The following is a 141094-nucleotide window of genomic DNA, read 5'->3' as shown; positions in this document are numbered from 1 at the left end:
AGTCGTGAATAAAGTAATTAGGTGTTTTGATAATTACATTATTAGTGTAAATTATATTTATATTCATTTATCATCTTAGATTTGAGATGTGAATAAATATAAATTATCTTTATATATGTTTTTATAGTTGTTTGTTATAATTTGAGTTTGTAATTCAAATAAGTCATATAATTGTCATGTATTTTATGAAAATGTGTATGCATTCTCTTAGAAAAATAAATAATATGTTTATTTTATTTCTTAAGCTGCAGTTCCCGACTTAAAATTATTCTTGGACTCGTGGGATTCAGTACAACAATTCTCTTTGGTCAAGATTGTTTAGAGGCTAATGATATACTAAAGATATTTATTCAGATACAGTCCTTAATACGTATGTTCAAGATTTAATCTATTATGTTATTAATTTTAATCAATAATAATTATTTTTTATTTATTATCATATTTATTATTTTATTAAATTATTAATTTGACATGTTTTTGATTAAAATTAGAGATGGATTATCATGATAAAGATTATGATAATGAAAAAATAAATCTTTTATAATTTTGATTTTAATTGTTCTTTAAAGGGATGTTAAAAACACGGGCTTGCAAGAGTTATGTTATGAATTTTCTTTCAATGTCATGATGCATAAGTTGAGCTTTTGTATCAAGTGACTAGTTCGTTACTCTGTTTTGAGAGTTAGTATTTTGAAGTGGAATAAGCATTAAAAGATGTGAGATATGACATAAGTTGTGTGTGGCCCTATTTGAGTAGCATAAACATATTCACTGGTTTACACTGTATGGGTTCCTACTGGCTACACAGGGAAGGAAACAATGTGAAATGATGATTATACATGTCATAAGATTGGTGCATCACCAATTGAGAGAAGAATAATAGAAAGGCACCAACACAAGAAAGGCACACTCGAGAGAAAGGAAGGTGAGAAATAAAAAAAAATGAGAATGTCATGTGACGGAAACAATGTGAAATGATTATGCATACCATAAGATTGGTGCATTACCAATTGAGAGAAGAATAATAGAAAATCAGTTAAGGTGATTTGGACACACTTACATAGGAGTCATGAGAGATACAGTGAGTATATTGTATTGCAAGGTTGTTTGTAGTCTTGAGAGAAAAGGGGAGGGAGACAAAAAGGACTTTAATGAAGTCACCAAGGGAGATTTATTCAAAGTTTTATCTTACACATGCGCTTGAAATTTTCTTTTGATCTCTCTCACTTTTTTTTAAAGTTTAAAGCAATGGATTCTTAGATGGCAATACAAGTGTTTGCTGATATGTGTCTTACAGGAGTGAATTTTGTAATGGATTGCAAATCAGTGCAAGAAGCATGGTCTCAGACATACCAAGGAATAAAAAGCTATTTTCATGACATTAAGTGGTCTTACTCACACAAAGCATACCTACAATAGAATTGTGGATTGTTGAGCTAAATTAAAATTTCATGACATTATTGTAGCCCACTGTAACAAACTCACCGAAATAGCGAGAAATTTGTAGTGTCACTTTTCATGACATGGATTGGATACAGGAGTTTTCTAATCAATTACTTTCTTTTATTGACTTTGATGTGCAGGTCTTGACCAATGTTTAGTCATAATATTTCATTCTTAAAAGGAAAAGTAAACTTCTTTTTTTGTGATAATTAATTTTAAAGGCTTAAATATATTTTAATTTCCTAAAAATTAAAATTAATTTTTGAACTTTATATTTAGTTTCTAATAAAAAAATTATTGACTTTTGGTCCAAAACTGTATATATAGATAAATTGTGTGTAAGCTTAATAGATTTAATAATAATATGATAGGTTCTTATTTACTGGTATAAAAAAAAAAAGAAGCATGGGAGTAAAGCAGGGGAAAAAAGCAAAAGAGAAAGAATACATTTTTCAAACTTTTCAAACTCAACACAATGACACATGAAAGAATAAATAAGAAAACATTTCAACAAAAAATAATTATTTTAAATAAAATTGTTTTTACACGTGATCATTATAAGTAGACATGAATATTTCTATTTCTTTTCATCTCCTTAATATTCATTCTTTTTTTTGTCGCAGGTGTAATGCAGCAGAGGAAGTGAAACTTGGATTCATATGCTCAGGGACTGCCCAGCCCGTGAGCTGATATTATTTGGCAACAACTTCACTCTCATCCTCATAAGTCATAATGCTGTATCTGATGTTGGACCATATGGAAGGCTCGAAACAACAAATGCTTCCATGGACGACAGTGCACACCATTAACCAGATCACGACTCAACTGCAGATTGTTCGTAACATTGTTTAGGTGAACACGGATTAAAAAAATATTCCTTCTCTTTAAAAAAAAAATGGAAAGCATTCTTTCTCTTTTCTTTTTTATTCTGGCATCTTTCTCTTTATTAGAGTGACACCTTTATTTTCTTTTGTTTTCTTTTTTATTCTCTCAACATTTATAATTAGATGATAATATAAAGTTATTTTATATTATAAATAGATAACATTTTTTTATAATATTATTTAATTCTTTTATTTATGTGTATTATACACACTATTATTTTTGCAATTTGGATTTTTTAATCCTCTATCATTCTCAATTTATCTTCTTTTATTTTCATCTTTAAATTAATTTTTACTATTTTTTCATAAATAAATTATAAATAGTTAAATTATAAATTGTTCATTGGAAATTCAAAATATAAATTATACATTTGTTTGAATTTTCATTACAATATAATTTATATATTAAAAATTATTTATTATTTGAATTTTAATTATATAAAAATAAACATTTATTATGTATAATCCATAAACTAAAATATTGATTTTTATATATAAATATTATCACATAACTAAAATTTGTTGGATTCCTCGTTGATATTATGTTTGTGTATTTATTTGAATTATCATGGTTATGAATAAACAATGATTAATATGACATCCTTTGATAATATACGCCATTCTGTCATGGCTCGGGGAATACAAACTTGTCCCAAGGTGGATCTTTTCTAACTTAAAATCTAAATACTTCATCGTTCTTAATTTTATTTTTTGCATATATAGTTTCTTATTACGAGTTTGTAATAATGGCAAGGAGACGGATTTGTCACAGTTGCAAAAGTGTACTGCAACTGGCCTTTGAATCTCTCTTTCTCTGTATGGAAACTAACCACGATCAAAGAGAGGAGACGGAATTTTGTACACTCGTGCGGAATTCAACTAGCATATAAGTAGAGGAATTTTTTTAGACTTGCACGGGCGTGCGGATTTTTGCATGCTCATGTTATTATTGTTCAAAATCTTCTGCTCATCAGTGAAACGAAGGTTTCAATTGACATGCCAGTTGTTCCACATGGAGTTTTAGTCATTGCTGACAAGCATGCATGCGGTTTCTCATTATCTACGTAGTTGTTGGTTTTCTTTTTCATGTTCCAGGCAATCCATCTCTCAAACCTACTTGCAGATGAAATGTGAACCTTTGATTGAGAATGCAGCTATGACATTAGTTTCTCTTTCTTGTGAACCATTGTTGTTAGTCATATATATACATCTGTGCAATCTCTCATAAAGTTATGTCTCTCGGTCACCACTTATATCCTGACTCGATAAGTTTTCAAAATCTATCCTCTTTTTGATAATTTTGAAAAAAATTATTATCCCCATTTAATAAAAAAAAGCTCAAATATTGAATGTAACTCGAATTAATATATTTCTAAAAATAAATTAAAAAAGCTAATAGCAACAACACATGAGATAAACAGAAAATTAATATAATAATGTAATTGTAAGAAAATTGCATGTCTATATCATATAATTATTGTTTATACACAATTTTACTTAACTTTGAAAATACCATAATAAATTGAATAAGTTCCAAAAGCTTAAAGTAGAGCCCACCCATCATTATTACAGCTCAGTTCCCCTCCACCACTTCACACATAGATTAGATATATACACTTGCTCTTGTCCTTGCTTTTATTACTTTCTATTTCTTCAACATTTGTCTCTTCCTTCTCTACCACGTTTATATTCCTAGGTTCATCTTCATATTCATGTCCTTCCATCCACCGGGTCATGTCATGATTATGCATTCTCACATGGGCCGCCACAACTATAACCACCAGCACCACTCAAAAAAAAAAAGAGTAGATAATAATAATAATAATAATTATTCACAAAAAAAGAAGAAAAGAAAACCCATGTGAAAATGAATGGAGTGGCACGGTAAGGATCAATCAAGCGAAATCTTTTCCTTTTCTACCCCTAAGCGAACCCCGTAATACCCAACGTACCACTGCACGAACTTTCTGAGACCAGTGGCGAGATCAGTGGTGGGCTTGTACCCGAAGTCCCTCCACGCCAGGCTCACGTTAGCATGCGTGAATGGAACGTCGCCGTTTCGCGGCATTTTGATCACGTGCTTCTTCGCCTTCACCCTGAGCAACGTCTCCAACACGGAAACGAGTTTCCCCACCGGCACCGGCGAGGTGTTGCCGAGATTGTAAACCCTGAGCTGCGCGGCGCCGTGCTTCTTCCCGCCGCCGCCGGTGCTCTTCTCCGCCGTGTCTAGAGCGCCGAGGCAGCCCTTGACGACGTCGTCGATGTAAGTGAAGTCGCGCGCCACTTCTCTTTCGTCCTGCGTCTGGTACACGTCAATGGGCTTTCCCTGGAGGATGGACTTAGTGAAGAAAAAGTAAGCCATGTCGGGCCTTCCCCAGGGCCCGTAAACAGTGAAGAAGCGCAATCCGGTGAGGGAGAGTCCATAGATATGATTGTAGGTATGCGCGATGGCCTCGCCGGCTTTTTTAGTTGCGGCGTAGAGGCTCGCGGGCTGGTCCGTACGGTGGAGTTCGGAGAATGGGCTTTCATTATTGAGCCCATAGACGGAACTGGAAGAGGCCCAAACGATGGCGGGCTGGGGGTTGGAGGTTTTGGAAGCTTCTAGAAGGGTGACGAAGCCGGCGATGTTGGATGCCACGTAGGACTGGGGGTTCTGCATGGCGTAGCGGACGCCCGCTTGTGCTGCGAGGTGGAGGACGTGGGAGAAGGAAACGACGTCGAAGAGCTTGGCGAGCAACGGCGCGTCGTTTAGGTCGGCTTCGATGATGAGGATTCGGTGTTTCGCCAGGAGGTGTTGGCGGGCGCGTTTTAGGGAGGGGTCGTAGTAGGGGTTAAAGTTGTCGAGGCCGAGGACGCCGTCGCCGCGCTTCTTGAGGGCCAGGGAGCAGTGGGAGCCGACGAAGCCCGCGGCGCCGGTGACAAGCACCGACATGCCGTTGGGGCGGCGAGGGAGGGCGGAGTGGCGGACCTGATTCTCCCAGGCGGAGGAGAGGGGGAGGTGGTGGTGGTGGGTGGAAAGGGTGTAAAGGAGGAGGAGGGCGAGGAGGAGGAAGAGGATTTTGAAGGATATGTTGAGTCTGCGGAGGTAGCTGTTGTTACGCACCAGCTTTATGGTTTTGCTGGTGTCCGGTGAAGATGCCATGTTTTAATTTTAATGTTGCTGCTTTGGTAGGAACAAGAGCAACATCATAAGGAAAAGAAAGGCCTCTGTGACAACATTCATATAAATTAAGGGATACCAGAGATAATTGCCATTGCTTGGACACCACTTTCTTTTTCTCAATCCTTCTCACTACCACACACATGCCTGGACATTTAATTAAGTGCTCTATATATAATATGCTTCTAAACTACTTTATATATATATATATTAAGAATTATAAATTATTTTCAGTATTTCTTTTTATGTTGAGCTTTATTTTTTATACTATTAAACTTCTTTTATGTTAAGATTACAAAATCTCCAATTTTAAATTTACTTGCTTTTGACATTTATTTATATTAATATGCTTACTTTTTTGTCTAAAATATGAGTAATTCTTAAACTGTGAATACTCTACAAATGATTCTTTCAAAATATTTGTAACTTTTTTTATAGTTTTATTTTTATTTAAAATTGTTCGATCATTTGAAGCATATGAGATTACATAGGTGGTTAAGCCTTTCTTTTGATCGATGTTTACAAGGCAAATGTGGCTGCTACAATATCTACTAAGGTGTATGAAAAACCTTGGTGTTGGAATAGTGATCAAAGAATGGAATAATACTCAATGGTTAATTAATTAGGGAAGCAATCCAAATCTTATTTTTACAAAATTAAGTTTTTAAGCAAAAAGTTTGATGTTTAAATGTATATTTGAGAGTAATAAATATGTCATAAAATTAATTATTTTTCTCCAAAAGTAAGTTGCACACCTAAAAGTACTTTTTGAATTGTTAATACATCAATCATGTCCTGAATTTTCTTCCTTTTTAAGCTCGGTACCTTTCCTGTTGATTTTCTCTTTCAAAATCTGCATCGATGGTAACGATAGATAGTCACTATTCCATATTATATTCAAACAATTTCCACCCAAAAAATCAAATAGTTTTTTCATTTTAGAGCAGCATTATATTACGTACTATTATATAATTAAAGTCAAAGTCTATTCTCATTAATTTCATAAAATAAATGTAAAATTATCTAAATAATATATCGTGCTTGACCATTTCAGTGCTGCGACCCCCACTAACACACCATGTGATTAGATTATAAAGATACACAGCATTGTTGTTATTCTTTTCATTAATGCCGGTACCTCAAAGTATGAGGTACATAACATAATTTTATAATTATGTAATTTGCATCAGATGCGAGGGCAAACTATTCTCATTTCTCAATTTGCTGGAGAGACAATCGGGTCGCTGTCCTCCAATTTTTTCTGCTTTAACCCAAGAAATTAAAAGCCAAAGAAAGAGAATCACCAATAAATAAATAAATTAACTAATATATATATATATATATATATATATTTATTTATTTATTTATTTGTCCCTATTCCCTACCGACATAGCAGAACTCACAAATAGCGTTAAATTTTTAATTACAATAGGTGGTTTCTACTTAGGTGTCAGACAAATAGATTGTTTTCAGAAGACAGAGAAAGTTACGTGATATACTTTGGTGCAACTTGTGCATAGATTCTTTACAACATGTTTTTGTTACTTATAGGCATGAATTTCTTAAACTTAACAATACATGTGCATCTAGTGAATACATAGAGATTTATGGTGGTGATAAACAAGTTCTCTTAATTATAAATTAATAAACAATACTTAGTATAGATTAAATAACAATCTTAATAGTAGTAAAGATTGAAAGATAGTTACTTAAAAACGCAACACGCATCATATAATTAAGAATGAGTTGAATTAAATTGCTATCTTGTTAAACTCGATTTATATATAAATGATATAAGAAAAATCCATAGATCACTATATATAAACCCGACAAGAATAAAATAAAATTACACCACCTCATAATTTTGTGACCTAAAAATATCCCCATGGCTAAAAACTATATCATACAGAAATTGGGAAGGATATTTGTCACTTTCTTCTTTTTGGAAATTATTTTATTCCATCTCAAGTTTTGGCAGGAGTTTCCAGTGCGTAATAAATATTGTGACAGAAATCATGATACATAAATAAGTGTGTTTTAGTTTAGATATCATAATAAATTATTAAAATGATTTACTTTAATTTAATTTTTGAAAAATGAAATGAAATAAATTAGTAGAATTTATTTTTATCTAGTAATAAATAAATAAAAAACAAATGTTATCAAATAAAATATAGCTAAATTAAATTTTTTTTTGACATAATTTTCATGGAAACAATTATTAAAATTAAATAATTCTCCTAAGAGAATTAAATAATTATTAATGTTAATTAGTTATAGGCAAAAGAAGATACGTATACAACACAGAAAGAGAGTCGTTGATAAGAAAGGGAGGATAATGATAATTAAGAGGCTTGTGAGACACATATTGTCATTGTAATTAATATCATTAATTTTAATTAAATTAGTTTTAGTAACCTGTCGGGTGAGAAAACCTGAGGATTATTCATAGATCATAACTAATTACATCTATCATGCATAAAGGAAGTACAACCGGGAAGGGGATGATGCAAAGGTGGGGCTTTAATAATGGACCCAACCATGTGGTGTGGTATATATATATATATATATATATAGTGTATCACTGCTCTTTTCCAGTAGTGGAAGATCCCGGGAAGGGAAATGCATGCACAAGAAGTTCCCTATCCCATAGCCCATAGGCATAGGGTGCCTTTACAAAAGAAGATTGTGGTTGTTGATATGTCCCTCCTTTGTAATAATTATTATAATTTATATATATACAGTAAATTATAACAGTAGTAACAAAGTGTTCAAGTAGATGATATGAATTAAGAAAATAAAAACAAATATAACAGAGAGATCTCAACACAGTTTTATTATTTGAGAAAAACGTTTATAAATGAATATGGAAATAAGAAAAAAAAAACAGAAACAATTTTTTTTAATATTTTATGGACTTATATTAGTTTATTTGGTTTTATGAATAAAGTAAAAAAAATACCAATTTTATTAGAAGAGTTAATTAAGTTGAGACGTTATATTTATATATATGGTCTATTTATTGATAAAATAATATTACTACGTAAGCTTCTCCATTGAACTAATTCTTGACTATATGCATTGGTGATCGCTCATATATAGATGACTAAACTTTTAGCAAAACTGAAATAATCTATTTTTTTTTAACTTTATATGTGTGTTGTTCTATTTTCTTTTATCTTAATTTTTCTATCGAACGCTACCTATATTCAGCCCTTGTATTGAGATAAACAAAAAATATATTTCCAAACAAATAGACTTCTAAACTATAAAGATAACTTGTCATAATCTTATTCTGGAGAAATTATTATTTAGGTCATAATCATGATTAATCTTTACATGATACATAATCAAATATTACTAATTATTTTCTCTTAAATTCAAAAAATTAAATACATGTTATATAAAAATATTGATTGAGACCATAAATAAATAATGATTTAGAACTATCTAATCATTTGTCTCACATCACATATGCACTGTACAAAACAGTTTGAAAAGTGAACTAGATAATCAACATGTGTCATTCTAGATCTCGAACGGCTTAGCTTAAGTTTGTACATATGTCAGAATATCAAGCATTTTCTTGCTATACAGTGGGTTGAATTTATAGAATTTAGAATATGTGATTTTGAAGCATGCTAGAGCTTACTAGCTAATAATTCATAAAAAAATATTTTTCTTTTTCCTTCTGGCATATTAAAAGGTCCATATACAAGAAACTTAGATTTGAATCCTCTATAATTGAACTCTTTAAAGATATACAAATTAAACCAATCAATTTTCAAACTTCACGTAACTGCTTTAATTGGTAGAGGAGATTAATTTGTTCCTTGGACACATGTGTTGTTTAAAGACAGCAGGTGATTCTAATCCTTCTTTTTATTTGTCACATGTGAGTTGTGCTGAGAAATTATATTTATACAATAAATTAACTTATGCAACTTTTAATTATAAATAAGAGAGAAATAAGAAAAGAAGAGACAATATAAAAATGAGATAAGTGATAGAGAGAAAAGAAAACGTTGTATAATTTTTTACCTTTGGCGGCTGATAAAAAAAATTATATAGTTTTCTTGCATGAATACAATTAATTTTTGGCTGGACTTTCAAACAATTACACTATAGATTATCAAGATCTTACAAACAACATATGTCGCTTTAGGAAAAACAGTGTAAACTAAGATGTTTTGAAAATGAATAATTTCACGAAGAATTTTTTTAAAACTCTCATGAAATTCACAAAAAAAGAGGTTATTTTTAAAATAAATTAAGCTAAATATGTAAAAAAAAAATGAAAAGATTGACAAGAAGAGAAAAAAAAAATCGACCAATTAAGTAAAGTTTACCACGAGCTCATAGTCATTAGAAACAGTTAGTTGACCACCTCAAGCTTTAATTTGGGAAGAAAACAGGGATTCGGCTAATGCATGAAGATATTGATTTTAGTATCAAACATTTAGTTCTTCGAGATAAGATCCTGAGAGCTTGAATAAATTAAAGCCCAAAAATCAACCAAAGTGCGATGCATTTTGTTCTTTAGTTAATCATCCAATGTGTCAATATGATCCACAATTAGTGGGTAAAGTTTATACACAAGTCAAACCAAAATAAGGAATGTTATGCAAATTGAGGACCAGAGGAATAAAAAGTTGAAGTTAGAGAAAACAATTCCTTTTCGTCCTCTTTCTCCTTTCACAACATACCCGAAATGGAAATGAAAACATTAGACATTTCTCAAAATCATATTGAAATGAAAGACAAATGTGGCATTTCCATCGTGAAGAATATCATTTCCTTCACAGACACCTCATGTATAGGTTGCAGCGTGCAATGAGATATGGATGAAAACAGCAAGTGCGTGTGTGAGTTGGACTTGAACTAAGGTTGTTATTTACCGTCATGCACAAGTAAAACTGAAAATCTCACGTAATGTTATATTAATCAATAAATACGTTACAACTGTGGGGTAGGCTAGGTTACTTTCTAAGTTTGCATATAACCATTATTGACATTTGCTTTTTCAAAAGCTAGGGCTAGAAAGGAATAAAGATATGGTCGTTGCTCGGTAGAGCCATGAGAATTGACTTTACTACCCATTTGAGACTAAGACAGAAGAAGACATGGTTCTCCTCACAACTACGTCGTCCTCTTCATAGACATATCTATATAATTAATATACTTCAAACGACATGCATGCCTTTCTTTCAGAGCAACAAAGTCATACTTTTGGCCTTTCACCATCCAGTGGCCAATGGGGTTTAGTACTACCGAGAATCCGCAACTATGTATGTTCTGTTTGGCCCTTCATGCAGTTTAATTAATTTTTTTTTCTGGAGCAAAATTTATGTAGGGACGGCTTTATTGGAAATAATAATATACTAAATGCAATTCTCCATATTGTTTCCTTCCTTGCTTTTATATATATATATATATATATATATATATATATATATATAAGCAAGGAAGGAAACAATATGGAGAATTGCATTGACACTCAATTCATGAAATTATATCAAGTTGATGCCTGTTATTTATATGAGAAGAAAAGTGCAAAAACAGAAAATGCAGAAAAACAAAAAAAAATATATGATTCTAGATGGAGAGTTTGTTATTGATCCTGCTGAGCTGACATTCTCAATGATTTACTTTTTTGTCCTTTCTGCTTATGCACCCGTGTGAACTTTGCAGCTTTGTATTTGCATCCTCATTCATTTGATATTTTGACATTCCCCCACAAGCTAGAGCATAGTAAATGTCAATCATGCTTAGCTTGGAAATAAATGGAACAAAGGAAGGAGGAGGTAATGCCTTGGTGAAAAAGTCAGCTAGTTGCTCCTTGGATGACATTGGCAGCAAGCAAAGAACACCCTCTTGGATCTTATTGTGAACAAAATGACAGTCTATTTCTAGATGCTTAGTCCTTTCATGAAACATCGGGTTGGCAGCTATGTGCAAAGCACTTTGATTATCACAATATAGGGCAGGTGCTCTTGTACAAGTAATGTGTAAATCATGTAGCAAATATAGTAACCAGTGTAATTCACAAGCAGTGGTGGAGAGTGCCCTGTATTCTGCTTCGGAGGAAGATCTTGAGACTGTTTGCTGCTTCTTAGCTCTCCAAGAGATCAAAGATGCACCCAAGAAGAAGCAATATCCTGAAATGGCCTCCTTGAATCTAAGCAACCAGCCCAATCTACATCAGAAAATCCTAGCAGTTGAATTTCTGATTTTCTTGGGAAGAACAGACCTCGGCTAGGACTGCCTTTGAGGAATCTAACAACCCTACAGGCAGCATTGTAGTGGGTCATAGTAGGTTTGCTTAAGAATTGACTCAGTTGTTGGGTGGCAAATGTAATGTCAGACCTAGTGTTATTCAAGTATAAAAGTTTCCCAGTCAATCTTCTATAGGATGCTACATCATCATATGGTTTCCCTTCATCTTGATGCAGCCTAATTGAATGATCAAGTGGTGTTTTGGTAGGCTTAGACCTAAGCAGACCAGATTCATGCAACAAATCCAAGCAATACTTTCTTTGGCAGATTAAGATTCCTGACTTGGAGTGTGCAACTTCCAACCCAAGAAAATACTTCAATGTTCCCAAATCCTTGATTTTAAAACTGGAATCCAGAATTCTCTTCATTCTAGTAAATTCTTCAATGGAGTTTCCTGCTAGAATCACATCATCCACATAGATAACAAGAGCTATGAAACTTTTACCATTCTGAAATGCAAATAATGAGTGATCTGCATTGGATTGTTGATAGCCTTGACTTATTAGCAATGAAGTGAGATTTTCATACCACTTTCTGCTTGCTTGCTTGAGACCATACAAAGACTTAAGCAATTTGCATACTTGATTGGATTTGGAGCACTGGACACCTTGAGGAATAACCATGTAAACATCCTCATGTAAATCACCATGCAAGAAGCTATGGCTAGCAGAGTCCTTATTGTTGTAAGCTTAGCCACTAGTGAAAAAGTGTCAAAAAAATCTAGGCCTTCAACTTGATTGTAACCTTTAGCCACCAATCTAGCCTTATATCTTTTTATAGATCCATCTGCTCTATATTTCACTTTATATACCCACTTGTTACCAATGGCTTTACATTTTCTGGCAGATCAACTAGTATCCATGTACCATTCCTCTCAAGAGCATCCACTTCAAACTTCATGGCATTATTCCAACATTCATCCTCTCAAGAGCATCAACTAGTATCCATGTACCTCTGCCTCTGTGATCTCCTTATATGTTCAGTAGCAGTTTCTGCCATATGACCATATCTGGAGCAGTAGGATTCAGAGCAGGTTCAGAATCAGAGATTCCAGCTTCTGCAGGTTCTGGATGAATGGTGGTAGGTGATGTAGGTTTTGTTTTAGGAGTGGATGGTGGTGTAGGTTGATGAATAAGTAGTGTAGTGTTATTTTGATGATGTAAAGTGGATGGTGTGGGATGATAAGTCCAGGTGGACAAGGGTGAAGAAGATTTATATGGTAATATATGTTCATGGTGAGTGATATTTCTAGAAATGAAAATTTCCTTATTGCTGAGATCCAACAAGACAGCTCCTTTCATACCATGTTTATAACCAAGAAAAATGCACTTCCTAGCTCTAGGTGTAAGTTTTGTTCTATGTGAGTGCAGTGTGGATGCATAGCATAAGGAACAAAAAACTTTCAAATCATGTAAATTAGGTATTTGTTTATACTGAAGAAAATAAGGTGATTTATTTTAGAGCAGGGTGCTAGGCACCATATTTATTATGTAAGTAGCATGTAGAATGGCATAATATCAGAATTGCTTTGGTAATTTTGATCGGAAAAGAAGTGCTCTCCCCACATTGAGTACTTGTTTGATGAACTATGCCTTTTGAGGCATAAAACTGTGGCATTGCAAATTCAGGACCATTATCAGTCCTTATAGCCTTAACTCTTGCATTGTGTTGACTTTCAATTAATTTGAGGAAATCCTGGATATACTGCCTTACTTCCCCTTTTGATTTCAACAAAATAATCAATATAAAACAACTAAAATCATCAACTGTAGTCAAGAAATAAGAATGACCATGAATAGATTGTATGGAGATAGGCCCCCAAATGTCAAAATGAATAAGTTCATAAGGTGAATCTACTTTGTTTAAACTAGTATTATATGGTAATTTCTTGTGTCTAGCATAATGGCATACATCACAAACTGCTTTTGGATCAACAACAATAAAAGGAAATTCTAAATTCATAGAAATCATTCTAGAAATTGACAAGTGTCCTAGCCTAAAATGTCATAAGGCTTCTTCTGGTAGAATTTGTGTATCAGTTGCTTGAACATTGGAACAAGAGGCATGTTTGACATCAAAAACTAAGTGATATAGCCCTTCAAACCTTTCAGCAGAACCAATCATCCTCTGAGATTTCTGGTCCTAAATGAGACAAATTGAATCATTAAATGAGACAACACATTTTAAGGTAGAAACTAATTTTGACACTAAAATCAAGTTTAAAGAAAAATTATGTACATACAGTACATTTGTAATGAAGAAGCCAGGGGAAAATGTGACTGTACCAACATGTTTTGCAATTGAAAACTGACCATTAGGCAATCTTATGCTAATTGGTTTTATCTCATTAAAAGTCTAAAAACTCTTTAATAAAGCATATATATGATCACTAGCACCTAAATCTATGATCCAAGAGCCAAGGGAGAAACTATTAAAAGAGGAAGAGATGTAGATTTTACCTGATTTGTGATTTTCAGCTGGTGAATGACCAACCTGAGTGACCGTGCTAGCTTCGTTAGCTATGGTAGTAGAATGTTGATTAATACCAGAACCTTGAATCAGATTAAGCAGTTTCTCATATTGTTCATGTGTGAAACTTGGAGGAGCAGTATGTATTTCTCCATTAGTTGAGAAATCTCCATTCGAATATGCAACATCATTGCAAGCCTTGTTTGCCATTGAGGCATTTCCTTTTTGAAGGTGAAAAGGTAATCCATGCTTCCTGTAGCAAGTCTCCATTGTGTGACCATTTCTTCCACAATAGGTACAAATTCTCCTTGATCCCGAGTTTTGTATTAAACCTCTCCCTCTTCCTTGTGGCCTCTTATAATCAACAACATTTATAAGAGCCTTAGAGTCATCTCCAACTGCAAAGTTCCCTTGTTTTTCATGTAGAATAACCATAGAAATTTTTTTGTTCAGGCTAGGTAATGGATCCATTAGTAGGATCTGAGATTTCACTACAGAAAAATTCTCATTCAAATTAATCAAAAATCTTATAGCATAATTAAGAGAATGAAAATGTCTTGCATTTCTCATTGCAGCACAGGTGCATTTAACAGGACAAGAACAACATGATATAGGCATGTAGGTTTCAAGTTCTTCCCAAAGTATTTTTAACTTAGAATAGAATTCAATAACAGAGAAGGAACCTTGCCTGAGGTCGTATATCTCTTGTTGAATTTCAGAAATTCTGATATGGTCTCCTTGAGAGAATCTCTCCTTCAAATCATTCCAAACATCAACATCATTTTCCAAAAAATACTATGCTCTGGCCGATTGATTCTGATACTGAGTTCACAATCCATGAATGTACAATCATGTTGCAACGACTCCAAGCTTTATAACTTGGGTCAAAGCTACCAGGAATGAGTATACTCCCATCAATAAACTCAAATTTGTTCTTAGCACCTAAGGCGCGTCTCATAGAACGAGCCCATGCATGGTAATTAGAGCCATTTAGCACAGGAGTGACTGTTACAGACAAAGGTCCATCTCCTACATGAACATAATACAGGCTGGAAGGATCTTGCGATGGATCTGCAAGACCACCTCCATGATTGTTGCCGGAACCACCTGGACGAGCCATCAGAGTTATGCAGATAGGGAGCTAGACGCTCTGTGATACCATGTTAATAAATGAATATAAAAGCAAGGAAGGAGACAATATGGAGAAATGCATTGACACTCAATTCATGGAATTACATCAGGCTGATGCTTGTTATTTATATGAGAAGAAAAATGCAAAAACAGAAAATGCAGAAAAATAGAAAAAGAAAAAAAAAATAGATGATTCTAGATGGAGAGTTTGTTATTGATCCTGCTGAGCTGACATTCTCAATGATTTACTCTTTTGTCCTTTCTGTTTATGCACCCGTGTGAACTTTGCAACTTTGCATTTGCATCCTTATTCAATTGATATTTTGACATATATATATATATATATGTTTAATTGTTGTAGCAAAATTATTTCCTACTATATCCTTGTCTTTATAGGGTGTGATATTTGGAGTTAAGAGAGTGTGTTTGGGATTTCTTTGAAGAGATCAAGGAAAAAGGAAGGGTAAATAAGAAAATGAAGAATTAATTGAATTATAAAAATTATTAACAATAATATCTTTTTTAAAAAAGGACTAACAATAATTTATTGTTCTGTGTAGGTTGTATGTTAAATGGGCAAAGCCGCAAACCAAGGCTCATATATACCCATGCCACCTCTAAAATCAACCAAAAGCGGACAATCATTATATATATATATATATATATAATTTAAGCAAGAAAAAAAATCAAGATGATGTTGATTAATATGCCAAAGTTTATTAGGAATTAATTTTGTTGGACTTTTTTTATTTATATATTATAAATTAAAATACACAACTTGGAGAAGAATATTCTTAATTATTTTTTCCATTCTCTTAATTACATATTTTCAATATTTTTTCTGTTATTCGATCTAAATGTGCATTCCACACACTACTTGCACAATTTGTCAAGAAAATCTCTCAATCATTTCAAATTATATTCTTTTATCCTTATTTGTATATTTTATATTTTTTTGTTATTTTCTATCCATTTAATACACTTCTTATTATTTAATATAATATTTTATTGATTTTTTTAAAAAGAAATACTAGTTTACTTTAATCTATTTCATTTATTAGATTTTAATTATTCATTTTGATTAACTTGTGTTTATTATATATTGTAGTGGTTCTAATTAAACACTATTGGAACCGCAAGGAATAAAACAATTAAAAAATAATGGGTAAGATCTTTTTTAAAAGTTAGAAATGAAAGTGTTTGGAAATATTTAGGATAGTTAAACTTATATTTTAAAATAGTTTTAGCTTGAATTTATATCATAATCATGACAAATGTTGAATTTGCTTGTTTACTATCTTAATTAATTTGATAATCTGGTATCATTTTATTTTGTATTTCTGAATTTATTGTTTTTTATCGATAATAATTTAAATATAATTATATATGTTTGTTACAAATTTTTGAGTTTGGTTCCGTTTGAAATTACAAATTGAATTTGTTGTCAAAACAAAACCAATATTATAAAAAAAAAGTTACACCAACTACATCGGTTGCCAAAAAAATCCATGTAGGTATTTATATCCACAACAATTTTCTACAAAACTATTTTCTAAAGCGCATTTTCTACCTCAGTTTTAGACAAAATCATGTGAAAAGTAACATTTTACATTGATTTTTTTCAAAATCATCTTTGAAAATGTTGAAGTGAGACATTTCTGATACAATTTTTATAATAATTTTAAAAAACAACCATCAAAAGCCTTTGACTTTCAAAGGCGGTTGTTTTAACATTGTTTGAAAATCATCATTGAAGCCCTTTTAAAATTGTTGTTAATTTTTTTTATAATAGTATAATCAAACATATTTTATCTTTATGTCTTGATTAAATTTCAATAGTTTGTTTTTATCAAATTTGCCAATGGTTATTTATTACAAATCTAAAATATAATTTATATACTTCAAGATATTTATTTATTATAAATTTTAATTATATAATAAATTGAAAATAAACACTTACCCTAAGCAACAAACAAATTAAAATGCTTGCTAAATATTAAGTATAATGGATTAACAAATATTTTCTACCAAATATATCAGTACTCACTTAGACTGAACTTGTATTTTTGCGTAATAGGGATGAAAGCCCCGTGCTTACAAAAAGAAAAAGATCCAAGGTTAAGTCTAGGCTAAGCCTATAAAATTAGAGAAGAAACAGCTCGACAATGCAACAAAAGACAGAGAACTGGGTCACACCATCTGCCAGTTCTCTAGAACCGACTCATCATCCAACCAGTGAAAATATTTGTTCAGAGTCAATGATTTAACTGCAGTTAAATGAGAACCGATTTAAATAAAATATATATTTTTAAATATTTTAATATAATATTCTAGTGATATGGGAAAAAAATAATATAATATGTATAAATTAATAATAATAAAAGTAAATATTACTTAAAAGGATCATAAGTTATAAAAAAATTCAAAATCAAAACCATGTTGTTCTGAAAGTTTTTTTTTTAAGTTTTAAGCGAAATTGGTTAATCTATCAGATTTCACTCGTTTTAAAACTATGGTAAAGACCCACCCATCATCTTCTCCATTGGTACACTACCAGTGCTTTTCATTACAGCACCCATCATCTTCTCCATTGATACACTATCAGTGCTCTTCATTACAACACCCATCATCTTCTCCATTGATACACTACCATTGCTCTTCATTACAGCAAAAGTTGGTCATCCCATGTTCATTTACTTGCAGTCTATGTCCTACTGCTGTTCTCTTATTTTTATTTTGAGTTCTGTTATTGTTACTGATAAATTATGAAGTTAATATAGTTTTATCCTTTTAAGTTTCAAACATAAATTTTGATTTAAAAATAAATTCAAATTCTATTTTCATAATGGGTACGGATTATGAATCAGGAACATACAATCTTAAAATTAAAATTTCTCAAAGCTACAAAGATATGAGTACAACCCAAAGTCAATAATAATGAACTAGGATCTGACTTCATAGGAACTTCTGCACCTTCCAAGCCTTTCTTATGGGCAAACAAACACGAAAATATCCCTCCTTCCTGGTAAGATCCAAAAGGTTCGACCCATATATGCAGCATCCACCTTTATATCCCAGACCCAAACCCCAAAGGAAAATGATGCGCAGATACTTCATGCTAGCTAGATAGTGAACATTTATTGAAAGAAATAAAATCTGGTGCTGTATACAAAATTAAAAAAGCACAAATTACTAATACTGAAATTAAAAAAAAATGAACTTTTTAAAGAAACAAAATAGATTATTAATAAACATAAAAGATATCTGAAAAGTTAAAAGAGGTAAATGAAAATAGATTATTGGAATCTGTCCGCAGGAGGTTTTGGAAGCATGGGCGGCAACAGTATACCATATGCTATTTTGATTGCGATGGAATATACTTATTGTCTTCTTTCAATAATGCTTTCATTTGTCTTAATTGGTTGTTGGTTAAAATTGATAATCACATTAAACTGCCACACTCCCAATAATTAAATGGGCCCATTTCAGAAGAGTAATTGATGTTAACCTTGACGTCCCAACCCAATGTCATTATTAAGGGTAACTTGTCTCTCTCCCTTTCCAATTAAAACATACTAGTAATCTAGTGCTAAATTTGTATAATTATTCATCAATATGCTATTTTTATCTTTGGCATAAGTTTGAAAAACTTATTTCTAAGCATTGATGAATTTCAGTAAAATAATACATTTTTATATTTAGCTCGGAGGAAAGGACAAAAATATATGAATTTTATATAAAAATAAAAATAATCTCATAATCCAATTTTTAACTTCTATTTCTATTTTCACTTCTTTTATAATTAAAACTTTAAAAATATTAAATTCCAGTCGAACCTATTTTTAAATTTAACGATAAATTCATAGTAGTAGTCCTAAAGGTTCCATTTTCCCGATAATGTCATTTCTAAAAGTGTAATCATATAAGTGTGTTAGATAAGTTATTTGAAATTATAATTTGAAGTGTTTTATTTGAAATAACATCTGAGTATATAATATATAGATTAATATTAATATAATACTACACTATTTTAATCATTACATTACTTTTTATTTTTAATAAAATATTTGATATTAAAAATTAACTAAAAAAATTAAAACTATAATTAATTATATAATAAAATGTGAATAAAAATCACATAAACATTTTATTTATTTTAATTCACATTTATTAACTAATTCAACAATTAATTTCGCCAAACATTTCTACTTCAATTAATAACTTTTATTTAATAACTTGCAATTAAAAAATAAATTTCTAACCTAAATGTAACTTGTCAATTATTTTTGCCGAATATAACCTATATTTAAAAACACACAGCCATATAAAATACTTATTCCCTCATTCCTCACCCTGATTAATTAGCTTGCTTGTATTATTGTCACAGTTAAGTGTAATAAATAAACACTGCATTTGTTATTTTTCACAGACCCGAAATAGTCCAAAAATGAAATTTCTTTACGGGGTCCTACCAGAGTTTATTTATAGAGTTCAATAAACTTGCACTATCATTCTAAAAAATATATATTTTGAACTGATATAAAATATTTACTATAATTTATTATTAACTCGGCATTTTTTTCAAACACTACTTCAAATAACGGTTGAGTTAATGATTTATAGATTATTATTATTATCCTAAATATTTTAACAACTTTTTATTAATATTACACTATTTATTTTAATCATTAAATTACTTATACTATCACTTTATTTTTTTAATAAAATATTTGATCTTAAAAATTATAAAAGTTCAAAATCAACAGAAAAGTTAAGACAATAGCTAACTAAAATATATTTTTTAAAAATAAAAAAAATCACATGAACATGCTCTTTTATTTTATTTTACAGCTAATTTTTATAACTAATTTTATTAATATTTCCACTTCAATTAACTAAATACCTTTTGGTTAGTAACTTTCCATTACAATTTTTTTCTTGGATAGAAATTACATTTTTATACTTAAAGCTAACTTGTCAATTTTTTGCCAAATACCTATTTCCTCAATCCTCGCCTCAATTAATTAGCTTGCTACACACTCCCTCGGAATAAACACTGCATTTGTTATTTTTCTCAAACCCGCAGTAGTCCAAAAGTGATATTTCTGTATTTCTGTATTTCTGTATGGGGTCCAACCAGAGTTTATATAAAGCCACCTTGTTAATATTATATTTGGTAATTATTAGCTGTCTCGTTGGTGATTTCTTGTATGTGCTTAGTTTGAGAAAGTTTTGATGGCTCTCTTTATTTAATCCAATGAAATTATAACTAATGTATATTTTTATTATTTAAATATAATGGTAATGCAGTATCTCTATTTTAAACACTTTAATGAGAGTGTGATTGTGTATAATATTTTTAAGTCTAAGAATATAATATTATAAACTCTATTAGTAGAGTACAAATTAAAAAAGGTATTAAAACCACTTAGTGAACTGAATCTGATATGGCAAACAAAGTACATTAAATATAATTTCAACCTAAGGAGCAAGGGTGCAATCACTATCACTATGTTTTACAAGGACTGCTATTACCCTATAAAACCAAACAGGTTGTGTTTCTGTTACATTCAAAACAAGGCAAAAGCAAAGGAGGACTTCCTAGAGAGGCAAAGCAATGAGGCCACCAAGTTCTTCCATCCACTTTCTCCTTCAAATTCTTCTTGTCTTTCTACTGCACAGACCCAGCTTTGCATTGAAAAAGGTGAGGCATTGCAATTTGCAATCTTGAAAAAGATAAATAAAACTGGAAAAAGATCTAATCCTTGCACTGCACCATTTTAATTGTAGTCATATGTGGTGTACTTGGGAGCCCACTCACACAAGCCAGAATTATCCTCAGTTGACTTCAATCAAGTTACACAGTCCCACCATGAGTTTCTGGGATCTTTCTTAGGAAGGTAAGATAAAAAAAAATGCAATTATAACATCTTAACTCACATATGGTACAATTTATTACCTATTGAAATTGTTTGAGTTTGCTTCTTTTTTGTAGTTCTAATACAACCAAGGACTCCATCTTTTACTCATACACAAGGCACATCAATGGTTTTGCTGCAATTTTGGAAGAAGAAGTAGCTGCTGAGATATCAAGTAAGAACCAAGAACCTTATCCTCTGCTTAGTTCCTCTGTTTTCTCTCCTCTGTGCTTCCTTTTTCTCATTGTGTACTTATACCCTTTTGTCCATACTGCTTCTAGAGCACCCCAAAGTGTTGTCAGTGTTCGAGAACCGTGGGAGAAAGCTACACACCACTCGATCATGGGATTTCATGGGGCTAGAGCATAATGGGGTGATCCAATCCAACTCAATCTGGAAGAAAGCCAGATTTGGTGAGGGTGTCATCATTGGAAACCTGGATACAGGTTAGTTTTCCTGATTTATGTGTTTTAAAACTCTTGCTATTCTTTTCAAATTGGTCAGCAACACCTTTGAATTAACGGGGTTTGATTATTATTATTATGGTTTAATCTAGATCGTTGACTTATACATGTGGAACATACTCAAAGTAGTTATCTCATCGTATCTCTATCCCCCACCACCAATCCAGAGTTTGATCATTTCAAAAAAGTTGATTTCATAACATTAGTTTATTATTAATTTGAATCTTGCCGGCAATGGGTTGTTAGACTAGTTCTTTTCCACACCCTAAGTATGAATGTTCACGAACCATCTTGAAGAAATAGACTAATTGCATTAATCTCGTGTGATTAGCTATAACTACACTTACATTATTTTTATACAGTAATTATACTCATAAAGCATAATTAACACCAAAATGAAATGGACAAACATGATATAATATGGTTAGAACATAACTTTATCCCTTAAATATATGTTAAAAAATATATGTTAGAAAAAGTCAATTTCGTAAATCGATTTCAGTATTTTAAGAGATTAACTTTCGATCCAGTAATATCCTGAATCATCCAAAAAAAAGTTAATACTAAAATGAAATAAGATGAAAGCAATTATTTCTAAAGAAATTGCAAAACTTTTTGTGGTTAGATTACACTGTATAGAAAATGTTTGGTGATAAATGATGGAGTAGTCGACTTTCAGTCGATTTATCACAAACGGACCACCTTTAGAAAGGCAACATGGACAATCAGGCATCTTGTCATTTGTCTGTTGTATATATTAGAATTATAATTAGAATTTTGTTACAATAGTGGGTTTATACTACTCCATTAGATGTTCATTATTTTAAATAATTAAAAAGTTATAAATATATGTTATAAAATTCAGTCTGTGTTTATTTTGTGATGCAGAAGGTTGGTCATAAATCATACTTAGATTGGGACAAAAGTATATGTTATGACTTCTGTTCATAACGATAGGACTAAAATAAATAAACAAATAAAAAAGGGTGGGCTTATTCTGTGAGGTGGGGGCTAACAATGGTGCCAAGGTGGGGATAGTCCAAGGAAGTCATGATAAGCTCACCAATAAGAAAATTGATGAGTGCATACATCAGCTTCATTTTCAAAATGCTCCCCAAACTGTAGGCGTGAAAAGTGGGTGGGGGCAATGAGAACTAAAAACAGGACCATGATCATGCTAGATTTGGATGAGAGTGAGGGAGAAGGGGTAGAAGTAGAATCTCCGTTTTACAATATGCTTATCTTATTTTGACCACACTTTTCTCTCTTTTGCTCCCACCGCATTACTGCTAGGTGTTTGGCCTGAATCAAAGAGCTTTAGTGAGGAAGGCTTGGGACCAATTCCATCAAAGTGGAGAGGAATCTGTCATAACGGAATTGATCATACTTTTCACTGCAACAGGTACCATCTTCCTTAGACTCTGTTGGGATATTGATAAAACTAAATAAAAATCAAATGAAAGTATTAAAAAAAATATTGATTATTGAGAATATTATAGAAGTTAAAACAAATCATAAGTAACATAATTTTCCACGTCTCATTAAAAATATTTTTCTTTTAAACTTTTTAATCTGTGTCTCAAAACCACTTATTTGTATTTGCTTTTAATATTTTCTTAGTCATCTGTAATGCATCATAAATGTTTCTTACCTAATTGTTTAACTTCTGCAGCCCTGTGCCTAAGGGCACATATATATACCCTTCTTTGAATTGGCACTCTTTATTAGTTGACTACTACAATGAAAGGATTAAACACTCAAGTACATTCCTTTGAAAGCAGCAAAGTTTCAGAATTCAAACATGTGTTTTTTCGTTATCTTATTGTTTTATTCTACTGTTTTCACACCAATGAATCAATGAGATTACAAATAAGGGCAGCAATTTCTCACCGCCAACTAGGGGATGATTTCGCTCGCGTCCCGTGGCTCAATCTTTCAATGTTGACTACATGATTTTGTTATAAATTAAAGAAATAATGATTTTTTTTAAGAAAATATAGTTTTTTTCATCAAACTATTATTTTATTTTAAAATTATTTAATTATTATTCAATGCTAAAAGTATTTTTTTTAATTATAAAGACTTTTAAAAAAATCAAACGAACCAACATTGGAAATTTATGGAGATTGATAGATTGAATGTAAACCTGGTCATTATTGTCATTTTATATCTAAGAATTTTTTAAAAAACTCTTAATTTGAATTCCTCTCTCCGTGTCAAGTAAAAGGATATGGCCTTGTTAGAGAAGAAGACTATTTTGAAAAATATTAATAATAAAATATTTTAAATACATTATTTATTATTAGTTAAAATTCATTAAAAATCATTAATTATTCTGTTTCTTGCCTTTCATTCAGCAATTTTATAATTTTTAATAAATGTTAACTAATATCATATTGAATATAAGTAAAAAAAAAAATCATTGTGTGTCAATATCAAATATAAATAAATCTCAATTAATTTTGTTTTATTTAATAAGAACATCATGAAAATATTATTTGTTTAATTGAGTTTTATTTTCAGTGATTTTTTATATTTAGTTCTAAGGGAGGATGATTTAGAAAAAGAATATTTTAAATAAAATTTATATAATTAAATGATTCTAACTAATTTTTTTATTAAAATAAATTATTCTCCTTCTTATATTCAAGATTAAAGGAAGTAAAAGAAAAAGTTATCTTAGAGAATATGTTACTAATCCTTTTGTAACCATGAAGTACAACAATCATTGGTTGAATTTAGCATTTTTCTTATTTATCCAACCAATTATTGAGGGCTACTCCTGATGAAAGACATATGACATTAACTTCAAATTTGTACACACTATTCTTGTTTTTTATTTTTCTCCTTAGTCTATGTTCCTTCCACCCATACACACTCTGAAGGTCAGCATTTTCCATATAATACAACAATCTTTGCTCCAATTTAGTGAAGCAAATATGGGGCCCACTCACGCTAAATAATGCAGGAAGCTAATAGGGGCAAGGTACTTCAACAAGGGCTACGCCTCAGTGGCGGGCCCCCTTAACTCCTCCTTTGACTCGCCACGTGACAACGAGGGCCACGGGACCCACACCCTATCCACAGCTGGCGGGAACATGGTCGCACGTGTCAGCGTCTTCGGCCAGGGCCACGGCACAGCCAAGGGTGGCTCACCAATGGCACGTGTGGCAGCCTACAAGGTCTGCTGGCCCCCCGTCGCCGGCGACGAGTGCTTCGACGCCGATATCTTGGCAGCCTTCGACCTCGCCATCCACGACGGCGTCGATGTCCTCTCCCTCTCGCTCGGTGGCTCGGCCTCCACGTTTTTCAAGGATAGTGTTGCCATCGGATCCTTCCATGCCGCCAAACATGGCATTGTGGTGGTTTGCTCCGCTGGCAACAGTGGGCCTGCGGATGCCACTGCGGAAAATCTTGCACCCTGGCATGTTACGGTTGCTGCCAGCACCATGGATCGACAGTTCCCCACTTACGTTTTCCTTGGTAACAATATCACCTTCAAGGTTTGTCTCTTCCCCACACTCTTTTTTTTTTTTTTTAATGGAAATTTTGGAAGAGTTTAACTTTATCCACCTTGAGTGTAATTTTTATTTTTTACAATGTAGTTCTATAGTCCCTTAAATGTTTATAACAGACTAAGTTAGCCCTTATCTCACTTTATCATATCAAGATAATTTGGTGATATGTGGCATTGTAAGAGATTTCACGTAAAATAAAATGGACACTTGTCATGTCAGTCAAAATTAATATTATTAGTGCAAAAAATGATGGAAAAACTACTTTGATCTAGGAGTTACTTTTAATATATAAACATTATCAGCTGACTCAATATTCTTGTACATTGCTTGATTTGAAGGGCGAAAGCCTATCAGCTACGATATTGGCACCCAAGTTCTACCCAATTATTAAAGCTACAGATGCTAAATTGGCGAGTGCAAGAGCTGAAGATGCGTAAGTATAAAAAAGAAATAAATTGAAAATTCGTTATAGTCATCAGTTGTTGAATGATCATTTGGCATAATTAACATAGTACTGGATTCGGTAAATAAAAGATTTATGTGCATGCAGGGTGCTGTGCCAGAATGGGACCCTGGATCCCAACAAGGTGAAGGGAAAGATCGTGGTGTGTCTCCGAGGAATAAATGCAAGAGTGGACAAGGGAGAGCAAGCTTTTCTTGCTGGTGCTGTGGGAATGGTCCTTGCTAATGACAAGACTACTGGGAATGAAATTATAGCTGATCCTCATGTCCTTCCTGCTTCTCATATCAATTTTACTGATGGCAGTGCTGTCTTTACGTACATCAACTCAACCAAGTAAGATATTTACCAGTCTAGTCGGCCACTTATTAATACCAATTCATGCTATGCCTTAAGTTATGCCTACTTTGGGGTTTGCACAATACTATTGTTATTATACTTACAATTTATGGTCAAATAAATAGAGGAAGCAATTCTAGTTTTTTGTGATTGTTATCTTTTGAGCTATATAAACATCCCGAAAGGATAATCATCAATTTCAGTTTTTCAACTTGACTACTTGAAATTTATATATTGCTAGGTTCCCAGTGGCATATATTACACATCCAAAGACTCAGTTGGATACTAAGCCAGCCCCGTTTATGGCAGCCTTTTCATCAAAAGGACCAAATACTATCGTGCCCGAGATCCTAAAGGTGACATTACTCACTAAGTGTAATTTGGCTTGAAACTTGTTGTAATGTGTTAGATATCTAACAATTTTAATTTGTCCAATATATTCAGCCTGATATCACTGCACCAGGGGTGTCAGTTATAGCGGCCTATACTGAAGCCCAAGGACCAACCAATCAAGTGTTCGACAAACGCAGGATTCCATTTAACTCAGTTTCAGGCACATCAATGTCATGCCCTCACGTTTCTGGCATTGTGGGACTGTTGAGAGCCTTATATCCTACGTGGAGTCCTGCTGCTATTAAATCAGCAATCATGACCACGGGTGAGTGAGATGCTCTTCAAGTTTCTCACGCTTCAAATCCTTTTTATTTTAAGCCAATCTACAATAAAATGTCCCAGAAATATAAAGCTTAGATATATACATATAGAAAGTAGCTTAGATATATACATATAGAAAGTAACTTAGATATAGTTTCTTAAATTCTGCTAGTGTTAATAAAGGTTTTCATTAAAAGATTGTGCAAGGTGAAACTCTAATTCTAATTAGAAAACAGCGATTACAGTACCTAAGAAACTATATGTAAGATTATGAGGGGAGGTGAAACTCCAATTCTAATTGGAGAACGACACCAATAGTATCTAAGGAACTGTATCTAAGTTGTTATCCATACATATATAGAAAGCAACTTTGATTAGTGAGGTTAAAGTAGCTATCAAAAGTTGATGATTTGTCCTCTGCTACTTTCAGCTACAACACTAGACAATGAGGTGGAGCCACTACTGAATGCTACTGATGGCAAGGCAACACCATTCAGTTACGGGGCAGGACATGTTCAACCAAACAGAGCAATGGATCCCGGGCTAGTTTATGACACAACAATTGATGATTACCTCAACTTCTTATGTGCTTTAGGTTACAATGCGACACAGATCTCAGTGTTCACAGAAGGTCCATATCAATGCCGCAAGAAATTTAGTCTCCTCAACCTGAACTATCCCTCAATCACAGTCCCAAAACTCTCTGGGTCAGTGACAGTTACAAGGAGATTGAAAAGTGTTGGCTCTCCAGGGACGTACATTGCTCATGTTCAAAACCCGCATGGAATCACCATTTCTGTGAAGCCAAGCATCTTGAAGTTCAAAAATGTTGGTGAAGAGAAGAGCTTTAAAGTAACCTTCAAGGCCATGCAAGGAAAGGCCACAAATAACTACGTATTTGGAAAACTGATATGGTCAGATGGCAAGCATTACGTCACGAGTCCAATAGTTGTGAAGGCCCTCTTAACTAGAAATTGAAGTAATTGATGCAATTTAGCTCATTTTCATTTCTAATTGATTGGTAGCCTATTCTAAATTGTATGATATATCTTCCAAACTAGGGCTTCTTTGAGAGTTATCTCTGACATTGATTGATAACAAAGAAACCAGCAAGTGGCTTTCTTTGGGTGTACTTTTACTATGATTCCAAGGAGAAATAAAACCTAACACGTTCATTCTCCTCCTAGATATAAAATCTGGGAAGTTTCTTATTCTAATCATATTTCAAGCCTTACTTGTTGGCATTAAGTTTCTTACATGGCATGTTAAAACCTCATGTTGTAGTCTATGATGTAAGAATATTGGTTCTTAGTTCAATTTGTGTTGAGAATATTGCACACATAAAGTTTTGACTTTGTAGTAACGAAGTGAGGAACTATGATATGAAATATTTAATATGTAAAATGTTGAATATATGATCTGCGATTGATTTAGATTTGTTTAAATGTGATAATTTGTGGGTTGAACATGTTGAGTCAAATTCCTGAGTACAATGTGTTTTCAATGACAACAAACCCCCTCAACAAGATAAAAAAATAGCAAGCTTTCTTAACCTGATTATTTTGCTAAGCGAGCAGTATAGTACAGAAAGACAACCCACCTACGGTGAAAATGCATCGAGTGCCTTCTGGGTCTGTAGAAGTTCAATTCAATCTAATTGATTATATTTACTGGACTGATCCTCCTTTTTTTCTTCCCAGAACTTTTTGGTTCCTTAAATGATATTTTAGTTTTTAATTGTAATTCTTGCAATGATAGAAATCATTAGAGATAAGATGTGTGTTTTAGGACGCTGAGTGAGCAAAAAAATCCCACGCCTCTAATGAGGGGAGAAACGAGCCCTTTAGTGGCTGATTCAGATTGCATCGAGTAAATTAGTTCAACAACCACAAAGCAATAGCTGCTCACTTCATTCCTATGTACATTTTAATGGCTTTAAGCAGGCTTTCTTACATTGGATCCATTTAATAATCCATTGGCATTGAGTACATGAGCAAAAATAAGAAACTAGAGGCAGCAGATATGGGATTGGGAAAATTGTCAAAAAGATGTTGGAAGTATGTTGAAAAGTCACGCTGTATAATTATTAATGAACGTCTTATTATTTTTTTGCTTCTACCGATTAACTCTTGATGCATAATCTCTTTCCAAGAGGAGCGTGAGGAACTTACTACACCGAGAAGACGTTGAAGTGATGCACCGAGAATCAATTCAGTAATTAGACAATGAAAACACCACAATAAGAATTTGAGTTAAAGTTACAAAAGTCAAATAAACATCAATCCTCAAAGAAAATTTCATTATCTACAATAGGTTACAGGATTACGTTAACCTCATAATCTGCCAGAGGGGTATTATCAGTTTATCACAATTAGACATGGAGCATTTTGGTTTTCAAATAGGGGGGGAGAGGCATTGGACATTGAGGCATAAGAAAGACGATGGATTTATTTGGATAATTTTTTTTTTTTTTTTTTTTTTTTGCTTAAATCAACTAAAACTCGTGGTTGTTAAGAATTAAGATGTTCTGTTGAGCAATATTTTGAAGATGAAATCATGAAACATACTACTACTAGCTTGTGAGGAAAAGAAAGAAAGCACATGTATTATTTCAATTGTTAATATGAAAAAAATATGATCAATCAGGGTAACAAAAACATGAAATCAAAGACAAAGAAATTTCAAACTTTTGAATTGAAACACCATCACGATAAACCCTACCCCTCCCAGAATGGAAGACACTTATTTCCTTTTTCTCCATTTCTGCCCTTTGTGCCGAACTTTGAGTGACACAATTAAGTAGAGAGCGTTATGATTGAACCTAATCCTTGTACTTCATTTCAGATACCAGGAAGCCAGGCATGTCAAATGTGGCAGAGAACTTCTCAACATCAGCTTTGAGATCTTCAATGGCCTTGTTGTTGACGAGGCCCTTGTTGAAATCCTTGAGAAGTTTGCCATGCTCCTTCTGGATCTCCAGTGTGAGAGTCACAGCACGGTGAAGGAACTCACCAATCTGCTCAAAGTCCTTTTCAACCAAACCCCTAGAAGTCATGGCAGGGGCACCTGTTCACACAAACTCCAATCAGGCATTCACCCATGATAAACAAAGTCACAGTCACACATTTAACTAACATCAGAGAAAAATACAGAAACAGGGGCAATAAAAAAAAGCATTTTTGTAATTAATACATCAAAATAATTCATTTTTAGGAATAAATATTAAAAACAAATAACAAAATGACCAATTAGTTTATAGTAATTGATTTGGCAATCATATTGCACAATCAAACAACTCGAAACTCATTAATAATGGCAGTCTGCAAGCTTAGCCCGATCTAATACACCATTGTTAAAGCACTAGAAAGTAAAAAAAACATCCTCAATGAAATTTCTTCCAATACTAATCTACAACTTACCAAGATACCTTGTACAAATGCATTAAAAAATCCACAAAACTTAGATGCAATCACTTTGGTGTTTTAAGCATTTTGTTCTCCAATCAAAATTAAAATTTTACTTCAATATATCCCAGGGCTCAACCCTGGACAGAAGGTGGAATATGCTAGCCTTTAATAGAAACTTTATTACTTACATTCCAATTCTGATAAGAGAACAGTACAAAATTTGGTAAGAAACTTCATCTAAGTTCTGTGATAAAAAAAATAAAATTAAGGATATAGTCCTAGCCTTAGGAAATCATTATTTGATCTTAAAAATGAGATCTTGTTTTGAATTGAGTTAGTAAAGCAAGATCTGTATTCTAGCACATAAAAGAGAAATAAGTTGGTTACCAATTCGCACTCCACCGGGGGCCAAGGCACTGCTATCACCAAAAACTGCGTTCTTATTAACAGTAATGTTGCAGAGATCACAGAGTTTCTCCACCTTATTCCCTGCAAAGCAATAAACACAAGAAACGAGTCAGATTCAGATACATTGGCAACAAATAGAAATAAAAAAGCAGCGATCCAATCCTATATATATATTACCAGTCAATCCAAGAGGTCTGAGATCCCACAAGACAAGATGGTTCTCCGTGCCTCCAGTGACAAGACTGTACCCTTTCCCCATCAAGTAATTCCCAAGCGCAACGGCGTTGGCCTTAACCTGCTTGGCGTAGGCCTTAAACCCGGGCGACGCGGCCTGCTTCAGCGCCACGGCAAGAGCCCCGATCTGGTGGTTGTGGGGCCCACCCTGCAGCGAAGGGAACACCGCAAAGTTGATCTTGTCCTCGAAATCATAAACCGCGTTCTCCGGCTGCCCCTTCTTCGGCGGCTTCGGGCCCTTCCGGTAAAAGATCATCCCCGCCCGTGGACCCCGCAAGCTCTTATGCGTGGTGGTGGTCACAATGTCGCAATACTCGAAGGGGCTGTTCACTTCCTGCGCGGCCACAAGGCCGCTAGTGTGCGCCATGTCGCAGAGAAGCAATGCCCCGCACTTATCCGCAATTTCCCTGAAGCGTTTGTAGTCCCAATCGCGAGGGTAAGCGCTGCCACCGCAGATTATCAATTTGGGCCTGAAGTCTAGGGCTTTTTCCTCCAAGCGGTCGTAGTCGATGTAGCCGGTGGTGGAGTTTACTTTGTAAGGGAGGCTCTCGAAGTAAATGGAGGTGGCGGAGATCTTCTTGCCGCCGGAGGTGTAGTAGCCGTGGGTGAGGTGGCCGCCGGAGGGGAGATCCAGGCCCATGATGCGGTCGTGGGGGTTGAGGACGGCGGTGTAGGCGGCGAAGTTGGCAGGGGAGCCGGAGTAGGGCTGCACATTGACGCCCCAGGATTGGGCGTCGAGGTGGAAGGCCTGGAGGGCGCGTGAGCGGCAGAGGTTTTCGATCTGGTCGATGAATTCGTTGCCGCCGTAGTAGCGGTTGCCGGGCATGCCCTCGGAGTATTTGTTGGTGAGGGCGCTGCCGAGGGCCTCGATGACTGCGAAGGAGGTGAAGTTCTCGGAGGCGATGAGCTCGATGCCGCGGCATTGGCGGTGCTTCTCCTTCTCGATGAGGTCATGGATCTCGGGATCCACCGTCGCCAAGGGCGTGTTACCCCACACGCTCACTGGATCCATGAATGTTCAAGAGAGTGTTCTTGTGTTGCTTTGAGGTGGAATGCTAATGTGAGTGCCCAGTGCCTATGTGTGCGTCTTTAAAAGCTTTGCCACCGCCTGTCAAATGACCCTTGTAGCCTTTGCTTCCTTCTACCAACCACCTCTTCAATTCTTTCCTCTTTTTACATTTATAAATACCCTATTCAACATGTCAGATTAATAACTAGTTTCTGCTTAGTCCAACTTTCAAATATATAATTATATCAATTGGTCAGAGCCTAAATTTTATTATTTATAATAGTTTTATTGATTGAAGTAGAATTGTCTTCGATAGAAATACACATAATTTTCTTTTAAAATACAATTTGAATCTATTATGACAAGCCAACACCATAAACACGGTCTTACAAACAGAGTAGCTTCTTCCTCTTCCTAAACTTTTGCTGTGCATTTTTGGTAACTTTTTTCCCACTTATTACTTAATTGCCTTATAATATTTAGATTAATTTATAGTATGTTTGAAAACATGCTTCACAACCAATAAATCACGTTTTTAATGTGGAAAACGTAAAAGCAAAAATTATTAAATTTTATTTTGGTGTAAAAATTTATGTCCTAGCTTGTTCCAAACAGGATATTCGTGCGTTTGGTTGGGCTTTAGAGACTCCAATGTGTGTCAATTTCAAAGCATAAAATACTTGCTTCCACGGCATTCACATCTGTTAGGTAAATTTGCTTGTAGATGTGAATAAAATCATATCATTATTCGTAATGTTCTTGTATTTAATTTAATAACAACACATGAAACAATAGAGCAGTTTTAACTAAGACAACAACAAAACTTATTAAATTATGAAGGGTTAAATATGTTTTTGATATTTTATATTTATATATATATATATATATATAATATGTTTTTGGCATCTGATATTTAATAGATTTTTTCTTTAAATTGGATTTTTAATATTTAAAATTTTTTATTTAAGATTCTTGTTATTAATCGAAATTCATTATCTGTGTTACGGAGGCATAGATATCCCACCTATGGTGTCACAAGTAATATTTGTCCGAAGGATTATAGGTAGAAAAGATGAAGGGTGATGATCCTCTTCCTTCTGGCTTTCTCTCTACTCATGTTCCTCTTCTCTCTCTCCCCTCTGCACCTTTTCTCCTCCTTCCACCACCCATTTCCATGTTCCCAATGCACAAACCTTGTTTCTGGCCTCCCTCGACCACTTCCTCACCCACGCTCAAACGTCACGAAACTCGACGACGCTGTTTTTTGCTCTGAGACGGACAGGCTGTACTCGGACACAAAGTCATCACCACCCCTCCAACCCCTTTCTTCCACCACCATTCTTCTTCTTCACCGTCACCAACAAAGTCATCACCACCACCCCCAAAACCACAACAACCCCAATCACAATCCCACTCAAACCCATAGCCAAGTGTCGTCATGAAACCCAACCAGCGAACTCAGCGGCGTCACTCGGCTCCAAAGGACAAGTTCTTCTTCTACAACAACAACAACATTCAATTGTCGCTGTGCAATACGAGGCTCTCGCTCTCTAATGCGAACTCTCAAATCTCCGTGTTCAAACCCAAGGTCGACGAGATCTTGCTCCTCACCGTTAACTCCTCCCGTTCGTCGTGGTTCGTTCTCTGTTGCTCTGTTTCGGTTCTCGATTTTGATTTTTGGAGAACAAATCGGCTTCGGTCCACTCTATCACTCGTGGAGAAACCGTCAAAGCTTTGTGTTTCAGAGTGAGCGAGTCTTCGTGTTTCAGACTCGCCAGAATTGCGGTGTCACAATTGGGGGTTGCGAAAAATTGGGATAGGGAGAACAACAAGAACCTCGTGGGGTGGGTGGGTTTTAGAGGAACCACGCTCCTCACCGTTAACCTCGTGGGGACATGGATTTGATTTGTATAAAGTTATGGTTTAATTGGAATTTGGACTGATACTGGATGAACTCACGAACGGACTAATCACACTCCGAATCAGGTGTCAAAGATGGTGATTTTTAAAATAAAAAAATTGCTACATGAAGTCTCACTCAGATAAATATTGCACGTGGTATCACACTGACATGTTTATGTCTTCGGTTAATAGCCGCATAAACATATAATAGATTTCGATTAACCGTGGCAACCTCCAACAAGAATTTTCAAATATTAAGAATTCAATTTAAAGGAAAAATTTATTAGAGATTAGATATCAAAAATAGAAAAGAACACCGATCTCGAATAGTGTTATTAGTGGGATTCTCTTTCTGCTGATTAAAAAAGGCAAAACAGTGGCTTGTGTTTAAAAGGTTTGCTGCTTGCACTCACACTCGTAGATTTAGAAGTTTATTTGTTATTAAACTAGTTAACTTAATTAGCTGATCAGTCAAGCACGGGAAGAGTTAAATTTGGAAAATGCTTACATCAAACTATATATCAAAGGCTTTTCATTCAAAAACAAGCATCAGCTTCACTTCTTAAACTTCAACTTAAGTTAAAGCACGAAATCCAATTGTTCAACATTTGACTGTGATGCCCTCATAGCATATGTACATTGTACGTCACTGCAAGATTTGCTTTTAGGTTTCATATTCAATTCTCAGTGTGACGTTGTTGGCAACGGGGTTGGTGAGGGCAATATAGCCAATTTATTCTCACCAAAATCACCAACCCTCTCTACTGCACTGATGCTGACGCTTTCCTTCCCCCCACACCTTGCTTCACTAACATGGGGATTGTTAATTTTTAGGTCTCTGATTATGACTGGGAACTACTAAATATTGTGATTTTTCCCCATCCAATAAATTTTGATTTATGAAATTCAGCCGCATAAATAATACTACAATAGGTCTATGGGATTAATTTTGATTTAACAATGAGGTGAATGTTCAGCAGACATGCATATTATGTTGTTGTTCATGGTGGCTGATTATCGCATGTGCAGGGGGCAAATCAACGGATTTGCATTATGGAAAGCCCGCTAGGTCTATGTTCATTTACATAAGACTTTCATCCTTGTTAGATACTTTAATAATTTATATTACAAAATGATATTTAAACCAATGAGTCAAAAGTATACTAAGTAATGTAAATCTTTGTCTTTTGTAGTACCTATGATAACTACAGCATATTCAGCCAAAACCACATCACAACCTCTTGTGTCTTCACTCTTTACCCCATAAATCAAAAGATATTTAATTAAGAACCTCTTGTGCACCCTCTAATGCACCTTTAAAATGACTTGATGTAACAAGCTTTTTATCCTTTAACTTTAATTAATTTAGTTTTTATCTTTTATTAGTAGCATTTTAGTTCACGTTTCCTTTTTCACATTTTATACATGGGCTATTTTAAAATCCATACCAGCTTCTATAAAAACATTTATTATTGTTCAATTTACAGGCATATATACCAGTAACCAGTTTACTAATATTCAATTCAATGCAGTGAAATTATTTTTAAAATAAAGCCTTTTAAGCCACCCTACTCAGTTCTATAATCAGGAGAAATCTCGTAGAATCGTCAAGAGATGTTAATATGTTATCAATAATAATAAATAAAAAATCCAGGATGAGGAAAAAATCTGCCTACCAAACAACTTGAACAAATGTACATTTGGAGATTAAGCGGAACCACTCCACCAAGTTTGAACATTCCCCCAAACTCTACCAACATGGCCAAGAAAGTCGTAGTTCAAAATTTCTTAGTTCACTGACTAGGAAGATTTTTTTTTTAGGAAAAAATGTAAATTATATTAAACCCAAAATGATACAATAATAAACGGGACATACTCCGTAGTTAAAAAAAATCAAAAGTCTCCCTAATACAAAAAGACATATATCAATATGTTAAAACAAATGCAACAGGTGTGCTTATCTATACATAATAAACTTAATCTTGCATACTTCATAATTCCTTAAATCGCCCATTGGCCATTGCCGAAGCCATTTGTAAAGAGTCTTTCAATCACATATGTTATTTGCGGTTGGCACGTCCAACTTCTAAGTCCTCAATTACCTACCTGCAGTTTTTAATTAATTTCTGACTTACTTTATGATATTCACTAATGTTCTCATAATAATTCCGTGATATTTTTATTTAATTACAACGCCGGACAAACTGCATCTAGATCTAGGCTATATTAATATAAGCGTATTAATTGAGCAAATACCCAATTTTACGATGTACTCAAGCTATGCCAAAAGGTTGTTGATCAAGTTTATTTGTTTTAACTTTTAACATTAATTTGGTCATTGAATTGTTTTACTTCAATAATTACAAATTAATAATAATAGTTGGAACGGCCATTTGCATGAAAAAGAAAAGCGAAGGGCGAGCTACCTGAGTCCTATGATTTGAATTTTTTTTTCTTAAAAAATTATCCCTTTTTATAAATAGAGAACCCAAACAAAAATTAAGTAAATTTCAAACAATAATTTATACAATTATCAGAGTAAAAAGTTGCCCATATATTTTTTGAAGAAAAAAATTTAGTTTGATACATGTTGTCATTATGAAGTAACTATTATGATCATTTGAAAAAGGTCATCACATCTCAGACAGCGGACAACAGAAACACATGATATTTCTTTCTTGGATGCATGGGTTTTTTTTTTTTGGTAACTAGTAATATTCTTTTAAATTTTAATCTATGAACATGTTCATTTTTCCAGTAGTACTGTACTTTACTTTTTAAAAAGAATTATTAATTATTATAATTCCCAAATCTTTTAGTTGTATATTAATTTATTTCCCGGGATCGCTCACTCTTTTGCTATGAATGCGAATAGAATGGCACTTTTTTCTTTTTGTTATTTTTTATTCTCTTTTCTTTAAAGAGGAACCAACCGACACAGGTTTTTCAAAGTCTTGAGCTGTACTTGTCTAGCAAGCTGGTAACGCAAAGCTAATATAAAAATGTCCTTAAAAAAAGTAATACAAAATGGTTTTTCAAGATAGGTGAAAATTAATTAACAAAAATATTTTTTAACTAATCATGATAATTTCATCTTAAAAAAAACTATTGAAATCCCACTTAGAAATTAAGATACAAGAGTATAGATTAAACGCATATTAATTTTTTATTGGAATTAATCCTATTTGAGCTGAACAGGATTTTTATGGGGAAAAAACTTTTCATTCAAGTATTAAAAGAGTCACATTCTCATGAATTCAAGATTATTGGTTAATCTAGAATAATTCTACATCAGCTAATCCATATGATCAGAGATACAAGGAGATTATATGTGTAACCTCAGAATGAGAGAAATTCAGAGGTTGTGTAAATATAAGATTGTAGAGCTGTGAATGACTTAAAGAAATTAATTGATATTACATGTATCAACAAGATCATCTACTTTTTAGTAGGTCATCACTTAAGAACTTTATAGTTAAGCGTGTTTTGGCTGATAATAGTTATATGATGAGTGACATTTTGGGAAGCTTTCCAAGAAGCATGTGAGTGAGAACAAAGTACGCTTCTCGTGTTGATTTGTGAGATTAATCATTGATCCTGAAAGCATACAAAACTAATAGTCGAAGTCTCAAAAATGACTACCTACGAAGAGTTCTAATCAATGAAGGGTTTTAACTAACAAAAATGTTGAGTGAAAGTGTTACCGCGTAAAGTGTCATAGTATAAGAGCCGCCGAGAAATAAAAAATTAGGAATGTTACAATATGCATGGGAGGACGTAGAAGAGAGGGGGAGGGGGGGGGGGAGAAGAGCACCCTAACCATTAACATACCTTAGCCATAAAGTTTATCTCTATTAATACAAAATGTCCTCCAACTAGTCTTGCCACGTGTCCCCTCAATATTGGTTTTAGGGGGGACATGCACATGCATACGTGATATTGTCGATTTTGTACCAAGTATGATACTGTATGAATGCATCGTTGCAACTCTTTGATATATTAGGAAACATAAGTTTCCTATCATGACGCCACATCCTAATGATTTAACGATCATGTTTAGTTGATAGTATCATGTTAATATAAATGTTGTCATAAAAAGATATTTATATCTTAAAAAGCTTCTCAGTTTAATAAACTAGAGTTGATTAGATGGACCAATGACAAATTTAAAGTATGTAAAATTTTAACCAATTTTTATGAACAAAATAAATTAATCTAAGAGTACCTCCATGTATCAATGTATATTTGAATTAAAGTTTGTAAACTTAAATTTATAAAGTGAGTTTGAAAAAATATCCCAAGTTTTATTTGTTTAAAAAGAGAGTTTTTAACCAAATTTTACTTTTAAACATACTTTTTGGAATATTTTAATGGCAAACTAATCATTTCCTTAGTAGTTGAAAAAAAATACTATAGAACATCAATGTGCAGTTGAGTTTTATAAAAGCTAATCCAAGAGGACCATTCACCCAAGAAGAAAGAAGGAAAAGACAGCGTGAGTACACTTGAATTTTGATGCGATTGCAACACGCCGAGTCGATCCAGGATTCGGTAAAATATCTTCTCAATAATTGTGAGTGTGCGGTGCCAATATTTTTGGTTGGTTAAAAAGGCCACATCCAATTAATCTCCATGACCGGGGACCACAGCTTGATTACTTATGTATGCTGGTTTGTTTCTTTTAGTTTATCGGAATGTTTTCAGACATGCACATTCACTTTCCTTGTGTCTTCCATTCACGATTCCTAGTTTTCTTTCATTTACAAGCAAATCACCGACGACAGACACCGACACACGTATATATTATTCATGGCGCTGGCGGAGGGTGTTGTTTCAGATTCACACTAAAAATTCTTTAAATTAATATTCGATAAATTAATAAATTTATCCGGTCTGACTTTCGTCAATGTAAAAACTTGAAAAATTTAATAAAATAATAAGTTAATAATTTTTCGTGAGATCCCTTTATAATTTTTTGTCCTAAAAAAATCATAAATTAATAATTCATAGAAGCTGAAAAAAATATATTACACTCTATTTGAAATATGATTAACAATTGTCTATTTTCCTTTAAAGTTCAAGTCTATTTGAAGCGCATCTCTAACTTTTCTTATTGCATCCAATAGCTCAGGTGTTATATTTTTGTATTGTATCATAAAGTTGTGAAAAGTGTTCGACGTCATAAGTGTTTCCTTTCGCGTAATAGGCTCTAAAGACACCGTATCATTTTCATCGTCATCCTCTGCATTGTTCTCAATGATAGTACCCACGATATCTTCTAAACTCTGAACCTCCAAACATGCTATATTTTCACCTGGGTAGTTCATTAGATTGTCAATATCCTCTTATTACGATAACCATATTGATTGATCATAGTCTCGAGGTCTTGAGTTTCTTCATCAAAAGTGGATTCATCCAAATTTCTTGCAACGTCACTAGCTGAACGAATTTTACAGTGTCGAAAGAAATTCGCTATTGTTTCTTTTCGAACATCTATCGTCCAAGCTGGGATTGCCAAATTGATAGCATCAAGGACATTTATCTTCCTTGGATCAGATTGTCCCACCTCACAACCTTCCAATATTTTGCGGTAAAACCTTCTACGGTAATGCATCTTGAAAGCTCTTATTATCCCAACATCGCAAGGTTGAATCTTTGATGTCATGTTGGGTGGCAAGAAGAACAACTCAACATTTCTTAGCTCTTCAATATTTCTTGGATGTGCTGGACAATTATCCACCACAAGTAGAACTCTTCTACCATGCATCATTTGGTCAAATGAATGAACATATTCATCAAAAAGCACACTAGTCATCCATGCTTTTTTGTTAGCTCGATACTAACAATCCAAGCTATTCATGTTGACATTCTTGAAGCAATGAAGCTTTGCAAATTTCCCAATAATCCATAGAGGGATTTTTTCAGAGCCATCTTCATTGCAACAAATAACTACCATCAACCTTTCTTTATCTTGTTTTCTTCCTTCAAGTTGTTTTGTTGCCAGTGAATGATCAGCTTGTAGCCTATAAAACAACCCTGTTTCATCCATATTGAAAATATCTTTCATAGGGAACTGATCAATTTTCTCCCGAATCGATACCAATTTCTGCTCCATGTCTTGTACATCAACAGACCCACTCTCGCCAAAACAATGAAATGACTTTATGCCATGTCGGTGCTTGAATTTCCCAAGCCATCCTATAGAAAAAGTTAAAATTTAAATCATCATGAGGGTACACGAGTTTCATTGTATCTCTTGCCTTCTGCAAAATTAATTCTCCTGTGATATTCACACGTTCTTGATGCTGAAGAAACCACTTATAAACAACCTTCTCCATGTCAGGATATTTTGCTGATTTGTGTCTTTTGATCTCTACTCTTCCCTTTTCTATTCCAACAGAGAGATAGTCATCTGACCGCTTAAGTGTGTTTGATATTGTTCCTTGACTAACTTTCAACTCAAATTTTCCCTGAAGCCATCTCTACAAGTCTTTTTGTGTGCTTGGAGGATTATCTTTCTTGTACTCACACAACTCCTTACGTATTTGATCTGACATTGTTGATTTTGCAACACCTTTTAAATGAGAAGCCATCTTGTGATATATGGTTTGAATACTCTAACACATTTATGTAATTTATATATGTCAAACTTGCTTAAGAATACATTGAACACATTTGTTTCTCTTATTTACATTTACTGTACTTCAAAAGTCATTATTGATTTCCAATGCATATGAACACACTAGTTACTAATTTACGTTGAGTCCCAAGATTTGCTGCAACGTAATTCTAAGAGATATAGACTAATTTGTTTTTTTGTTTGATATGTATAGTATAATTACTTAAAAACTCTTTAAATTAATAATTATTAATTTATCGATAAATTAATAACTCTCTAAATTAATAAATTTATCCAATCCTAACATTATTAATTTATAGAGTTTTAAGTATATTCTAATTTGGCATACACCAATACAAAATAGCAATTCAGATTTAAGGTGACTCCATCTCCGGTAGTACATTATTAATACCAAGGTTTTAGGAGTTGACTCTTGCAACCATCTTTCATGCATCAAATATGTTTTTTTTTTATTATTTTATGTATTTTCAATAGTAAAATTATAAAAGAGATATATGAAGTTATTTATAATAATTGATTTGTATTTAAAATAATTCATTATTATGGATAAAATAAGAAAATAAAGTAACTAATATATAATAAATTCAATCATTTTTAATTATAAGATTCAAAATTTTATTTATATAATAAAAAAATTCCATACAAATAGTTTTTCATCACTTCCATAAATTATTGCAACATACTTTTTTTTCGAAGCAGCTTTTATCTTAGTGGGCAAATAGTTTTATACAAATCCGTATAATTTTATTATAAAAAGTAATTGATAATTTTACTGGAATAAGGTATGTTAGAATTACTTTTTACTAACATATTCAAATATAAAACATATTTATATAATAATTAACTAATTGTTAAACCTATATTTTGCACGGGTTGTTTATAAATAATAAAAATGTCATTTTTTTACAATATTAGTTATTATATAAAGGATATCAAAAAGAGAAAAAAGGCTTTTAACCTAAGCAATAAAACAAAATTTACACTTTATTAATTCCATTATAAAATATTTCAACAAAAATATTAAAATTCTATGATAAATAATCTATGTATTAATAATGTAAAGAGTTTTTACATTATTATTTAGTCACAAATAATTATATATAATCAATTTGTTAATTATTACAATAATTATATTAAAAGTCATATTTATCACATTTTTAATTAGTTAATACTTAATAGTATAAAAAAATTACACTTTTTTATATGTATAAAACTTTTTATACTGATTATGCATAAAAATTAACTCAATTTTTGTTTTACTTATGTGTCATTTTATATTTTACACATCATTGAACATATGAAGATAGCATAATTATCAAATTTTTAACAAATAATTTATCTCCATCAAATAAACATTTTATAACATATATTTTGATACCTATATGTTGCATGCTATGATGTCCTTGAAATATTTATAATGTGAAATAAAAACATTGAAGATTGAAATGAGTATTTTGTGTTTTATAATTTTAGAGAAACTTGGTTGATATCACAAAAAAATGCAAGACAAAAATAGCGTCAAGTGAGTTTTAAAAGACTAAATGAGTAATTTAAACTAAAAATAAATAAATTCAATGGAATATAACCCATCATCCAGTGCCAAAAGACATGGGTACTACATATGCTCACTTTAGTGGCTATGGAACAAATGAACAACTATCAGCTCTTCCTTTTTCCGTTGTAGGCATAGAGACAAAGTTTACAAATTGATTGAAATCCCTATAATCATTTCCTCTACTCTTTCTTTTATTTGTGGCCACAGTCACACGGTAAACATTAGAATGAGGAAATAAAATCTCAATAAAAAAATCTGTCAATGATCGATTTCGTGAACTTGACCCACCCCATCAATGATTAATTTAATACTAAATACAGTTAAACAGCAAATTAGTAAGATTTTTACCAGCCTTCCCCTTCCTTCGTACCTGTCTACGCAAAATTACCTGACTTAGAGGAAAATGAATTTTCTAATGAATTACGTATCACAAGTTCTGCCTTTAACAAATCTCTTTTCATGTGTGCTAACCTACCTTACAAATCTCCAATTATATTCTCTACAGATACTAATACATGAAAACTTTTAGAACCTTTTGTAATAAAATAGATTCCATATACATAAAGAGGAATTAAACTTTGTTCAACATATTTAAAAAGACATGGCTATTTGGTTTGGTGGTTTTTTATTTTTATTAAAAATAAAAAATAATAATGGAAATGTGTTTGATTGAATTTTTATTAAAGATATTTTTTCAAACGAATCAAAAATTAGAAACAATAAAGTCTTATTTTCAGTTGAAATCAGAAACCTCATTTTTGGTAAAATAAAAATAATGTCGATGACAATGAATATAATTTTAAGCAAATCTAAAAATATATTTCTTTTTAAAAATACATTTTTAGTGTTTTTATTTTTTGAAAATAAAAAATAAAAAATCAAATCAAACATATTTTTAGAATTCTAATATTTTAAAAATGAAAATAATTTTCAAAAAATAAAAACAAAAAATAATAAAAAATAAAAATACAAATCAAACACACCCTTACTTATTTATTAAATGTGTTAAATTATATTAATTATTACTATTTTTTATCATATAGGTAAAAAATTACAGTGTTTTTCAATCCATCGGATTAAAAATTAATTTCACTCATGGGTGATTGTGATTGTGAATTATATAAAAAAAATTTACGCACAGAAATGAAATATAAATTCTGATTGAAAGGAGGTAAGTAAAAGGCAAATAAGAGGGGTACCCTAAGTTAGTATTAGCAATAGCAACAACAACAAAAAAAACAGATCTAGTCCACCTCAACAACTCCCTCTCCCTCCCAAACCCTTATTTATACACACTCACACTCTCATTCTTTCCTCACCACTCCACTCTCTTTTTCTACTCTTTCTATCTTTCTTTCTTTCTTCTTCCCCATGGCTTTGTTGGTGGAGAAAACCACGAGCGGCCGCGAGTACAAGGTCAAGGACCTTTCCCAGGCCGACTTCGGCCGCCTGGAGATCGAGCTGGCGGAGGTTGAGATGCCGGGCCTCATGGCCTGCCGGACCGAGTTCGGCCCATCTCAGCCCTTCAAGGGGGCCCGCATCACCGGCTCCCTTCACATGACCATCCAGACCGCTGTCCTCATCGAGACCCTCACCGCTCTCGGCGCCGAGGTTCGCTGGTGCTCCTGCAACATCTTCTCCACTCAGGACCACGCCGCCGCCGCCATCGCCCGTGACAGCGCCGCCGTCTTCGCCTGGAAGGGTGAGACCCTCCAGGAGTACTGGTGGTGCACCGAGCGCGCCCTCGACTGGGGCCCCGGCGGCGGCCCCGACCTCATCGTCGACGACGGAGGCGACGCCACCCTCCTCATCCACGAGGGCGTCAAGGCCGAGGAGCTCTATGAGAAGACCGGGGAACTCCCCGACCCTAACTCCACTGACAACGCCGAGTTCCAGATCGTGCTTACCATCATCAGAGATGGGTTGAAGACCGATCCCACCAGGTACCGCAAGATGAAGGAGCGTCTCGTTGGGGTTTCTGAGGAAACCACCACTGGTGTTAAGAGGCTATATCAGATGCAGGCGAATGGGACTCTACTCTTCCCTGCTATTAATGTCAATGACTCTGTTACCAAGAGCAAGGTAATGTCTCTTCTTCTCCCAGATCTGGTGCTTTTTATATGTTTAAATGTAGGTTTGAGTTCAGATCTGTTGTTCTTGGATGGGTTTTGTGGCGTTGGTGAAATGAGGTTTTGAATCTTTTAACTGTTTGACTAATGTCCTCTAAGTCTGGATCGGTATTGGGTGTTATTTTAGTGTGTTGAAACGTCAGAACGTTAGTAAGTAGCTTACTAACTAGACTTTAGGATAATGATCACATGTTTGATTCCGCAAAATAAGGATTTATTCCAAGTAAACATTTTGATTTGATTTGAAGCTACTTTAGATAACTTTTGAATTTTACTACTAATTTTGATTTAGGGCGCATGTCATTTCAAAATTAATTTTGCAAACATGGATCAAAACCAAGTTTTTCGTGATGAGTTGTTTATGGATTAGGGTCCTGAAAGCAATAAGTGGGTCATTGGGTTTTGTGGATCTAGTGGATTATGAATTGATTTTGCTTTATTGCTCGTGTTATTTTTTATTAACCTTTTGATCTGTGGTTTTGTGTGACAGTTTGACAACTTGTACGGGTGCCGTCACTCTCTCCCTGATGGTCTGATGAGGGCTACTGATGTGATGATTGCTGGAAAGGTGGCTGTTGTGGCTGGATATGGTGATGTTGGCAAGGGTTGTGCTGCTGCATTGAAGCAGGCTGGTGCTCGTGTCATCGTGACTGAGATTGACCCCATTTGTGCCCTTCAGGCTCTCATGGAAGGCCTTCAGGTTCTGACCTTGGAGGATGTTGTTTCTGAGGCTGATATCTTTGTCACCACCACGGGTAACAAGGACATCATCATGGTTGACCACATGAGGAAAATGAAGAACAATGCCATTGTTTGCAACATTGGTCACTTTGACAATGAGATCGACATGCTGGGGCTGGAGAACTACCCCGGCGTGAAGCGCATCACCATCAAGCCCCAAACCGACAGATGGGTCTTCCCCGAGACCAATGTCGGCATCATTGTCTTGGCCGAGGGTCGTTTGATGAACTTGGGATGCGCCACAGGACACCCTAGTTTTGTGATGTCCTGCTCCTTCACCAACCAGGTCATTGCTCAGCTTGAGTTGTGGAAGGAGAAGAGTACCGGCAAGTACGAGAAGAAAGTTTACGTTTTGCCCAAGCACCTTGATGAGAAGGTGGCTGCACTTCACCTTGGCAAACTTGGAGCTAAGCTCACCAAGCTTAGCCAGGCCCAGGCTGATTACATCAGTGTGCCTGTTGAGGGTCCATACAAGCCTGCTCACTACAGGTACTAAGTAATTGAGATTATCAACGGAAAGTGAGGGAAAGACAAAATCGGTTTTATGAATCGGATTGATTGTTTAATTTTCCTTTTTTTGAATTTTTGTTGTTAGACTTTTCAGATTTGAGGTAGAAGAAGTTTAGCTTTTTTTATTTTTAATTTCCGTAGAATTTCTGTTCGAGTGGGTGGGACGGGTAAGGAGGAAGACATCCTGTTGGTTTCTGTGATATGAAACCAATTTGGGTTGAATAAGGCATGTTTTGTTTGGGGAATGTGTGTGCATTTTGGTTTTGCTTTATTTAATACTAAATTATGTGTTTCTGTCCACCTTTTCAATATATCAAAAGAAAATAAGAGAAAATGAAAAAATTCCTACATGTATCCAGTTTCATAACACATGTAACGTGTATTATTTGGTGCTTCTGCAATATTTTTTAAAAAGGCTATCAGGGTAATTAAGGAATTTTATTATGTAAACTTTTTTTTTTTTATTTTATGGAAGTTCAGTTGAATTCTTCTCTTTTTTGTTTGAAAAAATAATGATAGCACCGGATTTGCATCGTTTATTACGAGCTCCAATTTTTTAAAAAGGTTATCAATCCCATTACTATACAAGTCCCCTAATTGGTGGGTTGCGGGTGGTAGGTGTGTTAAAATAAACGTGTTCGACAAATCCTAAAAGTCTAAAACTACGATCTCAGTTCTCCACTGCCGAAGGAGTGGCCTCACATAAATTATCTTTGTGTAGTATTAATAAATAGTGAATTTAAGCGAAAGTGATGTTTTTATGGCATTATTTTAGGTCAAGACAGAACATGAAATGTGGAGTATCTGGCATTTGGCTCGCTCTAATTATTGTTTGAGATAGTGTTTTTCATGGAATCTTCATTCAGTTGGATTCACATGATGCCTCTATTTAAGGAAATATAACGCATGACACTCAATCAATATGGAGAAGCACTAAGCAAGTTGTTTGTATCATCGTATCATATCATATCCTATGAGAGCGTAAACAACCAATAGAATATAGATGATGTAATACAAAATTTATATTTTAGTTTAGGCATTAAATTTGACCGTTTGTTCAATATCATTTCACGGACAAGAGTTTCAAATACTAGCTCATCTCGTGCTAGGTTTGGTTGGATTATAATAATTTCAAATACTTGATTCATTTTATTTTATTTTATAATATTTTTTCTAAATCTTAAACTCAAGTATTTTAGGGATTTAACATTCAATAAGCAAAAATTACTTTAAGATTCAATTAATCTTTAGGCAAGCACCAAATATAAGGTGTAATTTTTTCCCATGTTTATTATTTTTCGTTCACAACATTCGAACTTGGAACTCTATATAAGAAAATCAATTTTTTTACAACTAGTAAGAGACATTAATTTAAAGAAATTTATCGCGTAAGTGATTTTTTTCTTAACCTGAATCAATTTTAGAATAACATTTTTTTACTACAATAGGAAGAAAGAGTAGAACTTATTCGGGTAATATAACATCACCAAGTACCTACATCAAAACTATATGAAAGAGCTAGCTTGTGATAAGGAAAAGATTATTAGAAGATCTTGAAAGATGATCAGTACATAAATTTATCGCTATTTACTCGTGTGACTTGAGTTTCATAAAGAAGTTACAAATTTATTTAGCCTTTGAAGACAAGTTTAAATACGTTACACTTTTATAATCACCCTGGAATCTGAAGGCTAAATCATCACTTACATCATTAGAGAGGAATAATAGCATGGGTAAAAACAGAGGAAACAGGGTTGATTTTTAGCACCCTCTTCCAGGGAATTTATTACCTCGTAAAGAAAAGAGAAAATTTGAAAATACAAATTGTTTCAGGATGCTGAAAAGTCACAAAGGTTTAGACTCTGGGCTTTTTAGAGGTTTGCGGCCCATAAAGGTGAATGCTTTCAAATTGGGCTTCTCAATAATAGGAGACTTAATATTATTTTCAGAATCAAGTTTTACAAAAGTAATGTAAGTATACAATTAAATACAAATACTCGATTATTTTATAAATACATTGCTTATAGAATAACATTAAAAATTTAATAGTAAGTTAGTGACTATTGTTTAACAAAAATAATATTTTCAAAATTAAACTAAAAAATAATTAATAATAATATTAAAGTTCACACTAAAATGTAATACCCCATTTTTCGTAAAATAAATAAAAAAATTTTATTTAAAAAAATAGAGTTTAGGAAAAAAATAATGATGTTTTTGCAATTAAATAAATAACGATAAAATATTTTTATTAATTAAAATAATAAATTTTAAAATAAATACAATGAATATATGTTTTAGAAAATAAAGAGATGTTTTAATGGGTTATTAATTTATTTTTATTTAAAAGGAGTTAAATATAGTTCTTTTTTATAAAATAATAAAATAAAAAAAAAATAGAATAAATAATAGGTTTAGAGTACCCTAATTAACTATAAATAAAGACATATTAGATCAGGTTTTTACGATTACGATACATACATCTCTATGTTCTTCTTTCCTCCCAAATTCTCCTTTCTTCTTCTTTCAAAACCTTCTCTTTTTTGTATACATCCAAACCCCAATAAAATTATGATTCCGGATTCATTAACCGTTGGATCATCCTCAAATTTGGACATCACCTTCAAAACTTATTTTCACACATTCTTATCGTTGGGTTTTGCAAAATAATGTATGTAGAAAGAGAAATTCTCTCACACGGAGATAGTGAAATTAAATCTCAAATCCTTTCTCCTTCTCTATAGTGCTTGAAAATATGCGACAAGTATCGTGATGAGATCCACTGTGAGAACCTGACGAGTTTAATCACTTTGAGACGTGACGAGTTTAATCACTTTGAGACGTGACGAGTTAAAATTATTTTAAGAACAATCGAGGAGTCGTGTGTTTTGTATAATTCATAGATAAAGTCTGCGTGTTAAAATATTTTTTGGGTTAAACTTGAATCAGGAGGGAGAGGCTTTGACAGACTCTTCAAAGTCTAGGCCTTGGGGTGAATATACCTGATTTGAATGTTCCTTTAAGCTTATGTCGATCTCACATGGTTGGAGTATTCTTGTAAAACAACCTACTTACTAGTGTGTAGTTTGTTTTGTCATGTACTCTTAGGTGCTCGACGAGGTTTTTCATTGACATAGTGTCACATTGCATATATGATTGAGTCTTAGTGTATCTGTTGCATAACGCCTATGTAATGATCATTGTGACTTGTTACGTGATGATGGATAATGAATTGTGTGTGAGAGATATTGTGTTGTACTTGAGATGTGTTGTTTTGAACACGTGATTAATGTGATTTTGTGACTAAATCCTAGGGACAAGTGATGTTACGCAATGAGTGGTAAAATGATGTGAATTGTGTTAAGTTGAATTTGTTATACTCATATTATATTATATGTGTGTGTGTTTTCGTTTATCTCTACCTATTTAGGAATGTGATAACTCACTCTCTATGTGTTGTTTGTGTTTGAATCCTGTGATGATCTTAAACCTTGTGTTCATGAGAGTAAGTTGAATTTGTTATACTCATATTATATTATATGTGTGTGTTTTCGTTTATCTCTACCTATTTAGGAATGTGATAACTCACTCTCTATCTGTTGTTTGTGTTTGAATCCTGTGATGATCTTAAATCTTGTGTTCATGAGAGTAGATGATTTGGACGTCATTGTTTATAGCAAAAAATATTTTCATACCTTTAATTAATAAGTTTTTAATTAGGTGATTAACACGAATGTGAACTTTTTACCCATATAAACTCCTTTATATTTATTAAATAAAATCTATTTTATGTAATTTTGCATTTTCATATATTTTATTATATAAATATGCATTTCAGGATAGAGGGTGTAAAAAAAATATTAAAATTACATATTGTACTAAAGAATACAAGTTAGTTCTTAAGTATCTTAGTTTTAAGATTTGTCAATTGAATTTTACGCATTATTTGAATTAAAATATATAGTAATATAGTATTTATTTAAAAATATGTATAAGTAAATTAATTTAAAAAAAAAGTGTGATGGGATTTTCAGATCTTGACGGAGATGGAATTGGATTTTTTTTATTATCATTTCCTCTATTAAACATTTAAACCTGACTCCAAACTAATCCCTAAACCGCCTTTTTACCGTCCCTACTTAAATATCATCATGTTTTATCTGTCATCTTAGGCCCAAAAGCTTTCATTCCTAAAGCCTCACATAGACCCCTTTGCTTTGCCTGCCGAAGCAGTGAAACATTTGATAGATAGTAGCCACAGTGTAGAAAATAGTTTATCACCTCATTATCTGTCAGAGGAGCACTGGCTTATAGATAGTAGCAATAGATTTGTATCAATTAATATAAGTTTTGAAATATCACAAATTTTACTTAAGGGTTTATATAATATGAACAAAAAAAGATTATATGCCTGTCATTCAACTACTTAAAATGCTGTGTCACAGAAAGGGGAATATATGTTTCTTGTAGGGAATGTACCAAAGGTAACTCTTATAATAGAAAAGAGTGCTGATTTATATATATATATATATATATATATATATTAAAAATCTAAATTCAGATGGGAAAAGTGAATTAGTTAATGCAGATGTGATCACATTTTCCAATATAAATGATAGAATAAAAATCTTCATTTAATTAAATAAAAATGACAAAAAAATGAGTAAAGAGATGAAAATAACTTATTTCCCCTCTCTTTATTTGATTGTTTCTTTGCAGGGGATTATATTTTAACAACTATGATTTATCTTCTTTTTGGTGGTTGTTGAAAAAGAATGAGGTGGGGTGGGTAGGTAAATTGGGTCCTCTTTCCAACTAACACTATAAAAGATGAGGGCCACAAGTGCTCTTGAGTATGGAGTGTGGATCCCCTAGGGGCACCAATGCATAAATGCTCACTTGGATAGTTGTTGTTGTTGAAAGTGGCCTACCATTACCTATAGGCTATAGCATAGCATGCTTGGATATATCCAGTGTTCATTAAACATCAACATTGCTATCACAGGCCATTTTGTCAAGCTTCACAAATCTCCAGCCAAGCATAGCTCAGTTTTTTGAGTTTGACATTGGCATTTGGCACATGGCTAGCGGCTATTGACTAACTTTGTAATGTGAAGGCTTTGCCAAGAGAAACATAACTGAAACCATGTGGTTTAAGTAGTGCTAGTCATCTCTTGTTAATTATTATATCTGATCTGTTGCTAATTTAATTATTTTTCCCGTGCTTATCTTCCATTAGTGCAATGCAGCACACAACGAAACATTTTAGCATATGCCAACCTGGGTTGTTGTCGCACGTGCTTCATTGTTCATTTGTTCAGCACATTTCACTATCATTTTATGATATTATTCCTAATCAAATTCCCCCTCTCCACGCACATTATTACTATAATACCATAGTACCACAGGAAATATCTTCATGCAAATACAACTCTATCTTTTGATTGCTATGGAGGTTAAGAACACATTATATGCTATACGTTAGTCCCATGACCATGAAGATTTCATAATTTTTTTTGTGAATAGAGGAAGAGAAGTTGCTCCTTAACTAGTATTTTACCATAGCTTTCAGCTATGAGAATACTTTGCTTTTGGCAAAAAAAAAGAAAAAGACTTAGATCTTATGCAAACTATCCAAATCCCCCACACTAAGCCGATCCTAGTGAATTTGACGAGATCCCATAATCTTATTAAGAGAATAACCAAACATAAGGAAGAGAGAATTCATAAAAAGTGAATAATTCCTAGAACTTGCTGAAAATGGCTCCCACTTTTGAACTTTGACATGAGAAACTATTATTTCTGACAGACTTTTACTGACATAAAATGGAAACTACGTTCCTCTTTTCATAAGATCATTGGAGAATGTGTTACTAGCATTTTTTTTTCTATGGAAACCATGTGTTTAAAAACTAAGATGAGATTTCTTTTAAACTCAGTTTGCATTTTGTATTTTTCTTCTTTTTATTTCCTATTTTCTCCATACCAGATGTGAAGAAATCGGCTTCTTTTCCCTGAAATCTCGATATAGCCACGAAGGTGCAGAAGGGGATTGGACTTGATGTGAGGAGCCTCGTTTTAAATAAAATTTTGACCCATTACATATTAAAAAGATACGAATGCTCAGGTTGATTGCTCAGTATGAATAATTTCCTGTGGAACCAGACTGAAATCAAAAGTGAAAGCCAACAAAATATAATCAATTTTGTTCCAATGCCTCAAGTAGTTGAATACAACAACAAAGCCTTATCCTATTAGGTGAGATTGGCAAGATAGATCACACAATGTTAACTGACTTAGTTAAAGACTAAAGTTTCAGTAATATTATTTGCTATGAAATCCACTTCCTCCAACTTCTTGGAGCCTTCTTTAGTACATATACAAACCACCTTAGTCCATTTTGCGTAATTTTTCCCCTCAATCAATGCTACACCAATCTTATGCAATTATTTTATATCTTATCCTTTATGGCCACATATTTACCTTAACATATAGAATATAGCAGTAGGACAAAATTCTTGCAGAAAATATAAGAATCAGAAAATAAACATAGCTTTTGGGAAAATATACCTCAGAAAATTAAAGATTTTTTCATAGTTAAATTTTGCAACTTGAAAAGAAGCTTGGGAGAACCACACCATAAAAACTAACCACTATGGGGAGAGTCAAGACTTTATAAACCCCACAATAGATTCCATCTTTCCAATGTGGGACTGAAGTCCCACACCTTGCAATTGATAACTAAACTCTACAATAAATAGATTTTGTAACAGACAAGCCTCAACATCGCAAAGAATAAGTCAAGTTGCAGTGGTATGTTCTCAAGAACAAAAGCTAGATATTTTCATTATCAAGCTAGTCATACCATATGTTACAAGGAAAGTACTAAATAAAAAGCATTTGAAAAGTATAAAAACAATGACCATAATAACTACACAGGAAAGCTCATAAATGAAACAAACAGGATTAGATGGAAAAGGAAATTAAGAATAATAACATACATGATACAGCCACTTGGGACACTTTCCTAGCTTCCTTCATCCATTCAATTGACCATAACTGTATCAAGTTTTGATGCCTTGAACACCTCTTGCACATCCAGTAATGACCTCACAGCCCCTATTATAAGGATTTGCTGGTCTTGCATGACAATTGTAGTAAGAAGCTCCTGCTCTATCACATGGAACCATGTCCCTCTTGAGTGTCTCATAGCTAATGTACTTTATGTGCTGCACACCTTCCAGAACTCTCCTATTGCTCTCTGAGTCCATTTCTGGCTCTGCCAAACACTCTCCAATGCTTTTGGTGCAAACCCTTTTGGTCATCACAGCAGTTTCACTCAAATTGAGGTCCACAACTAATAGGCCATTGCAGATTGGGAGAAGGGTGTGAAGCAGAAGAACAAGTGCCAAACGTGGGAAAGCCATGACAATGAATCTGGGTTGGGACATTGTTCTGTGTTGTTTTCAGTTTGTTGTTAAGGTTGTGAAAGTGAATGTGAGACTGGGAGAGGCTTAGTGGGTGGATAGTCATAAATTGGACACTGTGTACAACTATCTCTCCAGTGTTCGTGCAAAAGGTAGAATAAAAAAAATGAAAAATGTTTTTAAAAGTGAATAAATAAAACAATATTTATCTTTAAATTTAAATATGTTAAGACTACTATATATAGGAGTATTTCAAATTAAATAAATAACAAGGAATTTATTTCTCAATCCCCTTTTAAAAGTTTCTATTGCACAAAGTTTACAACTAGACAACCAGTTAATTATGTTAAAGGTATCATGCGATGAAATAAATATACAAGTGGACAAGTAGGGTGGATTTATATTCTTTTTGACACATGCTTTAATACATTTATTATTATTAAGAAATTTTTATGCAAGTTTCGTTAGATGACTTGAGTTTATATGTTATTTAGTAAAATTACCATGAAAAGACAAACGTGATAGGAAATGAGAAGTTAAAAACTAAATTGAAACAAAAAAAAAATTACAGGATGAAATCAAAACCAATAATAATGTATATATGAAGCGTAAATATTAATTTTTCCTCAAGTATATATGTATAAAGCGTGTACATTGAATTTGTTTCTAAAGTAGACAAATAATAATGTGCTCACTTTTGATTTAATTTAAAACAACATGTGTTTTCAACATAAAAAATTCTAATATAAATCACTAATCACTAAGTTATAAGATTGATTTGATGAAAAAAAAAGAGAAAGAAGGTTGGTTTAATTTTCTTTTTAATAAAAAATTAACAATTAACATTGATAGAAAAAAAAAATCTTCAAATACAAATTCACTGAAAGATTCTTGCATCGATAGAAAAATAAAAATGAATCTGATCATTAAAACGAGTTTGATGATGATTGAATGCATTGTTAAATATGATGATACATATGCTTAAAGTAATGAAAGTAATGATGAAAAGTAATGCCACTGCTAATTTTGCCATTATTTTTTATTTTTCTGCTAAAGATAAGGCTACTAATCTCGTCGTACATATTAATTTGACAAACATGAAATTATCAATCATTCATGTATTATATTGTATTAATCACGTTAGTCTTTGATCTTACACATTCTTCACTTTAGTCTCCAATTTTGTGAAAATCATTCATTTCAGATATGTTCCACTACCATTTTATACAGAACAAGATTAAAGTGAATATCATTTTATAAAATCTATAACTAAAAATGAAAATTTTGTAAAATTAGAGACTAAACTGACTGACACTTACAATTTCAAAAACTAAAAGTAGGGTTACTCAGAAATAGGCACATTTCTAGTTTCGAGTGCATTTGGTAATTTCTAAAATTCAAATAAGTAGGTAAAATGGAATAAGTTTTAAAATCACGAGTGAATCATGTGACCCACGGTGAAATTTTAGCTAGGGGAGAATTGGCTTCTTAAAATATTCAACCAGCAAAAGTTATGAAACTAATATGATTTGAAGACAACATATGATTCCTGCAAGCGAAGATAAACCGTTGTAATTCGTGCGGTGTATGTAGCGAGAGAAAATATCGTTGTCAATGTGCGTTCTGAACAAATGTTTTCATGATGTGTTAGATGGAATTCCATCATGTAATGGAAAGTAAAGCTGATCTATTCAGCAAATACTTACTGCACAGCTCTCTACGCAAACATGAAGAAAAACTCCATAATCAAGACTTTTTAAGTTTATAGTAATACGTTTGAAAGCCAAACAGAACTTGAATATTTACAACACTGTCAACCAGTTAATTAACATTGTATCCATCAGTCCCCCAAAGCTGGTAAGGATTTCGGATTTTTCCCAAGATAAATTAGGTAGTAAGCCAGAATAGTTTCAGGCCCTTGCGACACAATTTGGTGCCAACTGTCAACTGTGAAGTTTCAGATCATATTGTATATTAGTCATGAAAAATTCATATAAAAATAGTTTAACTGTTCTCTAAGACAGCATGCCCAACTCAAAGTGTGAGTTGATCCATGTTCTTAATGTTTCTAGAGATTCCATGAGCTGACCGCCCTTCGTCTTGTTCATCATGCGGGTTTGCTCGGTAGTTGGACATTGCCTCTTCATTGTCAGAACAGCCTGGCCTTTCGGTAAGAAACTGTTCCCAGAAAACATCATTCACCCTGTCTGGAGGAGCTGGGTTAACTTGGTTGTTACTTGGATCCTCCTGTGATGAAGCTAAATTGGTAGCCTCAGCAGCTACATTTAGGTTTGAGGAAACACCACTATCAGATTCTTTACCATTGGCAAAAAATCTTGATTCCGCCAATTTTCCAATTTCTTGACAGTCAATTTGGGGTGATCTGGCTGAGTATGAATTTCTGTTGACTTGCAATGGACAAGATGCCAGAGTTAAGTTTAGTTGGCAGGATAAACTATCACCTTCTTCACTACTTGGCTCCAAAGAGATCAGTTTTGAGCTCTCAGCAGTTGTTGTTTTTCGCGATAAACATGAATCCATCTTAAAAGTAAAAGAAGCCCCAGTATCTGCAAGCTCTAATGTTTCAGGTGCAAATGTAAGAGCTGTTCTTGTCTGCACTCCTTTTGGTTCTACTTCAGACAGCTTTTTCTGTGGGCTTTCCCCATCTTCATTTGAACTCTGTGTGCTACGTGATACCAAGTTCATATCAGAAACAGCTGGTGACAACTCCAGTCTAAGTTTATTCGAGAAATCTTGATGGAAAACATTTCCAAATTCCATTCTAAAATTGCTATGACTGTCCACCAAGCTACTTTCGGCAACTGGTTGCACATGATCAACCTGAGGCAATCGCCTTTTCTTATATGCAGATAAATCCATGGACTCGATTTTGCGTGAAAGATGTTCAACAAAAGTAGGATTCTGAAGAGCCTTCTCAAAGAAGTTCAGCAATTGTTTCTGCCTCTGCTCAATACCATCTAATCGCTGCAGAAAATCTTCTAGCTTAGGCTTTGCTGTTGACTGATGTTGTTTGAAGTTATAAATATTGGATTCAAGAGAAGTTTTCTCACGGGAAAGTTTGTCTATTTCTTCCTCAAATGCTGCCCTTTCTGGATCTACAAGTGAACCTGGAGGATGACTATGACTGTGGATAGGTTTCCTGCGATATATATTCTTAAGAAGATGCTTCTGATCTTTCAGAAACTCATCATTAGCAAATTCCCATCGCTCTGGATGTATTTTTCGAAATCCCTGATAATAGAGCAATATCAATAGACCAAAACAAATAAAACCAATATTTGGTTTTATTAAATGCTCAAAAATATGTATTAAGAAAAAGAAAAAAAATGCTCACAAATAATAATTTATTTTTCAAGCAACAAGATCTAGAATTTTCTTTGAATAATTTACCATTAAATCCTTACAGGTATATACTCTTTACAAGAAAGAAACCCTCTGGAAAGCAAAAGTAGGCAGTGTTTGAGTTGTGGGAAAGTAATATTAAAGAACTGAAATTATGATCAGGGTTTATAGTAAATGGAAAAATTTTGAGGACTAAAGTTCCAAGGCAACCCATGGATTAAAAAAAACCCAGTAACACAAAAGTACTATTAGCCTCACACATATAGGGATCTAGGAAATAAGAAGCAATTCTAGCAAGAGAAAGCATCAAACTTTCTAGAGTTTGATTGCACTCAAAGTTGAAATTCATTACTGTCTAAAATAGTACAGAGCTATAGAATATGCATGGGTCTCTTAAAATGCAACCTGAATGGGCCTACATGGTAATCATAGCCAACAACACTCCCAAAGACAGAAAATTAAAGCCCAAATATCCTTTTGTGACTCAATATCCACAAAAGAAACTAAGGCATTAGCATTCAACTGCAAGCACAAAAATAGCACCTATCAAGAAACAAGTAATCAGTACCTCTCTGGTGGCATGAGCTTTGATGACGATCTTGGTTTATAGCAAGGATTGGGGAGCTCAAATAAGGTACATGAGGGAAGTATTGGGTGATTTAAAAGAAAATGAATTAGTTACAAATAAAAATAAATGTCAATTTGGGAGAAAATTTGTTAAGTATCTTGGGCATATTATCTCAAGGAAAAGGGTTCCTAGTTGGCTACAAACAAAAATGATCAAGAGTGTTAGAATGGCCTATATCAAGAATTCTAAAGGGGGTTCAAGGGCTCTTGGGTTTCACAATAAATTACCAAATTTCATTTAAGGATAATGGCAAGATGGCCAAACCTTTAACTGATTTGACCAAGAAATACGGTTTTCATGAAGTTGAAAGATGTGATAATAATAGCCCCAGTATTAAGGTGACAGGATTTTTCAAAGGAATTTGTGATTGAGTGAAGGAAATAGGTATGGCTTTAGTTATCTAACATTGGCAGCCTTTTGGGGAGTCATTTTTTGGTCTATTAAAACCAAAGAAGTCTAAAAGAATTGTTACAGTAGTGAGTAACAACCCCAGATCAGCAGCGTTGTTGGTTGGTCAAAATGTTAAGGTACCAGTTTGAGATGAGATACAAACTGGTTATGAGAATACAAAAATACAACGGTTACACAGTAACCATGTCTACTGGAGCTCGTTTCCTTTCCTTTGCTAGTAATTATGTCTTTACTTTCAAATTCAGTTCATTTTAATATCAGATCAGCACAAAAAGAACATTATAACACTTATTTCAGCCAAGAACTTAAGGAAAATGTATTATAAAATCGAGCATTTTTATCAATTGATCAAATAAAGAGCCAGGGAATATGTGCTTTGGACTGAAAATTAAGAACTGTTAGTGCAAAATATCAAGTGCATAAACACTCAACAGTTCAATAGCACAGCCCAAGAAGAGTATTAAGTATTATTAGGCATCTATTTTTTTGTTAAGACCTACTAATAGACATACATGAATTAATATGCACCTCCATCAGCCATCTTTTTTCTGGATAAAGAAAAACATTTATGGTGGAGGAAGAAAGTTTAAAGGTAAAGTAAGAAATCCTATTCATGAAAACAACCGAAAATGCTCTAGCATGAAATTTTCATCAAGTTTGGTAATTTTATCATACAATATTCTCCAGTGCTCCTATAATTCCCAATGGTTTCCAAAACACAACATTAAAAGGTAACACTCTGCGAAATGACAATATAAGAAAACTGCCAAATTGTCATGCTAATGACACCTGAAACTTAGGTGGTATTAAATTCACTTTGGAGAACCAAGGTAAAAGCATATATATGTTTTTAGAAACCGCTTTATACTTTTTACTATTAGACGTTGACTGGTATTAAACTTACAAGAAGAATCCAAAAAAGACAGAAAGAGAAATTATTGAGATCTAATGATCTATATTGACGTTTGTTATAGATACCAATCACTATTTATAAGATAGGTCAAGTATTAATGTACAACAACCCTCGCTAGCAGCCTACTAAGATTGCTAACATTGTAAGACTCATAATACACTAAGAATCTTAATATTCTAATTCTGATAATTATTCAACATGCATCCCTTGTCAATAATAGAATAGCAGAAACCAGGATTAAGAACTTTTGAACACATTTGGTGATTTGGTAATTCATAAGTTCGTGATATATATCAGGGAGTTGCAGAAGATCGATAAGCCTTCTTTGATGCAGGCTAAGTCCTATATACTACCAGATTCTTATTACCTTCTGCTGAGTGCCTAAATTTTCTGGCACTTTACTTGAGCAAGGAATACCCCAAGGCACAGCATAAGATTTTTCTGATCGCCTTCCTCAATAACTTCTGAGTTCTATATCCCAATTCACACTCCAAAAAAAAAAGAAACCTATCTTTCAACCTTGTCAATCTCTTTAACTGTAAGTAACATATATCTTCAGATAGACTCTATGAGATCCATTGAAGGTCTCTCTATCTCACTATACATTCTCTCCATCTCACATCATCATCATTCATCATACACATGAAACATTTCAATTCAGCTCAGTACTAATATCCAACAACAACAATTATAAAAAATTAGTCAAATCCGGCGATCATTTCAAGACATGCAAACAACTAAATGAAAGACAGAAATCAGAAGAACGAATTAGAATCGAATAAAAACGAAGGAAGCGCATGAATCCGAAGCGAAACAAAGGAATCGAAGAAACTTACGTAGGTATTGAGCTGACGGATGAAGCTGGAGAAGTTGCTGTGCTTGAAATAGGTCGGGAGAAGGAGGCGAGCGAACTCGGGAGGGTTCCACACGACGAAGCTGTTGTTGGTAGAGCTCCACGAAACGATGTCGTTGGTGGAGGCATCGTCCACCATGTCGTAGGTCTTCAGAAGGAACGGCGCCGGACCTCCGGCACCGGCGGATTGTGGCGCACCGTCCATTTCGGAGTGGATCTTTCTAGAACCTCTGAGAGAGAGAGAAAGAGAGATAATGAGTAAAAGCTAGGCTAAAGGAAGAAAACCTGGAATTTGCAACTACGCTAACGCTATGCAGTTTAGAGAGAGAAAGCGAGAAAGAGTGGTTTTGTTTGACTTCAACGCCGTCTCTACCGTAGCTTGCTGCAGGTTGTTGGGGATTGCTACCCACCTTGGAATATTGGAAAATCTATTTTTGTTTTTCTTTTTAATTTCTTCTCTTTCTCTTTTTTCTCATGCATTACTATCAGATAGAGTGTTCCAAACTGATCAATCCATTTTTTTTTATTGAATGATTCAATACAAATAGACTTATTCAAAGATTTGATATGTAATAATTTGGTACAATAGAAATATAGATACACATACAAAATAACGTTTATGTTTTCGCTAGTAATATATAACGACTTTAAATGTTTAGAGTTAACCAATTGTTTTGGATGTATGTTTTAAGATTTTTTTAGAATTAGGTTTAATTTAGTAACCCTTAGATAATATACTATATTGAATAAGTTGCTAGTAACTGTTAATGGATGTTTGAATGTATAAGTATATTTGTTGAGCCAATCATTTGCAAGTCGTGATTTTAAGTTTTTAACCTAGACATATATAAAAGTTAAGAACTAATATCTTAAGATATTGAAAACACCAGTATTTAATTATTTTACTTTAGAAACTTAGGATGCACCATTTGTAAATCATATACTACCCATAAAAGATATAATAATTATTTAAAGTTTTATAAGTCTTAAAAAATTATTATTAATATAGTATTTAATATATTTTTCACACCATAAAAAGGAAAAAAATACGTTTTAGTTTTAGTATAACTAACAAATGGTATGTTTTTACTAACAAATTATTTTCAAGAGACTTTCAATCATAAAGATTGTGTTTTCATTATTTCTCAATTTCAAGTGATTTAATAAAGTCTCGTTCTCTTTGAAATTTTATATACTAAATTCTTTCCTAGAGGTTTAGTCAAAGGAATTGTCCAAATCCATTTTTGAATACACTTTAAGTAAAAAAAATAAATAAAAAATGCAAGAAAATACCTTCATCACACTAATAAGTAAAATACTACTCTTGTATCCCATAATCACATTTGCCATAGGAAAAATAATATTTTAGTGTATTAGACTAGAAAAATATTCAAGTATTTATTTTATCGTCTAAATCCATTTTTGAATACACCGAAAAGAATGGATGCAAATACACCTCCATCGCACTAATAAGTAAAATACTACTTCTACACCCCATAATCACAAGTCTTAGGAAAAAAGAATATTTTAATATTTTAGACTAGAAAAATATTAAAGTATTTATTTTATTGCCAAGGTATTGAAAGAGTAATCGAATCTTTAGGTTTTTCCAATTAGATTTAATGGTTATAAAACTTGATTACTTCAAAGAAAAAATATGTTAATGTTTTTTTTTAAAAAAAACTTAAAACTCAAACATATTGTCATAGTCTTTCTCGCTCTACTCAGATCAAAGCATTTTAATAAGTCTCTTTTTTTTTTTTTTTTATCAAATCCTGTAAACACCCAAATTTTAGTCACCCAATGTTCCACATCCGAACACACATTTAATCACACGAAGTTTCCACAAAGTTTTACACTACACAATGACATAACTCTAAAATCATGTCCAAAACCTCTAAAATCATTTTTAAGAAAAAGCTGAAAATGGAACAACAACAATCCCATAGTCACTGGGGGTCTGATATTCATTACCATTAAGCAAATAAAATTAAGATTGGGCAAAATTTTAATTAGTAATCAATAGATCTTAAAGTGGTCGGAATTAGGATCCTACCTTAAGTTCTTAAAATTGTTGTTGTAGTAGGCCAAAATCATCAATCTTGAAGCAATCACAAACTCAATTAGTGCATGTTTGAAAATGTGGTAGAAAGCCTCAAACATAGGTTTGCCAAGGCATCACAGTATTACTTCTCCGTTGAACCGTTTGATATATCTTAAAATATGTATTATAAGAAAAAATGACAAATCAAACGTGCTCTTAGTCACAAATAAAATAGTCTAAGGTGAGTGATATCATATTGTTTTAGAGACTTATCAACGTAGTGCATAAGCCCTTTAAGATTTAACATATCCTCTAAACATTTGTTGAAACAAAACTAACAAGATTTTTGCAAGTAAAATCCTGTGACTCACAAAGGGAAGACTCAAGAGGGAGAGAAAAAGAGAGCTTTACGAAGAAAGCGTTGAACGATTGTGAGAGAGAAGATTGAAAAAGAATATAATGAGTTTTTTAAATGATTAAAAAATCATATTTTAAAATAAAAAATCATATAAATATAAGTTTTACAAATATAAGTTTTAAAAAATCATATAAATATAAGTTGGGAGTAGGCACGGTAAGATTTTTCTAGAAAGATTAAATAAAAAATCATATTATTCATATAAATATAAGTTTAAAATAATTAAGAAGCTTTAGTATTTTAAAATGTCTTACAAATGACACAACATTATAACGATGTCCATATACAGTAAACTGGGAAGTGGGCTCGTGCTCTATGCAACTAGAGAGATAAAAGAGAGTAAAAGAGGAAAGGTAAATGGAGAATAAAGAGTGAATAGGCAATTTAGTCTCTGAGATTGTATCTATTTTGCATATTAGTCCATAACTTAATATTAAATTCAAAATAGTCCCTATCTTTGCATAAGTTTTGCAAAATAGTCCTTCCGTTAAATTTTAAAATAACGCCGTTAGTGAGGTCAATTTTAGTGCCATGTGGACTATCCGCGTGGCACTAAAGGATGACGTGGCATGACACGTGGACGTGCATGATGCCACGTCATTTGATGATAACAAAACGAGTAAATAGATAATTTAGTCCCTGACTTTGTACCCCTATTGCATATTAGTCCCTAACTTAATGAAAAATTCAAAATAGTCTCTATCTTTTGCATAAGTGTTGCAAAATAGTCCCTAACTTAAAAGATGCCAGAAATCATGCTTAAAGTGTCCATGCATTGCAAAGGTTGTGCCTAGCACGATTTCTGACAGCGCAGATTCCTCCTTGGATTCCTTGTCATCTTTTGATTCCTCTGTTTTTTTCTCTTCTTCTTTCTTTTCTTCTTCATTTGCTTTTTTCTCCTCCACTTTGTTTTCCTCTGATTTTTTCTCTTCCTATTTAAAACACACACAAAAATCAGAACCCAAAATGATACATTGATGGTAATTGAAGAAAAAAAAAAGAAGAAAAGAGAATGGTTATGCAGACCTCGCCCATTGGTGTTGACAGCTACAGAGATAAGGTTGTTGCTGTGGATTTTTGGTTCTTTTTATTTGTGCAAGTGTGTGTGAGTTCTTTTTCGTATATATGCCTCAATTGGTTCAAAACCATTAAATTTGAAGAAGTCACTCATTCTATCATCATCAAATGACGTGACACTAAAATTGGCCTTACTAACAACATTACTTTAAAATTTAATGGAAGGACTATTTTGTAATACTTATGTAAAAGATAGGGACTATTTTGAATTTTTCATTAAGTTAGGGACTAATATGCAACAGGGGTACAAAGTCAAGGACTAAATTGTCTATTTACTCGGAGAATAAATAAAAAGAAATAAAGGGCCTTGTGCTGCACAAAATAATGATACGTGGCAGAGTCTGAATGGTTATTATATTATTATAGATAAAAAATTCATATTACCTACTGCTTAATCATTCCTTTTAAATGAACCATGAATACACATGAAAGAAAAAACATAGAAATGACATTTCGAAAATTTAGTGATAGAAAGATTTTTTCTAAAAATATGATTCATTTATTATTTTAAAAAGATAAAAGTCCATATTTGTAAGAACATATTTCATATCATTTAGTTAAATTGATTTTCCAAAACTAATCTAATTTAAAAATCAATTGATACTTTATTCTATTGCTGTATTTTAATATGAATAAAAATATTACTTCATTTTAATTATAATATATGAATAAATGGTATATGCATTATTAGTACAGAACATTTTTACACTGATGTGTAATAGCCAGTAACATAAACTTAAATCTATTTTAAATTAAAAAAAATTAAGTAACACCTATTTTTTTTTTACTACCCACATTGGTCTGTTTTTCGTCTCAAAACTCTATCTTCTTCACTTTGTCTGGCTATCCATCTCTGTCCCATTCCTTCATCTCCCATTTCTTCTAACAACTTTTCTTAATTTCTTATCTTTTTCAATTTTATTGTTAATGTTTTTTAAAATTGAATTTTAATATTTTGTTAAAAGAAGTTATAAATTGTTAAAAATAACCTTGTTTCACAATATAAATCATTTAGTCGTAAATATAAAATATAATTATATGTTTAGAAGTATTTGTTTATTAATTTTTTAATTATGATATAATTTTTATATTCAAAAGTTTTTATTCATTATAAGTTTTAGTTGTATAAAATAATTAATAACTTATACATTGTACAAACTAAAACACTAGTTATAAGTATGCTATTATTTTTAAAATCAAATTAAATATTATTTTATTTTAAATTATATGAAATCCTATTATTTTTTAAAATATTATTCTTATATTATTGTATCATCTTTAAATTTAAAGTAAATTAAAATATTTGTATATATTAATTTCATTTATTAAAAATACATGTTAAAGTGATTTAATTTATATAATTAAAATAGTTATATTTATCTCGTATATTTGCAGGATTTTAAAAAAATGATTTTTCATTATTTTCAAACAATTTTTTCAAAATAAAAAATAAAAATAAAAATATTTTCATGAAAATTATGTTTTAGTCTTTAAGTTTTCATTCATCGTCTTACACCCGTGGGGATTATTTCAGTAGCGTGAAACTTCCATAATAACTCAAAATCAGTTCTCTTCTGCCTGCGCTCTTTCGCTTCCTGCGAATCTTTCCGAGGTAGGTTCTTTCTTCCTTTTCAAATATTTCAAGTTTACTACTTTGATTTTCGTTTTATCTTATTATATGTTTTCTCTTTAACTATCTTCAGAATCGAGTCACAGAGTAGAGCGAAATCGGCGTAGAGGTACGCATCATTGGTTTTTTGCCCTAATTTTATTTATATGGTTGAATGTTGCAGCTTAGGGTTTTCTTCAAAATTAGTTTCACGTATTTGATGTGAAATTCAATCAAATCTGCTTTAGGAGTGTTCCTATCTACATTTTCATGAATAACTATAGCCTGACCAGTGAATTAAGCCATTTGTTTTGTTTTTCACAGTTTGTGAATTTTGACTGAGTTTCTCTTCCCCTCGTTCATGGCTTCGTGCCCTAGCCTCTTAATGTTATTTATATGGTTGAATGCTGTGGCTTAGGGTTTTCTTCAAAATTAGTTTCACCTTTTTTTATGTGAAATTTCAACCAAGTCAAGGCGTAGAGTGTTCTGTTTTGCTCAGTTATCCAATATCTGCATCAAATAGCGCACTATAGCATTGCAAAGCGGCCACTGTAAAGTTTTGAATAGCGGTGTAGTGGCTCTAATGACGGCCAAAATAATGGCTCTAGCGGTGATAAGTAATGGCTCTAGCGGTGATAAGTGGCGCTAGATTGAGGCTTCTTTCAAAACCCATTTTTGCCAGCAAAACAGCATAGTTTTTTGGTTAAGGGTGTGTTCTTAGTGCACAGTTGAGATTTGCCTCCCCTTCTTTAGAATTTAAAAATCCCTAATTGGATATAGTTTCTCTCGCTTTTATCTACCGTATGACACTCACTATTTGACTAACTTCGGTGCTTCTCTGGCAGTATTTCTGGCAACACTCACCTTCCATATTTTTCTCCTTTGAACTCTGAACCTCTGTTCTCTTATCTGTGCAACACCCACCCTCACTTTTTATTGAATGTTCAAGATGCCTTGTATTTGAAATATGAACGTGCCTTTGAATTTTGTTTGTTTCCTTGACTTGTATTGTATGTTTTGCTTAAAACCTATGACCTTTTATTATTAATGAATATGTCATGAATGTTGAATATTTGTCATTTAATTTTTGAGCCTTAAATGTATATTGTACAGATAAATTATTTAATCTATATATAAAAATTCAGAATATTGCGCATCTCGCTATGATAACTATGCTTACTTGATAACTTGTACCAAATAATATGTACCATTATATTGCTTGGGAGAATGTATGGAAATTGACTCTTTGATGCCATGTATTCCTTGAACAGATACAAAAATGCCAAAAGTAAAGACAAATCGTGTTAAATACCCAGAGGGCTGGGAATTGATTGAGCCTACACTCCGTGAACTTCAAGCAAAGATGAGGGAAGGTTGGAATTTTACATCATGTGCTTAGTAGATTTTATTATGTTCTTTCTGAAATCAATGAAATTAATAGTTTTATATCCTTTATGTGGCAGCTGAGAATGATCCACATGATGGCAAAAGAAAATGTGAGACATTATGGCCAATATTTAAGATTGCACACCAGAAGAGCCGCTACATATTTGACCTCTACCATCGGAGGAAGGAAATTTCTAAAGAACTGTATGAATTCTGTTTAGATCAAGGATATGCTGACCGCAATCTAATTGCAAAATGGAAGAAGGTATCTAAAATTAGTTATTTTATTCTATTTTTGAAACTGGTTTTGTTTTTCCATTTCTTTTAACATAGGAGGAAGTTCTAAAAAAATCTGCTAGTTACCAAAAAATAAAAGAAATTCTCCAAAACAAATAAGACTAATTCAATAAAATGAGCCAAAAGCTGGGTGAAAGGTTTATTGTCAATTTGCAACAAATCATTTGCATTAATCATGTTAAGTACCACTGTCCAAACAAAGGGCTTGGCTTTTGAAGAGAGGTTTGAATTTTAAAATGGATTTATCAAGTTGAAACCTAGGTTAGGGTGTGTGTATGAAATTGAAAGAAAGCTCTGCAGGAGAAAATACTGGAATAGTCCATGATCCAAACTCTTCTATCTAACTTAGTTGAGGGAGAAAGAGACTCAAGTAAAAAGTTTAAAACCAAAAGGGATTGTAGTTCACTATATCACCCATATTCAAATCTCTAAGTAAATTAAAGTCCCTATGTAAATAATGATCTTAGATTCTTAGCCTTAGATTAGAAATGGCTAATGAGCAAACTTCACAAAGTAGATAGTTGAAACATGCAGGAAAAGTCTCTGAAAAAGGAGCACTCCCCATCTCAACTTCCTCTCAAAACTTGACAAGGATACCATTATACCATACCATGACCTAAACATTAGAAGTGTATTCCTGCAAAATAATCTTCCAATTCCAAAATCTAATATGAGCAGTGTTGCTTACTTGGTTAGCATCCCACCTGTTTTGGTGGGTTGTACTTGCTCTCATAGTTGTCAATATCGGCGTAGCGGAGCGGTCGACCCCAAAATTGGGATAGCGGGATAGCGGATAGCGAGATGACCGCTATTCTAATGTTTTTTTATATATGTTAAATAATTAATAATATGTATATATATAAGTGCAAAAACAGAAAAATAACTGAAAACATAGTTACTTAAACAAAAGTTACAAAACATAAAGTAGAAAGTCAAGCAACTAAAGGGCTTAAAGCCTTAATCCCTCTAAGCTAAAGCCTAAAGTAACTATAATAATAGACAAGTAGACATTAAAATTCAAATAGACAAATGCAAGTTTCTTAATACTAAATTACTAATCAGAATCTTCATCCTCTTCAAGATCCAAGTCATTGTGTTCTTGAAATCCATCCCTCTCACTAGCATTAGAATTGTACTCTTCTTCCCCCTCATCTCCATTCTCTTCTTCTACTTTTACCATTTTTTTTCCTTTTTCATTTGTAGGTGCAAGTGCAGCTGCTGTCTTGTTTATATGTGTTTGACTCCTTGTGTTTTGGAAAGGTTCACTTGCCCTAGTTGCCTCAGCAACATCTAACCCATTCAAATCATCATCCTCATCAAAAACCAAATCAGTACCAGCTTCTTCTCCTTCCAATTCTCCCAATAACCACTCATTGCTATCATCAATATCATTTAAAGCAATAGGATCAATCACATCATGACACTCAAAGTGATCTAGAAGAGCTTGGTTATACCTAACATAAACCAAGTCTTGAAGCTTTTGGTGTTCAAGCCTACTTCTCTTCTTTGAGTGAATCTATAATAATTTAAAAAACATGAATGTTAGTTACTTAGTTTCAATCTCAGCTTCTAATGTTTCATAATTTAAAAAACATGAATGTTAGTTACTTACATGCTCAAAGGTACTCCAATTACGCTCACATCCCGATGAGCTACAAGTCAAACTTAGAACTTTAATGGCAATGGTTTGCAAGTGTGGTGTTTTCCCTCCATACAATTTCCACCACTCAGCTGTAAAATGCAATTCATAATCATATGCATTAGCATTTACACAGATTATTAATTAATAATTCAAATTTGTAAGTGAATTTTCCCACTTACCAAGAGATATTTCAATCCTTGCTTTCATTGCTTTAGTCATACCAAACCTCACTCCAGCCCTTTTATACACTAGCAATTGTTTGTGAACTTAAACTACAAAATCATCATCTTCGCTAAGTCTATCAATACATTTGTAGAGGCCATCCATCACTTCATTATCATTGTCAATGTTTGGATTGGTGTAAAAGAACTTCGGATTTAGATAATAACCCGCTGCATGTAAAGGGTGGTGAAGTTGGCAATCCCATCTTTTATCAATGATTGCAAAGATATCCTTGTGTTTCCTTCCATTGTTATTGAAAGCTCTTTGAATTGCCTCTTTGGCCCTATCCATTGCTTCATAAATGAAACCCATTGCAGGTTTTTTTTTCATTATCCACCAACTCTAACACACTTACAAGAGGCCCAATAGCCTTTAAAGTGTAGACAACATCATTCCAAAATGATGGCATAAGGACAACATCTTTTGCTTGCTTCCCCTTGGTCTCTTTAGCTGCCTTAGACTTCAACCATTCATCCAAAGTAAACATCCTTCTAAGATTGGCCTTTTGCTTATGCAATCTTTGCAAAGTTAAGAAAGTGTAGCAAATCTTGTAACTCTGTGTCTCACCAATTCAGTTTTTTGTGTGAATTTCCTCATGGTGTTCAAAACCAATGTATGGTTGTAAATGTAGCCTACAAGCTTGATGCCTCTTTGTATAACCCTTTTTACTTTTGGGATCTTTCCAATATCTTCTAGCATCAAGTCAAGACAATGTGCAGCACATGGAGTCCAAAATATTTTTGGTCTCGTGACTTCTAAAATTTTACCTAAAAAGACCAAAATCAATAAACTTGTATGAGTAGTGTAACAATTAAAAGTTATAACTATAAAAAAAAACTTCATTAAGCATGATTGAATTCTCGCCCACCAACACATAATTACTTCCATTGTCCGTCACCACTTGAATAACATTCTTTTCTCCAATCTCCTCAACAAAGCTATCCAAAAGCTCAAAGATCTTCTGACCAGTCTTCATGTATTCAGAAGCATCCGCACTCCTCACAAACTGTGTTCCCAATGAACAATTTACCAAAAAGTTAATCAAAGTTCTATTCTTCCTATCCGTTCAACCATCTGACATAATTGAACATCCATATTTGATTCGCTCCTCCTCATGACCCCTCAATAAGCCTTTCGTGTATTCCAACTCTTTTTTAAGGAGTGGAACTCTCAATTCATGATAGCTTGGAAGCTTTAAATGAGGACCATTGCTTCCAATCGCCTCAATCATCAACTTGAAACTTTTTGATTTAGGAACATTGAATGCTATTCCATTCCTAAAAAAGAAACGAGCAATGTACTGAACTACCTTGTTTCTTGCAGCCTTGTTATAAGACTCTTTTACACTTGTTTGTCTCATGGTTTTTCCTAATTTGATACTTTCTTCAGGTTCTTTGGAGAACAAAAAATCAAGAGGGCCTTTTTTTATTTGTGATCCTCTTATTGGAAGCAGTTGAGGAGGCTTTCATTTGATGTTGTTGGACGCTTTTTTCCACTTTTAAGTCTTGCAATCTCTAGGATCCCATCTTCCTCTTGCTCGTCTTCTTCTTGCATTGCCTCCATGTATGCTGCAGTTTCAGCTATTTTCTTCTCATAAGCAGCAATCATTTCTAATTTAACATCCTCCAGCACTTTCTTACAAGGACCCACATCTCCTTTTATTTGAAGTTGATGTCTTTTTGCTCTAGAAATTCCTCCGGTAGACGTTTTGTGACAAAAATCACAGGTTACACTCTTCCTATTATTTTTATCCTTTAAACTGTTTCATTTTCAAAAGACATCTACCCTATCACCCGAACATTCCAGACCCCTCTGAATTTAACATTTTGTAAGGAGACTAAAGCACTGCAAGCAAATAAAAAATTACATTCTCTTTCATGCACTCAATTATCACAAAAGTCCCCAAAAAAAAAATAATTTGTGATTGTATGATAGAGAGCTCATTTTATCATCTAACGTAACCAATTAAATACAAAAAAAGCTCCTGTCACATTTTATCATCTAACGTAATTAAAATGTATAAAAATTGAAACCAACAAAAATTGAAAAAATTAAACAAAAGTTCCTATATTCATCGGAACTAAGTACAAAAAGATTAATGAGTAGTGTAACAATTAAATACAAAAAAAGTTCCTGTCATTTTAATTTTTTTTTATCACATTAAATCCTATCCTACTTATATTTTTTTCATTTTTCTGTTCTGTTTTATGAATAAAAACAAGTATCTACATTGTAAAGATCAAAATAGCAAACCACCTATCTTATATGGGGAGCAATTAAATTTTCTGTAGAAACAAAAATTAATAAGCATATTTAGATAAATTTCCTGTGAAAGGCTTCAAACAAATTAATAAAAAAAATCACTAAAGCCTACGCAGGAGTGCAGGACGCACAAAACAATTTAATAAGCATGTCACACAAAAAAAATCATATAACATTTTTCAAAAAACAAATAAAAAGAATCACAGTCAGTGTCACACACAAAAATTGCTATCGGGGTCAACAGCTCATGTCTTCCTCACCTCAAGCAAGGTGGCGGCGCAGCGCAGACTCGTCGTCGGGGCCGCCGGACGCAGGACGCAGGTGTCAGGGTCGCAGCTTCGTGGGATGTAGACTCTTCGTCGTCCTTGCAGCTTCGCCGGTCGCAGTGGAGACTAGGGTTTTCGAGTGGTTTGGACGGAGAGCTGGCCAAGTAATACAAAAAGCAAAATGCCAAAAATACCCTCACTTTCCCACATTAAGTGAGGGCATTTTTGAAATTTCCACGGCGTCAGTGTAGCGGCGCGAAAATCCGGTCCAGATCCCGTGCCGCTCCGCCCTGCCCTGCTGCGATAGCAGCCCCGACGTTGAACCGCGCCGCTATGACCCTCTTCGTCGTGGATGGGTGCCGCTCCGCTCCGCCGCGATAGCAGCCGCGACGCCCGCTATTAACAACTATGCTTGCTCTTATATGCTTGGTGAGTTGTTGCCTCTTTTGGCATTAGTCTCCAAAGGAAAGCGCCAAAGTCATTTAACCTCTGAAAGCATTGTTTGTGTGTTAAGATGCCAAATTACCAACCCCTAATCCCTCTTCATTTTAGGCCTATGACAAACCTCCCAAGTCCCAACTAATAAAATGTTCTCTTCTCTGTTTACCCACAGCTGATCAATGTTTTGTCTTTGGGTCAATCTGAACTCACATTGCCTGTCTGATATTGAGAACTGGTGAAATTAGAAAGTATGTTATTTCTGTACTCTTTTGTGCCTTCTCCAAGATGTTAATTGTTGTAAGGTTATTGTTACTTGGTAGCTAAAAACGTTAAAGAAATAGGTATTGTTTTACTGTCACTAAGATTTTATTTGATTTGTGCATTCTGTGTTTTCTTGGATTTTGAGTAATTAAATCATCATGTTTTTGGTCTGAATTGCAGCCTGGTTATGAACGTCTTTGCTGCCTGAGGTGCATGCAGCCACGTGATCACAATTTTGCCACCACTTGTGTTTGCAGAGTTCCCAAGCAACTTAGGGAGGAGAAGGTCATAGAGTGTGTTCACTGTGGGTGCAAGGGTTGTGCAAGTGGGGACTGATTGAATACCGATTCTAGTTTTAGTTGCCAATGGAGGGTTTCTTAGAATTACTTTCTTTGTGCTTTTAGCTTTCTGTTGTCTGAAATCCTCACCATGGGACACCACTTCTCCTGGTTGTATTACTGTCTACTAAATGAGTGCTATATATATTGGGAATATTGGTTTCATATTAGTCATCTGCCTAGTTCAAAATCTGACTGGAGCTTTGTACCTTTACATTGATTAGCCTAATATGGTGTACTTTTGCTCGATACTTCTCAGCTTAAACATTGGGCTTAAAATAATCGAAGGTTAGTGTAAACTTTTAATGCTGCTTTGGTTAAGATTGGAGTCAAGCTAAATATTTTTGTGAGGTAAAGATTGTAAAAGGCAAAGCATTATTCTTAGATGAATATATTTTTGTGTCATCCATCTCCCAGTCAACTCATTTGATGAGTAAATAGAAATTAAAATTTTGAATTAAAGTAGGATTTAAAAGTGTGAATTTCACTTTATTTTACTGTTGATTTATCTGTTTTTTTTTTGCTCTTTTTCTCCTCAAATGAACGGGCCTAAGGATTGATTGTCTTAGAAAAACCATTACCCCACACATATTGTATGGTTCACTAAGAATCAGTCAAACGGAGGCAGGGGACTATGGGATATAGCCAAAACATCAATATAAGGCAGTTCATTTATCATATATGTCTATCATGATTTGTGTGTAGTATTACGTAAATTTCAATGCTGATTAAATGCGTAGCATACACTTTTTCAACAGACAACGTGATGCATAAACAAGGTGTACGCAAACATATCTACAACACAATTCATATAAAAAGAAATCTAGTGTCAGTACAGACACGTGTATCAGTACAGTAAATGTACCTAGTATGGGTACATCAACCATGCAGGAGTGCCTATGTACCTTACCCAACATCTGCTTAGATGTTTCAATAGATATCATTATAACCAAGTCATAATATTAACTTCATTTGCATTTTGATGCATATCAAGTTGACAATGCAAAGTGCTTTTGATTGCCAAAAACAATTTTGTCGTCCAAATATACCTCTAATTAATCTTGAGCTACTAATGCTCCAGTTGAATAGATCCATCCACATATAATCTATGGCAAGTGGCAACTACTAAAACGTTCAGAAAACAAGATTAAAAGCTGAAAAAATGTTTCACAAAACGAGATATTGTTGAAATCTCATTTAAATGCTAAACCAGTGTCATCTAACTGTCAAGGACTACTGCTCCTTGGCACATTTGAACCATTTTTAGCTTTACATTGAAGCAAAATATGAAGCATTAGGCATAAGGCTGCAACCCAATAAAATTTACAAATTACCCCTTAATATGACAAATGCCCAACATATTGAATATTTTGGTTATAGACAAAACTAGATGACATAACTTTCAAGAAGACAAGATCATAACTTCATTCTATCACTAAACCATTCGGCAGAATCAGCATTTACATCTCAAAACCCAGTAACCAATCTAATGAGGATCATTGCTTGATGAGGAAACCATCTAGTTGCCCCCATAAAAAATTCAGCTGAGAGTTTGTCTTACCTGTGTAATGATAACCTACTTTGCAGCCATAGAAAGAAAAAAAGAAAAGTGAATTTATAACTTAAAGAGATAAATATTCAAAGTTTCAAACAAAAGTACTTATGGAAAAGAAATTTGAATTACAAAAAAAATGTTGTGCAGATATTACAAAGAAGAAATGTTTGACTAACCTTCCATGATCCATCGCTGAATTTTTTGTGGTCCTCCCTCGTACATAAGATATAGTAAAATGAGTGCATAAAGTGATTTCAATCTGCAAATCAAGAACCATGAAGTCAAACTGTTATTTTAAAAGGGGGGAAAACTGTCAAAAGTAAATAAAAAATTGTTTGCAGAAAGGACAGCAAGCATCCCTAAATTAGATCTTAGATTTTTGTTTCCTAACAGGTAATAAATATGGAAAATTTTTCCCATCACAAACAATGAACTAGGAGAGAAAAGGAGTACAGTGCAGAAGGATCAGGAATCCTCCTGAAACAGAAAAGTAAAATACACAAGAAAGGAAACAAAATATAAAATAGCATTGGCTCCACAGAGCTATCTATGATAAAAGGAAGTTACTGAACACTAGCTCACACTACAGTATTTTTGAGTGAGGAGTTTCTATGAAACAGAAAATTCTTGGGTGCTCCCCAAAAGTTCCCCTTCTATACAGTATATCAGACCAGAAGATGAGATATTTTCCATTTAACTTAATAAGTTGTACATTCATAGTTGAAATTTATTAATTTTAATACCAGTAGCTGGAAAAGGATTAAGTTCTAAAACCAGCTTATGGTCTTATTAAATGTTTTAGCATTAATAGAATCCATTTGATAAATGTATAAAACTAAGCAATAAGCAATTACATGATTTCTTGGGTATATTGAATTTACCACGGCAGAATTTATGCTGACAATTATCATTTCCTAGCAATATTGATTGACTTATCCCTAATGTTATGGGGAAACAAAATATCCTAATGTAACTTGCTTCATCATTAAACTTACTTGAAGGCAAATATATACTTGGTAAAAAATTACTCAGTTCCATAAAAATGCAAGGATATGGCACAATTTCTATGTTGTATATAGGTCTATTTTTTCTAAGCTATTTTAATAACTTGAGGTTATATCAAAATAAATGCGCAAGCAGAGGTGAAAATACTTACCACTAAAAATGTCAAGGAACAATTCTCTTGACAGCTTAAGCTGTTTGGTGGAGCTAAGATAGATTTATATCTAACACCCCCTTAAACAGAGCTTTTTGAGCTTGAAGTGTGGACAATGCACAAACCCACTTTACCTTGGGCTCAAATATAAGTTAATTATGAAGAAGAGAATCAACAAGGATCAATGTCATAGTTTCTTATTTATGAGGCTTGTGAACCATGTTAAGGACCAACTCTCCTAATCACACAAATTGTCAGGTGGAAGCACTTGAATGGTAATGGTTTTATATATTTAACAAATGGTAAGTTCTGAAGCCTATGCAAGTTCTCTCTATGGGGTCCTATAGGATTGTGGAACATGGACGAATTGAGAGTCAGGATTTGAATAAATGTCCTAGCGAAACTAATGGCATTTGCTATCTTTTTGGAAACAAAAATTCTCGAATTTTGGTGTCTCCTTCATTAGTAGATAAGTAGTTGATAATAAATTCTGTGGTAGCAGCATCTACTGAAAACCCTTTGTCTCTCATTATTGTAAGGTATTTTATTGACCTTGCAATCTCCTTTTTTGTCAGCAAGCCTTGGACAAAGACATTGTAAGTGCAGTTATTTGGCAGGCAGCCATTCTCTTCCATATTTATCAGTAAGTCTTCAGCTTTATCCAACGAGCCTTGTTTACAGAGACCCTTAATCATAATGGTATAAGTATAAACGTTAATTTGCAAACCTTTACCAGGCAAACTAGAAAAGAGTTCCCATGCAGCATTCAGTTTTCCAGCGCTGCACATTCCGTCAAGCAAAATACTATAAATTACAATATTAAGATCCAAATTACTCTTCTCCATTGCCTTAGCCAACGACACTGCCTCAGAAAGAAGATTTTCTTTACATAGGCCATCTAATATAACAGCACAAGTCTGGAGATTGGGGACTTGACCATATTTGTGCATATTTAGAAACAGTTCTTTTGCAGCTAATGGTCTACCTGCTTGACAAAACCCACCTATAAGAGTGGTCCAAGTGGCAACATCAGGAACAAATCCCATCTTACTCATTTCCTCCAACAGATGCATAGCCTTATTAATATTTTTGTCCTTACACCATCCATGGATAAGTGAAGTAAAAACCACAATGTCCGGTAAACGGCCCCTGCTAACCATTAAATGAAATACTCTCATGGCCTCATTCATTTTATTTTGCAAACAATATATATGAATCAATGAATTATAGGTGAAGACATCTGGCCCTTCCCCAGTCAGAATCATAAAACCAATCACACTTTTAGCCTGCATCACTTTTCCTTCTTTGCAGAAAGCATCAACTAAAATATTGAGCATTTGCAAATCCGGCCTCATTCCCATTTTCATCATCTCATCCAGCAGAGAACCCGCCTCTTTCCATCTTCCAAAATTGCAAAGACCTTGAATCAAGCAAGCGTAAGTGACCAGATTAGGTCGAACACCTTTTCCATTCATTTCCGAGCACAAATTCAACGCCTCAGATACCAATCCATCCTTGCACAAACCGTCCATAATTGTGCTGTAAACCACCACATTAGGTTTCCAATTCCTTTCCTCCATCTTCCTTAGCCACCCTACTGCCGCCAAAGTGTCTCCCGTCTTACACAACCCATTAATCAACACCCCATATGTGTAAACATCCAATGGATACCACATTTTCTCCATATGATCAGCCAGTCCCACAGCCTGAGCCACATTGCCCTGGACACAAAGCCCGTTAATGAGAGTGGTGAGAGTCATCACAGTGGGCTCCAAACCAAGTTTGAACATAGTTCCCAACACAGAGAACCCAAAAGCAACCAACTTCAAACGGCAAAGACAATTGATCACTATATTAAGAGTAATGGTATCAGCTTCTATGCCTAGAGAAGAAAACATGTGCTTAACTAAAGAGATGGCAGTGGTGTAATGCTTCAACCTCACAATAGCACCCAACAACAAAGTGAAGTCCTTCACAGAAGGCAAAGGCTTCATTCTAGCCATGCCTTGGAACAAGTCCAAAGCTTCATCAATATTCTTCAATTTACCTGACCAGCATAGGTTTCTCATGGAAATCAAGAGCTGGGTTCCGTTGCTATGGCTCTCAGTGTCATCAGTGTTTGTGGAGCAATGACAGTGCTTTGAAAAAGACAGAGAAGAAGAAGGAGAGTGGATGAAAAGGGAATGAGAGAAAGTGCCCATCATGTGATGAAGAAGACGAAAACGAGAGAAAGAGGGTATTCTTCGAAGCATTAAAAACTCACTCTTTTGCTTCCGAACACCATCAGTGTCGGAAACAACTTGCTGCAACCGTTCTTGGTTGCAGAATCTGGCGAGGGTTTAGGATTTTGAACCATTAATAAGGTACAATATTATTATTATTATTATAAAACGAAAATCAAATAAAATGCGGACAAATTTGTGTTTTGTTTTTAATAAAAAATTATAATTTAGTAATCATGCTTATGTTCAAATAAATAAAAAAGCTGAAAAAAGATAGATTGGTCATTGACGTATTTTTTTTCAAAATACATAGCTTAGTGAATATTTTTTTACTCCTAACTAGAAATAATAAGGATTATATTTTAAAATTATTTTATTATAAATTTTAACTATAGAAAAGTAAATATTTATCTTGTATGATAAACAAATGAATATATATTAGTTAATAATATGCTAAAATTAAAAAATATTACATACAATTCCAAAATATAAAATTTAAATATCTTTTATAATAATAATAATAAATTTTAAATGTCAGAATTTTTTTAAAATTATTATCAGTTTTAATAAATACGATATTCCTTCAATTTTTTATTAGCTTCAGTGTTTATATATTTAACTTTAAAAAATTATTATCATTATTATTATTATTATTATTATCAGTTAATAGTTAATAAAAACATAATATTCGTATAAACATGTCATTTACATAGTATAAAAAAAATATTTAAGTAGCAAAATATTAAACCAAACAAATAAAAATGTACAGATTTAATTAAATAAATTTGACAGGAGAAGCTGGGTTTGGGCGGAACGGGAGAGAGAGGGTTCCTTCCGGTCGCTGTAATCGTAAGTCCTTCAAACTTCTCTCGTCCCTTTCTTCTATTCAACTGTTAGTCTTTTGAACCCAAACCCTTCGAATGTTTCGCATATCGAAATTTATCATTCACCATTGATCCTTCCGTGTTTCTTCATTCATTCATTTATTTATTTTGCTTTTCATTTAATCTGAAATCACCTGTTTCTGTGTTGTGCAAAATAGGGTTTGGCTGAGAAGGGAATCGAAAATCAATTGAGGAAGAAGGATGTCGGTGACAGCGGGTGTTAGTGATACTGTGATAGCAGTTAGGGATAAGCTCAGAGGTAAAATTGGCCAAACTAAAGTTAAGCGTTATTGGCCTGGTAAAGTTCCTGAATGGGCTGATGATGAGAACGAAGATGCTGCCCCCGCCGATATTAGACCCTCCAGGGAAGCTGCCCTGGAGAAAGCCTTTCCTCGTCACCAAGAAGATACTGCTATTGTCAGAAAAGATGATCGTAGGCTCCGCCGTTTGGCTCAGAGCCGGATAGATAACCGTGAGGAGGTCCGAGCTGATCATCGCCGCATTCGCCAGGCTGAAATTGTTTCCACCATTGAAGAGGAGGCCAGGAGGCAGGAATGGTTGGAGTTTGAAGAAGAAGATGAGAACGCTTTGGCGGAAAGAAGGAGGCTGATTAAAGAGAAGTTGCTTCAAAGAGAGCAGGAAGAGGCGCTTCCTCAGGAAGAGGAAGAGGAGGAAGAAGAAGAGGAGGAGGAGGAGGAATCTGAGTACGAGACTGACTCCGATGAGGAATATACTGGAGTGGCTATGGTGAAGCCTGTGTTTGTTCCCAAGTCCGAGAGAGATACCATCGCGGAGCGTGAGCGTCTTGAGGCTGAGGAGCTGGCTCTTGAGGATAAAAGGAAAAGGAGATTGGAGGAACGGAGGATTGAGACAAAGCAGATTGTTGTTGAGGAGATCCGAAAGGATGAAGAAATCCAGAAAAACTTGGAAATGGAGGCCAACATTGCTGATGTGGATACTGATGATGAAGTCAATGAGGCAGAAGAATATGAAGCTTGGAAAGTGAGAGAGATTGGTAGGATCAAGAGGGATAGGGAGGATCGGGAGGCAATGTTGAAAGAAAAGGAAGAGATTGAGAAGGTGAGAAACATGACAGAGGAAGAGAGGAGGGAGTGGGAAAGGAGGAATCCCAAACCTGCTCCACCACCAAAGCAGAAATGGAGATTTATGCAGAAATATTATCACAAAGGTGCTTTCTTCCAGAATGAATCTGATGACCGAGCTGCCACTGTTGGATCTGATGGTATTTTTGCTCGTGATTTCTCTGCCCCAACTGGGGAGGATAAAATGGACAAGACAATATTACCTAAGGTTATGCAAGTCAAGCACTTTGGTCGTAGTGGAAGAACCAAGTGGACCCATCTTGTCAACGAGGATACTACTGATTGGAATAACCCGTAAGTTCAATTTCTCCTATGTTCTATATCTTTCAAGAATAGTGGTAGATTGTTTGTTCTATTCTTTGGTATTAGTTTTTTGTTGTTATATCCTTTGAAAAAAAAATTGGCATATCTGTTCACATTTACTTATGAAGTTCATCTGCTGTGGCACTGGTCCAAAATGGTCTTGGACATTACTTTTACGTTCATGGAATGAAATTGAGATGCTCATGTCAAAAGTGAAATGTTCATTTATGATTTCTTTTTCTCTTGTGATCTAAAAAAATTTGCTGCTATTTGTCATCAGAAGAGTGAGATAAGTATTTTTATGAAGAATGGTTTTGTGATGGAGGCCCCAAGGCCCAAGATCACTAAGGTGTATGTAAGGATAGGCAAAAGGTTCACATGATCAATTTTAGGAGAGAGATATAACCAACTGCCAACCCTGTAGCAGAGCATGGGAGGGGTGCATGTGGGCTTGTTCTAAGGAGAGAGAGAGAGAATATTAGCCTGAGAAGGGTGTGTAGAAGGTAGGCTGGAATTAGGCTTGGGCTGGGAGAGACCACACACTCTCGAAACTGTCTAGGAATCTTTTTTCTTTTGTACCATTGTACACAGAAGATACCAGGATCTGAACTCCCTTGATTAAGACCTGTTACTGGAATACAAATGTTTTTATGCTTAATTTCTTTGTTTTAGTCTTTCTAGCTTGCTGGTACCTATCATTTTGCTTTTTAAGGGATTTGATTGTGGGTGAGATTGAGATTCAAGAGGGAGAGTTGATTGGAAGGAATACAGTTAAAAGACTTATTTCATTTAGAGTAAGCATAATTATGCCATCTCAAATCCTATTTTATTTTTTTTGGCATTCATTTTGTAGAAATATGTACTTGGCTTGAAGTTTATTCTTTACAACTTTCTTAGTTTCTCAACTTCACCTTGACACCCTCAACTTCTATGTGAATTTAGCTGGGTAGTAAGAAGGGATCATATTGCATGTCACAATTTAAACGAGTTGTATATTAGCAGCCCTTGATATGGTTTGAGATCTTGACACAAGTGCATGCTAATGAGTTATGCTTATCTGTTTTCATAGTACTTTTGGGTTTCACTTTTGTCATTTGCTTGCTTGTAATTTGTGAAGTTGAGAGGATAACATAACATATAGAAGTTATGATTCTATTTTAATTTATAGATTAAGGTATATTCTCTGTTCTGAGAACATCTGAAATGCTACTTTTATGATTGATTCTGTTTATGTGTTGGATGTTGATGTAACTTGTTAAATTGATTCGGCCATTCTTCTGATTTTATTACAACAAAAGGAGTCTACACAATTTTTTATCACACCTGGATTTTATCATGCATTGTGGATTGATAGGCTTGCAGTCATGTTATCACATATTGATAATCATCTTTGGAATAATGGGGTTTATTATGTTTAGGTAGCATTCTCTGCATTATCAAAGAAATTTTTGCATTGGCTTTCGGCATCTTACTTTTCTTGTTCGGATCTATCTATCTCCCTTGCCGAGAATTTGGAGTTGGTTAATGCATTGATTAGAGGAAAATTCATTTTTCTTAATGTGCAACCAACCCTTCCCTTGAAAAAAGGGTTTCTTTAATACTACTGCAATGAGCCTTTTATGCTTATATATTGACTGCTGCAATATTATGCTCTGATTTTCTTGTTATTGTTGAATTGTAATGCAGGTGGACTTACAATGATCCACTTCGTGCAAAGTATAATGACAAAATGGCAGCAATGAACGCACCTATAGTGAAACCTAAAGGAAGCAGGAAATTAAAGGATTGGGAATCTCGATGAACTTGAAGTTACAAAAGTATGCATGAAGATATCATCCTTTCAGTTATTAGACTTTGGAGAAATACCAGAGTAGATATGTCCTTGTCCTATGTATGATTGTGTTCTGTCTTAAACAGAACGTAAAGTAGTTCATCACGGTTGGAGCGTGTATGTTGTGGACCATGGAAGGCAATTGTGACGAGAATTCAGCACTACTTTATCTGGATATTCTTCCCCAGTTAATGAATCATAGCTGATTTAGAGTCCTGCCAGCCCAGCCTAATGACTATGTCTTCCTTTCTTTGTTTTGTCATCATTTTGACTTAATTACTGCCTGGCTATGAGGATTTAATTGAGTTTGCTGCCTATGTTGATGCTTTAGGAGCCACTCTTTTTCAAACTAAGATCATTTATATGTGCAACTTCGATACTGACTGGAACTCCCAAGAGTGACACTGAATTGATGGTGTCAATTGGCGTACCAGTACACTAGTAAATGTAGCATAAACTTCCATGTTTGGATAATCTTCTAGCTGAACAAAGGGGCATATTGAGAGTTATTTATTCAAACCGCTGCTTGTTTGTTTATAGGAGTTTTTTGACAAATTAAATCATACTTATATTAATCCAAAAAAATTTCTCTAATTTTTTTGGGCTATATATAATCTAATAAGTTAAATATGAGGTCCATCCAAAATAAATTTTTAAAAGAGCAAATTTCAGGAGAGAAGGGCGTATTTTATAGGATCCGCATCATAAATCAAAGAGTGAAAGGACAAATGGAAATAAATTACACTTTGGTCTCTTATTATTTTCATTTCTTAAATTTGGTCTCCATTTTTTCTTGTCAATTTGATCCTACAATTTTACTTGTATAATTTCATCCATTAATCTGATATTTATTGAAGTAGATGTGCAGAAGCGTCATATTGATGTTTTTGCTAAATATTGGATGTCAAATTAATACATAAATTAAAATTGCACTATTAAAATAATTAAATGATCAAATTTGTGAAAAAAGAATGAGAGAAACAAATTTGAGAAATGACAACATAAAAGACCCAAAATACATTTGAGCCAAATAAGATAAGAAGAACGGAATCTATCTTCCACTGGCTTGAACACTTTTATTCACTGAGTTGCATGAGGCAAATAAATAATATTTAGGTAAAAATATAAATACATTTTTATCCTTCATTTTTTACATCAAATTTTCTCAAGAGAGTGCGTTGACTGCTGTTGTTGCTGCGAGTTTGTTCATGTGTCTTTCTGGAAAAGTTGAGTTGCTGAATCATTCATATATGTTTAGATTCGTTATATTCGAGCACCACTTGTCATATAAGTATTTCATATTTGCCTTTCTTCACATGTAGATAAGTTTGGTCTGATATTGCCTAGCCAATTGATTTACCTTTTTAATCCAATTTGTTTCATATGGCTTCTGTAACATGCTTCAATTTTCTGTGTTAGTTATTAGATTCTTGACAATTACTGAACCATTTTCGCATTTTATTTGTAATTAAAAGCTTCATATTGTATTCACTTATCATACATGTATTCCACGTATTTTTTTTTAAGGAGTGTATATTGCAATTGATGGCTGATGTCTACGCTTATAACATTACCAAGTCTATTCCATATGGCATTATAGCTTATGGTTGTATTATAAGCATTACAAAAATATTCCCCCCACAAAGTAGAAAAAAATCAAATTCCATCTAGCATAATGGAACAAAGAAAGAGTTGGGAGATAAAAAGAAAAAAGATTATTGATACAATCATAGCAGTTGATCTTTGGCTATTGCACTTAAAATTCACTTATTCAGAATTGATTACCTACGACCACAGAATAAGAATTCTTCATTCACAGTATTAGTTATTAGAGAACCTTTTGGAAATTTTCATACAACTTCAAATTCAAAAGTAAATTACCATCAAATTTAATGGACAACTTAAAGATTATGTGAAAAGGCATGATTCATGAACACCCTTAAAGATGTTTGCATGAAGATGCAATCAAGAGTCAGACCTACAACGATAATACTTAGAGCAGCCTCTATTTTGAGGATTTGAGGGTGGAGGAAGACACCCTCCAGTTTTACTATAAGCTTCACCAGAGCCACCACCATTACAAACTGGTTTATCTCTCTGTAAAGCTCCATTGGAAATGTATGATCTCTTCTGCTCCAAAAACCTTCGGCTTATTTCGGACTCCATCAACAGCTCATCTTCTTGATTGCATTCAGCTATGGAACCATTGCATGTGCTTGCATGACTTTTCAATGAGAACACAGTGCAGCTGCTGAAATGCATAAAGCTGAAGAGCATGAAGTAGCAGAAACAAAGAAGTCTAATGGTGGATGATTTTGAGGCCATTCTTCTGTCTCTTGGATGCACTCTTCCCTCCACTCTCCCACTAATAAGCACTATATAGAGAATATTAGATTATATGACACCACCTTTTTGAAAAGGTGCAAGTTGCATTAGTGATAAGCTGTTGGAGCGCACTTCACCAAACCTTTTGGACAACATGGAAATTATGTTATTTGCCATGTGCTACAGATGTTTTTCTTTCTTTCTTTCTGTGAAGACTATTGATTCACTCTGCTAATAAGTGATTGCATATGTATGAGATAACTGAGATTAGGTTGCTCTCGGAAGATAAAATTCTAATATGTCCCAAGTATATTGTATACTATAAATATAGACTAATTAAAAATTCCATACCAAATAATAGTACCCCAAAATGAAAAATATTTATAGAAAACATGTGGTTGGTTTTGTTGCATTTGAATATGATGATATTTTTTTGGTTCTTAGTTTTGTCCCCCCTTGGGTAAAATCGAAGTTCATAAAAAAATGTGCAAAGGGAAGCACAAAATGATGAGAGTAAATAGTTACTTAATTGTTTTAGCTATAAGGTGATATTTGATTTGAGTATTTTTTTTAGTTTTATTTTTTATAATAATTTTTATTTTCAAATTTTCAAGATTTAAAAAACTTGAGAAAAAAATATTCTAAAGTGTCGTCACGTTTTTATTTATTCAAAAAAGATTAAAAGTGTTAATTTATTATTTTCAGTTTTGGACTATTTTTGAAAATAGAAAATATTTTCTAAATTTTAAACAAATATATTTTCACTCATATTTTTTATTTTCTTTTAAAAAAATAAAACACTCAAACCAACCAAGTGCCACCTAAGTTTCTTATTTGAAATCCTTACACACGTTTAGGAAAGTATACATGAACAAATGTGGAGTTAGGTAAATAGGATTATAGGAAGGGTATTATCATGACAAAAGAAAAAGGAGAGAACAGAAGCAAAGGTGTGTGTTGATATAATCATACATCTAAAATATTTGGTACATATTCCTCGAAGTTGCCCCACCCAAACTCTCAGTCTTCTATCAGACAATGGACCTCAACATACAGTTGTGGTGGGGTCCCTATGGATTTCGGGATTTCCTTTGACACTAATAAAACGAGGACAATGACTTTGAGCTCCTTTCACACCAATCTCAAATTATTGCACTCATGGAAATTGTAAAGCCAAGGATGGTTCCAAGCATTTACTTAATTTCTTCCTCTATTATTTTAGTTTAATTACACAAAGTGGCACACACTGCACAGGTTTGAATCTTCACACCTTGCATAGCATTCTTGGAAGCATTTCCCATCAATAGTATGAACTAGTTTGTTTCAACCTGATACTGTGTTTGGATAAGTACTCTCATTTAACATCAAGACAAATACAGGCTTCAATAGTTGCAAGCAATTTGGACTTGGCAATAATTTTTTTTCCATATATTTAACATGATAAAAACAAAATGGGGTAGTGAAGTTTGTTTTTTTTTTTTGCACGTAGGAAACAACAATTTTTGTTTATGGACCCAGTTTGTATTCATTTAGTAGGTTCAAATGATCAGAGTTTTTTTGTACAGTGGGACAAAGGGATTTGATGTTGGATTCAGTACATTTCATAAAATAGATGTAGACTATCGAGTCCACAAAATGAATATTACGAATATATGCAAAAATTACTCCATGTCACACATTTGTGGGACAACAAAAGTAGCTACAAGCTATAACAATTTTTTTTAGCTTCAAAGAAAGATATTGAACTTCATGTCATTATGCAGTTTATTATTTGATCCTGTATTATTGTCTTGTGTTTACAAAGCAGAAGCCAAAACAACACACATGGCCAGGAAAGCACTCTTCAATTCATCATAGTATGACTGCATAAATATAGAAGATGAAAAATAGGTATATGATTTCCTTATTCTTCCCATTGAACGAACTGAAGACTTCATTTTCTGCATTTGCATATCCTGGAGCATCCTCTGTTGTAAGGATTTGATGATGGCAGTACGCAGTTTTTGCTACATGGTGCTATGTTGCGCTTGGTAAATTCCATAATAATGTACTTGTTTGCATTTTTAGCATGATTTTGAGACTCCATTTCCACCCTTCACAAAAGCTTACTGCTTCAATCCTCACAAATCATTACATTTTCTGGTACTGATTTTGGGGTTAAGTCTGTCCATTTATGGTGCTAATACTTGAAAAATGAGAAATGAGAACCATTGGAGGTGGTCACGGAATAAGGCATAATGAATAGGTTCACCTTCAACTACTTTATTTTGCACACAACTTTTCTCTAACTAGAAAGTTGATTCTATAATAATGTTGTTCAATCTCATTTATTTTAACTTCGGCGTTTAAGTGATGGTATTGTTGTCATTATAAGATAATTCCACTTATTAGCAAACAGAGGTTCTTTCCAAAAGTCAATCCAAATGAGCCAGTCATTTTCAAAATAGGTGGATTCCTAATTAGAATGAATCATTACAGTCTACAAAAATACATATATGACCAAGGCGCCCGTCAAGTTACCATCTGACAATCACAATTCACAACGAAATGATTTGGTTGGGTTGTGATTTCAAATGCATTCAAATGGGAACAAGCAACATAAGAAGGTGCAGCACATTCATGAGGTGAATGAAAATCATAGAATCCTAAGTAAGGCCATTAATCTAGAATGTTACTCCAATAGATTTACTCGATCAGGAGACCCAAGTTTTGGAGGTGAGCAAGATTTATTTTACAGAGAACTCTGTTTAGGAAGATGTAAATGAGGAAGTACTGAAAACTACATGAAAATATAACTTTATTACAATGAAACCATCATGCATATGCATCTATTATTTATTTATAACATTAGCCCACCTCTATTCATTCTAGGACTAAGGAATTTATTCACATGGATATTGCTTGTAGCCTGGCCTCAAGTGGCATAGCTATCAAATCCATATATCTGAAGTGCAGTCACCACCAGGATATCTCATCTCATGTGCAAGGCAGGAACCTCCAGGCTCAGCTCCAAAGTCAACAAAAAAGTTAGGGTTAATTTTCAGACCACCATTTTCAGTATCAACATCAATCTGTAACATGTGGGATCCTTTCTCTACAAGCTCTGGATAAAATTGTTTATCCCATGCACTGAAGAGTGAGTTTGTAACATATAGCCGCTTACCATCCAAACTCAACTGAATCATCTGAGGGCCAGCTCTCAACTTATTTCCCTGAAAATTAAAATTTTGATCTCTTCACCTTAAACCACTAAAGGGTCAAAATTATGAGTGCAATTATGTACCACGTTTAAGCATCACATAAGATAAAATACAAAAGTGACCAAAAAATTTAAGGCACCAATCTAATGCACAAGTCTATTATATCTACTACATCTAAGAACCAATCAACTCCAAACAAGTGAGATGCAAGAAGCATAACACTAGAATCACTAATTCAAAAGTTAAACTGCACTAACCAGGATGTCTGGAACATCAGAATGCCAAGTATTACCATCTTCAGTTATAGCTACTATAGGGCTTCCTTTCTGTAGCAGTCCCCCAACCCATACTTGGCCAGTCCGTACAGGATTTTTAGGGTCCTCAATGTTATATTGTCTTATATCACCATGAAGCCAATTCACAAAGTACAGAAACCGATCATCGAGAGATATCAGAAAATCAGTTATAAGCCCTGGCATTTCTGGAAGAATCCAGTTTTGCACTTTCAATGGTTTCACTGATATTGCAACCTGCAAAGTCAGTCTAGTCTGTAAGTATTATTGATCATTATGCCTTGGTTGAAGCTGCACAAACACTAGCCAGACTACTTTACAAAATGAGTATGAATATTATGAATAGAGTAGAGTATGAAGAAAATTATATAGTCTCTATTATTTCATATGAGCACAGATGCAATATATAGAAAAAATGAAGGAAAAAAAAGAAATGATAAATAAGATATTTCAAGAACTAGGAATCCCAAAATTACAGGAATGAAATAAAAATAGAATAGCTGAATGTAAACCTTCCGATTAATGAGATGTTGTGATTCTCCTATAATTTAGGGATTGATTTTTGACTATATACTTTTTATGTACCTCATGACTCCATGATTCATCTTCAGTCTTGAAAAAGCGTACCATGTTACTTGACAATGCACACCCAACGAAACCTGTATCTTTAGAAGGATCATGCAGAAATCTTACCTGCATTTCGGACAAGTTGCTTACAAATTATCTCACCTTTCACATAATACTTCACAAGTACAAGCTAGAGAGAAAAAATGTAGCAAAGGACAAACATATTTATGATTAAATCACAAGTACATTAACATAATAGCTTCAATTACAGCAAAAACAAAAAAAAAAACCAAAAAATACCATAAAATGCATTATAACTGGTGGAAATAACTCCAGATTTTAAACAATGTACCTCCAAGGGTAGAAGCCCTGACTCACCAAGGTCCAATGTTTGTCTCAGTTCACCCCCAGGCCAGCTGTATACATGTAGATGCCTCCCATAAAGACCATCAGAGACATGCTGTAAATTAAAACCTTTGGTGAAAGCAGCAGGAGCACCCCATGATGAGCTAATCATAGTCTTATGCTGTGGTTGGTACCAGAAGTCATACCCAAATGATGGACTGTGCCCAGGTTTCTCCCACCTAACAAATGTGTGCCAAGATACAAACTAATAACTAGAAAATAATCCACTGAAATGGTAACTATTTCATCAGATTCGTAGAACTTTTGTTGAATATGCTGCCATTAAACAATTATTTAATGATTCCACATTTTGCAAAACTTTTGTCATTTCTAAGCATAGTGGTAAATTCTCAATTTATGATTGCACCATTTTCCATGTAGACTGTTAATCGATGTTGGAAGAGCAATTAAAATTACATCTCATATAAAATCAGAAACCAAATGCATGCGATAATGAATAGGAATTGGTAGTTTAAGAGCATTTTGACATCCCAACATGCATTCTTGCATTTCTCAATCTAATCTATAAAAGGGTACCTTCCTTTCAAATTAAATTCATGATCAAGGAGAAGAAATCCACTTCCTTCTGCATTTCCATCTTTGTCTCCAAGAAATGAGATCAACACGTCACCAGAAGCAAGGCAATGAGATGTGTGTGCATAAGCTAATCCAGTCTTACTTATAATGTCTTCTGGCTCAACAACTTTGTGCAAAGATGGAGACCTTGGATTTGCTTTTGTGTCAACCACATAAATGCGGCCTGATCTGAAATATGCTAAAGCTGACTTAAATAAGGATTTTGTTTCAAGAAAACCGATGTCTTACGTAACAGTGAACTTCTTGAACCTTGTCAGTGTTTGTGTATGTGTGTGTACATGCGCATACGCGTGCAAGTAAATCCAAAGTGACTGTTTAGTGGTGTCTTACACCAGTGAAGGCAAAATCAGATATCGCCGAACTGCTGTTGGATCTCCATAGCAAGAGCTGCATGAATTCCACCCAAAATGGTGCAGTTCATCACCTAAATAAGGTACAGGTAGCCTATGGATAACTTTTGAATACGTTGGAGAGCTTGGATCCACATCCACTGTGGCCAGAAAGTCAGGCTTATCCCTTCCTGTTCCTGTATTAAATTGAATATTCATCACCAATATATAAATAAAATCACCAAACTACGCGTTTTGACAGAAGTTGTTTAAACTGCACCAAGTCTACATGCATTGCACTAAAAAGAGATAGATATTCTACATGTATCTTTTACCTATTAGCCTGTCATATTAAATCATATGTTTCTAACAACAAAGTTAGAAACCATCTTCATATCTCTGCTTAATGCCTATCTATTCTTCCAATGAAGCTGAATTGGCATTTTCAGACCTATAGAGACACAAGAAGAAGTTTTTGTTACCTGAGTAGATAGCAGTGACATAAAGGAGAGTCTCTCTGGGACCAGAAATGGCTGCTAGTGGTGAAGCATAACCAGGCCCTGATTTGGGACAAGCATCCATGCTGCTTTGGCTCATCACCTTGTCACAATGTTCAATCTCTCTCTCCATGAAAGATCACTTCAGAGATGTTATCTTGAAAAGAAGAAGAAGATGAGAGTGATGATGATGAAGAAAAATGAACTCAAGGAAGAGTAAGTCAAGTTATAGGTTCTATTACTGACTGTTACAGGTCACATGAAAATAAGAACAAAAGTTACTTGTTTGGCTTTATCAAAAGTCACAAATTACACTAACATTATTCCGAAGCTTGAAAGAAAAACCGAAGTTTTGAATATGACCCAGCTATTTGGACAAAAATAAATAAACAAATAATAATAAATAAATAAAAGAATGACCAGAAGTGTAACATTTTCCAATCAAAATGCCAAAGAAAAATTCTTCCTTCTAATCTTTCAGGGACATTGAAAGATTTTTTGTTTCCTAGTTCCGTAGATAAATATCTTATAAGATTCCCTTCTCCTTCAGTAATTTCAAAGTAATTATAATTTATATAATGCATATAACATGCTTTTTAGTGCTAAACTGCTAACCAAGATTAGTATGCAAGTTCGGAAAAAATGGTAATTCACAAAGCAGACATAACATATTCTCAATTATATGAAACCAGAAAAAACTAAAATTCCCAACGGATGAATAATAAGACTGTAAATTAAAACCAAAATTCCCAACGGATGAATAATAAGATTGTGCTGTTGGGCAACAAGGGGGAAAAAACCCAAGACGTGGAGCATTTTCCAATTTAAAAAGTCAAAGGAAAACTTTTCCTTCTATTTTCTATTTTACAAGTTAATATTCAAATAAAAATCACAGTTTATTTGATCATTGTCTTACATTCCTTAACATAAAAAATTAAAACACCACATTTGAATTACAAATTCCAATCCGTAAAATATAGATTTATTACATAGTATGTCAACTGCCTCGAAGAAATACTAATTACGTTAATTATACTAAGATTCAAGTCCAGTAACTCCGTCGAATTTGAAACTTCACTAATTCAGAGGTTTAGAAAACCTCCAGTTTATTTACCACATAGAGTAGTTTCAAACATTTTCTCAAATCAATTGTATCCACATTGGAATAAAATCATCTTTTATTTTACTTGTCTCCTTTTCACTCTCTTCAATTGAAAAATACACGTCAACTACAAAAATTAGCAGGAGCAAAAAAAAATTCTTACTTAAAAGAGATACTTTCGCACTAATATGCTCTTTTTTTAATTACTGAAACTGAAAATAAAACAAGTAAAGAAGACAAATGTTTTGAATCGGTCTATATGATACTAGGCAAATTTTAGGAGTTCATTTAAGTACTCCCTCTAAAGAAGAGAGTCTCTTACCTTTTTTTCTTTCTCTTGGAATTTAACATTGATGTTTATAAATTCAGTACCGCCTCCAAGAAGAGTCTCTAGGCACCACAATTAAGTAGGATTGCAAACTAGACCTAGAGAATATTGTGGCGTTCATGGATTGTCGACCCTCCCTCTCCATTAAAAGGATTAATGTTTGTTGATGTTACAGGACCTTCCAATCCTACTTCTATGGTTGAATGGTCGATTTGGTCCCAAAAAGTGTACAGCAGTTTCAAGTTAGTCCTTGAATTCAAATAAATTGAAATAAATACTATGAAACCCTCTATCTCGACATACATATAATCAAGAAAAAAAAATATAAAAATCTGAAATTTTATTAAATTAATTTTTTTTCCAGATCGCTTAAACAAATTCACGTGAATAAAAAATTCAGATTCATTTCACTGTTATCAAATAAAATTTATCAAAAACATTTTCAGCTCAAAATAAGACTATTCAAGTTTACAAAAGAATTCAAGTTAAGTAGTAGAATAAAATAAATCGACTAACATATTCAAAACATCATGTCTCAATGTCACATTCTATCAGAGTGTTATGTCTCAGTGTCTTCTAGTGCGAGGTTTTTTAAAGTCATCAACCTAATTATCTATTCCCACGAACACAAAGTTCGAGATTATCATAGGATTTAAACACAAACATCACACAGAGAGTGAATTATCACATTTCTAACTATAGAGAAAAATGAGACAACATAGATATACATATAATATAAATGAAATACAACTTACTTTAACACAATTCATGTCATTCCATCACTTATCGCGTAACATCACATCTCAACGCTACAAGTCTCACACATTTTCACATCATTCACATACTCATGGATCAAAACACAATATCACTCAACCAATCAATTCGATCAATATATAAGCATTATGTAACAAATATATTAAGACTCAATCCTATATGCAATATGATACCATGTTAGTGAAAAATCTCATCGGGCGCCTAGGAGTACATGACAAGACAGATCACACACTTGTAAGTCAGGTCACTCTCACTAGGTAAAATCATAGGAAGATCAGTCAGGGTTATTTTGTTTTGTGAGAACGCTCCAACCATATTGGATAAGTATAGGCTTTAAAGAACATTTAAACCAAGTGTATTTATCCCCAAGGTCTACACTCCAAAGAGTCTGTCAGAGTCTCTCCTTCCTAATTCAGGTCCAACCCAGAAAACATTTTAGCATATAGACTCTATCTATGAACTGTACAAGACACACAACTCCTCAATTATTCTCAAAATCATTTTATCTCGTCGCGCCTCAAAATGATTAAACTTGTCAGGTTTCCACAGTGGTTCCCATCACAATACTCGTCGTGCATTAACTCGTCGTCCTTAAAGGATCTTACGGTCATGTGATTGTGTGGTTCATAACTCACAACTCAATGCACACAATATCTCAATACACATGTATCTCACAATTTGCCACATATTCAATTGGTCACTTACTCTCATTTTTAATCACAATTTCATGATCTCAATATAACATTTTATCATGCTAATCTAGTAAATCTTGTCCAAAATAAAAATAATTTATACAAAAATTGATTCTCACAACATGGGGAGTAAAACCACTTAAATAATTTCACATAATCATATCAAAATCAAGAAATCAAAATCATAGGTCGAAAACACCAAAAGTACTCAATTTTGTCAACCAATTCGCATCAGGAAATCAATTGGTCCATCAAAAAACACGACAATATCATAATTATAATCGCAAAGGAAGAATTATAATTCAATAAACATCTCAAAATAAATCTCAATTTAATCATCTGAGGATCCCTACACATGTTCATTATAACCCCAATTGTGATAAATTCATCTATTACCTCTAAGCGGGCTCACATGTGTAGTTCGGCGGTGATAACGACATCTCTAGCAGTTTCCTAAGATTTCTCAAATTTTTCCTCTAGTTGTTTTGCTAGGGTTTCCAAGCGTTAAAGAGAAGGAGACGAGATTGAAGCCTTCATTTCACTGTCTGCGTGAGAGGAACATTTCCCCCTCCATAGACATTATTTCGCAAATCCCAATGATGGAAATGTGTGAAAATGAGTTTTGAACCTGTTGTTCAAATTTCACAACAATTGAACGGTTAATGAGTCAGGGATCATAGTTTTATTGGGATAAATTTGAGTGTATGCAAAAAAAAAAAGAGTTCCGTGCAAGAAACATTTCTCTCACCACAAGCATTATTTCTCAAATCCCAATGATGACTATGTGTAAAACTGAGTTCCAAACCTGGTATTTAAATTTCACGATGATCCAACAGTTAACGAGTCTGAAATTGTAGTTTCACTGGAATAGGTTTGAGTGTATGGAAAAAAAATTTAGGAGAGAGAAAGGGAAAACGAATTTAAAAGAAGAGAAAATGTAGAGACTTATATGGTAAAAATTGACTTAATATATCTTTATTTATATTTAGGTACTCTCAGCCTATTATTTACTCTATATTTTTTTATTATTTTATAAAAAAATTCTATTTTACTTCCTTTTATTTTCTAAGAATATATATTTATTTTATTTAACTTAAAATTATTATTTAATTAATAAAATTATTTCTCCTTATTTATTTAATTACAAAAATCTCATTATTTTTTTAAAACTATTTTTTAAAATATTTTTTTTTTAATTTCTTTTATGAATATTGGGTGTTACAAAACCCTTCTTGTCTTTTACATTTGTCCTTTCACGACTAAATTGCATTTTAATGATAATATGCAAATGCAAAGACCTATTTGAAACGAAGGATGAATGTGAAAGAGGAAAGCTACTTTCAAGGACTTTATTTTTAGTTTATTAACATACTAATTTGAAACCGTCATATACTTTTAAGAACCAAATTGACTATTCTGCCTACTTCTGATTGAATTCTTAGTTTTTGGGGCGTTAGCCTTTTTTTTATCTTAAAAAACTTAAAAAGTTAACGAATAATGTTTTTTATTTTTTATTTTCAAACAGAAAATGCATTTTATCACTTTCAAAATCAAAGGCAAACATTTTCAGTTACAAGCAATTTTTAACTTCAATATTAGTAAACAATCATCTTAGTTTGAGCCAAAAACTTCTTAATACATCAACGTCAATGTATTGTTGAGAACAGTATCTTCCATTCTGTAAGATAACAGAAAAAGAAAAGAAAAAAATTGCCAACCAAGGATTAGGACTTTAAGGACACTGTCTTAACATACGGTCAAAGATCTCTTGTGTTTGTATGATGCCATTGGCATTCAATAGGTTACATGTATAGATTGTCTATTTGCTCCCTGTATTGAGCCACAACTCTATCTCTTCGAATTTTCATGGTGGGTGTCATTAGACCATTATCAATCTGTCATTGGAGAAAGGATTTACCAAAATATGTCAGTTTTGTGATGTGAACAACATACAAGATACTACTGCTTTGAATTCCAAATCTAACCGTGAAGGGTTCATTTACAAGAAGGATTGGTCCAATTTGAAATGGAGATTCTGATGTCCTGCATGATGAATAGTTCAATTATAGAATACATTTAATTTGTTTACCATTCAGTGACTCCAACATAACAGTTTCCAAAACTAGTTTACTCCCTTTAATTGTCATAAAATTTAGTAAAGCTAATTAACCAATAGAATCAAACACTGTCCTTCCCCAGAAACAGAGACACTAGCACACCAGGGATATCTGAACAAGACATAAACTTTTTCCAGCATTCATTACAAGAAACAGAAGTGAAATAAGTCTTACCAGGTCTTTAATTCTTTATATATCAGGCTCGTCACTTTTTCCTCACTGACATCTGAACTGTTGGAATCTATAATTGACAACTTCCTTGCTACCTTCAAAACTTCTTCTTTGTTAGGAACGATTACAGCTCCTAGACGTCGCTTATCCTATAAGTTACAGTTATTACCCAGAAGTATAATCACTACATTTTGAACTATCTGAAGTAGATCTTATATATAATACTTGAGCTATCAAAAATTGAAAGAATTCAAGAATGCACCTGGCCAACAACAACAATTTGTTGAATTATGCTACTCCTCATTGCAGCTTCTTCAAGTTCCAACGGTTCAACATTTTCACCTTCTCTTATTATAACAAGTGGTTAATACTCAAGGAAGTTCTATGATTTCTAATGGTGAGATCAAACCAGCGTAAAAACAAGGTTGAGCAAAATTCAACAACTTAATAAACAAATTCAAGAACAGGATCTTGTCTTACTCGTTCGTGTTTTTTAAGAACAACTTGTTTGTTACTCATTTATAATATTGTTTGTTATTCATTATTGCTTGTAACACATGTTTGAACACCGTAGAATTGTACTTTACATAGTACATGCAAATGCAATACAAAGATACATATATACAATGTATACATACATTAAAATGAAAATTTGAGACATATTATGAAGTAGAATCAATTGACACCCTTCACAAGGTGCTAAAAAACTAATTTTATTGAACATTAAAAAAAGATATATAAAAAGAAAAACATGGCAGGCACGTGGGGAGGACCAGATGTTTTAAGAATTTTTTTTATTAGTATAAATTATAAAGAACTTTTCTTCAAAACAATATAAGTATAGGGAGCTTTCAAATTTAACTTGTTCAGGTAAACACCAGGTTCCTTTTATTGGCAGTGTCCTTTGTTTCACATCTGGAATGGATGAAAAATATAGAAAACGTGCATACACCGACAGATAGATATACAAATTTTAAGATTCCATGCTAAACATATTACATTGAACTCAATCTTCTACTATACCTGTTGAAAGCACAATAGTGTCTTTAGCACGGCCTTCCACAACGATCACACCACTAGAGTTACGACTCCGCCCAGTTGAATGATGGGGAACAATCCACCCTATATCACCAGTATTCAGCCAGCCATCCCCATCTAAGGCCTGATTTGTTGCTAAAGAATTCTAATGCAAGATAACACACATAACAATCACAATTTCATCTAGAAAACATCAATAAGATCACATGATATGCATAAATCACGTTTTCTGACTCTTCTATTTATGAAATACTAGGTTGCTAGAATGTCATGGAAAAGGCATTTGATGTTGCATGATAACATGCAACTACAACGCCAATGAGAGTTGGCTTAATCATACAATTACAAATGAACAAAATAAAGGATCTAGAGTTCAATTCCTTCCCTCACAGATATGTCATTAGTTTTTGTAAGTACTACCGTAAGCCCTCACTTAGGCTTATGTTATGCCATGCCCTGACCTTGGAATGAGGCAACCTCCTCGCTCAACTATTTTGTAGCACACACATGAAAAAAAAAACTGCAGATGTATCTCTAATATTTGTTGTTTGTGCTCACAAACAAAATTAATACACATAAATTCTCTTTCTCTCTCTGGCACACACACACACCCACAAAAGCACACTTGTGCAAACAAATAATGCTTGCATTCTGACAAAGCAAATTACCTTGAAGTATCCTTCCATCACTTGTGGCCCCCTGACTTTCAAAATGCCCTTTGAACCAGGTGGAAGAACTTCATCAGTTTCAGAATCTACTATTTTGAATTCTGTATGACGAATTGGATGCCCAACAGATCCAATAACCTTTAAAAAATTCCATCTGTAACATTCTCAGATAAATGCACCTCTCTTTGATGATTCAATTTACTACTAATCTATAGAATGCAAATAAGTACTTGTTATGATTGTCATGATCTAAGCAGTTACTGCAGATGAAGGTTTTAATAATAAACAGTTTTCATGTTAAGTGTACACTAACAGATATATTGGTATATACTGGCACCAAATTTTCAGAAACAATCCTAGTTAACATACTAATTTTAACACACTTAATAATTGGGTGAATTTGTCCCACTAGAGAGTGAGTCTGTGAGTGAGACTTGCATGACTTAGTCACACGTGAATTTCACCCAATAGTAATGATGCCAGCATTCTTCAATTTTCAATGCATTTGATTTGGTACATTGCTTACGTTACATCTAGGTCGTCGAGCAGCAATAACTGGTGAAGTTTCTGTTAAACCATATCCATTCTGTACTTTCACACCAATTGCCTGCATGTTATGAAAAAGCACCAATGTGAAGTAATCAAGTAGATTCCAACAAAAAATGTTTATAAGTTACACATGTTTGAGATATCAGACCTCAAAAAATTTATCCACTTCCCAAGGCAAACTACCACCACCACTTATTCCAGCCTGTAGAGAACCAAGAAGTTTCTCTCGTCAAACAACAATTTCCAAAATCAGGAATAATGACACAATATGGTGTAGTTCAGATGAATAGTTGAATATATATCTCAAAACTCAGGCAAAAGAAAGAATATAACGATAACAACTACTCCATTAGGATGTCTTAAGGTAAGAATATTACCAACTTAGGAATTAGTTAATACAACAATAACTGATTAAACCTTAATCATTCTTTAAACATCATGATCCAGTTAAATGGTCAATTGTTTCAAACTGAAAATATTTTACACAGATTCCTTTTTCATAATTTTCCTAAAACCTTTTTTAAGAGAAGACAGTATTGCACTTAACAAAACATGAAAACAAATAAAATAAAGATAACCATACAATATAAGTTTTATAAGGTAATGAAAAAGAAGAAAACAAAACCTTTGATATTCCAATAGCTGAATGGATTTTACTGTAGACAAGTTTCTTTGCCAGAATATGAAGTGGAAGTAATATTGTGGCAATAGTTTTTGCCCACAGCCAGTCCAACATTGAATAGGCGTAGGAAGCCTGCTTCTTATTCTTTGTTAGACATTTACCCTATAAACGTATTTGAATTTAGTAAGGGAAATATCGTTGGTGAGAATTAGAATTACATTATTCGTATACTTGTTTAAACTAGTCATAAAGCAAAAAAAATAAAATTTAATTATACAATCAATTAGATAGAATGCAAGTATTTTGCATATGGAATCAACCAGGCAAAACAACTCCAAGAAGTTTTGATTTGAGGAAACAAACTAGGAAGTACCATAAATTCAATTTCTATACTTCTCATTTGACTTAATTCACAATGTTATTTAAAAGAAAGTTCTGTGAGTCCTAACTACCATGGCTTAGCCTCCAAACTCAAAAGTGAAGATCTATAATGCAACTCCTGAGCTAGGATATTGTATGAGACATAATCGAAGCAACAAAACCATTTCTAATCAATAGATGATTCCCAACTATAGACCTTTTACATTAGCATATTATATTTAAGTTGGAAGGAATTCAAGCAAAATTCTTAGCATAAGTCTTGAGTGACTATAAGGAACAATAAACCAATACAAACAACAACTAACTGAAAACCTGCAATCTTAAAGATGACACAATGGAAAGAAAACAGAATTTAATGGTTCATTAAGTTATTTTATCCAAAGAGGAAGGCCATTAAGAATCACAATAGGCCTGATAAAACATGTTAACATTTTAGAGATCAGACAAAAAGAACTGATACTCAAACCTCGTAAATACGCTTATACTCCATGTATGCTATGCTGCTCCTTATGAATGTTAGTGCGACAAGCTTTCTAACAACGGAACCTGTAGATATCTGCTTCATGATCCCACTGCAGAGGAAATAATTATGTTCATGAGAAACATAGTCTTCAAATAGAAAAAAACCCAAAAGTGATTACGATCAGCATCAGCATCAAAATAAAAACATAGATTTCTTCAGAATAAGTAAAATTTCCTTTAGCATTAAACTTTTCATTTTGGAACTACTAGAATGTGTGTAGGCTTGTCTAAGAGTGAGGGAGTGTGTTAGTAAGCTAAGCTTGAGTAGCCTGATTGTTCAAAAATGCTGCTTTTGGCAAAGGACACCATATTCCAATACCAAGAAGAAAAAAAACTTACTGACACATGATATATCATCAATTCAATGCGTATTCATACAATTCCTACCAGAGGATTTACCTGTATAATGTTTCAAAAACTAAAGGAACAGAAATCAAGTATTGTGGTTGATAACGTTGCAAATCATCCTAGAAAATAAGAAAGGAGAACATGTTAATACATGTGCGTATAAGTAATCAATTTAGCATAGTAGTATATGTAGCAATGCGTTGCCTATTATCATCACATACTAACAATAATAGTAATAATCGTTGAACTGAAGCAGGCTTCCCTGATTTTGGTGTCACATTATAAATGTGTAAGAGGCCACATTTTCACAATGTTTATGATCAAAGTAATAATAGGAATAATACCTTGAGATTCCTCACGGTTGTGTATACTTGCTCAATACCGCATGTGAAAATGAAATACTCACAAGCTCTTTCATATGCATGCCAAGGTGGCAGCATGCTTAGAAATCTATCCCCAGCTTCAGCTGGTACAATGTCCCACAAGTTTTTTATCTGGAAATTGATCAACAAATATGATACTACAGCATCAAGGGTAGCATATAAAGCAAAAGAATCATCTTCTACTGAAACCAATTTAAGGTGACTTGAAAAATCTATAGCATTGTCACAATAATTACTTATTGTAGAAGGTTTGTGATGAAACCTGATGCAGAAGATTCCTGTGGGTAAGCATAACACCTTTCGGATTTCCAGTAGTTCCACTAGTGTATACTAGAGTAGCAATGCTATCAGTGTTTATTGCTTCATAAATATAACGTTGTCCTACAATAAATATAGAAAGTAAAAAAGTAACATAGTTCCTGATTAGTTGAGATTTGAGAGAAAGAGAAATAAGTTGTCTTTTTTATTTTGTCAAAAAAAAGTTGTCCTTTATATTAAAATAATTAAATAATTATAGACATGTTTTTTCTTTTTTTTGGTCTAAAATATAGACATTCCCATTAACAAAAGTATAGAGTTGTCATCGCAGACAGGCCAGTTTGATTAATTCGATAAAAAAAAAAAAAACATTGTGTTGAGTTTAAAAATTTCCAAATAAAGGGTCAAATTAGTCCATAAAAAATTTCACATGATACTTTAATCCCTAAAAAGCGAAAATTAGTTATTTATTTTTTAAGATTATAAATGTAAGATATTTTACTTTTCAGTTATTTTTTTTTAATTTTAGGTTTAATGGTACATTTTACCATTCAATTATTATTATTTTATGAATTTTATCATTCAAGTTATTTTTTATACATTTTATCATCAAATTTTTAATTTTCGCACATTTTACTACCAGGTTTTTTTTTCTGTGCATTTACTATAATGTTTTTTTTGGGCATTTTACTATGTTGGTAACAAAATGATGCAGTTTTACAAAAAAATGAATGGTTTTTAGGAATATGTTAACACTTTATTACAATTTAAGGAATTAGTAAAATATGCAAGAATTAAAAAATGTGATAGTAAAATGCATGAAAAAAACTTGATGATAAAATTATTTGCAAAATAATGATAGTTGGGGGTGATAAAATATGTAATAAAGTCCTAATTTTAACACATGATTAAGTTTAGAAAAGATGGATCACATATCAACTTAGTCATTAACAAAATCATCAATGACCTAAATTGATGTTTGAAAAGTTAGCTCAAATAAATAAATAAAAACTAAAGTAACTCACATTTATAATTATTAAAATATTTTATCTTTATAAGTTCGATAGAGTAAATATTAATAACTTTTTTAAAATAATAAATATATAAATTCAACAAAATATTTTTACATTATTATCTAATAATAAATTATCATGTATGATAAATTTATCGATTTTTATAATAATTAACTTAAAAATCATATTTATTATTAAATTTAATTAATTGATAATGTAAATATATTACATTGACCATGTATAGAAACTAAACTTTTTTAAATAAAAATATTTCCTTTTTTTTTTCTTTGCAACCAGTTTGAATATTTTACTCAAAATTTTAAGCTTTGTTTCTTTTATTTCTAGTTACGCAAGCTGATCCGCGTCAAGCAAGGTTTGTTTTGTCCACTATCCCGATGATTTTATTTTATTTTATTTTTTCAATTTTTGGATCATAGTTCCTACTTTTATCAAATAAATACTTGATTTTTTTCAGCATTTATTGCACAAAATGTTGGATTGTTGGGAGGTAAGGAAATTATTCATAAACAACTCATCAGGTGGTTATTGGTCAGTGGCTACGAAGTCCCATCAAAATATCAATTTTTTAGTTGGAGAAAATAGAGATAAAATCATTAATGTTATTTTGATTTTCTTTTTATCAAAAAAATGGGTCGGTCCACTTGACCTTAGGCTGGACGAAAAAATTGTACAACAATTTTTTTTTTAAAAGGAAGACAAGAAATAGAAGTGTAGGAAAAGATTATTAATATGATAGAAAAAGATAAAAAATATATATAATATTGTAAAATATATTGTATAAACAACAAAACTCATCATCTTATTAGTGTTTCATATGCTTCTTTTTTCTGTATACATGTGTATAATGATAACAATCAAGATCAAATTTAAGTCTGGTGCATTTATCTCAACTCGTATTAGGCCAACTCTATTAGGTTGTGTAATATGCTTTTAGGACTTACGTAAAGTAACAATTTACATTTGGAATTGCTATGTGCCGTTCCTAAGGTATACATGTTAAATATTTGTTAGATGTTAGTTTTACCATAGAAATCTGAAAATTCATATATACTCCATAGGCAATAAATGTTGACCAATGAACACTACCCTTAGATAAACAAAAGTTAATAATCTTGTTTAATTTTATACTGTAAGGAATTTAGCTAAGTTCAAATAATTCTTGATAATTAATTGTAAAGGGATGGGTAGTGCATGCTTCATTGTCAAGCTCTGGTGTAGCTGATTGGAACTATTGTAAATATTTGCAAACAGATATTGACTTTTTAGCTACAAAAAGACAACTTTCTTTTCGAATTTTTCTGCGGGTTGTAGCTAATGGGATTTCTTGGAGGGTATTTTAACACAATTAGACATAACTGTTGGCTGGACAGCCACTTTGTTTCCTTCTGTTCTGTTTTTCTGTGTGTTGCTGCGGTGAGAGGATATATTAATATATCATCATCTGATTCTGTTTTTATCTACTTTTTATTTTATTGAAATTTCCATTTTATCAAATAGAACAAATAAGAAGATTTCAAGTTTGCAACTAACTTATATCCACATTTTATTTTATTGAAAATTCATCGCACTGGTCCAGGGTTTAACATAATTTATTAGATTTAATATTTTTTTTTATCAGCTAATGTTAATGACTAATTTATTAGTTTTTTTATTAGTGAAAGATATTATGTTTAATCACGATCTTTCTCCCTTCTCTATTTAACCACCAATCTAACATTATAATTTCCTTATTAGGTTTAATATGTTGTTAGTCTCTAAAATATGACAAATTTAAACATCTTTAATATATTGATTTTGGTCAAAATAAATTATTTATTATTTTTTTAAATGATATTATTTCATTTGTTAATGACATAATTAACAGACATTTAAACATGTGCCATCCCATAATAATTGATAATATGTAGACATGATTATCTTGACGAGGAATACCTGAGTTGATCGGACATGGGTTGGGGTTCGGGGATTATCCGACTTTCTTAATCGGGGTCGGGGTCAACAACGTTATTTGTTAATTCTTTTTATAATTTTAAAATTCTTTTCTTGATGATTTTTGTAAACAAATGTGCTACAAATACAATTAGTTAAAAATAAATATATAACAATTATTTTTTTAAATCATATTTTTAATATAATTTTTTTTAAAAAAAATTAATTTTACAAATCTAAATCGGGAACGAGAATACCCGACGGTTGGATAAGGTAACAAATTTTAACTCGTCGGATATCGAGAACGGATACGAGTATATGTTGGAGAGTCGGGATTGATTGTTCCCGCTCGGTTGTCATGTCTAGTAATATAATATAATCTATATACATTTTATTTTATCAACTAACAATGATAAAAACCATTTTAAAAATATTAAATTTATGAGGACCAAAAAATATATATTAAGAGATTGAAACCAAAATTTTGTTGTATTTATAACTAAAAACATATTTAATGTTTATTGTTAATGTTAGGTATAACCCGAGAAAGCGAGGTGACGTACCAGCATCATGAGCATTAGATAATGCCCTGCGACTCTGTCGTCCCAAATCTATGACTTCCATGAAAGTAAACACTGGCACATGCTTGTTTTCTTGACCAACCAGCTCTGCTTTTTCTCCCCAAAGCAAAATAATAAATCTCATGCTAGTCCTTGAATAAAATGTATTTGCAACCCGGTTAAACATTTCAGGGTTATCCACCACTAGTGCAACACTGAATAACAATAGCATATGTCAGCAAAGTCTCTTGAGTTCAAGAATTCAGATTGAAATTGAGTACTTAAAAGAATGTGAAAACCAATAGCTATCGTGTTTAGTACAATTCAGTAAGAATTATCAGCAATTAAAACTCACAATCTTTCACAAAATGTGACTGTGCAAAGATCAGCTTGAAGCAACATTTTATCTGATTATTCAAGATTATTGAAGTGTTTATCAAACCTTTCAGAGTGGTTGTATATTTGCAATAGCTCTTCAACTGATGACCTTGAGCCCCTTACCACATTGATTGCTCCACTTGCCATCATACCTAGACTAAAAATTGGCATTGATGTGGTAAAAAACACAACTATATATCGTGGACAAATACTAGTAATGTAGCCTTTATGATCAAAATGCCGAAATAGTTCACACCATAATATCACTTTTAGTATTAAAAAAACACACAAAAATAGCAAACTAATTGGGAACTTATACAACTCAGATCACATATACGCTGTCTGTAAATTGCCACTAAGCTAAGCATCTAAGATATTTGCAGATGTGAAAAATTAAAAATTCATTTTCACTATATGGAGGTAATTAACTTCACGAAACAAGCAAGTTTTAAAACATGGGGATAACTTTTAAGAAACTTGATAGTAACAGTTCCTTCTCACATATATTCATAAACACTACACATATTTCTCAAAATTTACTATTTTTTTTACGTCACCATATTGTTGGTCACCATATTGTTGGTGTGAAGTATCCACTCACTATTGTGTTTTTGAAATGTTACAATTACAATCATATTGTACGATTGTTATTTGTTTTTTATATTAAAAGTGTGTACACATAAGATTTGTTCAACTGGTAATTATTAGACTCAATACACTGAAAGTGCAACAAAAAAAGTAATTCTACGCACCTTGATCTGCTACAAGCCAACGACATGAATTATCTGCAAAAAGTGCAAGCTTCTCATCAGGTCTTACCCCAATAACTCTCAAACCTTCTGCAAAATCCAGAATTGCCTGCTCCAACTGAAATTTTGATACAGAACAAAGTATAAGATATGAGAATATGATAAGCACCCAAGTACTCCCAAGGTTCTTATCAGAATAATGAAGGCAACTTATTTTCTAGTGAGCAAATACCAATTACAACCTAGGAAACTGCAACACCTTGAGAGGAAGCATTATGTCTCTCATTATTAGCTGCTAACGATGGTTAAACAGTGCTACATACCTAGTTTGGCATGTGTTGCTACTTGCTAAATTTCTAAATAAAATAAATAAACGTACTATTGGAACTTAATGCTTCCTGCACACGAAATGTTCTCCAAAACATTTCAACAAACAAACCTTCCACATTTACCGCATATGTTCCCCAAGGAGTTCTTTATTCGTTTAGCATTTCAATAAAATAGAGATATACTAGTGAATCTGATTTTCACCTTCATTATTGCGATACAAATGAATCTTGGATAATAATTTGATAATGTTGCCTTTTCAATTTGAAGCTTAAATTTGATCCAGTAACAATGCCAAACTCATTACAAACTAAAAAAAAAAAGCCAAAAGTGTCACATTATTTTTAACAGTACAAAAAGGAATAAACTTAAGGTTAAGATAGAACACAGCATAAGATTGTTTTTATTTAAATGACACTTAGATATATAGTTTTCCTTCGTTTATATCAAAACACCTTTTTCTAGAGATATCCAATATGTGCCTTTTCTTGCTAGCCACTCCCACGATACTTTTTTTAAAAAAATTCTCTTTATAAGTCTTTCATGCTTTCCATGGCTTGTCATGGACCACTAATTCGGGTCGTGGAATTATAGTACTAAATAATAGATAAGCTTTTTCTGTTGCACAGAACAGAAAGCTTTTAAATAGGCAGCGCAATATAATTCAGAAATCATATGCATTAATAAGATCATGTCACACCCCAGGGTCGCTCATACCTTAATTTGTCATGCCAAAAACCTATAAAACATGATTTATCTTTCTTATATACGAATTAAAAATAATTATTTTAATTTGAGTACACAAATCACTATACTAGAGATAGGGAGCAAAAAAAGCTTCTAAAACATTTTCATCATGTATGGTAATTAAAACAATTTGGTAAAAGGGCACAGAAAAAACGGGCAAAAATCACCTGTGTATACGTCATAGTTGTAGGAGGATCATGATATGGATCTACTAAGGCTACATTATTACCATACTTCTCCGCAGAAGATCTCCAAATATCAGGAACTGCTTTCCACTCATCTGAGGCCACACCACCATTACCAAGAAGTAATGAACTTTCAAGAAAAGGGGAGCACTTTCTTATCTCCAATATCTCTGTCTACATGCACAACAATATCATAAAAATAACAATATACTACAACACTTAGCACTCTCCAAAGGCACATGCTGTGTGAATATTGCAGGCATTGTTTGTCCTGGTTGTTTGACACACACACGAGATACCTTAGCTAAAGATTCTTTTTCTTTCTCATGCTAAAACATGTATAAACAATTTATGGAGAGGTCATTGGATCTCACTTTCTAAATGAATTTTTCACACCAAAATCTAATGTGTGTACCCTCAACAAATTGTCATGATATTTAAAGGGGAAAAAATGTGGATTAAGCTCCTCAAAGTTGAATAAGGTTAAAGCAAGTAACATCAAGATTAACAATTGATATTTTTAACACATTCATGATTTCTTATGAATGTGTACATATTAACAATTGATATTTTTAACACATTCATGATTTCTTATGAATGTGTACATAATAATAACTACATTTGGCTTTTTCATCAGATGTGCTCACTCTAAAGAAGTCAGATCCAAAAAATGTTACCTGATAAAATAAAAATCTAACCAAAAGAACATATTGGCGCAAAAGGGTAGCTAAAAATTACCTTGGATTGGCAAAATACGCGAAAACGAGAGAGTGGAGAAGACGGGGCAGGGCCACCAACACCATATTTTCTGCGAGAAAATGTGATCCTAGAGAAATTGCAGGGTGAAAGGAAGCGGGAAAGTGCATGATGAGGATGAGAGAAGGTCCAAGCATGGTTGTAGGTGATAGGAATTGTCGCCATTTGATTATTAATTAGCTGAATGAAGAAGCAAAACAGAGAGAGAACCATAAAAATGGAGAAGAGTCGCCTAACATATTCGAGTTAGTAATGATACACAACATAAGGAGACAAGAGTAGAGTAGTATTGGGTAGGTACTTGTTGTGTTGTAGATGCCGAAGAGAACTAAATTCTCCAACTGTTAGTTACTAAGCGCCGCTTTGTTTGGTGGTACGTGGTTGGTAACGACCGAGCATCAGACGATACTATCACTTGTTAATCTTTGTTGGTATGTATTTAACATTTGATTTCTTTTTATTAGACCGTGCAATCATATGTTACTTTATAAATCTATATTTAATCATGTAAAATGACAAATGGGGTAAATATGAGTATATATAATTTTAATTTTCACATGGCTCAAAAAATAAATTGTTATGCAAATAAATTTAAAAAATTATAGTCATTGAGTCAAGTGAAATAAGATGAAGCTTCGCTTATGATAGGTTACATCTTCAAATTTTCAATTGTTTCTTTCAAATGAGATAAATGTAAGTTTTTCTGCGATTACTTTTAAAACTAACAATTTAAGCAATTTAGTCTATCATAAAATACTGGCATATTAATTTATCGTATTTTTTTTACTTTAGAAAATTAAATTCAAAATTTTCATTGAATAATTTGATAGTATTACACAGTTTTAGGGACTATATAGCCTGTGTAGATATCATTCCTCTTAGGCGAGGGACTAAATAGCAAATGTAAGTAATTGTTACCTTGACCTATTAAAAATAGTAAAACGCCACCAGGAAAGTACTCTCGCCGCCGCATTGCATCCCTAGGGGCGCGACAATAGTAATCGTTGATTGTAGTTTATAAAGTTAGACACGACGTTTCATTTCAGTTCCGTAGCATTTTACTCTGCAGCAGCAGCAGCCACCACCCATGGCGTCGTTTTCTGCCGCCGTCGCTCAGTTCTCCCGTGTTTCACCCACTCACACTCTGCTCCACTCTCACTCTCACGATAGGCTCTTCCATTCTCAATGCCGCCCTTTCTTCCTCTCGCGTCCTTCCCATTCACTCCGGTACGTTCCTATCGACTACTAGGTTTCTCAAATCAACGTCGTTTCCTTGATCCTTTTCGCATTTGGTTTTAGATCAAATTACACCAATGCTTTCTATCTTTGACCACACATACAACAGCTAGTTACTTGCTATTGTGTTTTACTTGAACATTCCTGATTGAATGATGCGACTTTACTGTTTTTAATTCTTTTTAGTTTTTGCTCTTAAAAGAAAAAGAATAAGCTGAGAAGAGAGAGCGAATATCAGTTATGAAACGTAATGTTTGATTATTAAGTTTATCAGCTTAATGGAGAATTTGAGGTTATATTCCCTCAGTTTGAATAATAAGATTATAAGAGCAAATTAACAAAAGTTGTAAACATCGTTTGTTTGGCAGATACGTGCTAAATAAGCTTTTAAGTGATTGGTTATACCACACACAGTATATTCTCTACTCTCCCTTTTTTTTTGTTTATTTATCCTTTGCAGAGCATAAACTGTTTTCTAGGAATTTTGGCAGTATATACGTGTTTAAATGATTTTCTCCCCATGAAACTAGTTGAAATTTTGAATGAGTGAGGAACTTTTCTCTCACTTTCTCATCACATTAATTGCTTTTGAATGGCATATATATAGGGTACAAAGAGAAGAGAGAGACAGCTTACACACACTGACCTAACCCTACTGTCTCCTATGAAAAATAAGCTAGCTAAGAAACAATACATAAAATAAAGCAAATATTCAACACTCCCCCTCAAGTTGGAGCATATAAATCATATGCACCAAGCTTGAGACATATAGACTGAAATATCTGCTAGCTGATCATTAGAATTAATGAACTCAGTGACAATCTCCTTGGACAATAGTTTCTCCAGAATGAAATGACAATCAATCTCGATGTGCTTAGTCCTCTCATGAAAGACTGGATTAGAAGCAATGTGGAGAGCAGCCTGATTATCACAGTATAACCTCATTTGCACAACTTCACATAATCTCAATTCCTGGAGAAATTGTTTAATCCACATAAGCTCACATGTAATCATAGCCATAGATCGATATTCAGCTTCTGTACTGGACCGAGCAACAACAGTTTGCTTCTTGCTCTTCCAAGAGATAAGATTCCCTCCAATGAAGACACAATAACCTGATGTGGATCTCCTATCCATGGGACAACCAGCCCAATCTGCACCACAATACCCCGATAGTTGTGTATTTCCCTTGTCCTCATACAACAATCCTTGTCCAAGAGCTCTCTTAACATATCTAAGAATATGCACGACCGCATTCCAATGATCAATATGAGGATTTTGCATGAATTGGCTAACTACTCCAACAGCAAAGGAGATATCAGGTCTTGTAATGGTGAGATAAATGAGTTTTTCCACAAGTCTCCTATACCTCTCGGGGTCAGGATAGATATCACTCTAATTTGCCATGAGCTTCAGATTTGGATCCATAGGATTATCAACAGGTCTACAATTTTGCATGCCTATTTCTTTCAGAATATCCAGAGCATACTTCCTTTGAGAGATCACAACACCATCTCCTGATTGAGCCACCTCAATACCAAGGAAATACTTCAATATCCCAGGTCTTTGGTTTGGAAATAGCTGAATAAGTGCTCTTTTAGCTGAACAATCTTAGTAGCATCATTCCCTGATATCACTATATCATCAACATAGACCATTAGATAAATACACTTTCCAGGGGATGTATGACAATAAAAAACAGAATGATCGACTTTACTTTGTTTCAGCCCAAAAAGTTGAACAACATGACTAAAGTTACCAAACCAAGCTCGAGGAGATTGCTTCAACCCATAGAGAGATCGGTGAAGCTTACACACAAGACCATACTCCCCCTGAGTAACAAACCCAGAAGGTTGCTCCATATAAATATCCTCCTCAATATCACCATGGAGGAAGGCATTTTTAATATCAAGCTGATGGAGAGGCCAGCGACGCATGGAAGCCATAGCAAGAAACAGACGAACAGAGGTGATTTTGGCTACAGGAGAAAAGGTATCACAATAATCAAGATCATATATCTGTGTGTAGCCTTTAGCTACCAAGCGAGCCTTAAGCCGATCAACCTCACCATTGGGCCCAACTTTAACAGTATAGACCCATCTACAAGTCACAGGTGTTTTGCCAGGAGGAAGAGGAACAAGTTCCCAAGTACCATTACTTTCAAGAGCCTTCATTTCATCAATCATAGTCTGTCGTCAGCCAGGATGATCAAGTGTCTCATGGACATTGGAAGGAATAGTAAGGGAAGATAATGAGAAAACAAAGGAAGCATATGAAGGAGACAAACGGTGATAACTTAAGAAATTATAAATAGGATGAGGATTACGAGTAGAGCGAGTACCTTTTCTGATGACAATGGGCCAATCTGAGTCAGAATCATGAGAAGAAGAATCCATGGGTTGAGGACTGGTTGAAGATGGATGAGGATCACGAGAAGAAGCTTCAGGCACTGTAGATCCAACTTGCCTTGTCCTGTGTTGATATGTAATGAGAGGTGGAGAAGCAACTTCAGGTGAATTTGGTGGAGAAGATGGGACAACACTAACATTTTGGTCTGAGTTACCTAGAGGACAAGGAGAAGGAATTGGAAGAACTTCCTGGAGAGAAGGGGAATGGTTCATGGAAGGTGAGAAAAAGGGTGTATCTTCAAAGAAGATTACATCCGCAGACATGTAATATCGTTTTGTGGTTGGAGAGTAGCACTTGTAACCTTTTTGAAGATGAGAATAACCCAAAAAGACACATTTGACTGACCTAGCAGAAAGTTTGTCTAAATCAGGAGAAAGATCATGGACAAAACAAGTACAACCAAACACTTTAGGAGAAACATGAAATAATGGGTCATGAGGAAAAATACCCTTTAGCATTATCACTTCTAAAAATCTTAATTGTTTTGCCAAATTGATTCTCAATCTCATTAAAGAACGACACAAATATAGGCAAAAGTTCAGATCTGTCTTTCATTAAATAAACCTAAGTACATCTGGAGAATTCATCAATAAAGGTTACAAAATATCGAAAACCAAAAGATGTAACACGACTTGGTCCCCAAATATCAGAATGAATGGTAGAGAAAACCGAGTTACATCTTTGTACAGTTTGAGGAAATGATGACCTAACATGTTTTCCTAACTAACAAGACTCACATTCTAAGACTCTAAGATTCTTAAGACTAGGGACCATCATTTTCAGTTTTGGGTTTTGAAGTTGCAAAACAGGACACAGGAAACAGGAAAGTTGGATTCTAAGTAATAAAGTCCTCGTGATTCACGTCCTTCTCCAATCAATCGACCCATCCCATGTTCCTGAATAACAAAAGATTTCGCAGTAAAGGTTATTGAGCAATTTAATGAGTGAGTTAACTGACTTAATGAGATTAGATTATATGGATACTGAGAAACAAATAATACAAAATTCAATTTCAATAAGGGAGATAATGAAACTTGACCACTTCCTTGAGACGCAACTTTGGAGCCATTAGCTACAGTAACAAGGTGAGGAATTTTTGAAAAAGAAATGGATGAGAAAGAAGACTTATTACCAGAGATATGATTAGAGGCACCTGAGTCAAGTATCCAAGGACTGAGACCTATGAAGCACGGACACTCCAATCCTTTGTCGTGTCCAGTGTCCGTCACGCGTCCGTGTCAGTGTCCGACACCGACACGACACCCGTATTACGTTCTATATTTTGGACATTATAGTGTCCACGTGTCTGTGTCCATATCGTGTCCGGTGTCCGTGTCCGTGTCGGTGCTTCATAGACTGAGACTTTCAATGGATTGAGAAATACATGTTGTTGAAAAACCTGGTACAAATGAAGATTGTACTTGGTTGCTGGACTTCTTAGATTTGAGCTTCAAATACTCCTGATATTCTTCATCAGAGAACCTAGACTCCGATTTCTCTAACTTAGACACTTGTGCTACTTTGTCAGGAAAGCCATGCAATGAATAACAGTTTTCCTGAGTGTGACTCATCCTCTTGCAATAGGTGCAATGAGGACGTCCACCCCTTCCATTGTGGCCTCCTCTGTTGTTGCGGCCTCCTCCTCTCCTACGAGGTGCAATCATGGCTAAAGTTTCCATAGCATCAGTAAGATTTTCATCCTTCAATGCATGAGGCATACGAAGAAGTCTAGTGATGAGGGAATCCATTGATGGAACTTGATCTCCAGCAAGAACTTGATCACGCACATGATCAAAGTCTGAGTGTAGACTCCTCCAGATGAGAACCATATAAAACTTGTCCAGTTTCCTATTCACCTCTTCCAATGAATTAGCCACAAGGAACCTTTTCAACTCTTCCACTGCAGCACGAGCCTTACCTACATGTGCAATCATGTCATGGCTGGTTTGCTTGAGGGTTGTAACCTTCATGATTGCATCGAACAAGCTCTGAATATCATTGACAAAGATCACTTGGGCCTTCTCTCACTTTCTCATCACATTAATTGCTTTTGAATGGCATATATATAGGGTACAAAGAGAAGAGAGAGACAGCTTACACACACTGACCTAACCCTACTGTCTCCTCTGAAAAATAAGCTAGCTAAGAAACAATACATAAAATAAAGCAAATATTCAACAAAATTAATTGGATTTTTTGTGTTTTGCTATATACTGATTCTCAGGAAGGGTCTTACTTTACCACGAGGAAGGGAGGCACCAAGTACCACAGTACGTGCTTCATTTACAGGTAGTGACTTACTTTTATGCTAGAACTTGTCCTTTTTGTTTTGAAATAGACAAATATAGTAACTTATGTTTTTTACTTTATTTGCAAGCAGATGTTTCACCTAGTGTGTCCTTGGAGGAAAAACAACTACCCAAAGGAGAAACTTGGTCTGTTCACAAATTTGGTGGAACTTGTGTGGGAACCTCTCAAAGAATAAAAAATGTTGCTGACATAATTCTTAAGGATGATTCGGAGAGGAAATTGGTGGTTGTCTCTGCAATGTCAAAGGTGACAGATATGATGTATGACCTTATCCACAAGGCTCAATCACGCGATGAGTCTTATATAGCTGCATTGGATGCTGTTTTGGAGAAGCACAGTGCAACTGCACATGACATACTTGATGGAGATAATCTTGCTAGTTTCTTGTCTAAATTGCATCATGATATTAGTAACCTAAAGGCAATGCTTCGTGCAATATACATAGGTTATAAGCTCATCAACAATCTCTTTCTCTTTGATACTCTGTTCTGTTTTCTCTTGTTCAGTTATATCTATTTCTTTTATAAATCCTCATTTGAACCTAGAATGTTATCTTCAAGTTGTCCTTGTTTATTATAAGTTGACATTTATGGCTTTCACTTTCTGGTGTTGTTTTCACATTGTAATGGTATTGATGTTGATGCATATTGCATTAGCTATGTCTTGGTTGCTATTTTACAGTATTGATCATTGCTTATGTCTTGGACACTATTGTATGACAATAATAATAATATATGGTACTTTTTGGTCATTAATGTCACATGACAGATCAGATGTATTTCATGGAAGATACTATTAGTCACATGATCTGTACTTCTGTAGTATACATGTAATTGATCATATGACCTGTAGTATACATGTAATTGATCATATGACCTGTAGTATACATGCAACTGGTTAGATGACCTGTAGTACACATGCAATTGGTCACATGACCTGTATTATGCATGTTTCTTCATGTGTCAAAAATCAAAGTATGTATAAATGTTCACCAGCTTTGACTTTATTTTGTTAGGGATTCAACATAGATCTTAACAGAAACTAGTCACTGCACTATGCATCCTCATTCAATTGAGATCTTTACACCAATCAAGTTTTATTTGGTTGGTGAACAAGAGATATACAAGGGAGATAAGGAGTGAAAATAGAAAAGTGAAATTTGCTGACCATGTTGTTTCCTTGGAACCATTTGTCAGGGTTGGAACACAAGTTTGAAATGGGGGCAGAGAGGAGGTGGCAGCTGAATGTGTTTCTTGAGTGAATTTCTAGAGTTCAAGATAACCCTTAGATTACCACCATGGTGCTTTTTTGTCCTGCATGCGGTGGTAGTATAAGACCTAAAGTGACTTGCAAAAAGGATGGGTGTAAGAATTACTTGAAGAATTAGAGTTGAACCTGTGTTCTTATCAGGCATTAGATGATTCAATAAGATATTAGCTTCATTAAACTTCATTTATAGTAGGATTTACGATAAGAACATCCCTTGTATCCATATATTTGCAATCAGTCCCGTTCTGTAGAATCATGGAAAGAGTTTAATCCTAAACTTAAGCTTTGAAGACAAACTTTGGAATAAAATGGTTTTCACTTGAGTAGGAGCAGAAAGGAATATATATGCATTGCAATTTTTGCAAGAAACAAAAGGAAAATGATTTAGAAGTGATAATTGTAGAAAATATCTTACCACACATTTCTAAGTTTAAGCATATAGGATCAATATTACAAAATGATGAGGAAGTTAATGAACAAGTCACACGCAAGATATAAGCTGGGTGGTTAAGATAGAGAAAGGCTTCTGTTGTAGACCGCCTTGGCATAAATCCAAATTAAGTCAAACAATTCCAGTCGCTTCTCTTAATCTATGCTCAATCACCTTTTCCCATAATTTCATAGTGTGATCTCTGTAAACTCCTTTTCCACAAACAAGTGATATTTAGTTTTCTATAGATATTATTGCTTAAAATGAATTTGAGTTAAGGAATTGCATTTTAAGCCTGACTAACATTCTTAATATCTTGCAGCTGGTCATGCAACAGAGTCCTTTACAGATTTTGTTGTGGGACATGGAGAATTATGGTCTGCTCAGATGTTGTCTCTAGTTATTACGAAGGTATGCTGTTTTATTTAGAAAGATATGTTTTTCCCCCCTTTATCTGAATTTAGCTCATTGCATCATGCTTCTGTTCCGGTTCTACAGAATGGGGCTGATTGCAAATGGATGGATACAAGGGATGTCCTTATCGTAAATCCTACTGGTTCTAATCAAGTTGATCCTGACTATTTGGAATCTGAGCAAAGACTTGAAAAATGGTACTCTTTGAATCCATGTAAGGTAATCATTGCTACTGGATTCATTGCAAGCACACCTCAAAACATTCCTACCACACTGAAGAGAGATGGAAGTGACTTCTCAGCAGCAATTATGGGTGCTCTATTTAAGGCTCGTCAGGTCACAATTTGGACAGATGTTGATGGTGTGTATAGTGCAGATCCTAGAAAAGGTTTGTTATGCTTCGTACTCTGAGTTAAACAATGAGTGGACTGGATCATGAGAATTGGTTTTTAGTAACCAGATGGAGTTCCAGCTCTGACATATTGATGATGCTTTTTGTCTTGCGTTTGACTGCCATAACATGAAGTTTTGATTAAATATAAACAATTATATCTTCTGCAGTTAGTGAGGCTGTGATTTTGAAGACACTGTCTTATCAAGAGGCATGGGAAATGGTGAGTTAGATGCTGGAAAGCCTCAATGCTCCTTCTGCTTGTAAAAACTAAGGAGATTAACTTCCAAATTGTCTGTTGTACAGTCTTATTTTGGTGCAAATGTCTTGCATCCCCGCACAATTATTCCTGTGATGCGATATGGCATACCCATTATGATAAGGAACATTTTCAACCTTTCTGCTCCTGGAACAAAGATCTGCCATCCTTCTGTTAACGATCATGAAGATAGGCAGAACTTGCAAAATTTTGTCAAAGGATTTGCAACCATAGACAACTTGGCACTTGTAAACGTTGAGGGGTGAGTCATGAATTGCAGTTGTGTTACATGATGAATAGTTGGCATTTTTTGCTGCATGAGGATTTCTATTTAATTTAAGGTTTTCTTTAACCAATATTAATTGTCCAAGTTGTAGATTCCAATGAATTTTTCTCTGATGCTTTTTTGCAGAACTGGAATGGCTGGTGTTCCAGGTACTGCCAGTGCTATTTTTGGTGCAGTAAAAGATGTTGGAGCTAATGTTATCATGATATCTCAGGTGCACTTATAACTTTTTTCAATTTTTCTAGTTGTTCACGTTGATATATACATCATTATTCAGTAACAGTATTTGTGTAGGCTAGTAGTGAGCATTCTGTATGCTTTGCTGTGCCCGAGAAAGAAGTAAAAGCAGTTGCTGAGACATTGCAATCTAGATTTCGTCAAGCTTTGGATAATGGGCGTCTTTCTCAGGTGCTAAATCCAATTCTTCTAAAACCTAATGCATGTTTCTGTTCAATTGTTAAGACTTGATTCACTTGAGTGATATCAGACTGAAGATTTATCATTCTACATTTTGTGGATTTTAAAACTGGATGAAACATTTGAGTGCCATGCATGGTTTTAAATTGCAGTTGTGACGTGGTTGTCATGACTCAACTTTTATGTTACGGCTGCAATTGTGGTTGCAGACCGCAATTTAAAACCATGTTGATGTGCTCTTAATTTTTTTAAGAGGTGTTGTATTATCTTTTCTATGTAATTTGTCTTCATTGTGTAAGTGTTTTAATTTTCATCTTAGTATTAATTAACAATAAGGGCATATTAGGGTTAGAATAAATATGCAAGCTACAGTCCACTTATTATGATCTAGAACAGTGGAAGCAAACATCAGTGATGCAGATATCAACAGTTGGGACTAAGACTATTATTTTTTACACTAGATTAATATAAAAACAAGGATTACTATAAAATGTCAAGCACAAGGATCCATTGGGAACTTCTTTAAAGTGCCAAAGATGAAGGCTGAAGGACATCAAACAACACTAAGGCTTGAGCCTTGAGTCTTCCTGGAACAATTGTGCATTATGCCTGTAGAAGTCATGGTTGAATTGCATTGAGTTATCTTTGCCCGCTTATCACAAAAAGTTTGGGTGTTACCTTTCAATTTGTTCACCAATTGTTGTATTTGTTGCTTGGATGTAAGGATGTTCATAATATAATTCAATAAAATACTAACTAGGGATATGCTACTTTTTTGCTCTGAAAATGTGGCAATAACGTATTTGATAATCAAAAGGAAATGCAATCTCTTGGAATATACTCATGTCCTCTTCCTCACAAGATAGTTGGATGTGAAAGTTGTGTTAAATGGAATGCTTCTTCTTCATCCTCTTTTTCCCCTTCAGTTTATGTGCATATTTCTTTTGTTTGTTAACTATCATGAAGTAGAAACTCGAGAACCAAGTAATTTCATTTCTTCTGTTTAAATTAGTAGAAACTTGAGAACCAAGTAATTTCATTTCTTCTGTTTAAATTAGTAGAAACTTGAGAACCAAGTAATTTCATTTCTTCTGTTTAAATTAGTATTTGTGACTGAATTGTGTTAAAATTTAAAGCTTGCTATTTAATTACCTTTATTGCATTCAAAAATGTTATGTATCATCTCTCAGGTTGCAGTCATTCCAAATTGTAGTATTCTGGCTGCTGTTGGCCAGAAAATGGCAAGCACTCCTGGTGTTAGTGCCTCCCTTTTCAATGCATTGGCTAAGGTTAGGAAATTATGTTTAAGATATTACTTGGGTTAGAAATTTTTGCATATTTTGTTATATCTTTTCGCTTGTTTTATGTTCAAGCTTGTTTTCATGAACAGGCCAATATAAATGTCCGTGCTATAGCGCAAGGTTGTTCTGAGTACAATATTACTGTTGTTGTTAAGCGAGAGGATTGTATAAAGGCTTTACGAGCTGTCCATTCCAGATTTTATCTCTCAAGAACCACCATAGCAATGGGCATTATTGGACCTGGATTAATTGGGAGCACACTACTTGACCAGCTAAGGGATCAGGTGCAGTTTCTGTAGACGATTTTGTATGCATAAATAGTTATTTTTGGTTTTACCTTGTTTATTTTTGGTGTGTATTTTGGCTTTTATTATCCTTGGTGTGAAATTAACTATTTTTTTCAAATTTAAAATTCCACTTCAAGGAAATAATGCCTATAATTGAAGAATAACGTTTATTTTAAATAGCAGGTAATTTTCTTTATGTTGAAGCTGCACCAGTTGTAACTGTTGTATGGATTAAAATACATTTTCAAAAGAATTTATTTGTTTGTCAATGTAAGTAAAAAAGGTGCCACCACATTGGAAGTGGGACATTCTAGTGTAGTGTTTATATACAAGACTTTGGGGTCTCCAACTTCAATGACTAGTTTTTGTTGTGTGGTTCTTCCAAGGTTCTTATCTAATTGATATCAGATATTTCTGCTGTGTTTCACAACTACAAATGAGAGGCATGTGTGGTGATGCTGGCATTGTAGTTTTTGCTAGGGACTAGTTAAAGGGTTAGTGCACAGCCTGCCCATGTGGGCATGGGGCTGCGAAGCAAGATGGAATGTTAGGATCCAATTGCAAGGTATGAGACTTGAATCTCACATTTGAAGTTTAGGATGTATAAGACTGTTAGCTCTCCAAACTACAATGACTCGCTTTTGTGGTGTAGATCTCCCAAGGTTCTTATCATTATACAAGATAGAGAAAATTCAGATGATTGCTTTCAAAACAAGTAATTGAAAGAAAAAGAATAAGAGAAATTGTAAACTAGGACTTAAATAGTAAAACACAGTTAAAATTGGCTTAACTGAAGTTTAGTTAGTCTTCTTAATAGCTCTAGACAGCTGAAATTCCTATTGTAAGCTTGCAGAACAAGGTAGCTCTAGTATTTAAACTCATCTTCCGTCAGATAGTAATAAGTGATTCATTAATCAATAACAGAAAATAGATTCAGACTCTCTCTATCTCTAGAATTCTATTAAATATTAATAGTTTTCTTATATGGGGTATTTACTTGTTATGCATCTCCAATTCTGACTTTTTTGACTGGGAGATATTTCTTCAGAGATTTGATCCCTGGCAAGCTTTTTACATTTCCGTGTTTAAATATGTTCCTGGTATACTATAGTGGGGTAACTTCATTTTATCATGTTAGCATACTAGAATTGAAATATGTGGCAAATTCCCATGACAATTCTTTTAATGCAGGCCTCAACCCTGAAAGAAGAATTCAACATTGATTTGCGTGTAATGGGCATACTTGGTTCAAAGTCAATGCTTCTTAGTGATGTGTAAGTTGAACCACTCTGACTGAAATATGTCTTTGAATGATAATTAAATTCCTTGCTTGTATAACTATAAGAGCCCTTTTATGTGAGAAAGCAGACTTCATTTTACACTTCACTCCTTTTACCTTTTTTGGAAAGCTTTATTGTTTATTATATATCATTTATGTATTGTTATTTGGATGAAAGAAGATTATTATATTTTTAAGTAAGCCATAGTAACATGATTAGGTCTCCTAGATAGAATGGACTCAAAATGTAGGCAATACCTGATTGCTTTTGGGGTGCCATGTTTCTTGATATGGATGATTTTTGAATTTCCTACTTTGGTTTGACAACTCTCTCTTGCTAACAATTATGAAGTTAATCTGTTGGCAAGAGGAGTTCATTGGTTAATACAGTGGTCATGAAGCTACATCAACAAAATTCATCCTATGATTTGTTGGTTATATGTGTATTCTTGAAGTTGGTTTTTGTTCAATCATTATATACTATTATTGCTCCTTGCAGGGGCATTGACTTAGCTAGATGGAGAGAACTTCGAGAGGAAAGAGGAGAAGTGGCTAATATGGAAAAATTTGTTCAACATGTACATGGAAATCATTTTATACCAAACACAGCATTAGTGGACTGCACAGCTGACTCTGTCATTGCTGGCTATTACTATGACTGGTTGCGCAAAGGAATACATGTAGTTACTCCAAATAAGAAGGCAAATTCAGGACCACTTGATCAGGTAAAGTAATCCTTATTGTTCTTTTGATGTATAACATGTTTGTGTTTGTTGTTGACTTATCTCGTGTAATGAATGCTGTAAGATATTTTTTCTGCAAGTACTCGGCTGAAAATGGAAATTCCCAGACATTAATTTGGATTAATTTATTTTCTAATTTTTTATTTGTTTTGTTTTTTTATAAATTAAAGAATAATTCATTTAAAGGAAAGGGGAATACACATCATCGCATTATCAATATTAGGGAGTTTGGATAGGAAGCTTTTACTCTTATTTCTATCATTTACTTCATACCTCCATCCACTGGCAGCTGTCTATTTTTTCCTCTTTTCTTCTTTAAAATCAAAATATCATCTTGTGAGTTTGTGTCATTTTTGCAGCTATCATATTTGCTAGTACCAGAGTAACTGTAATCTTATTGTCCAGCAGTTATATGGCTGTCACTAACGTGTAGTTAGCTGCGTCAGACTCAGCATAGTATTCAGTTAGGCTAAATTTCAAAGTGATAGGCTGGTTATTGAAGTGCAAGCTAAAGTTCACTATACAAGACTATGGAGCCAACAAAATTAATGATTCAATGCATCATTTCAGTTTTAAACAATTTTCTCAGTCTTTTCTCTGTTTCTCTCTCTAAACCCAGGTTCACTGGACTCAGTTGACTAGTGGCACAATTGTTCTAACAGGAATGATTTATAAGTATAAGCTTGTTACATTTAAATGTTAATGTCAACCAGTCTGCAACTTGTTCTCTTGTCATTGTCCATTTTATTTAGCAATTTGGAAATTTATTGCGTTTATACGTCTAGTGATGTTTCAGATTTCAGTTATTAACATCTACGATCAAATTTCATAACTGGAATGCTGAACAACAGTAGGCGTTGGCTTGGGTTCATGCTTTTCTGATAGAACAAGTACTTTGAACTTGAAGACATGTTTTAATAATATTTTTCATAATTTTGAAAGTGTTTTCTTTAAGCTTCAGCAGTTGTTGCTTCCTAGTACTCATGCTACTTATTTTGAGGAGCTTTTTCACATCTATGCTCTCTTTATCCAGTATTTGAAGTTAAGAGCTCTTCAAAGGCAATCCTATGCACATTACTTCTATGAAGCAACTGTTGGAGCTGGTCTTCCAATTGTTAGCACTTTACGTGGCCTCCTTGAAACTGGAGACAAAATACTGCAAATCGAAGGCATCTTTAGGTTTGCTTTGATGTGTTATTTCTCTTTTTTTGTCTGAATTTGTGGATTGACACTGTCAATTCTCAGATCTTGCATTCAGTCTCATTTGTCCACCCTCTTCCAATTTTCCCATTCTAAAGACAAAAAATTAGAATGTTATTTTGAGGATTATTAATGACTATATGGGGATTATTCATTAATCTCGATCATTCACCATGAGTATTGCCTCTGTCTCTGCAGTGGGACTTTGAGTTACATATTTAATAACTTCAAAGACGGCCGGGCTTTTAGTGAGGTAGTTTCTGAAGCAAAGGAAGCAGGTTATACTGAGCCAGATCCAAGAGATGATCTATCCGGAACAGATGTTGCCAGAAAGGTACAATTTATAATATGGTATATGTTTACTGAATTTTGTTGTCAAATGTTAATAAAGTTCCTTTATGCTGCAGACATAATTTGAATTTCGATTTCATTTAGGATTTATGAGTAGGCTGTAATTTAAATGATCTAAAAGACTATATCCAAATTAAATATTTATATGTTTGAGGCTGATTTGATCAAACATTTTGAAGCTTGAATTCCGTTGCAGGCTAGAATTTAAATTTGATATACATCTACCTATCCAGTTATCAAGTATTTCGATTCATGCTCAAATTTGATATTTTTAATTGTTGACATGCTGAAAGCATTTAATGATTTAAAAACACAAATCAAAAGTTGATAATATTATTAATATTCCTCTTTTGTGCCTATACACAATTGAAACATTATTAATATTATCAATAGTCCTCTTTGGTGCCAATACACAATTTTTGTTGAGCAAATGTCCTAATTTTAAATTTTAAATGTAGAAATAAATAAATATATTGGTAAGTATTTTTTTATTTATTGTGAAATACATATTTAGTTGACCCCACTCTAGAAAATGTTTGGTTGTTGTTGTAACTAATTGGAAGGCTTGCTTGTTTCTGCAACTAATTGGAACATGTAGGCTAATCACAATGTCGATCTTGGTTCATGTTAGCATTTTTATGCTTCATGTAATCTGATTTAAATTCAACATCCTGAAGCTGCTTTGGCTCTACAGGTGATAATTCTTGCTAGGGAGTCTGGTTTAAAGCTAGAACTGTCTAATATTCCAGTTGAAAGCCTTGTGCCAGAACCACTACGAGTAAGAACCAATTTATATTGATTATTCAGTTTTTAGTTTTAATATGTAGTATTTTGATTGACATAGATGTTTTGATGATTCTGTGCAGGCTTGTGCATCAGCTCAGGAGTTTATGCAAGAGCTACCAAAATTTGATCAGGAGTTCACAAAGAAACAAGAAGATGCTGAGAATGCTGGGGAAGTGAGTAAAGTCTAAGACAGTATTAATTCTATGTTAAAGTATCTAATAGAATAGTTCTACCAACAGCTTCATACATGCATAATTCATGCATGGAATATCTTAGGGTTTGTTTTGTTTCCATACGAATTTTTTTAAAAAAAAAACTGCTACTTTATTTTCATTTTATTTTATATTTTCAAAGATATGTACAGGTAATGTTGAAAAGGGGGCATTTTATAATTTTTAGTGATAACAGAAAAGGGAAAAAAAATTCCTTACAAATTAGGTACCCTTAGCTTGTTATATATTTATTTTAATTCTGCATAGTACATGACACAGAAACATATAGTACTTATTTGAGACACGGTAGGTGGGCCAGGAATTTTCTGATTAGACTGATGACATACCAAAACACCAAAGTTTTGCATATCAAATCTTCAATTGGTTGGTTAATGAAGACTCTCCGACCTGATGGAAGGATGCTTTTTATATATTTCAAGCAACCTAGATTTCCATATAGACCTTGATTTCAAGTAAAAGTATAGTATGGCATTTTGATTTATGTTGGGTTTGCGGTCTCCTGTTTGTGTCCTTGACGATATATATAAACGTCTATTTTTCATGATGACATCTCTCATATATGTATATTATGTCCATTAAAAATACGTATGCTTTTCATGTCCTCCGCATACAACTCTGAGATTGCTATATTTGCACTCTGAAGGTCTTGAGATACGTGGGAGTGGTGGACGTGACTAATGAAAAAGGAGTGGTAGAGCTGCGAAGATACAAGAAGGATCATCCGTTTGCACAATTGTCTGGGTCAGATAACATTATTGCATTTACAACACGAAGGTATAAGGATCAGCCTCTGATAGTTCGTGGGCCAGGAGCTGGTGCTCAAGTCACAGCTGGTGGAATATTTAGTGATATTTTACGACTTGCCTCATATCTTGGTGCTCCATCATAACGCATAATTTTCTGCATGTTTGGTTTCACATCCACCGCTCCGTAACACATTATCTGAAGTTGCTTTTATGTCCAAAACGTGAATTTTGATCGAAACGTATGATGTCCATGGATATCCAAAAACATGCAAATTTGTATCATCAATTTATTTATCTTGATTTTCTTCTTAGGTTATTTGCTGCTTATAACGTTGTAATGTAAGCTTGTTTCTCTTATCTTTTGTCTGGAAGAATAATAAGGGAATGGAACAGAACTCCATTTACCTTTTTTGAGTTATATTGTAAAGGAACGGAAGTAAATAGAATTATTATAATTTTCAACTTCACTAACTGCCTTTTTAATCTATGGTAAAAAAAAAAAAAGACTGATGATGATGTGCAAGTTTAATCTATAGTTGAGTATCGTATCCTCCTTTTGCACGTAGTAGATGCTTGCACTTCAATGTAAAAACAAAAGAGTAATTAGTTAATCATTTAATTATTAAAATAATATTTTAAAATAATTACTAAAATATAATTTACTAACTGTACTGTCTTTATAAATCTAAATTCTATCGCTAATCATTAATTATTAATAGTTTAATACTAAACTGAAAATATGCACAAGTTTGATATATTTTGTGCTTGGTTATTTAGATTAAGTGCAAATCATGGAAAGACCATTTTTATTCATGGAAGTTGAACTACTTTTTATTCTTTTACTTCCGTCACTCCATCAGTATTTAAAAAAAATAAAATTAACACCACATTATTTGATATTCTTGTTTCATATATTCATATTAGCACCTGATTCTTTGATATTCTTGTTTCATTTTTTTTTGTTGAGCATAATTGATGCAAGTCTGGTTAAATATGTGTTTCATTTTTTATTTAATGAGTTTCATTCCAAAATTAGTATAATCCACATAAACTTCAACTAATAAAACAAAGTTAGAAAAGAATTTTTTTTTAAGAGAAAAGTTAAAAAGAATATTAAAAAATGTAGCTACACTTTCTCCTATGATAATAATAGACTAAATTATAATTTTAATTTCCTTAATTTTGATCATGATTTTAGTTTTCACATTTAAAAAAATTCATAACTCGAATCAAATCCTCAATTTTATATATGTTTTATTTAATTTATTTTGGTCTAATTAAATTCTATATCTAATATATTATACGGTCAAATCAGTGTAGTTTTTTTTGTTTCTAATAGTTGACATTTGCTCTTCACAGTTTGAAATCGGTATCAAGTATCTATTTCATTTAAAAGCAATTGTTAGTTGCAATCAAGTAACGTTTTTAATCTTAAAAATGAACATTATATTCCATGAGTAACGAGTCTCTTTCCTCAAAGAAATATGCTGCATGTTCTCACCAAAGAATATGCTATGTTTATAGTATGACTCCAAACAAGAACTTAAATATTTTGTTGGCCAATTAAGCTCATTTCTACATATAACATCCGCTTATTATTCATTCAAACTGTATGGTCCTCACAGCAATTGGGGTCCTCACAAAATACTTGCCATCTGTCCATGTTAGGCTCCCAAATTTGTAATCTCCATGAAACTTTTGAGTTGACAGGAAACTGACACTAAAGTTAAGGATTCGTGCATCTGAATTGAAACTCAAAGTTTGAGGTTCAACTCTAACTTTTATGCCATATGGAACCTTCACTAGAGCTTTGTAGACTGCAGTAATATTTCCCACGTTTGTCACTGTTCTCATTACTGTTGCAACCCTCTTCAGGTTTGGAACTAATATGGAAGGAAGGTTGAGGTTCAGTGTTTGGTGTTTTCCTTTCTTACAACTTGTGGTGGTCTTGGTCACTTTGCTAATGGATGCACTACTGTGACCCATGGAACATAGGAATTGAACATAATCCTCAGTGGTGATATCATATATTAGTCCTGGATCCATTGCTTTGTTGGGGTCCACGTGTCCACCCCCAATATCAAACGGGTCTGCTGCCTTATGTGTGGAACCCTCTTCAGATATAAGGCTTCCATCAGTTCCAGTTTGAGATGCTACATTTTTTAGTGTAACAATTAATTAGATACATTGGATACAGACTATTATATGTAATAATGTAAATATGTAATTTTAATGTGTTGATTTAACGATTTCTACTGACTCACCTGTTGTAACCAAAGCTGATCTTATGGCTGCAGGTGACCAAGTTGGGTGTTTGGATTTGATGAGAGCTGCTATTCCTGCCACATGGGGACATGACATTGAAGTTCCAGATAGGAATGCAAATCCACTACTCCTTGTAGTGCCCTTTGGTGGAAATGCAGCCAAAATGTCCACACCTGGTGCAGCTATGTCAGGCTACCTCCATGAATCATCCCCCAAAGTAGAAGTTAATGATGACATCATATAATTAAAAGCGGAGTAAGAGCAATAAATATTTATTGTAAGTTGCTGACTACAATTTATAGATCATGGCACACTAGATAAACATTTTTTAAGCACGCTCAAATCAAATTTGCCTTTGTTGTTATAATAAAGTTTGAACTATATTTAATTGCTTTTGTCAGGAAAAAAGTGTGGTCTGATTGAATAAAACCAAAATCATGTCTGCAAATGAGGTCCAGATATACCTTTAGCACTGTTGGAGACATGCTACTGGGTCCTCTAGATGAGAAAGATGCAACTCGTGGTGATGTCCATTTTCCAATAACAGTCTTTGGAAAACTTAGGCTTGCTGTCGGAAACCTTCCACATAAGCATAATATTAATTTTAACTCAAATGAACATTTCATAAGCCAATGTTGTCAATCTAAGTATATTAGATCACCTTGATCTTCTAATATAGGTTAGTGTTTGTGTCCCCACTTCATAATCTACCTTGATACATGGAAATGAACCACATTGATTGAGTCCATCTTCATGATATTGTGCATATACTAGTCCAACTCCTCCAGCTTCCTTCACTGTAAGTGATGCAGAAACAATGTCCTGTTGATCTGATACTGAAAAGCATAGAACAATTTTGCCTGCTGCCATTGTTGCATTTAGACTTCCAGATTGACAATCCTTGCTTGAAAGGAAGACACGAACAGTAGATATAAAATGTACAGGAATTTGATATAAAAGAATAGTAAAAATGAAGAAAAAGAGGTCTCACGCCAAATTATCTGATGGGTCTACAGCTATGCGTTCAGAATATGTGAGCCCAACAGATCCAAGATTATGTTTTCCCATATCAATGGACTGTCCCTATATAACAACAATCACTGGTTTAAATATGTATCTAATTCTCATAAATATGACTTCAGGTGGTTTTAATCCTATAAAAGTGAGTTTAATTTTTATGCACGTAAAAATTTGTATTGTCAACCAATCAAAAATTGATTTTGATATGATTTTTGTAAAAATCAACAAACTTAACATACATAATATTTTGCGATTGAATGACAATAATTTTTACATTATCAATGCATTGACAAAGACTATTAGAAATGGTCTTTGACATTGTTAAGGAGGTTTAAGATCACATGACTTTTTGCATGCCACATCACCACTTAATAATAACAGGAAAATTTTGAAGAGATTTAATTAAAAATTTACAAGAACCAAAATCAGTGGAAATTATTGTTGAAGAATCAAAACCATGTAAAGTCGTATTTTTAAACATATACATATATAACACATTTAAGATATAGTTGGCATATTTGACCAGCTTGATTCAAAAATAGTTGTAGCATACCCACACAGTGCGGTTATTTCCAAGGGTGATGGCTGCTGGAAAGGCCCTATCTATGGTGGTAGCTCCAACTGTGATGATCCATGGTGCAGTATTTGTAACGGTTTGAGAGACAGGACCAGAATTTCCGGCAGAGCAAACGACTGTGATCCCCTTAGAAGTTGCATGAAAAGAACCAATTGCTAATGAATCACGTTGATCAACATAGGAGAACAGAGGAATGGCAAAGCCAAGAGAAACAGTTAAGACATCAACTCCATCATGTATAGCCTTGTCAAAAGCTTTGAGGATATCAGCATCAGTGCAATCTCCAATTGGAAAGTCCCAACAAGCCTTGTAGATAGCTAAGTGTGCCAAGGGTGCTCCTCCTCTGGCTAAACCAGAAGCAAGTCCCCTATAATTTGCATTTCCTACAAAGTAACCTGCTGCTGTGGAAGCTGTGTGAGTGCCATGGCCAATGGCATCTCTTGCCGAGAGATATTCATCAGAGTTGTTTCCTTGGAGGAGTTTCTTAGTCTGATCACTTATTCCTTTCATGAACCATCTAGCACCTATTATCTTCTTGTTGCAATTGGTGGAGTTGAAGTGCTTTCCCCCTTGACAAATTCCTTTCCACCTTGATGGGATTTGTCCCATTGCTTCATCATTGAAACTTGGTGACTCTGGCCAAATGCCTTCAAGAAATCATATTTGTCATTGGTTACATTGCCACTTTCCAATGCCTGCTTAGATATTTTTGTTAAAAGGATAATTAACTACTAGTACTACCTGTGTCTATGACACCTATGATGGTTCCTTCACCTAAGTTGCTGTCAGAGAAAGCAATTTTTGAAGTGGAATGATGGACCCCCATAAAGTCCCAGCTTCTGGTAGTATGAAGTTTATGAATGCCATTTGGAATGACAGACACTACACCAGGAAACTCTGCATTACATGGTATATAATATAACTTTTAAAATGTTCTAAAATGGGTTAAGTAACAAGCCTAATTAATGCAAGGATCATTTGTACTTGCTATTGCTTCTGCTTGATATTTTGTCAATCTTGCAGCAAACCCTGAAAAACCATGCTTATAGCTGTAAAGAATTGAATTCTTTGCAGCTTCTTTGCTTCAGAACAAAAAGAAAACACTTAACAGTTATTTTTTTTCCTTGACTCTTATTAAAGTAATACAATATCAGCTCCATTAGAAAATGAGTATGTGAGGGACACAAGCCATACCTTCCTAGGAGTGATGATAACATTTTGTGGTGATACATTTTAGTAGTTTGTGGATTTTGATATATCTTATCTCCCATGTATACAATGTGCACCTAGAAGCATTTATTTAATAATTGATTGGGATCAATGACATGTATTTACATGTATACTAAAGCAGAACTAGAAACTTAAGTTGCACTCACAGAGCTTGCTTCAGCAGAGTTGACCAGAGAGTCTTGCAGTAAGAGAAGAGCAGAAGCAATAAGCAATTGGGCCTTTCTTGCCCATCTCCAGTTTCTTGAATTAGTATCCATTATCAGATTAACTGATAGGAGGAGAGCTTCAAAGGCTTTCCAAATGCATAAAAACATACGAAGTATGTATGATGCATATAAAGTAACTTTTTGAAAATAAGAAAAGTTGGGAGTCCTTTCCTTTTGTGCAGTGCACTTTTTAATTTTTTGGCCCAATCGGATGAAAAGTATGCACAAATATCTTCATCATCAGCGAGTATTGGGGAGGAATATATGCCAGTTAGTATACCGCTTTTATTTTTATGGCTAAAGTATTCTTTCTCTTGTCTTATTTTTGTTTGTTTCAATTTAGTCTCTTATGTTTAAAAAGTTTCACTTATGTCAGCTAAATATTTATGTTAGATCAAATTGGTTATTTCGTCAGTTTTGTTATACAAATTAATGATGTTAATTTTGGCCTATTTGCTAAATGTCCATATGATGTCTTACACGTCTGTCAAAAAAAAAAAAAAACTCCTAATCCGAGTTAGCACTCATTGAAGGAGACAAATCTCTCTCATTAGTACCTTTTTTTTCATAAGACTCAAATCAAAACCTTAAAAGAATCAAGCTAGAGTCCACTTGGAATAACAGGCATTGGTAGTATACTTCTTTAATTTGAGTAATTAAATTAAGCAATCAAAACAAAAACACACAAAAAAGAGTTAGACATTAATGCCAGAGATATTAATCACAGTTTGATCTGATTGCTTATACATCTCTAATCTTTTTGTTTGTAAAATTCAACTCTAATTATCAATGCTTTTTCGGGGTATACTGAAATGATGCAGATCATAAAGTTGTGTAGTAATGTAGTCCAAAACCCATCATCATCCCACGATTATTGAAACCTTTTCTTTTTCTAAACTTTGAGTCCCACCTTTTGCTTTTAAGTCATCAATGGGACTGGACTTGTAACCAGTCTTTTCTAATGCAAAAGGAAAAGGAAAAAAAAATGCAGTTTCTTGAGTGTTTTTAGTGTTGTCTTCCAATCAAAATTAGAATTTGACCTCTATAAACCGAAATTTGCATTAAATGTTAACATAAAACATGGAGATGAAACTCAAATTATGATTGAAAATTAATGTCAAAGACATCTAAGAAACTATATCTTAAGTTTTATACAAAGCAAACTTGCCGGAGAGAAAATTCTAAGCATAGCAAATAGCAAAAAATAGCTTGGGTAATCTCAAGAAAGTTGGCTGACTTGAATCCTGTCCATGTAAAATAATGATATATTAAATAATAAATAGAAATGAGGGCGAGCCCTGGTGCAGTGGTAAAGTTGTGCCTTTGTGACTTGTTGGTCATGGGTTCGAATCTGGAAAATGGGGTACGAAGTTTTTTTTTAAATAATAAATAGAAATACAGCTTAAAAAAATTTGAACCGTTGGATGAGGATTGCAGGGTGCTGCAGTTACTTTTGGACTGCAGAGATCTGGTCCCTATTTGGACCCCCCTCAAAAGAAAAATAAATAAAGTACACGAGTATGACAGTTTTTGAAATTTACGGTTGCAGTTTTGCATGATCTGTGAATGGATCGGCCTTTCATTTTCAACCAAAAAATTCAGAGGATAAATTTCATTCTTTTTCACTTTTCATCTTGTACATCTCCAAATGGTACATGAATAACATAATTCTTTATTATTTTCTATACCGAAATGCAATGCACTACATTTTCCTTGAAATTGGATTCCTTAGAATCAGATAGCAAATGCAAGAAGAATCTATGCCGTTTTTTTCCCACTTTAAAAAGTTAATAAAATACTATAAGCTTATAAAATTTGAGCCATTGGATGAATGCAGAGGCTGCAATCAAACTTTAAGTCATGTTTGCCTACACAGTTCAACTTTAAGTCAAATAAATGACTGTGGGAGTAAATTACAATATGCATCAAACTTTCATGTGACTTACGTAACATCAATCAACACCATTTCTTTGTTTTCTACTTTCTCTTAATTGGAGTAGCCCAAGCAATAATATATGTGTAAAAAATAAAGAGTTGCACGAGTAATATACTGGCTGCTTTGGAAATAGCTCCTCTTGGTGAAGAATAACACCTTTCTGAGCTCCACTTTCTCTTTACCTTTATCAATTTTCACCAATGTCATTTTCGCATAGTTTGGCTCATGCGGAATCTTTCCTTCCAATAATGGAATAGGTGATTTACAGCTGGATACAAAATTTTCCAATCCAACTAGTTACTAAAAGTTCTTGCAACAAATTCTCTAATGTATAATAACTTGATAACTACAACTTCAACAAAGAGTGTTTTTGGAAAGAGACGAGGAGAGTTTGTAGACAAGTTCGACCAAATATCGTTAGCATATATGATGTCATTTGATTCAATTAAAAACTAAAGATTAAAATTGTAATATATTATTTACCATGGAATTTATTGATTACTATATTTTTTATCTCTAAAGTTTTATAATATTGTGAATTTTTCTTTTTCAATTTTATTTTCACAATTTATTTCACGGATTCATCATATTTATTATCTTATATTTTATTTGTATTTATACAAAATTTATTTGTGATAATTATTTAAATTTATCTTCTCCTTCCTTAATAAAGTTGTTTTTATTTCTTCTCCTCAAAGTCAATAGACATTAATTATCTTATTTATGATGATTTATATTGGGCGTTTCACCCCTTTTTCGTTAAAAAAGAAGTAATTTAAGTGTATTGATGAGTTTCACCCCTTTGTAAAAAAAAAGTATTTAAATGTATTAGTGACACGTTTATGACTTATTGACATTTTCCTCTCTCCTCTCGGCTTCATCCAATCAGTATTTTTAAGAAACAAAGTAAATTTGCTATGGATTTGTTATATTTTTAATATATAAAAATTGAATAATTATGATTCCTCCTCTTACTTATTAAATAAAGAAAGTATTCGAATGTTTTTTTAAAATTTTAAAACATTAAATATCTTTATTTTTATTTAATATTTTTCATTAAGTATTAGAAAGATTTTCAAGACATTTGTATTTTAAAACTTGTCCTACAATTGCAGTGAAAAAACATGTCTTTTAAAAATTACTTTCCTACTCTTGTTTTGGATCTTATGATATTTTCATAAATAAAACATCTTTTTATCTCATACAACATGTAATTGATAAATGTTGATATTTTATGAACATTTTTTATAAAATAAATCTATTTTTGAAATTTTAAAAATATTTTTTCTTTTATTTTTAAATATTATACTGAAAACAAAGTTTAAAAATTATATTGAAAACAATTAACAAGACCTTACTCCCTTTTTCTTTCTCCTCTTAATTTTACCATACAGAGGTTTACTTCAACAAAGATGAAAAAGAGATGTTTCGAGCTAAAGATTAGGAAAGGCATAACTTCCTGTTTCAATTTAAAACAATTAAACACTCAAGAAATATTGTTTAACTTTGTCAGATGCCAAGAAAGAAATAATAATAGAACAAAAATATAGCTTTCTCCTAGTAAAATAAAATCATATCAACTATTCAAAAAAACCATATTTATCAAATCTATACAATTTCACTGTATTTATTTTTTTTAAGTGAGTAATTTATGTTTCTTTAACTTCAGTTTCATTGTTATAAAAATTGAATCGTTTATAAATGCAATCAATATTCTTCACACCAAACGTAAACGTAAAACATATTGTTTTACAATAATTCATTTATAAATAGCGCAACATAACATAGCCATACAATTCAAGAATCGAAGCTTGTATTTACATTTTCTGCAATGGCTGGTTCAACCATCAAGATTCTTAGCATAGTTTTGTTCCTTGTACTCATTTCTCAAGGTAATGATTTCTTCTATTGTATGAAACATAATTTTTTTATAAATTGTTGTTAGTTTCTTCATTTACCATGATGTCAGGCTATAGTCAATGTTCTTTGAAAGATCTCACTGTAAATCAATTTCCAACAAGAAATAAAGTACAAGGAAAACAAGAATGGAGTGTAACTATCAACAATAAGTGTCCATGTGTTCAAAAGAATGTGATATTAAATTGTAAAGGATTTCAATCTGTTGAATCCATAAAACCTTCACTTTTGAAGGTCTTACACAATATTTGTCTTGTTAATAGTGGTCAAGCCATCTATGGAATTCCTATCAAATTCAGATATGCTTCCGACCAACCATTTCCATTAAATCCCATTTCTTCAGAGATTTCTTGTTCTTAAATGTAGAGCCAAAGAAGTTTTCTCTTACAAACCTTTGATGCCATTTACTATAGCTTGATTTGTAGGCATAATAAATGCAGAATAAAAGATTGATTATTGCAATGTTGCATTTGTTTGTCAATTCCTTTTTGTCATTCTTTTAATTCTTGTCATTTTTTTTTTCACTTGTATTGATAGCTTTAGTTTGAAATCAATAATAAGGCCTCTCAAACAAAAATGAACTAAGTTCATTGGTCAAACAATTGAATCATTGCTCCTAAAAAGAAAAAGAAAAAATAACAATTGAATCATTGAAAATATATAAATTACGACCATTCTAAAATTAAAGGAAAATTTCAAAAGTTAAACTATTTTTTATTAGACTTAAATTTACTCATTGTAATTTATTAGATATTTTTTTTTAGTTTTTATATTCTTTTAAAAAATAGATTTAATTATTCATTTGTTCTTTATAATTTTACGTTTTGTACTCTCTACACTTTAAAAAGTAAATAAAGACTAAAAAAAATCACTTTCTAATTATAAAAATTAAAGAGATATAAATTATGAAAATATAAAAATCAAATCAATAATTTAACTTAAAAATAATTGCACCACTGACATGATTAATGGTTGCCCGTGGAATTCAGCTTTGGTTCAAAGACACGCGATGGAGCAGCTGAATTTTTTACCCATCATCGTACTATTCCTTCGTTGATATCATTAGCGGTTGTTAATATATATGAATTAACTTATGCTATGATAACCATACACTAAGCGGTGATATTAAAAGAGTCACAAACTCTATTTTATATGGTTGAAACAAGGAACATAGTCCACCCAATAATATTGCAATTGAAATTTGGGGGATCCATCGAACCTCCACTGATCACCCTAAGCACATGACATTCCACACTTGTTATGCTAACCTGGTGTTCACGTTCTTATAAAAACCAGCAGGCACAATAAAATAAAAGGTAACGAACTAATTATCTAACAATTGGAATTTTCTTTCTCTATGATTTTTTCTGGTCAATTCTCTTTCATATATAATTGAATCTCAATTATCATTACCAATTCAATTATTTTCAACTGCTCAATCTGCCCTATATTTTTGGCAATAGGTAAAAAACGCATCTAGAATGTGGTGGGCAACTTAACATGGATACGGCATACGTAACCACAATAAAGAAGACAGAAATCAGTAACACATAACATGTGCTTTGTTGCGAAAGTTATCCATCAACTGACTGAGCTTTGAATCACCATATGTGCGTTCACGTATTGTGTAGGCTCTCATCATTTGGAATTAAAATCAGCCCATCACGACCCAAATTTTAAGATTATATCCATTTTCAAAAAATTAAATTTATTCAGTATATCAATGCAATTATGTATTTTCTTTTTAAAAAATCTCTTTATGTCTCTTTCTGTCGCCACCAATTAGATGGTTCAAATGGTGCTTCCTCCTCCCCGAAAGGTAAGGTAAGAAGGCTTGATTTCTCTCCTTCCAAAATGGAGGTATAGAACCTTAGCTAGACTTTACCAACAATGTTAAGGATTTAAATTTTGTAATACTATTTACATAAAGACTATCTAAGCACCTCATCCAACTCAATTGCTTAAACAATTTTGTAGATTTCGTTTCTTATATCGTACGAAGTGTGTTTTTTTAAGTTTCCTAACTGCACATCATAAATTCCGGGCAGGTGGTCTCATTATTCATTTGACCAGCGAACATATTGCTCCATTTGGTAAATCATTTTTTATTTGTAAGGTATCGAGTGGAAATGATTTATACACACACTAGACCTTATAGGTGGATGGAGTGTTGAAATACATGCATAACGGGTAAAGAAGAAAGATTATGGAACATCAAACATGCGATAAATATACTTCTGATTCAAAAGGGAAAAAAAAGAGAATATAATACAATTAATAAATGTATAGACTACAGTCCTTCTATTCCTAAAAAAATAGAAATAAAATAATCATCCTCACGATCAGGTACCCCAACCAATAACCATCCTTTAAAACCCATCCGTCGGCTTAAAAGAATCAATAAAGAACGCCAACCTCACACATCCATGTTTAGTTCAGATGAGTAGATTTTAAGAACACAAAAAAATGACATTTTGAGAATAATAAATAATTACAAAGAAATTGGTGATGCTAATAGATCAAACCAGCTTTACCACATCTGATTTTCTTGGGTATTCTCAAGCAAACCTTCCACTATCATATGGACTAAGATGTCCTTGGATGGTTGTCTCGTTTATCAATTTGGCTACCGGCAATCCATTGAATCAAAGGTGTCTGCAAATCCAACAGGTTTACAGGGGATGCTTGATTGGGTTTGTGAGATGGAAATGTCATTAAATATTGAGGAAGTGCCTTCATTGGCTTGCCACCTTCGTAGAGCTTGAGGAAGGCTCATTTGCAGGTCACCACCAGAGCCGTCCTCTTCTTCGTCGTGGCTAGAAGGTTTCCATTGCTCCACAAGAGGAACCAAGACGTTCACTGCATGGCCCATATCCGGCCTTTGGTATGGTTCACGAGCAGTGCAATGGCCTGCCAGCTCAGCCACTTTATATATGCTCTCCATGGTTTCCTCGTCAGGATTGAGAGTTTGATCAATTGCCTTTGGAATGTTTTCCTTGTTAATGAGTACCCTACGGAACCATGTAACCAAGTGAGACCTTTCATCTGGCACAGTATCATCCAATGCCTTTCTACCGGTGATAAGTTCCATCAAAACTATTCCAAATGCATAAATATCCACTTTGGTTGTCACTCTTCCAGTAGCTGGCAAGAAACAGAGTAGCATTAAATATAATCAAACGAATAGAATAGACTGGCACTAATAAAATGCATCTAATCACATTCAATGCAACATTTTAGGAAGTTTTATGCTTGCAAAAGTCTTGATGCTAAATGGATCAAAACAACAGCGCTCAAAATTAACTAGTTTTAACAAAAAATGTGTCAATGCACCGAGCCACCAAGGAAATGGGATGGAAGGATAAATTCCACAGCAGTGATTAGTTGCGACAGAGAACAACCACCTAAGCTCATGACAATATACAGCAATCCAAGATTTGATGCAAACCATAGCATTCATCACATCATAAAGGATAATTGGGAGTCAGACTCTGTAAACTGTCTATAATGGCTCAACATATCTTGAGGCATCGACCACCAAGAACTATGCAGAAAACCCCTACCCAAATGGAAAAAACACGAGAAACAGGCAAAATATAACATTGCAAAGAATAGCCACAAAGAGTTCTGAAGTAGCCATGTATCTAGGGATGGGGTATCAATTACTTTCCCTTTCAACTTTTTTTTTTTTTTGTATGTGTGTGGTTACTGAGGACGAGCCCTGGTGCAGCGGTAAAGTTGTGCCTTGGTGACTTGTTGGTCATGGGTTCGAATCCGGAAACAGCCTCTTTGCATATGCAAGGGTAAGGCTGCGTACAATATCCATCCCCCATACCTTCGCATAGCGAAGAGCCTCTGGACAATGGGGTACGAAGTTTTTTTATGTGTGTGGTTACTCTATTGAACTACTTAAATTTGCTGGACACCAAAGCATGATATTGAAGTAGTAACCTACAACTATAACCACCAAATAAGTAAAATATGAATTTCACAATTAAGGTACAATTGTACAGAACTAAAATCAAAGGCTTTCTATACCTGCATACTCAGGTGCAAGATATCCAAATGTTCCAGCCAACCGTGTCTCAACAGAATACTTCCCATCTGGTGCATTTTTAACCAAACCAAAATCAGCAACCTTTGCTCTCATGTCATCACCTAGTAGTATGTTTGAGGGTTTTAAGTCTCTATGAATGAAGCTTTGCTGAGCTAAACTGTGCAAGTATTCCACCCCCCGCGCTACATCCAAAGCTATTACTACCCTTTGTTTCCAAGTCAAAGGAACATAGCCTTGCTCCTGCCATTCAAACAGGTGCTGTGTTAACGTACCTTGAGGCATATACTCATAGACCAAAAGCCTTTCAATGCCATTGATGCAATACCCTAAAAGAGCAACCAAATGTCTATGCCTAACTTTACTAAGAACTGCAATCTCTGCTTCGAACTCTTTCAGTCCTTTGTTACCCATTGCAACAGATTCCATCCTCTTGACAGCAATTTTTGTTCCATCATGCAACTGCCCCTTATAAACTACTCCAAACCCTCCCCTGCCTAAAATGTTCTCCTCGCTGAAATTATTCGTCACTTGTTGAAGAACTTGGATCGAAAACGTTGGACCATCTAAAGCCTGAAGGTCACTGCGATCACCACTGCTCTGGCTTTGCAACTCACTGGGAACACCACCATATCCATTAGAAACATGGGCAGCATCAGGTTTAAAAATTCCTTTCCCATTTTCACGACCATTAACCCTACTGAACTTCCCCTGCCGCCTGTTGACAAAACACTTCCAAGACACAAACAACACCACTGCAATAAAAAACAACACAATAACAACTATACCAGCAATCCAACCCGGCGACAACAAAGAACTACCCTTTGCGGATTCACTGCCACTTCCACCAGTCGAAGACCCTGAAGGAGTAGTTCCATTTGGTCCACCTCCAGGACTAAGAGCTTTCCCAAGCAAAGCATTTCCCGCAGTCACCAACTTCACCTTTGGCGGGAACTTGGGAACCAATCCAGAGAGGTTGTTATCAGACACATCAAGAGTCTGAAGCTGAGACAAAGTAGTCAAACTCTCAGGTATAGAACCAGTCAAATTATTCCCATTGAGAAACAAGCTCCTCAAGTCAGTCAAATTGGCAAATGCAGGGGAGATGGTACCCTGCAAACCCTGTTTCTCGAAATTGACAGTGATAATCTTCCCGGCAGCACACACAACATAGTTCCAACCATCACAAGGATCATTCCCTTTCCACGATTCCGCCAACCGAATCGGATAACCGAACGCCTCGGCAATCCGCAGCAAAACCATCACCCTGGGATCACAATTCCCAGGAGTGTCAAGACAAAAGCTATTAATCCCATCGAGAGTAAAATTCACACCTTTCCCAAACACGGGCACGGGCCCCTGAAGCTCATTGTTATCCAGAGAAACTTTCTTCAAACTCGGAAGACTCGTCAAGGAAGCGGGAACCACACCAGTTAACTGGTTATCCCTAAGCTGCAAGTCAGACAAAGCCTTGCATTGCGACAAATCCGGTAAGGAACCAGTGAACTGATTCTTATTGAGCCAGGCCTGCTTTAATGCTGTCATGTTGGAGAGGACCTGGAGGGTACCGGACAAGCCGGCGGCCTGGTTGTTGAGCCAGAGGGTTGCGATATTGTCGGCGACGGCGAAAGAGGCGGGTAAATTACCGGTGAGGTTGTTGTAAGAGAGGCGAAGGTGTTGAAGAGAGGTGAATTTGTCGAAAATGTCTGGTAAGGGACCGGTGAGGGTTACGGTGGCGAGGTCGAGGTCGATTAGGTTAACGGAGGAAGTGAGGTCGGTGGGGAAGGACCAGGGTTGGAGGGTAGGGTTGGAGCCGAGGCTGAGGGTTTGGAGGGAGGTTAGGGAGGAGAAGGCGGAGGGGGGCACGGAGGTGAAGTTGTTGCGGTTTAAGTACGCGGTTTGGAGGAATGAGAGGTTGGAGAGGGAAGGGAGGGTGCCGGAGAGAGAATTGTCTTGGAGAGAGAGAGTGCGGAGTTGAGAGAGGGAATTGAGATCCGAGGGGAGTGTTCCGGTGAGGGACTGCGAAGCGAGGCTTATGCTGGTCACGTGCCTCGAAGAATCGCATTGGATTCCCTTCCATTGGCAGAATGGGGTTGTTTGAGACCAGCCGGAGGGCGGTGGAGTGAGGGATATGAGAAAATTCGACATCACCGCCGCGTCATCGCCGGTTACTGCGGTGATCGCGATCGCGAAGAGAAGGGAGAGAGAAAGTAGGGTTTTGGGGAGAGACATTAGGGTTGGGAGAAGCGTGTGGGTGAGAGAGAGGCTAAAATGTTAATGCTGTGATGGAGAAGAGAGGGAAGAAGGGGTTGTAGACTTGTAGTAATAGCAAGCACTAAGCAGTAGTAAGAGATGGATTCTTTGGTTCTTTTTTGCTGAGAAGACGCTGTGTGTCTTACTTTGAAATCTACTTTAACCAATTTAAAATCTATATTATATACACACAAACACAATAGAATGTTTTTGACATGTGTCAACTTGTGAGCAATCCATCCAAAAATGACCTTTTTTATTATTTACTATTTGAGGAACTACAACACTAACCCAGAGGCAAAGGCAAAACAGCATAGAGGAAAATCAAACCCAACCCAAAGGCAAAACTACATAGACGAAGAACGTGCAGGGGAGATAGAGATCAGCGAGAGCATGCTACATGTGAGCATAGTTTTCACCCAAATAGAAAAATGCAGTGATGACAAAATTGCAACAAGGGTTCCTCTGCCCTTTATGTTTAAATGAGGCTGAGTCAAATGCTCATTTGTTCTTTATTTGCAGGAAATCTCTCTAAGTTTGGGCTCACATTCGTGATTTAGCTCCTTTCCACAGGCGTTTCACTTATTACTGACTCTTCAATTAGGGGCAGATCCATATCAGGTGTTCAAGGTACGTCTGGCTATAACAATTACAGTCTACTGCATCTGGCTGTCTAGAAACAAACTGATTTTTGAAGATTATCAATTTTCTGTAATAGAGATTATTAGTAAGATTAAGTTTCTTATGTATAGACAAGTATACCTGTTGCATTTGTTTTAGCATCTTGATATAGACCTTCTTGTATTAGGGAGGCTTTTGATTTTCTCTAACGACGGGTATGTCCCGTTTATTGTTGTATCATTTTGGGTTTAATATAATTTACATTTTTCCCAAAAAAAAAGAAAAATACAGTGATAACAATCTTAATAGGGGTTTGACCGCACTTACAAGGGTAAGTTTGTAGTTGTTATGTTATTTTGAAGTTCAAATAAATTAGGTTTAGGGATTTCACATCTATTCCCTTCCCTCTCAAACCCTAATTTGATTCCACTTATGAACAAATTTTGAATTTCAAATGTGATTTTTGATGGAGGGATAGGGTAACATATTTTGAACCCTATAAATAGATTCACAATTTTAGTGTGAAGTGCACAAATGTTGAGATCGATGCTACTAGAGAAAACTGTAAAATATGTGTTAGGATTGTTCGTTTGTGGTTGGTTCCTGATTTATAAAATAAAAAAACCACACTCTTTGGAGATGGTATTCGTAGATTCTCATGTGGGTGGTTTTCTTTAATATTACAAGTTTTTCTTCAATGCAATCTCATGCTCACAAAAGAAATTTTATTTTGCAAGGAGATAGAATCCATGCCACTATGAAGAGGGCATTGGTTTACAAATTTCAAAATGAAATCAATGAAGAACAGAGTGTACTCTATTCGGGGAATATGTTGATGAGTTGAATGTGTCCCTTGCTTTTGGAGAAGGTGCAAATTCTGTTGTCATAGTGCAGTTTGCCAAAATGAAGTCCTTCCAAAGTATGAGTTTTTGTCTTTGTAGATTAGAAATTGAAAAAAAAAATATTTGTTCATATTTTTAAGTTTATGTTTTCCTTTGTTGTTTTTCACCACACAAAATCCATATTTAGAATTGCAGCATGATATGAACAAAATTGATTTTTAATTCACAATGTCAGCAAGCCATGGAACTAACATAGAGGTACTCTAGGATGAGTTTGCATTTTAAAAAAAATATACATTGTAATATCATGTTCTAATCCAATGTTATTTTATAGGATGATTGTAAGTATGGATTCACCATCACAGGGCTACTCAGCTAACTGAGGCAACCAAAATGGATGCATCCGAGGAATTTTTGAAAGCCACATGAAGGAAAACTATAATGGAACTCAAGGATTGTAAAGAGGTATAAAAATTCATATTTTGGAATATAGGTTAAGTTAATATCTAAAAGTAACGGTGTAAGTGTAAGTATGTTTTAGTTAAGAAATTTATAAGGGACAAAATTTTGAATTAAAATTGAAAAATAAAAAAAGTAACAAATCAAACATTGATTTGCTCATGTTTGCACAGGTTTTATTTCTTCACATAGTTTTTTTCCATATTATTTTTCAATATAACGAAATAGGTGAAGTCATACTGTGTGCTTGGTACTATCAAGCACGTTTTGGAGGATGATACTTGATGGCATACAACTTGCTCATGCAGCAGAAAAGTATATGCAGATTCTAATATGTTCTTTTGCAACACGTGCAAAAACATACTACCAAGGTTGCTTTAAGGTATTTTTCAAACTATTTTTTTGCATTTGTATTTGTTTATTACTTCTAATCATTAAACATCTTACTTTTTCACATTCTTATATTTTATGTTTTTGAAGGTATAAAATTAAGGTGCGTGTAATAGATGAAACTAACTCGGCCACATTTGTCATTTTCGATCGGGATGGAACTATGCTATTTAACAAAACTTGTGTTGAGTTATTCGACATATCTCAGAAGGTTATTTGTTTATTTGTAAACTTTTCTGATTTGGTATTTGTTAACCAATGTGATATTCTTTTACTAAAAATGTAATAAAAACTATGTGATATTCATTGTATGTAGAGAGATGGTCCTGGGAGTATTCCTGTGGAGATAAGTGAGTTAGTGGAAAAGGAATTTTTATTCAAGGTTGAGTGGAAAGAGGTAACCAGTTCAAGATTTGAGCTAAGTTTTAGAGTGAAGAAAATGTGTTGGGATATGTCCATTATTGACCTCTTCAAGGAGTCTTCCAGCAAAGATGTGGTAAAAATTTGATTCTAATTTAACATAAAACTTTTTGTTAATTAGAAGCTTCATAGAATGAAAATAATTCTAATGAACTTTGAATATTTTGTGTTTTAGGTGGAATGTGAAGATCATGTCACTGTTATATCATCAATTTCCCCATAGGTTTCTTTTTTTTTTTTTTTGTACCATTTGATAGTGTTAAGTACTTTTATTTTATTTGGGCAATTAATCATTTTAAGTGTAATATTTAAGTACTATTCTATATGGATTTTATATTTTTCATATTTAAGTGCTCTAACAAATCACTACATCTTTTTTGGTTGGACTTGATGAACAAATTCTCTGGTGTTGGTCTTGAAATGGATTCTCAGTTGGATGAGAATGAGACACTTGATTTGTCCAAAGATTCTGATGATGCAACTCCATTGAAAAATACAAATGAAGTTGAAGGTCCAAAAGTAAATGCTTTGGTGAAGGATGTTGTGGGCTTTAACCGTCTTGAAGTGTCAAAACTATAAGTAAATAGATATCAGTAGTATGATGAATTTTATGTTAATATATCGAAAAAGTGCAATGTTTTATCAATATATTCATAATTTATATATTGGTATCAGTTTTTTAGTTTGATCAAATTTATCATAAAATAAATTACAAATTATAATCATAATATAATAAGTCTAAATCTTTCTTGTGCATGCACGGGTTAAGATACTAGTAATTATTATATGGCCGAAACACAAAACAGGCTGCGTGCTACAGAAGTTGCGGTTACTCGTCCTAGTCACCGTTATTGTACGATTAAATTATACCAAGTTTATTTTAAAAAACTGACTTTGTATCATAAAACAATAAAAAAAAAATGGTTTATAATGGTGAACTACTACAAATTTTCAAGATATTAATATTATGTTTTTTTATTGACTATATTTGATACTGATAATGTGAGGTTGATTGTTTTAAAATATTCATTATTAACCGGCAAAAATTTAATTTAATAATAACATCTTTCCTAAGTTGGTATATTAAAATGAATTAAAAAAAAATTAAGTGAACTTTTGATGCAAAAAGAGTCTCCTTTACTAACAGGTTTTATAATAACATCATGATCGGCCATACTGATGATAACACGTGTCATCCAACATTTAAATTTTTTGGATATCCTCACATGGTTGTTCTTGCAACTCAGTTATGCTCCTTGCGTCAACCTTGGCGTATGAACATCCAAATATCACCGTACTCAGCACAAAACACCAACAACAATGTCTTCGGTCCAACCGACCTATGTGTACTCAGCTCTATCATCCACGCATGGATTCAGAGCTTGCGAGACTTATGTACTGTATGACCTGTAAAGCTCAGCATGTACTCAGCTCATAGGGTCCCCATGTTCTTAGACAGTGACGATCCTTAACTACCGTCCACGAACTCGACCATCACGCATAGAGGAGCAATTTGCGAACGTGGCTCGAGCATGGCGTGACTCCAACGATATCGAACACATA

The 141094-nt window shown here is 33.7% G+C and overlaps 15 protein-coding genes and 1 pseudogene across 25 annotated transcripts; 5 read left to right on the top strand and 11 right to left on the bottom strand.

The window, feature by feature from the left end:
* Positions 1–3745: 3745 nt before the first annotated feature.
* LOC114412882 (UDP-glucuronate 4-epimerase 6-like) lies at positions 3746–5649 on the bottom strand. The gene has a single exon (XM_028376976.1). The coding sequence runs from the start codon at positions 5467–5469 to the stop codon at positions 4219–4221; it is 1251 nt and encodes a 416-aa protein (XP_028232777.1). The 5' UTR covers positions 5470–5649; the 3' UTR covers positions 3746–4218.
* Positions 5650–20832: 15183 nt separating this feature from the next.
* On the top strand, positions 20833–28033 carry LOC114412879 (subtilisin-like protease SBT5.3). Its single transcript, XM_028376974.1, has 11 exons — positions 20833–21067; positions 21154–21263; positions 21359–21456; positions 21563–21727; positions 23039–23147; positions 24714–25248; positions 25602–25696; positions 25814–26059; positions 26304–26418; positions 26507–26720; positions 27147–28033. The coding sequence occupies exons 1-11, from the start codon at positions 20981–20983 to the stop codon at positions 27692–27694; spliced, it is 2322 nt and encodes a 773-aa protein (XP_028232775.1). The 5' UTR covers positions 20833–20980; the 3' UTR covers positions 27695–28033.
* A 1263-nt stretch (positions 28034–29296) lies between these two features.
* LOC114412881 (serine hydroxymethyltransferase 4) lies at positions 29297–31915 on the bottom strand. Its single transcript, XM_028376975.1, has 3 exons — positions 30709–31915; positions 30511–30612; positions 29297–29782 (listed from the first exon to the last, which is right to left on the bottom strand). Exons 1-3 carry the CDS (start codon positions 31775–31777, stop codon positions 29538–29540), a joined length of 1416 nt encoding a protein of 471 aa, XP_028232776.1. The 5' UTR covers positions 31778–31915; the 3' UTR covers positions 29297–29537.
* A 6821-nt stretch (positions 31916–38736) lies between these two features.
* Positions 38737–40269, bottom strand: LOC114412878 (annotated as a pseudogene).
* A 2903-nt stretch (positions 40270–43172) lies between these two features.
* Positions 43173–45605, top strand: LOC114412877 (adenosylhomocysteinase-like). The gene is made up of 2 exons (XM_028376973.1): positions 43173–43953; positions 44491–45605. Exons 1-2 carry the CDS (start codon positions 43243–43245, stop codon positions 45235–45237), a joined length of 1458 nt encoding a protein of 485 aa, XP_028232774.1. The 5' UTR covers positions 43173–43242; the 3' UTR covers positions 45238–45605.
* Positions 45606–52065: 6460 nt separating this feature from the next.
* Positions 52066–52804, bottom strand: LOC114412876 (protein RALF-like 24). Its single transcript, XM_028376972.1, has one exon. The coding sequence runs from the start codon at positions 52700–52702 to the stop codon at positions 52316–52318; it is 387 nt and encodes a 128-aa protein (XP_028232773.1). The 5' UTR covers positions 52703–52804; the 3' UTR covers positions 52066–52315.
* A 1602-nt stretch (positions 52805–54406) lies between these two features.
* On the bottom strand, positions 54407–59358 carry LOC114412875 (heat stress transcription factor A-5-like). Of its 2 annotated transcripts, none has more exons than XM_028376970.1 (3): positions 59220–59358; positions 58830–59076; positions 54407–55930 (listed from the first exon to the last, which is right to left on the bottom strand). In XM_028376970.1, the coding sequence occupies exons 2-3, from the start codon at positions 59049–59051 to the stop codon at positions 54713–54715; spliced, it is 1440 nt and encodes a 479-aa protein (XP_028232771.1). In that variant the 5' UTR covers positions 59052–59076; positions 59220–59358; the 3' UTR covers positions 54407–54712. The 2 variants fall into 2 exon arrangements, with proteins under 2 accessions (XP_028232771.1, XP_028232772.1); XM_028376971.1 differs by having other exon boundaries at positions 59203–59221.
* Positions 59359–63871: 4513 nt separating this feature from the next.
* On the top strand, positions 63872–71430 carry LOC114412874 (protein BUD31 homolog 2). Its single transcript, XM_028376969.1, has 5 exons — positions 63872–63997; positions 64089–64124; positions 65266–65367; positions 65458–65645; positions 70952–71430. The coding sequence occupies exons 3-5, from the start codon at positions 65274–65276 to the stop codon at positions 71105–71107; spliced, it is 438 nt and encodes a 145-aa protein (XP_028232770.1). The 5' UTR covers positions 63872–63997; positions 64089–64124; positions 65266–65273; the 3' UTR covers positions 71108–71430.
* Positions 71431–73999: 2569 nt separating this feature from the next.
* On the bottom strand, positions 74000–76178 carry LOC114412872 (putative pentatricopeptide repeat-containing protein At1g12700, mitochondrial). Its single transcript, XM_028376968.1, has one exon. The coding sequence runs from the start codon at positions 76070–76072 to the stop codon at positions 74237–74239; it is 1836 nt and encodes a 611-aa protein (XP_028232769.1). The 5' UTR covers positions 76073–76178; the 3' UTR covers positions 74000–74236.
* Positions 76179–76805: 627 nt separating this feature from the next.
* On the top strand, positions 76806–80682 carry LOC114412871 (microfibrillar-associated protein 1-like). The gene is made up of 3 exons (XM_028376967.1): positions 76806–76891; positions 77085–78323; positions 80019–80682. The coding sequence occupies exons 2-3, from the start codon at positions 77128–77130 to the stop codon at positions 80131–80133; spliced, it is 1311 nt and encodes a 436-aa protein (XP_028232768.1). The 5' UTR covers positions 76806–76891; positions 77085–77127; the 3' UTR covers positions 80134–80682.
* Positions 80683–81855: 1173 nt separating this feature from the next.
* Positions 81856–82538, bottom strand: LOC114412870 (protein RALF-like 32). The gene has a single exon (XM_028376966.1). It carries the CDS (start codon positions 82486–82488, stop codon positions 82129–82131), a length of 360 nt encoding a protein of 119 aa, XP_028232767.1. The 5' UTR covers positions 82489–82538; the 3' UTR covers positions 81856–82128.
* Positions 82539–85138: 2600 nt separating this feature from the next.
* Positions 85139–89818, bottom strand: LOC114412869 (selenium-binding protein 2-like). 3 transcript variants are annotated; one of them, XM_028376964.1, is made up of 8 exons: positions 89801–89818; positions 88362–88533; positions 87881–88076; positions 87491–87718; positions 86901–87132; positions 86567–86674; positions 85946–86218; positions 85139–85700 (listed from the first exon to the last, which is right to left on the bottom strand). In XM_028376964.1, exons 2-8 carry the CDS (start codon positions 88507–88509, stop codon positions 85419–85421), a joined length of 1467 nt encoding a protein of 488 aa, XP_028232765.1. In that variant the 5' UTR covers positions 88510–88533; positions 89801–89818; the 3' UTR covers positions 85139–85418. The 3 variants fall into 3 exon arrangements, with proteins under 3 accessions (XP_028232765.1, XP_028232764.1, XP_028232766.1); XM_028376963.1 differs by lacking the exon at positions 89801–89818 and having other exon boundaries at positions 88362–88593; XM_028376965.1 differs by lacking the exons at positions 88362–88533; positions 89801–89818 and having other exon boundaries at positions 87491–87728; positions 87883–88073.
* A 3034-nt stretch (positions 89819–92852) lies between these two features.
* Positions 92853–105423, bottom strand: LOC114412868 (probable acyl-activating enzyme 16, chloroplastic). 2 transcript variants are annotated; one of them, XM_028376962.1, is made up of 19 exons: positions 105296–105423; positions 104977–105174; positions 104221–104412; positions 102983–103097; positions 102295–102382; positions 101856–102067; positions 98334–98452; positions 98033–98182; positions 97740–97807; positions 97285–97390; positions 96441–96599; positions 95964–96017; positions 95793–95873; positions 95267–95404; positions 94584–94743; positions 93823–93902; positions 93564–93709; positions 93258–93315; positions 92853–93167 (listed from the first exon to the last, which is right to left on the bottom strand). In XM_028376962.1, the coding sequence occupies exons 2-19, from the start codon at positions 105157–105159 to the stop codon at positions 93075–93077; spliced, it is 2202 nt and encodes a 733-aa protein (XP_028232763.1). In that variant the 5' UTR covers positions 105160–105174; positions 105296–105423; the 3' UTR covers positions 92853–93074. The 2 variants fall into 2 exon arrangements, with proteins under 2 accessions (XP_028232763.1, XP_028232762.1); XM_028376961.1 differs by lacking the exon at positions 105296–105423 and having other exon boundaries at positions 104977–105285.
* Positions 105424–105874: 451 nt separating this feature from the next.
* Positions 105875–121808, top strand: LOC114412867 (bifunctional aspartokinase/homoserine dehydrogenase, chloroplastic-like). Its single transcript, XM_028376959.1, has 18 exons — positions 105875–106221; positions 110864–110928; positions 111020–111394; positions 112971–113059; positions 113147–113450; positions 113624–113676; positions 113760–113974; positions 114125–114212; positions 114293–114406; positions 115606–115704; positions 115806–116000; positions 117195–117277; positions 117782–118007; positions 119059–119204; positions 119424–119559; positions 120271–120354; positions 120443–120535; positions 121239–121808. The coding sequence occupies exons 1-18, from the start codon at positions 106082–106084 to the stop codon at positions 121482–121484; spliced, it is 2751 nt and encodes a 916-aa protein (XP_028232760.1). The 5' UTR covers positions 105875–106081; the 3' UTR covers positions 121485–121808.
* A 971-nt stretch (positions 121809–122779) lies between these two features.
* On the bottom strand, positions 122780–126764 carry LOC114412865 (subtilisin-like protease SBT3.3). 7 transcript variants are annotated; one of them, XM_028376953.1, is made up of 10 exons: positions 126580–126764; positions 126398–126489; positions 126188–126285; positions 125945–126085; positions 125180–125850; positions 124598–124689; positions 124268–124510; positions 124071–124185; positions 123606–123798; positions 122780–123494 (listed from the first exon to the last, which is right to left on the bottom strand). In XM_028376953.1, the coding sequence occupies exons 1-10, from the start codon at positions 126745–126747 to the stop codon at positions 122941–122943; spliced, it is 2367 nt and encodes a 788-aa protein (XP_028232754.1). In that variant the 5' UTR covers positions 126748–126764; the 3' UTR covers positions 122780–122940. The 7 variants fall into 7 exon arrangements, with proteins under 7 accessions (XP_028232754.1, XP_028232753.1, XP_028232755.1 ...); XM_028376952.1 differs by having other exon boundaries at positions 125945–126100; positions 126580–126763; XM_028376954.1 differs by having other exon boundaries at positions 126188–126280; positions 126580–126763.
* A 5949-nt stretch (positions 126765–132713) lies between these two features.
* LOC114412864 (receptor-like kinase TMK4) lies at positions 132714–136940 on the bottom strand. Its single transcript, XM_028376951.1, has 2 exons — positions 134531–136940; positions 132714–133636 (listed from the first exon to the last, which is right to left on the bottom strand). The coding sequence occupies exons 1-2, from the start codon at positions 136776–136778 to the stop codon at positions 133119–133121; spliced, it is 2766 nt and encodes a 921-aa protein (XP_028232752.1). The 5' UTR covers positions 136779–136940; the 3' UTR covers positions 132714–133118.
* Positions 136941–141094: the final 4154 nt, after the last annotated feature.

Source organism: Glycine soja, chromosome 5, assembly GCF_004193775.1.
Source record: "Glycine soja cultivar W05 chromosome 5, ASM419377v2, whole genome shotgun sequence".
In the NCBI taxonomy this organism is placed as follows: Eukaryota; Viridiplantae; Streptophyta; class Magnoliopsida; order Fabales; family Fabaceae; genus Glycine; species Glycine soja.
This window is presented reverse-complemented; position numbering and strand designations above follow the sequence as displayed.

Excerpts from the sequence above, each read along its gene's own strand:
- LOC114412882 (XM_028376976.1), bottom strand. The coding sequence starts at position 5,469 with ATGGCATCTTCACCGGACACCAGCAAAACCATAAAGCTGGTGCGTAAC.
- LOC114412879 (XM_028376974.1), top strand. The coding sequence starts at position 20,981 with ATGAGGCCACCAAGTTCTTCCATCCACTTTCTCCTTCAAATTCTTCTT. Across the intron at positions 26,419-26,506 it reads TCGTGCCCGAGATCCTAAAG|CCTGATATCACTGCACCAGG; the intron begins GTGACATTACTC and ends CAATATATTCAG. Across the intron at positions 26,721-27,146 it reads ATCAGCAATCATGACCACGG|CTACAACACTAGACAATGAG; the intron begins GTGAGTGAGATG and ends TGCTACTTTCAG.
- LOC114412881 (XM_028376975.1), bottom strand. The coding sequence starts at position 31,777 with ATGGATCCAGTGAGCGTGTGGGGTAACACGCCCTTGGCGACGGTGGAT. Across the intron at positions 30,613-30,708 it reads CAGACCTCTTGGATTGACTG|GGAATAAGGTGGAGAAACTC; the intron begins GTAATATATATA and ends ATTGCTTTGCAG. Across the intron at positions 29,783-30,510 it reads CCCCGGTGGAGTGCGAATTG|GTGCCCCTGCCATGACTTCT; the intron begins GTAACCAACTTA and ends TTGTGTGAACAG.
- LOC114412877 (XM_028376973.1), top strand. The coding sequence starts at position 43,243 with ATGGCTTTGTTGGTGGAGAAAACCACGAGCGGCCGCGAGTACAAGGTC. Across the intron at positions 43,954-44,490 it reads ACTCTGTTACCAAGAGCAAG|TTTGACAACTTGTACGGGTG; the intron begins GTAATGTCTCTT and ends TTTGTGTGACAG.
- LOC114412876 (XM_028376972.1), bottom strand. The coding sequence starts at position 52,702 with ATGTCCCAACCCAGATTCATTGTCATGGCTTTCCCACGTTTGGCACTT.
- LOC114412875 (XM_028376970.1), bottom strand. The coding sequence starts at position 59,051 with ATGGACGGTGCGCCACAATCCGCCGGTGCCGGAGGTCCGGCGCCGTTC. Across the intron at positions 55,931-58,829 it reads TCCGTCAGCTCAATACCTAC|GGATTTCGAAAAATACATCC; the intron begins GTAAGTTTCTTC and ends CTCTATTATCAG.
- LOC114412874 (XM_028376969.1), top strand. The coding sequence starts at position 65,274 with ATGCCAAAAGTAAAGACAAATCGTGTTAAATACCCAGAGGGCTGGGAA. Across the intron at positions 65,368-65,457 it reads TCAAGCAAAGATGAGGGAAG|CTGAGAATGATCCACATGAT; the intron begins GTTGGAATTTTA and ends TTTATGTGGCAG. Across the intron at positions 65,646-70,951 it reads TAATTGCAAAATGGAAGAAG|CCTGGTTATGAACGTCTTTG; the intron begins GTATCTAAAATT and ends TCTGAATTGCAG.
- LOC114412872 (XM_028376968.1), bottom strand. The coding sequence starts at position 76,072 with ATGCTTCGAAGAATACCCTCTTTCTCTCGTTTTCGTCTTCTTCATCAC.
- LOC114412871 (XM_028376967.1), top strand. The coding sequence starts at position 77,128 with ATGTCGGTGACAGCGGGTGTTAGTGATACTGTGATAGCAGTTAGGGAT. Across the intron at positions 78,324-80,018 it reads ACTACTGATTGGAATAACCC|GTGGACTTACAATGATCCAC; the intron begins GTAAGTTCAATT and ends ATTGTAATGCAG.
- LOC114412870 (XM_028376966.1), bottom strand. The coding sequence starts at position 82,488 with ATGGCCTCAAAATCATCCACCATTAGACTTCTTTGTTTCTGCTACTTC.
- LOC114412869 (XM_028376964.1), bottom strand. The coding sequence starts at position 88,509 with ATGGAGAGAGAGATTGAACATTGTGACAAGGTGATGAGCCAAAGCAGC. Across the intron at positions 87,133-87,490 it reads GAATTTAATTTGAAAGGAAG|GTGGGAGAAACCTGGGCACA; the intron begins GTACCCTTTTAT and ends CACATTTGTTAG. Across the intron at positions 86,675-86,900 it reads CAGGGCTTCTACCCTTGGAG|GTAAGATTTCTGCATGATCC; the intron begins GTACATTGTTTA and ends TCCGAAATGCAG.
- LOC114412868 (XM_028376961.1), bottom strand. The coding sequence starts at position 105,207 with ATGGTTCTCTCTCTGTTTTGCTTCTTCATTCAGCTAATTAATAATCAA. Across the intron at positions 96,018-96,440 it reads CAGCTATTGGAATATCAAAG|GCTGGAATAAGTGGTGGTGG; the intron begins GTTTTGTTTTCT and ends GGTTCTCTACAG. Across the intron at positions 95,405-95,792 it reads CTCGACGACCTAGATGTAAC|GTTATTGGATCTGTTGGGCA; the intron begins GTAAGCAATGTA and ends AATTTTTTAAAG.
- LOC114412867 (XM_028376959.1), top strand. The coding sequence starts at position 106,082 with ATGGCGTCGTTTTCTGCCGCCGTCGCTCAGTTCTCCCGTGTTTCACCC. Across the intron at positions 118,008-119,058 it reads ATTCAGGACCACTTGATCAG|TATTTGAAGTTAAGAGCTCT; the intron begins GTAAAGTAATCC and ends CTCTTTATCCAG. Across the intron at positions 120,536-121,238 it reads ATGCTGAGAATGCTGGGGAA|GTCTTGAGATACGTGGGAGT; the intron begins GTGAGTAAAGTC and ends TGCACTCTGAAG.
- LOC114412865 (XM_028376952.1), bottom strand. The coding sequence starts at position 126,747 with ATGTTTTTATGCATTTGGAAAGCCTTTGAAGCTCTCCTCCTATCAGTT. Across the intron at positions 126,490-126,579 it reads ACTCTGCTGAAGCAAGCTCT|GTGCACATTGTATACATGGG; the intron begins GTGAGTGCAACT and ends AAATGCTTCTAG. Across the intron at positions 124,511-124,597 it reads GACCCATCAGATAATTTGGC|CAAGGATTGTCAATCTGGAA; the intron begins GTGAGACCTCTT and ends CTTCCTTTCAAG.
- LOC114412864 (XM_028376951.1), bottom strand. The coding sequence starts at position 136,778 with ATGTCTCTCCCCAAAACCCTACTTTCTCTCTCCCTTCTCTTCGCGATC. Across the intron at positions 133,637-134,530 it reads TCTTGCACCTGAGTATGCAG|CTACTGGAAGAGTGACAACC; the intron begins GTATAGAAAGCC and ends GTTTCTTGCCAG.